Source organism: Malania oleifera, chromosome 6 (assembly GCF_029873635.1).
Source record: "Malania oleifera isolate guangnan ecotype guangnan chromosome 6, ASM2987363v1, whole genome shotgun sequence".
Lineage (NCBI taxonomy): Eukaryota > Viridiplantae > Streptophyta > Magnoliopsida > Santalales > Ximeniaceae > Malania > Malania oleifera.
The window spans coordinates 33,240,208-33,384,386 of NC_080422.1; the positions used below are offsets into that span (position 1 = coordinate 33,240,208).

The 144,179-nt window shown below is 35.7% G+C and overlaps 1 protein-coding gene across 10 annotated transcripts; it reads left to right on the forward strand.

Annotated features, from left to right (window-relative positions):
- Nucleotides 1-56,491: 56,491 nt before the first annotated feature.
- On the forward strand, nucleotides 56,492-100,620 carry LOC131157258 (sister chromatid cohesion protein PDS5 homolog C-like). Of its 10 annotated transcripts, XM_058111248.1 has the most exons (17): nucleotides 56,492-56,793; nucleotides 61,869-61,989; nucleotides 63,147-63,673; nucleotides 67,515-67,718; nucleotides 67,847-68,028; nucleotides 71,886-72,012; nucleotides 72,103-72,297; nucleotides 80,123-80,173; nucleotides 80,582-81,694; nucleotides 81,801-81,908; nucleotides 82,597-82,644; nucleotides 84,703-84,788; nucleotides 97,690-97,741; nucleotides 98,115-98,201; nucleotides 98,292-98,338; nucleotides 99,915-99,986; nucleotides 100,190-100,620. In XM_058111248.1, exons 3-17 carry the CDS (start codon nucleotides 63,566-63,568, stop codon nucleotides 100,311-100,313), a joined length of 2,604 nt encoding a protein of 867 aa, XP_057967231.1. In that variant the 5' UTR covers nucleotides 56,492-56,793; nucleotides 61,869-61,989; nucleotides 63,147-63,565; the 3' UTR covers nucleotides 100,314-100,620. The 10 variants fall into 10 exon arrangements, with proteins under 10 accessions (XP_057967231.1, XP_057967237.1, XP_057967232.1 ...); XM_058111249.1 differs by lacking the exons at nucleotides 56,492-56,793; nucleotides 61,869-61,989 and having other exon boundaries at nucleotides 63,224-63,673; nucleotides 98,295-98,338; XM_058111251.1 differs by lacking the exons at nucleotides 56,492-56,793; nucleotides 61,869-61,989 and having other exon boundaries at nucleotides 63,226-63,673; nucleotides 71,886-71,994.
- Nucleotides 100,621-144,179: the final 43,559 nt, after the last annotated feature.

Genomic DNA, 144,179 nt, shown 5'->3' on the forward strand with positions numbered 1-144,179 from the left:
TTTTTGTTGATGACAAATCGAGAGCAAAAATAATAAGATTTTAATACTCATGGCTTCCCCTATCAATAATAATGATGTAATTCAAGTATATAAGTCCAAAGAATAATACATGAATAAACCATACATATAAGTACAAAGATCTCCCCCTATCAATAAGCATGATATAACCATGAATAAACCATACATTTAAGTACAAAGATAATCTTCATAAAAGATTCATCCATTCATTTAAAAACCATATATATATATATATATATATATATATATATATATATATCATATTTTTGCACACACTACATTTCTCTTAAACATTTCTCCCCCTTTGGACATCAATCAAAAAGGAGAAAGAGATACAAAAACAGAGAAATGCTGTAAGTCAAAGTACTAGTTGTAGAATATCAGGAACAACCTATCCGATAAAGCTTGAATACATAAAAACACATAAAAGTGATAAATATCTTATAGATAAAATACATCAGTCAGAAGCTTCCATAGATTCACTCTCATCATCTCCTTCCTCTTGGTCTCCAGATTCATTATTTCCTTCCTCTTGTTCACTTTCATCATCTCCTTCTTCTTGTTCTCCAGAGTCATCCTCACTGGATGTAGCAGAACTGATACTTATAGGAGATTTTCCTTTAGAAGAACTGGCCAACTGTTGCTCAATCTTTTCAACCCGCTTATCAATACGTGAACAATGAGTTTCTATGGATGTAACCTTCTCTTGCAAAGTACCAAGGACAGATTTCATACCATCACTGGACGTCATATAGTGGTTAAAAAATGGAACAAACCATGAAGGAGTGTCTAGATCAAGCTGAACTGAAGGTGTTTGGATGGAAGATGAAGAAGGTGGTGCTGCAGATGAGACATTCCTATGTCCTTCATAAAACCACCCTTGAGGAGAATTTTTATAGCCCATCCATTTTAGAACGGTATCAGAAAAGATATCATAATAAGTCTTGCTAATGAAGTTGAATGATGGTGTTAAAACATTATAATGAGCAAAAACCATATTCAGCATTCCATCATATGGTAGAACTATACGGGGAGCATCGACTTTCATGATAATCCACTAAATGATGAAACTTGGAAGATCCATCTTCTTCCCTTTGAGAATGCACCACATTACAAAACAATCCAGAAATGAAATGTGATCGCGAGAACCAGATCGTGGTAAAATGTTATTTGTATTGAACTTGTGCAAAATTAGGGCTTTCAAACTAAGCTGCTTATAAGTGGAGGATGACCAAAGTTAACAGGAGTGTCAGTCATAACCAGAGGCAAAAACTCTTGTAGAGTAAATCCTTGAGCCATAATCCATTGCTTCTCAATAATATGAACCTCAAAATCCCCTGGCTTAATTCGAAGAATCTTTCCCAAAGATATTGAAGTTAGATGGATGTCTTTCCCAAGAAAATTTGTTTTGATTCCATTTTCGCATCGCTTCATGTTTGCATAAAAAATACGTACAACATTGGGATAATAGCCTTTATCTTGGTAGGTGATAAACTTATCATCCAATGTTCTTGAAAAGTTCCATAATTTCGGGAAAATCAGAATTGAAGAACGTTACATCGAGAACCTTACCTAAAATTGGTTCAGTTGAAGCAATTTGATTTCGGTAAAGGTGCTTGGCATGTGGAGTGACCAACCATTTCTCCACCTTATCGTTATTGATCCTTGTTGAAGATGAAGATCCCTTGACACCAACGAATTTTGATCGAGGCATGGTTGTATGGAGAAAAAAAAAAACAAGGAAATCCTAAGTTAAGATTAGGATTTAGTGAGTAGGAAGGATTAGATACTTGTTTTCAAGATGCTTTGAGTAAGATTTGTGTATGAAAAGTGGTAGAGACGAAAATATTTCAGAGAGAAAAATGAATGGTCAGGCGCCTGGTGGGTTTTAAAATGACTTAAAATAGGGTTTTAAACCCTACTTGCCACGAGGCAGTCACCTACTTGAATGTGGCAGGCGCCTGTCTATGTGAAATCTTAAAAGACTGCCTGGCACCTTGGTGGTAGTCGCCTGCCAACCAGAACAATGTTTAGCTTACTTCACGACTATGAAGCATGCCCAATTCTCTTCTTATAAATATGAATCTTTCTTCCGACAAAGGTTTTGTGAAAATATCTGCTAATTGATCATGTGTATTTGCAAATTCTAGTACTATATCTTTGTTTTGCACATGATCTCTCAAGAAATGATGTCTTATATCGATGTGTTTTGTTCTTCAGTGAGATACTGGATTTTTTGAAATATTAATAGTACTTGTGTTGTCACATTTGATAGGAATAGTTTGATATTGTATTTGAAAATCTTTCAATTGCTGTTTCATATACAATGTTTGTGCACAGCAACTTCCTGCAGCAATGTATTTTGCTTCTGCTGTGGATAATGCTACAGAGTTTTGTTTCTTTGAAGACCATGAAACTAAGGAATGTCCTAGAAAATGACACTTTCCACTTGTGCTTTTTTTTTATCTATTTTGCATCCAGGAAAGTCAGCATCTGAATAATTAATCATTTCAAATTTGGATTCCTTTGGATACCATAATCCTAGTTCAAGTGTGCCTAATAGATATCTAAGGATTCTTTTGACTGCTATTTGGTGTGATTCCTTAGGAGCTGACTGAAACCTTACACACATACATACACTAAACATAATATCCGGCCTACTTGCTGTTAAATAGAGTAAGCTTTCTATCATCCCTTAATAGTGCTTAGTATCAACTTGTTTCCCTTTTTCATCTTTCTCAAGATTAGTTGAAGTACTCATAGGAGTTCCTATAGGTTTACTTTCTTCCATATCAAATTTTTTTAACATGTCTTTGATGTATTTAGTCTGATTTATGAAAATTCCATTTTTAGCTTGTTTGATTTGTAATCCAAGAAAGTAATTTAATTCTCCCATCATGCTCATCTTAAACTCTTTTTGCATACATATGGCAAATTCTTTACATAGATCTTTATTTGTAGCTCCAAATATAATATCATCCACACATATTTGAACTAATAGTATATTTTGTTTTTAGTTTTAATAAACAAGGTACTATCAACTTTTCCTCTTGCAAATTCATTTTTAAGTAAAATTACTTAACCTTTCATACCATGCTCTTGGAGCTTGTTTCAAACCATAAAGGGCTTTTGTCAATTTGAATACATGGTTTGGATTTTTAAAATTTTCAAACCCTGGGGGTTGTTTGACATATACTTCTTCATTTATATATCCATTTAAAAATGCACTCTTCACATCCATTTGATATAACTTAAAATCCTTATGGGCTACATAGGTTAAAAGCATCCTAATAACTTCCATCCTTGCTACAGGTGCAAAAGTTTCATCATAATCAATTCCTTTTTATTGATACTCTATTTACAATATAACATGTTGTATTTACAACTTCTGCCCAAAAATATTTAGGTAGACTATTTTCATTGAGCATTGTTCTTGTCATTTCTTGCAAAGTTCTATTTCTCCTTTCAACAACTTCAATTTGATGTGGAGTTCTAGGTGCAGAGAAATTGTGAGTTATTCCATGTTCATTACAAAATTTATCATCTTCCTTATTTTTAAACTCCCTTCCTTGGTCACTTCTAAAGCTTGTTACATTATAGCCTTTCTCATTTTGTAGTTTCTTGCATAAGGTTATTAATTGGTTACAAGCTTCATCTTTGTTTTCTAAAAAGATTACCCAAGTAAATCTTGAAAAATCATCTACTATTACAAAATCATATTGTTTTCCACCTAAGCTTAAGGTTCTAATTGGACCAAACAAGTCTAAGTGTAGGAGTTCTAGGGGTCTTTTGGTGGATATGAATTTTTTCTTTTTGAAACTTGTTCTTACTTGTTTTCCCTTTTGACAAGCATCACACATCTTGTCTTTTACGTACTTAATATTTGGTAATCCTTTTACGAGATTTTTCTTAGATAATTTAGATAGTAGGTCCATGCTAGCATGTCCTAATTTCCTATGTCATAACCAACTCACTTCATTCATAGCTGTTAAACAAGTTATGTTTTGATTTGCTATTTTCTCAAGATTTATACAACAAACATTATTTATTCTTTGAGCCATAAACAAGGTTTCTTTATTTTTGGGATTTTGGATAACACATTTTTCTTTTATGAACATTAGTTCGAACCCTTTATCACTTAATTGACTAATACTTAAAAGATTATGTTTTAGTCCTTCCACTAATAGCACATTATCTATAGTGAGTGAAGATTCTTTACCAATTTTTCCGATACCAACAATTTTACCTTCGGCATTGTCGCCGAAGGTGACGTATCCCCCATCCTTTTGTTTTAAGGTAGTGAACTTGGTCTTGTCACCGGTCATATGCCTTGAGCATCCGCTGTCCAAGTACCATTTGTCCATTGTCGTTGTTGTCCTAAGGCAAACCTATAATGAGGGACACTGTGTGTTAGTTTTTGGAACCCAAATTCTTTTGACTTTCATTGTTTTGTTGTTGGTTTCACCATTTTTTTTCTTCTCTCCTTGAACTTTAACATATTTTTTCTTTAATGGGCAATTGAACATCACATGACCTTTAGCCTTGCACATATAGCAACTAGTGTGTTCATGTTTGTTATTTGATGAAGTACTAGCATAAAACTTAGCTTCCTCAACAAAATATCCCATGTACAGCTTTTTATTCCTTTTATTTGTTTTACCATTGTAGCCTATTCCTTCTTTGTTTCCGTGAAGCGTTTGCTGTCCAATAATCTTTTCAAAGTTTTCTTTACATTTAGTAAAATTATAGACAATCTTTTCGTTATCCTCAATTACCTTTTAGAGTTCATTTATTTCTAAATCTTTCTTATTCAAATCATTTTTATGAGTTTTATCTAACTCTTTTTTTACTATGTTTATTTCTTCTTCCAACTTCTTAATATAAGTGTTTTTTTCTTCTTCAATAACTTTGAATGATTCAAGCTGCTTCACTAGTTCTTGATTTTGACCTTTCAAAGTTATATTTCTTTTAGACACTTTTATAAATCTTTTATGTAGTGAAAATAATTCAGTTTGTAATTCCTTATAAGAAGGCAAACTATCACATGACTCATCACAAGACAAATTTTGAGATTCTGTTAAAGAGTAATAAGAATTTACTTCTTCATCGTTCGCCATGAAGCATATATTTGCCATCTCTTGTTCACTAGATTCGGTTTCAGTTTCGCTGGAGCTTGAGTCGTCCCAAGTAGCTTTCATTGTTTCCTTCTTTTTCTTCTTGTCTTTCTTGAATAATGGACACTCCGGTTTGATATGCCCTGGCTTTTTGCAATGATAACATATGGGTAGTTCATTCTTACCTTTATTTTCTTTCCTACTTGTATCTCCTTTTTCAGTTTTCTTTTTGTAGAATTTTCTAGGAAACCTTTTATTTCTTCCCTAGAATTTTCCTAGTCTCTTAGTAATGAATGCCAATTCATCTTGATCTAAGTCACTTGTTTCTCTTTCTTCTTCACTAGTGCTACGACTAGATGCTTTTAGAGCTATGGATCTTTTATGTTTTGGTTCAGGATTTCTTTCTTTCAATGTCATTTCATATGTAAAAAGTGAACATATAAGTTCATCCAAAGAAGTAGTCTTAAGGTTTCTACCTTCCGTGATAACTGTGGCCTTTGGTCCCCAAATAGAGGGTAGACCTCTTAGAATTTTTTTGATCATTTCATATGTAGTATAGGTTTTTCCTAAGGCACTTAAAGAGTTTATTATGTGGGTAAAACTGGTGTACATGCTTGATATTGTTTCATCAGAATTCATTTTGAACGCTTCGTTTTCACTTGTTAGCATGTATATCCTATTGTCTCTAACATCAACGGTTCCTTTATAAGTTACTTCTACTTTATCCCAAATCTCCTAGTCTGTTTTGCAAGCCATGACTCGATTAAACTCATTAGCATCTAATGCACAATATAACGCATTTATAGCACTTGCATTTATTTGAAGCATTTTATAGTCTAAGTATGTCATGTCTTTCTTTTCCTTTGGAATATGTTTTCCATCAACTAACTTAGTGGGAATAAGAGTTCCATCCATAACAACTTTCCAAACTTTCCAATCCATGTGTTGGAGATATATTTTCATTCTCTTTTTCCAAAAAGTGTAATTGTGTCCACAAAAGATTGGTGGACGGGTTGAGGATTGTCCTTCACCAAAGGGTGCTACTCCAATGTTTGCCATTAGATCTTTTTTATAGTTTCTTGTTAGGAATTTCTATAACTAGGCTCTGATACCAATTGAAATGACGAATAGCTTCCCAAGAGGGGGGGGGGGGGAATTTGATTCTTTTTATATTTTAATAATTTTTAAGCTTTTAATTTTAATTATATAGAAAACAAGATATATATGAACAATAACCACATTTAAGAAATACTGAAATTTAAATTCACAAGTCAATCAATGAAACCAAGATAATTAAATCACTCAATCAAAAATATTAAAACTTTTGTTGATTTCCCTGTAAACTCTTAGTATGCACTCTACTTGATTAAGATTTCCGCAGATTAACCAACATACTCCCTCTTTGGGTTTCCGCAAATGATTAATCAAAACGTACTTTCTAAATATCAAGTACCTTTGTTTCTTTCTCACTTAAGAACCTGCAACCTGCACTTTTAAATCATACAACTATAGCAAGTAAAGAATATAAAGTAAAGCAGAGAGAAAAAGACAAGAATTTTTACGAGGTTCGGCTTCAACACAGCCTACATCCTCGCCTTTGGCAAAACACCAAAGGATTCCACTATATCAATTCCTTTACCTGGTGGAACAATACCTATTTACAACCACTCCTTCTGTTAGGCTAGAGCCCGCCTCTCCAAACAATAACCCCTTGTTTGGTCCAACGATTCAACAACTCTGAATCGTTTAAGAATGATGATAAAGAAATTTGTGTACAAAAGAGAACTCTCACAATAGAGTAAATTAGTACAATGATCAGCACACTTATACTTCAAGGTAATTCAAATATAAGAAATTTGAAACTCAATGCTTAGTATGAATTATCAAATGATTTTTCAAAGAAAATGAAAGATTCTGATTTTTGAAAGCTTTGCTTTAAAGTTTGAATCAATATTAGATCAGAAATTTAAATTCAAGAAAGTTTTAGATTCTTTGAGAATTTTGAATACTTGAAAATTAGTTGATCTAAAAACCTTTGAAAACTTTGCTTAATTTAAAAACCTTTGAAAGTTGCTTGATCTAAAAACTTTGAAAATTACTGGATCTGAAAACCTTTTAAGATTGTTTGATTTCAAAAACCTTTGAATATTGCTCCAATAATAATCATCATTTAAACCTTTGAAGATTTTGACTATTTATAGTTGTTTTAGAAGCCATCCATTACTCCCAAAGATCCCTAAAAATCATTTCCTATTATTTTGAAATAAATATGTTCAAAATCGTGGTTTAAAAAATCTTCCCGTTAAGAGATTTAATGCCAACGTTCGAGTGGCAGTCGTCTGCCACAACTTGGCTGTCGCTTGTCACAGAGCAACTCTCAACACAGAATGCTAGCAGTCACCTACCAGAACCAAGGCAGTCGCCTAGCTTGTTTATGTAGGCGCTTGGAAGGTTAGGCAGTCGCCTGTCTAGCTACTGACTTTTTGAAAAATCATTTTCTTAATGTGGCAGTCGCCTGCCTCATCATGGCAGTCGCCTGGCCCTTCATTATTTCAAAAAAAAATTTCTTTTCTTAAACCCTTTCTTTTTATTTATTTAGAAAAAAACATTCTTTAGAGTATATATATAAAAACATATTTTTGAATTTCTGTGAGCTTCAAACCACTGTATACTTGAGATTAACTTTGAAGTACTTACATTTAGAATATCCTTGAAAAAAATATAATTCTGTTGGTCTTCAATCTTGTTCTTCCATCATCTTTATGGTTGCAATCTTTCCTTTGAGCTTTTCACAATATAACTTTGTTCTTCATGCTCTTTATAATCTATAAGCTTTGCTTTGTGTTCTTCACGGATTCTTTGCAATCCATAAATTTCCTTATACACTCGAGTTTTGTTATTTTCCTGAAAAACTTTTACTTGAAACATATTAAACATATCATTTGATTTGTTATCATCAAAATAAGAATTGTAAGCCTTATTAGGCCAACACAGAATTTATAAGGGCTTTTCTCAGTAGTCAGGTAAGGGAATAAACTAAAATAGCTATTTTCCATGCAAATTATTATTATGTATGAGTAAACTTATTTTCAGGAAAGCATGTATTATATCTGTATATTACAAAGGAGATGCACGTTTGGGAAAATACTACAATTATGTTGAAATGTATATATATGTATGAGATGCCAGAAATTATGATTTTTAAAATACAATGTATGACATTATATAGAAAATGTGTGGCATGAATATTACTTTACGTGAAATGTATTACGATATGACTTTGTTACGAATGAAGCATGTTTTCAGGGATATGAAATGTTACAGTACAAATGATGTTGAAAATACATGATAATTGATTTATTTTTAGAATGATATATATGAAATGATTTCGGCGCAAGGCCGTATTTATGAAATGATTTCAGCGCGAGGCTGTATTTATGAAATGATTTCGGCGTGAGGTCATATTTATGAAATGATTTTCGGCATGAGGCCGTATTTATGAAATGATGAAAAATTCTATAATATCATGTATTATATGTTATCAGAACCCGGATGTTAGTTTAGTTCAGTTCAGGAGCATGGTACCGTAACTTATAGATCAGATATCTATGATTAGATTAGTGCTAACCACCCCACGAGGGGGTGGGAGATGGATAGTCGATGTGGCTTTCAGTGTAGAGTGTGGACGTCCACCTTGTAGTTCGGATTATGGTGCGGTGGGCCCATCGTACTTACAGACATTTTTGACTCGGCAGTGGTCGGCCAGCCATTGTCGGGTCCCGCCTTCGGGTTACACAACTCGTCATGGGGGGTAATACATGACATCAACTAACTATTCATCCTGAGTGTGTTTTCAGTATTGTTAGCTATAATAGACATTTCATGATGAGTATGAATTATTAGAAATATGAAAGTATATGATTATTCCACCATGTTATGATGTATGTTTTTAGATATATGAAATGTACTGAGTATGTATAACTGCAATAAATATTCATGTTACCACACAACTGCATTTAGTTTATTTTCCCTTACTGAGAAGTGTCTCACCCCCGAACATTAAATGATTTTCAGGAAACCCAGAGAGGCCCGCGAGTCAAGGCCGCCATTGAGTTTATCGAGTTACCCCGTTAGGAGGGTAAGTCTTGTACTAGGATCAAGAGATTTTTGTTGTATGATCCTAGGTTTATTTTGGCACTTTTTGAGATTGTACATAAACACAGTATTTACAGTAGACTCTGGTATTATGTATTCTATGGTTTTGAGAATGTGATTTATATTTACTGCTGCTTAAGTTTCCGCTGTGATTGACAAGTGCCCACGTCACCCACGGGTTCGGTTTGACTTTTCTATTTATTATGTTTCATTTTATATTAAGATTTTTGAGGTCGTTACAGAGTTAGTCGTAAGCCATGACGTAGTGCCCACACTGCACACTATTGTGAAAAAATTAGATCAGTTCTTGTCCTTAGGACAACAACCCTAGCCTGTGGCGTGTGCAAAGGTGTATGCCATTTGTTTTGATCCTCCTCACACATGTTATAATTGCCTCAATGCACCTCCCCCGCCTGAGTTTGTGTAAGAGGAAGTTAAGACCACCCACAATTGGTACGACAGGCTGTTTAATGATCCCTATTCTAATAAGTACAATCCTGGGTGAAGTAAGCATCCTAAGTTCTCCTGGAAGCCACAAGCTCTAGGTTTTCAAGCTCAAATACCTTAGCAATCACCCACTACTCCACCTCCTCGCCCATTCCAAAACTCTCAAAATCCTATCGTTTCTGCCCCTAGATCTTCAGCTTATTAGCAAACATCTCTACCTCAGCCCCAATACGATAGATCTTTTCAAGAGAGATTACTAAAAGCCCTCAAGGGCATTAAAGATGATTGCCAATTTGATTGGTAACTACTGTACTCCCACTCCCAGTCTATTGCCAAGCTAGAAGCCACCATGGGCCAACTAGCTATATCTTTGAGTAGAAGAGATGAAGGTAAGTTGCCAAGTCAGCCTCCAGTGAACCTTAAGGGCCAATATGGGGGAGAATGTGACCCAGCTACTGGACCTTCATCATATCATGAGCAAGCCCAGGCTACAACCATTCTTCAGAGTGGTAAGGAGGTAAATAATAGGGTTGGGGAGACGTTAGACCAAGAAAAGGGTAGGGAGAATATGAGGGAAGAACCCGAACATGAAGCATACAATCCTCCTTCTTCCAAACAGGTAGTTGATTCTGAGGCACCTACCTTCTCTCATAATGGAGCACTTCCTCATTATGCCCCTACAATGCCATTCCCTGTAGATTTTCATGCACCCTCTAAATCTAAGAAGGAGACCAATACTGAATCCATCATGGACACATTCAGGCAAGTCAAGGTCAATATTCCTCTCTTAGATGCTATCAAGCAAGGGTCAACATATGCCAAATTCCTTAAGGACTTGTGCACATAGAAGCGAAAGTCAAGGATGCACATGAACAAATAAGTTAGGCTGGCCGAGCATCTAAGCTTAATTTTGTTAGGACACCTTCCTCCAAAATTGAAATACCTCGGCACTCACACTATCTCGTGTGTAATTGGTGATTACACCATTGATAGGGCTCTTTTAGATTTGGGGGCGAGTGTGAACTTACTTCTGTACTTAGTTTACCAACAATTTAATTTAGGGGAGCTGAAGCTCACCTCGATCACTTTAAGTTTCACCGACCAATTAGTAAAAAGACCCCAGAGTGTGATAGAGGACGTCTTGATCAAGGTAGAAGAGTTCTATTATCCTATTGACTTCATTTTCTTGTATATGGAACCTTCCGGCCCAACCAAGGATCTGATCTCTATCATATTCGGACGACCATTCTTAGCTATGGCTAATGCCTGCATTCAGTGTAGGACTAGGATCATAGATGTGTCCTTTGGCAATATGCAGTTCCATCTGAATGTATTCCATGCTTGCCAACATCCACCCGATGACGTCCAAGTTGTGGACATTGACATGATTGATGAATATGTTGAGGAAGTGGCTCCTTCGATTCTATGGAGGGACCCCATAAAGGATATACTTCAGCCTGATAACCCCTCAATATCTAGATTGGAGAAACCATATGATCATATCTTTACCATTGATGACACGGTCTCTAGCTTGGAGGGGCATCTTTGGGTAAGTTAGAAGTGGTTTAACGAAGAAATGGTGGAGGAAACCTTTAGCTTCAAAATAGGGTGAGTTCGAAATGAGCTTTCATTGCATCTAGCTAAAGACAGTAAACTTAGTGCTTCCAGGAGGCAATATGAGTGTTTTTCTTTCTTTTTTGAGTCCATAGGTTGTACATTATAAAGTAGGTAGGGTGTAAGGTCCTTAGAATAGGTTATAGTTCATTGAGGTGCGACCAAGCGTGACTAGCTCTCCATTTTGGTGCGACATGGTCGAGAGTTGGGTTCATGTTCTTCATTGGGGGGAGGGGTGCAACCAAGTGCAACGAACCCTAAGCTAGTGCAACCTGGTCGAACCTATTAAAACTGTGTTTAAAGCGTCTTCTCTCATGAAGCTCGAACACCACCTTCTTTTGTTCCTTTACACCTTCTTCATTGTACTCCCCTCTAATCTAGTTGCTCGAGCCTCCTCCACTTCTCCAGAGCCTCTGCTGACTCTCCGGCGACTAGCCTAGCTCTGGCGCTTCCATCTTTGCGCGACGCTCCATACTAGCACACCTAGGGTTTTGATTTTCCTCAATGATGCCTCCCTATCCAATGTCTCGAGTTGCCTCACAGTAAGCCCAATTGCCAAGATCCATCGCCAAGCAGTAGAGGGTCCAGGGGTCCAGAGGCCACGAGAGAGTAGCAATGGACTTCTAGGGAGAAGAGGACACCGAGGGTGACCCTTGAGGATATTCAATTGCCCTCGGCGCCACGTGCCGCGCCACCTACCACAGAGCAGCCCCCGAATGCTGCCACAAGGTCCTCGGAGGACCTATCTGTCTAGCTGGTGCCGCTCCGAATGATCAAGCCACCCTCCCCTCTTTCCCTGACCGTGCACCACATTATAGCAAAAATGGCACCACATTAATTGTATTTTCTTTTTTGGTGTATCACCATGCCTTTAAGTGGTTGTACTTAAGCTTTTCATGTATCTATCTTCAGTTGTACTGCCCCGTGCAATTAATGAATATATATGGTGATTTGTATCTACTTGTCTTTTGTGCTTCATTGTACTATTGCTCTTATCTTTTTAGTTTTTGATTTTATGTGGATGTTACTTATGCACGTACACTAGTTGATCTTTTAGCACCGTATAGTGCTTCCTTCCCATGTTCTCTAGGTTCTTTCTTTCCACACTTCAGTAGGGACATTGAAGTTTTAAGTTGGGGGTAGGGAGTTGGGAAAATACTACACGGCACATGTTAAGCACAAAAATGACACACTTTTTAAAATTTTCAATGACATTGTATGTTTCATGTCATGATAGCACTTTACTACCCTTTACATACTTCTATATAGCTTATATGTTACATGCTTATTATGTATCCATTAGATAACTTTGCAATGCTCATTTGCTTTAATATTGTGGTATAAGTTCTTGTATACACATGGTACTTCACAAGGCTAGGATGCACTTTCACATGATTTGTAGCACTTAGGGTTCCTTGAGAGCACTGAAAGAACAATCGTGGCGACTATGACACCTTGTGAAGTTATGTTGAGCCTTTCATTTTTATTTTTATTTTTTTTGTTTTTGAGTTATTTACATGAACTCTAAGTTCACTTAACTCAACTTTCCTTCTTTGGATATTCTTTGCATGCTAGTCTCGCTATTTGAATTTTCTAGCCTAGAGGTGATGTCTAGTGGAGAGATATAAACCTAGGTCTTGTAGCCTACTCAAGATGTGAGAATTATACCACCCCTAGAGATGGACATAATTCATAAACTCCTTTTACAGCTTAATTTCTTATTGGTAGCATGAAGATGATAAAAATTGTGATGATTGTCCTAGCTAACCATAGAAGAAAAATGTACGAAGAAAAAAATGAGTAGAAGAAAAAGAAATGAAAAATACATAGAAAACCTGCTCCAAATTCAAAAGGGTCAAGCTAGGGACACAACACACATATTCTTGCACGTATGAAGCTTCTTCAGTTGTCCAGTTCATATGATATATTCACGCATGATTTATGAATAAGTCAATCTAAGGTGGTCTTGGTTGGATGTGGCGAGTAGGTGAGAAGGCGCTAGGGTGAAGGACCCAACATCTCAATAATAGGATGGATCCTATTCTTATAAGACTAGTTCACTCCATTTTTAGTGTTAGTTCTTCAAAATATATGAGATGTTTAATCATGCATGTCTTCTTCACATATGAGAGTGAACCCATCTTCTTAAATGTTTTTGAGAGCACACGAGTGAGGCTGAGTCAAGACGACCATTCTGTAAGTGTCCAAGGGTGACCTGAGTGTGATGAATCATTCACTTTCAACATGCATTGTGACTTTGCCTATGTATACTTGAATTTATATGATGATATTAACTCTGACTTGTAATTTCTAGTTGATTCTATAAGAGATATTCTTTTCTTGATGGCTATACACTGTTGAGACTTGCATGAGTGATTTGCTTTAGAGTTATTTGTATAATAGAGTTATATATGGAGGAGCTTACTTGTAATTAGGTTATATTCCTGTATGTGAAATGGCATGATTGTGTTACATATGATCATATTTAATGTCCACCGAGATTGGTGTTTGTGGGTACCACCCTAGAAACCCTCACAAAACTATAACTTGTACACTAGGGTCACCTAGGGGTTTAAAGCCTTGTTGCACACTATAAATGAAACCGTGTTTCCCACAAAATATAAGGTAGATAGGATTTTATAGTTTTCTTAGTTTTTCTTTGCTCGAGGACTAGCAAAGTGTAAGTTGGGGGTTTTGTTGTGTTCCTAAAGTGTAATATTTTAGGTCCACATTTACCTTTGTTTTGTTCCTATTTATCTTATAAATGCCCTCTCTTATCATAGTTTGGAGTTATGCAAGGTTTATTCATGTTTCATGAAAAAACAGGTTAAAACCGAGAAGTTAAGTAATACGAGAAGCCAAGGGAGTAATTGGGAAGTATAAAGCTCATATCAGATGCTCAACCAAACCCCTAAAGCCTCAAGTAATCAAAGGAAACAAGAAATGGCTCGACCATATGGGGTGACTAGCTAACATAGGGTACGACTAGGTCACAGAAGAAGACTCCAAAATTCATAGTGAAAAAGAAATGCTCCAAGGTTCGACCAAGTGCTCGACTAAGTGACCCTAAGGGGCGACCAGGTCGAGAACCTGAGACTTACCGAGTTAGAAATACTAAGAGTCTTGACCAACAGCTCGACAAGGAGACCTTGAGGGGTGATCATGTCGAGAACCTGAAGAGTTACTGAAGTTGGGATCTTGCAAGTCTTGACCATCAGCGCGACTAGAAAGATCTACATGCGCGACTACGTCGAGAATGTAAAGTTTGAATCCCTGAATTCTCACAAGCCTTGACCAGGGCACGACCGGGGGAAGACATGGGTGCGACCTAGTGGCCAGATGCGAACTAATTTGTGAGATTTTTTGCAAAACTTTCTTTTTTTGAATTCAAACATTTGTAAACCCTTTTGGGTATAAAATCTAGCTTCGTCTATGTGTCTAAGGTTCCCTGTTGGCCCCTCTTTGGTTGGTAACAGACCTAGAGAGTCTTTGGGTGCCATTTAGAATAGGATTTACAGCTTTGATTTCAATTCCTGTACTGGTTATGTGTTTGGATTCATCGAAGGCCTGTGACAACCTTCGAGTTCCTTGTGCTACCACGTAGATAGTTTGTTTTTGGTTGTAATCTTGATTGCTAGTGACAGGTTATTGAGTTGCAATTAAATCCATGTTTACATGCTTTTTTTACTCCACTTTCATTTAAATACATGCACTTTAAATTCCATGTATTTAATTTCCATGCAAGTTTAAATCTTTGATTGTGATGAGACCATAGGGTAAAGGATAACCTAGCTTAGGATTTAGTCACCTACACATAATAGGCTACGGTTTATGTACGGGGTGTTCTCATGATTGTTGGATAGGGTATACCCTGGTTCCCTATCGTGCTCCGGACGATTGGTGCACCTTCGCTACCCTATGCCATTGAATGGTTCACTTAACCATTAGCTTAGTACAGATTGTTGACCGAACATAGGTAGCGCACACGACAGTTTAGGCTTGATTCATAATCTAAGACCTTCTTTCTAGGTGTAGTGATAATATAGTTTTATATGCTTTCGTAGTTGTTATAAAAACACTTTAAAAATCTCACCTTTTTCCTTTTTACACAAAGTGTAGTAAATTAGGCTAGAAGTGGTGAACAACTACACTAGCATCCCTAAGGATCAACACTCGACTTACTCATTATTCTACTGAACTTGGGATAGTTAAGTTTATAAATATTATCGTTGGCAGTTTAGGACCCAAGCCTTGGCAAGCCTGCCACTAGATAAGACCCCGTATGAACTTTGGAAGGGTAGAAGACCAAATATCTCTTACTTCCATGTATTTGGATGTAAGTGCTTTGTCTTAAATGATAAAGGGGACCTAGGAAAATTTGATGTTAAATCAGGTGAAGGAATTTTCCTAGGATACGTTGTGAACAATAAAGCCTTTAGAGTCTACAACAAAAGAACCCTTTTAGTTGTAAAGTCCATCCATGTAGCATTTGATGATACTAATCCATTTTTCTTCTAAACCTATTGACATCGATGAAGTAGAAATTAGAAAAAGTTTAGAAGACCTAGCAATTCAAGAAATAAAGGATGAGAGTAATGAAACCAGAACACCTTCAAATGATAACTCTCAAGATCAACATGAATTGCCTAAGGAATGGAAGTTCGTAAGGAATCACCCTAAGGACCAAATTATAGGTGAACCATCACGATGGGTGTCCACTAGATCTTCATTAAAGAATTTATGCAATCATTGTGTGTTCCTATCTCAAGAGGAACCCAAGAACATAAATGAAGCAATAAATGATGATTCATGGATAGTAGCCATGCAAGAGGAACTAAATCAATTCGAAAGAAAAGAAATAAAGTTTGGAAGTTAGTTCCTAAACCTGCTGATCATTTGGTAATTGGCACCAAATGGGTTTTAGGAATATGAAGGATGAGAATGGTATTTTAGTTCGTAACAAGGCTAGATTGGTAGCATAAGGTTATAATCAAGTAGAAGGTATAGATATGATGAGACCTTTGCTCCTATAGCAAGAATAGAAGCAATTAAGATGCTACTAGCCTATGCAACTCACAAGAATTTCAAACTCTACCAAATGGATGTGAAAAGTGCATTTTTGAATGGATACACAAATGAAGAAGTATATGTAGCACAACGCCCTAATTTGAGGACTTTCATTTTCCTGACCATGTGTTTAGATTGACAAAATCCCTATATGGATTAAAACAAGCTCTTAGAGCTTGGTACGAACGAATAAGTGACTTCTTGTTAGAAAATGGGTTTACTAGAGGAAAAATGGATAGTACCTTATTTATAAAGTCTAAGAACAATGATATGCTCACCATATAAGTCTATGTTGATGACATTATGTTTGGTGCTACAAATGAAGAATTATGTAAGGAATTCGCTACATGCATGCAAGATAAGTTTGAAATGAGCATGATGGGCGAGTTGACATATTTCCTTGGTCTGCAAATCAAACAAGCTAAAAATGGAACATTTATAAATTAATCAAAGCACATAAAAGACCTGCTCAAGAAGTTTGATATAGAAAGGTAGCAAGTCATTGGGAACACCAATGAGCACCTTTATTAGTCTTGACAAAGATGATCAAGGAAAGCCGGTAGATGTCAAATACTACCGTGACATGATAGGTAGTATGCTTTATTTGACAACTAGTAGACCTGACATTATGTTCAGTGTTTGCATGTGTGCTTGATTTCAAGCAGCACCTAAAGAATCTAGTCAAAAGGATCTTGAGGTATTTGATATGTACTATAGACTTAGGTTTATGGTATCCTAAAAATACAACTTTTGAGATGATCAGTTATTCGGATGCAGATTGTGCCAAATGTAAAATAGACCAAAAAGGTACAAGTGGTTCTTGCCCCTTCTTAGGATGATCTTTGGTATCTTAGTTTTTCAAGAAACATAATTTCATGGCATTATCTACTGCTAAGGCTGAATACGTAGCAGCAGGTAGTTTTTGTGCACAAACATTGTATATGAAACAACAACTCAAGGATTTCAATTTGGAATATTCGGTTGTGCCTATTAAATGTGATAATACCAGCGCCATTAATATTTCCAAAAATCCTAGTTCTTACTCTAGAACCAAGCACATTGATATTAGACATCATTTTCCTAGAGATCATGTGCAAAAGTGTTGACTTTGGTGTAATCCCAAGAGGGGCGGGGTGAATTGGATATTTAAAAATTTCTTCCTAGGTTTGAAAAAACCAGTAGTAGTATATCTCAACTTAGGGTCTGTCCAATATCCAATATAACACTGAGCAGACAATCAACACAATTTAAAACAGTCTCAGTATTTCCCAAACATTCACAATAATAGAAATGTAAACATTCAAGTGCGGATATTAAAGTAATGTAGGGTAAGAGAGAACGACACAAAATATGATATCGGGGTTCGGCCAATACTTGCCTACGTCTTCGCCTCAAGCTCACAAGCAAGAGGATTCAACTAAACTTGCTCACTTGTGGGTGGAGCGGCACCGATTACAACACCTTACAGGATGGTGCACCTAGTTCTCTTAATCGGGTCTAAACCAGTCCGAAACTTTTCATAGGGCAAGTCTCCCTCTTTTGACCACGCGTCGGGAATACAGCCAGTAATATCAAATTTGTGTACAAATACAGTGCTTCTAATTCAAGCACATGATGTACAACAATTAAAGCACAATAAATACACTCACATATGATAAGGATTTATGCTCGAGTGAGATTGGTCAAACAATGTATCAACTCACAATAATATGTGCATCTATATGTATGTGTGAGTGAGTGAGATCTTTGAATCAGAATGGTATGATCACAATATGAATACTCAAAGATACTCTACAACCCTAAACAAATATCTCAATAAGATTTTTCAAATATTAAGCACAATAGATATTAGGGTTTTTAGCTCAAAAAATGTTTTCGCAAAAACAAGCGAGCCTTTGAATCTTGCAATGGATGTGCAAGATTCACAAGCTAAGAATATATTTATCCACCAAAAAAATATTTTCCAAAGATAATGTGGGAGAAACTTGAATAATACTCTTAAAATAGGATGTGAAAAATAAATGCAATATGAGAGTAAATAAATTTTTGATTTGTAAAACAAGTGCCATTTTTGATTTGTAAAACAAATGCCCAAGATAAATAAAACACTCTCTTTAAGAAATGATTTTCAAAGCAATAACAAAGAGAGGATCAAAAATTAAGCTTGGAAGAAGAAAATAAGATTTAAAAATTTCAGAGAATTTTCTCACTAATCATCTTACTAATTATGTATAATAAGGGGGTATATACAGAGTTGGGTTGAAATCTGACCATTGGGAACCAACTGGGAATTTTGAAATTGTTAAATTAAGTTTAACCCAAAAAAACCTTAATTAACCATAGTAAACATAAGGCAACTCGAGAGTTTTGGTTGCCCAGACCTCAGGGATGGTCGCCCGAACAAACACACAGAGAAAAGTTGAATTTTCAACTTCAAGTGCCTGCGGATAGATTCGAGTGTGTTGGAATTGGTGTGTTCCCAAGAAGGAGGTGAATTGGAAATTTAAACTTTGCCTAGGTTAATTCAGATTCCTTAACCAATATTGCACAAACTTAGGGTCTTTTTATTAAATCAAAAACTTAAATCAAATATTAAAATAATTAAATTCAAACATTCAAGTACTGAAATTTAAATGCAGAAATTAAAAGTAGACACAAGAAATGTTATCGGAGTTCAGCCAATACTACCTACGTCCCCGCCTCAGCTCGTAAGCTCGAGGATTACCACTATTGCTCACTTAACGGGTGGAGCGGCACTAGTTACAACTAGGTCAAATTACCAGGCCTGACCTCAACCTTTACAACGTGATTCTTATGGGTTAGACCAACACCCCCTCAGGGCATGCCTGGAATACACAGATCAATATAAACTTTTACATACAATTCAAATGTGTTAACCAGAAGGTCATACCATGTTTTGATTATGACAAATACTCAGGTATTTAATGATTAAATATTTTGTGTGTAGGATCAATTGGAGGTTTTAATATGATGCACATGGATGTGAAGAAGCTAAAGACCCAGTCCATTTATTTGTTAATTAAGATTTATTTGGGTCTGTAATAATTAAAGATCAAAGGTCTGTAATAATTAATGTATTGCATGCATGATAGGATAGATAAGCTCAAGGGCTTTAGGTTGACTATAGAACCTACATATATGCATGAAAAAGTCCCCCATAATCTTAGATTTAACTATCATGTGAATAGGGACAATTTTATAAGAAGAATAAGACTAAAATGCACAAAGTTGGCATGTTCTATCGATCGAACCCCAACACTATGTGCACTTCGGTTGACCGAACCTCCCCAGGGTCAATGGTTTGACCCTTCGATCAACCGACCTCAAAATAAGTAGCAATGCCCTGGTCGACCGAACAGACACGTGAGAAATCCCAACGCCCTAGTCGACCAAACTTTTAGTAGAAAATTGACCTAGTCGACCGAACATCTATGTTCGGTCAACCGAACTCAACCCGGTTGACCAAACCTCAAAGGTTTTGAAAATCACCTTAAGCCTAGTCAACTATGGTTTTGAAAATCGCCTTAAGCCTAGTCAACTATCTTCCAAGTTCAAATTCACCCTGGTCGACCGAACTGGGCAACCCGGTCGACCGAACCATAAAAATGGTCGACCGACCCTCTCGGCTTGCTCAAATTTTACCGAGATTAAAACGCTATTAATTTTTATTAACCCTATTTAAACTTTTCCAAAAATGTCAAATAGATCCCAAACATTATAATTTCAGGGGTGTCTATATATACCTCATCATTTGCATTGATTAAGGCAAGATTAGCAAACACAATTAGCAAATTTTCTCTTAAATTCAAAAATCCCACTTCTCATATTCAAGCATCCTACTTCCATTCTTACTCATCCTCATTGCAAATCTTACTAAGTAAGAGTGTTCTTGTGTTTTTCTCATTAAGTTTACACTCTCATTTGTTCTTGTTGATTGAGATATATTTTTATTTTAGAGTAAGCTAAGAGTTTTTCTTGGAGACTTTATCAATAAGCCTTTCTTCGGAAAAATCCTAAGAGCTTGTGAGTTTTGCATTATCATTGCAATACTCGAGAGCTCGTATTGCTTTTGTTTGTGAATTAATTTTTTACAAACCATTTTCAAATATCTCATGTGCCTATTTTTGAGAAAAATATTTTTAAGATATTTGCTTGCATTGTGAAGGTCTTTGTTGCTGCATTGAGATTGACATTAGTATCTTGACACAAAGATCTTAACACATACACTCTCACGTACTGATTGTTATATTTACATTAATTTTTTGAGAGTATATATTAAAACTACACTGAGCTTATCATATCTTATCATACAGTAGTGTGTTGATTATTACTGGTGCAAATCTACTTTATTGAGAAGCATAGTGCTTATACAAATCTTGTATTAAAATTTGATTGCATTCCAGGCGTGGCCTGAGGGAGCGGTAATCCAGCCCGGAAGGATTAGTTGTAAAGGTTGAGGTCAGCCCTGTGCTAATTGACCTGGTTGTAATTAGGTGTCGCTCCATCCATTGAGTGAGTCTTAGTGTAATCCAAGTACTTGTGAGCCAAGACGGGGACATAGGCACTGTTTCCGAACGTCAATAACATATCTGGTGTTATCTCTCTTTTACTGCTTTATTGTGCATGCTTAATTAGTTTACTTGTGAAGTTTAATTTCTGCTGAATATATGCATTGATTTATTTTATCTGCACTAGATTGACCTTAGGTTTGTATAATACTATTTCTATTTGATTGACCTAGGGGATTGATTTTTAAAATACCAATTCACCCCCCTCTTGGAATTATAGTAAAGCTAGCAAAATGCTTCTACACAAGCAGATATGTACCACGATATGCTTAATACAATTACAAATTGTACTTCTATATGATATGAAAGTATAAGCTCATGAAGTCTAAATGTGACTACTCTCAAGATAAAGTCAATATTATCAAGCAATATGTGAGAGTGGTGTGAGTATATCTTTGTGTTAAAAATGTGTATATCAATTACAAGCAATAACCACAAAGAATTCAAAAGAACAAATATTAAGTATAAAGTATACGATATATTTGAAATCAAGCTTGTTTGAAAAGTATTTCAAAAAGCACAAGAACAAGCCTTTGAATACTTGCAACGATAAAGCAAGACTCACAAGCTCTGGAGAGTATTCCCACTGAAGACTTATGAATTAAATCACAAGGGAACTCTCAAATTCACTTTCATTAAAATCAACTATAATGAAAGTGTGAGCTAATATGAACAATCTCAATAATACTCTTATCAAAATATTTTAGCAAGTAGGATGAGTAAGAGATGGATTTTTGGCTTGTATATGAGAAAATAAGGGTTTTGAATTTCAGAGAGTTTTGGCTAATGATATTTGATAATCCGTCATTAATCTTTCCAAATGAACTGGTATATGTAGACATTCATAAAAATATAACCATTGAGGGACATAGGAGTCTTTTTAGAAAATATTAATGGAGGTTAAATAAAATTAATCTTGTTTTACTGCAGTTAAAAATGTTCAACCCGAGAGGTTTCGGCTGACTATATTTTAAGTTTGGTCAACCCAATTGCCAAGTTCAGTCGACCGAGGCATTTTTTAGCTAAAGGTTCGGTCTACTAAAACAAGGTGATTTTCGAACCCTCAAGGTTCGGTAGAATGTATTTGAGTTCGGTCTGCTATACTTTATGGTTCGGTCGACTCAATCAAAAATGAACTGGAAGTTTGGTCAACTAAGTTGCTGGGGAGCAAACACGTGTGAGTTTAGTCAATTGAGAAAAATACGTTCAAAAAGATTCAGCCGATCGAGTGAATTCAAAATGTTGACTTCCACCTAGTTTGGTCGATTGAGGCATTTTACACTGCCAGGATTCGGTCGACTGAATAAGTCCACAACTTTTTTTTGGCCCAAATAAAGACCTAAGTTAAATCCCTATTAAAGTGAGTTATGAGCCTATTTACTTGAGGGATTCCTATAGTCATTCTATGGTATTTTTGAGCTTATGCAATCTATCATACAAGTCATGCAATTTATTACAGACCAAATTGAAAGCAATACAATGAAAATTTCTTCTCTTTTCTTTTGCTCTTCCGATTCCCATGGATTATACCAGGAGTATGTGCTCGTTGAGATCTTTCTGGCAACACATCACTTTCATGTGTGTGTTTTGAATGATTAACCTATTCAAGTACTTTAGCACACCCATTAGTGACATGCGGTTTGTCATTATCAAAACCAGGAATCAGACTGAAAAAGTAAACAGGGTGGCTGAACCAAGGTGATTTTCCAAACGCTCGAGGTTTGATCGCCCGGTTCATAGTTCGTTCTGCCAAACTTTTCATTTCGATCGCCTAGGACTATTTTAAACTTAAAGTTCAAGCACCCAAGGAAGGTAAAAAGTGACCGTTCTTATCTTCAGTCGACCGTGGACATTCAGTTCAAATTAGGTTTGGTCGCCCGGGTCATGGTCAATTGTTGACCCTTTGCACATTCGGTCACTCGAACCATTTTTAACTCTCAGGGTTTGGTTGCCCGAAACCCTATTTTTGTCCTTGAACTTATTCAACCATGTGTGAATAAGTTATAGCATTTTGCGCAAAGGTTTTAGGGTCCTAGTGGTCAATCTATGGTCTCTTGAGAGTTAACCCCAAAAATCTGACGTCGGTCGACTTAAGGTGATCGCTAATGTCAATCTATGGTCTTGAGCATATAATTACAGACCAAATAATTAAATGCATTTACAATAATCATAAATATCTCCTGTTGATTTAGGTGTAATCCCAAGAGGAGGGGTGAATTGGGTATTTTAAAATTCTTTAAAACCTATCTACCTTTTAGTCCCTCTTTCTAAATTTAACAAATTACTTATCAAGTTCGTGTGAGGTTATTCAACATACATACATGCAATATAAGTAATGAAGTGCATTACGAAAATTAAAAAGATAAGGGAAGAGAGAAGAAAAACAAGATTTTATGAGGTTCAGCAAACCCAGCTTACGTCATCGCCTTGAGCAACCCACTCAAGGACTCCACTATAATCCCTGCTCCTTAAATTGGGACGGAGCTTCCCTTACATCCGCTGCTTACAAGAGGTACAGCTTCCTCCTACTCCGCTGCTTACAAAAGATACAACTCTCTCCTCAAACCTGATTCACAACCCGAACCGTGATTATAATATAATTTCCAATACACAAAACACTCAATGTTGCTTCTAACAAAGTTAGTGAGTACAAATGAAATTCCTAACACATAATCATATGATGAAACTTGAAGCTCAAATATGTATGTAACGATACAAACGTTAGATGAATGATATGCTTCAACACAAAAATTCCTTTTTTATCAAAACTCCCAAGTAATGATATAATTAAAAGCTTTGGAGAAATTATGATTTGAGTTCAACCCTTTTTTTAATGCACAAATACCAACCGTGATCTTATCAAAAGATTTATCTTGAATATTATAACGATCAAAATCAAGAATTTTACTTCCAAATATTCAACTAGAATGCTATCTTTGTAATATGCAAATATATATACGATACGTATTCCAAAGATCAAAAACCTAATGTAATATTTTTCATAAAATATACCTCAATAATATATCGTTATGAACACTAAGGATATTCAAACAAGTAGTTTTGTAATATTAAAAATCTCAAGTCTTTGAATGAAAACTCACTTGACTCGAAGATATCTAATCAATGACAAAAGCTTTTCTCAAGTGGAAATCTTGTCAAAATGATTTCATATATGCACACTCAAGATCAACCTCTTAAAAAATATTCAAAAAATTGATTTCGCAATGACAAGCTATTTGAAAAATATATATCAATAAGCAAATCAGTTTAGATGAATAAACTCTATGAGAATAACCATTAAAGAATAGATCGATTTACCAAACCTCAATACCAACAATGAAGCACAATGATAGCTATATGGCCTTTTGAAAATCGAGATAGCTTTAGCTCAGATTCAACTTTGAAATCCTAGGCAAAAGTTTCAGCAATATGTTTAAAGTTGTGCTAAACGTGCAATAAGCTCAATCGTATGCGAAAGGTTTTTCTTTTCTCTTCTCTTCTTGTTCTTGTTGATCTTGGCTAGGGCACTAGGGTTTAGATGTTGAATATATAGGTATCTTACCCTTAGAATCAATCTTAGCTGTTGGATAAAAAATTAGCTTGCGTGTTCTTTCATTAAAAATTAAATTTTTAAGTTTTCCCGCAGGTTCAAACAATTGAGGTTAAAAGCCCAGACGACTGAAGGTCCGTAGAACTTCAAAAAATTAACCTAGACACAGGGTCAGACGATTGAAATTGGGGTTCAGTCTTCTAAAGTATAGGGTTCAGATGACTCAAGTCTGAGTTCATTCTTCTGAGGTGCTTTTGCCAGCTTCTGTGTTTCACCATAAATTCTTCAGACGACTGAACTTAATTTTTGGTCTTCTGAAGACATTCTTCAGACGACTAAATGTGTCCTAGATTTTTCTTTTTAATTTGAAAAATCTATTTTTCTCTCTTTCTTGGTTCTTTTATAAAACATTTTCTGGGGTTTTAAAAATATTTCTAAGTCCATAGATATCCCTTAATGATGTTCATGATATGCATGAGTCCTAAGGTCATTATAGGGTATATTTTGAGCCTCAAATTAAATCATATGAAACATGTGAATACATAAGTTCTAAATACCCATTCCCATGATGTTCTTGAACTTGTCGCTTGCATCTTCATTTTTCAATTCTTTTAGTTCCATTGATTTTGCCAAGATGTGTATGCTTTAATCTTCATGACTTCCATGACTTGTTATCTTTCCATGCATGCTAAATATAGGTCTTGTTCACAATCTCAATACACAGATCAAATACCAGGTGATTTGTCATTATCAAAACCAGATTGGACTCATAGAGTCAACATCTCCTTCTTCTTTTGCTCTTTCTGCATGGAAAATGTCGAATGATAAAAGCTTTAAGTTTCATCTAGGCTTCCATTAATCCTCTTTCATGTGTGTGATATGAATCATAAATCTATTCAAGTACTAGGCACATATATTATATCCAAGTGTTTTGTCAAGCATCAAAACAGGGATCATACTCAAAAAGTCAACAAAAAGGAAGATATTATTCTTGAATTTGTAAACACAGATGAACAATGGGCAAATATTTTCACCAAACCTCTTTTAAAGGATAAGTTCATCTCAATACGATGAGAATTAGGTTTGTTGCACTGTAGAGAGGTGATTTGAGAAGGAGAAGTTCATAAGAATGAGTGGATGGGTCAAAAAAGCAAGTAAGTCAAGATTACTGAAGGATAGGCGACTAACCTTTAGCCCTCAGCCGACTAGATTAACACTGACTTACGAATATCTCAAATTCAGGCACATCAGGTGACTGACTCTTCAAGATCAATCAACTGACTCGTTGCCGACTTGTGAAATTTTAACAAATACACAGGTCAAGCGACTAATAGTATCAGTTTAGTCAACTAACCTATAGAGATATAAATACCTCATGTTCATAAAAGCCCTAATTTTTTCACACCTCAGTCTACCGACACTCTTCTTCTCCTCTCTTGAAGTCTTCTCCTTCACCTCGAAGTGCTCTCTTATGAAGATTTCTTCGTTTAATCTTTAAAATACTTCCCCATTCTCCCTCTTACTCTCATTTTAGAAGATTCTACTGAACACTTTCTCAAAAATCATGCCAAAGACCAAACAACGGGGAAAAAAAGGCTTCACTTTAAGGAATGATGATACCCAAGACATTGAAAAGTGGTTGGTCACTCCACAAGCTAGAAGAATGTATCGTGAACATATCTGACCTACGGAATCTATTATCGGTAAGATTTTAGATGTTTCCTTTATAAAAGAGGATTTTCTCGATATCTTGCCAATGTTTGATGCTCTGGGTTGGGAAAGATTTATCACATATCAAGTTAAGGGTGTTTATCCAAATTTAGTTAGGCTATTCTATGCAAACATGTCAAAGGGTGATAATGTGTATTCCACAATAGTCATGAATAAGACATTTGTTGTAACTCCTCAAACACTAGCCATTAGACTTAGAATCCAAGAAGGCAAGTTTGAATGTCCACAACTTGGACAATCTTGATTATGGCCCAAGACTTCACTTTTGAGGAATTTTTACCGATGATAATGACCAAAGAACCCATTTATTTTAGCCACCCTCCGCTATACAGGCAGCTAAATCTTCAAGTTAGGATAATACATAGCCTCATTACCTACAATATCTTGCCTAGGTTAAGGTCCCGTGACCATCTATCCTACTTAGATTGTTTTGTAATGTGGTGCTTGTATAAGGGAAAACGCCTTGATTTCCCAACCTAATTCTGAAATGGATGATATCAAGAGAAGAAGCAAGAAGGGTAATTCTTCCATATGGAGGAATTTTAATCCTAATCTTTGAACATCACGGAGTCACTACCCCATCCACCTTGTTCATTAAACAAACCCATTATGATTACTTTTCATCTAATACTATTAAGTAAATGGGATATGAAAAGTATCAGGAACATGGATGGTTGCCTAAGGGTGGTAGGGCATGTAGAGCTAATACAGAATTTTAGGCGGCTCAGCAACAGGCTCTAGAACCACAACAGGATGTACCACAAGCAACCGATGCTCCTTCGTGGTTTGTCGATTATCTTCAAAACATGGATTCAAAGTTAAGTGCATTTCGTGGTGAAATGATTACAAATTTTGGTGCACTTCAGTCCAGCTTCACTTCCAACTTCAATGCTTTTGATAAGAGGCTCGGACGCCTTGAGAGCTATATGGGCGGCTTTTCTTCTTCGCGACGGAAGGCTCCCATGGAGACGAGCTCAGGAGGTGGTGATGAAGATGATGATGATGCTGATGATGATAAGGAGGAGGGTACTGAATTCGATGGCGGTGACTAAAATGTTGAAGACTAAATTTTCTTACTCTCTTTTATTACAAACAAGTGGATTGTAATATTTGTTTTTTCTACAGCTCTTGATAATACTCTTTTTATCTTTTGCTACTTCCTTTCACTATTTATTTTGGATATTTTTTAATCCATGCTACTTATGATTTGCATTGCATATTTTTTGCATTTTGATTGTTGGATATCCTGATTTGACATCTTGATGGATGTTTGATTTGGGAATTGCATGCTGAATTTTTGGACCATGTATTTGTGAACTGATTACGGATTTTTTGTCCTAAAATGTTTTGCATGTTATTTTTCTGAGTTAATTCTTTTTGTTGATGTCAAAAAGGGGAGAAGTGTGTGGCAAAATGATGAGTCAAGTGAGGAGAAGTGGGCAAAATGAAATGGTATGACAATGATGATGATATGAGATGAGATGTTAAGTTTTGATATAATGGTATGATATGATATGATATGATATGATGAGTTTTTGATAGTCAATGCATAATAGTCTTGATAAAAGCATGAGTTTACATGTTAGTTTTCCATGGTACATGCTATACAGTTTGATGAGATGTTCATGCTGAATATGTTTCCCTTGTAAATGTACTTAATATTGGATAGCGTCTAAAGGAGATATTACATTCAGGGGAAGTAATGCATGGTAGTTTGTTATATGTTATCTTAAAATTCTGACATAAGCTTTGAAATTGTTAATATTCATGTTATGACTTGTTAAGGGCAATCTTAATGTAAGGGGGAGCCTTATTAAGGTTTTCTCATTTTGCTCCTTATTTGTCATCATCAAAAAAGGGGAGATTGTTGGCCTAACAAAGCTTAATCTCGTTTTGATAATAACAAATTAAGGTTGCTTAATGTGTTTTTAAGTTAAGTTTCAGGACTCAAGTATTTTATTAAGTCAAGTGATTCTACTTGAAGAAATATGTTGAAGCTTAGACTTAAAGCTACAAGTCATGAGGAACATGAATAATAGTGAAGATATGATCAAAGCTTAGATGGTAATTGAAAGCCTTACAATATGAAGACTTGGGAACTTAAATGTTTTTATTTTGATTAAGTCTCATGTAAGTACTTCTATACTCAATATTGAAGTTAAAGCTCTTAGGATTCATTATGGACTTAGAGACCTGTTTTAAAATTTGGAAAATATTTTCATAAGGTCTAAAATATGTTACCCAAGTTACAAATTTAAGTTTTGGAATTAAGAATTTGAAAAACACTAAGTAGTTCGTGGTCAGGCGACTGATGCCTTTGCATTAGGCAACTAAAATGCTACTAACTTTGTTAATAAGAAGAACAGAATGAGATCAGGTGGCTGAACCATTGGGGTCAGGCGATTGACTTGTTACTGACTGTTCTTATACGCTATATTTAAGGAAGCTCGGGTGACTAACCCTATAGATTAGGTGACTAACGTCAATGTTTTACACTTATAACTGCGTGGATTTTTTTTCTAAATTCGAAAGTTTGGGTTTCCAAACTTGGGGAAAATGGTAACTAATGTTTATACTCTATATAAAATTAATATTTTCACAAATTAGGGTAACCAATACCCACATATAATTTTAAATTCGTGTTATACTATTGAAATTATTTTTGAAAAGGCTGCTATGAGTTCTTGCTAAAAACCTAGCGAAATTCTGGTTTGTTTTTCTAAAATTCACACTCTACAATCAGAATATTGTTAATATCTTTGTGAACTTCATCTCTTTATTGATTTACTGAAGTATATTGTACTCTAACGTGTACAAATTCTACTCTTTTGAAGAGTATCTTTATTGTACAAACAAACTTGTATTGCTGGTTTTGTTATTGATGGTTCAGGTTGTTGAATCATTGCCTAGCGAAAGGGTTGTTCTCATTAGAGAGGGATCTTCACCTTGAACGGAGAGAGGGGTGTTTCACCTTGTTAATGAAGTGGGTAAAGGAAATCCTCACAGCGTGTTGCTTGAGGTAAGGATGTAAGCTGCTGGCCAAACCTTATAAAAAATCTTGTGTTCAATCTTATTCTTCTCTTACTCTTTAATTCTTGCAAGTTATAATTTGTGTGTATGATCTGAAATTAACTGAGAACTTTCTAAATATTGAGTTTTGGTTTTGATTGAATCAAATTACCATATTATATGCTAGTTTGTGTTGTTAGATTAAAAATCATAGAAGAATCAATATTTGAATTCATATGTGAAATTGTTGAGGTAAAATTATTGTAATTGAATGCTTGATTGAAGCATAGCTATCAAAGTTGCTCAATATATACTTCTGAATTTGTGGCTTGAGGAACTTATTGATTATTGCTGAAAATCAGATTTTGATATTTATTTAATTGAATTAATTGAAGTTTGGATTTGGTTTCAAATTCCAGCTTTCATATTCATATCTAGGATTGTCAATTGGTATAGTACGATCACTGATTAGTTTATTGTAATTGCTTGGTTGTGGTTATTTAAATTTAAAGAGTTAAGATAAACTGAAATTCTGTTAAGAAATTTTTAATTACCCATGATTACGTGCCAAAGTTGCATAATTAGTTTTTTAAAATCATGAATTAAAGATTGCAAATTCACTTAAATGCCTAATTATGTCCAATATTTCAATATTGAGCTAAATTTATAATATTTGAACTTTTTATCCTATACTTGCCTTAAATTTATGAGTTTTTGTATTTAATTATTGTAAGGTATTTTTGGAATTAAAGAAGTGAAGCGGGCCATACAAAATGATGCAAATGGAGGCGTTAAGTGCAAAACGAAGCTAATTGGGCGATTATGGACAGTTTGGACATCACTTCATAATATATGCATAACTCTCTCATCCAAGCTCTGATTGAGATGATTCAAGATACTATGGAACGCCAAGAAAATGATATAAAATTTTCATGTTTTGAGTTTTGAGAGATACTAACTGTATCAAGATTTAAATCAGGTTTGAAGTTACTGCACTAGCTACAGCAGTCGTGCCATGAAGCAAAAGGGGAGTCTTGGGTTACCAAAAGTTAGGCCCATGCGCCTAACTCAAGCACCACAAGGCTAGGGGGAAAAGGAGAGAGAAGAATAGGGTATTTTATTGAAGAATAAGGTTTTTAATTGCGAGGAGGAGGGCGGCCGCAAAGGGGGACCTAGGGAGGAGCAAAAGGAGGCACTTTTGACCATGAAAAGCAAGGAAACATAGCAGCTTTTGTTGCGGTGAGCGCAAAAACCAAGAGGAGAATCTGACCATTACTTTCTCTCTCTCTCTCGTTCTATCTCTCTCTCTTGCTCTATAACAACCTAAAAAAATCTTACTATAAAATGAAACATAATAAATAGAAAAGTCAACCCGAACCCATAGGTAACGGGGACACCTGTCATTCACAACAGAAACCTAAACAACAGTAAATATAAATCACATTCTCAAAACCGTAATATACATAATACCAGAGTTTACTATATCACCAAAATACTGTATTTATATACAACCTCCAAAACATCAAAATAACCCTAGGATCATAAAATAAAATCTCCTGATCCTAGATCAAAGCTTACCCTCTTAGCAGGAAAGTTCAACTCACTCAACGGCGGCCACGACCCGCCGGTCTCTCAGGGTCTCCTAAAAATCATTTAATATTTGGGGGTGAGACACTTCACAGTAAGGGAAAATAAACTAAATATAGTCATCTGGCAGCATGAACATTTAAGGCAATTATACATATACAGTACATTTCATATTTCTGTAAACAATCATCATATCGTACTGAATAATCGTATACTTTCATATTTTCTAATAAATCATATCATACATAAAACATTTGTTATAACTAATAATACTGAAAACATACCCAGGATGAATAGTTAACTGACGTCATGTATTACCCTCTATGACGGGTTGTGCATCCCGAAGGCGGGACCCGACAATGGCTGGCCGACTACTGCCGAGTCAAAAATGTCTATAAGTACGATGGGCCCGCCACACCCTGGTTCGGACTGCCAGGTGGACGTCCACACTCTACTAAATTTCATATTGACTATCCATCTCCCACCCCCTCGTGGGGTGGTTAGCACCAATCAGATCGTAGATATCTTATCTATAAGCTACGGTACCGTGCTCCAAAACTGAACTAAACTAACATCCGGGTTCTGATAACATATAATACATGATAATATAACATCTTTCATAATTTCATAAATACGACCTCGCGTCGAACATTTCATAAATAACGCCTCGTGCCGATCATTTCATAAATACGGCCTCGCGCCAAAATCATACATAAATATGACCTCGCGCCGAAATCATACATAAAAATGGCCTCGCGCTAAAATCATTTCATAAATATGGCCTCGCACCGAAATCATTTCATACTCATATACGGCCTCATGCCGAAATCATTTCATATATGTATATCATTTTGAAAATAATCAATTTATCATGTATTTTCAACATCATAAGGTACTGTATTCTTTCATAATTTCTCAATACATATTTCATTCATATCATTGTCATATCATGACATTTTTTCACGTAAAATAATATTCGTGCCACACATTTGCTGTATAAAACCATACATTGTATTCTAAAATCATAGTTTTTAACATCTCATACATACATATTCATTTCAACATATTAGTAGTATTTTTCCCAAATGTACAATTTCCTTCATAATATACAGATATAATACATGCCTTTCTGAAAGTAAATTTACTCATACATAATAATAATTTGCATGAAAAATAACTGCTTTAGTTTATTCCCTTACCTGGCAACTAAAAAACCCCCTATGTATTCCTGGACTCACACCCGTAGGATTTCCTAATCAAGACCCTGAAAATGAAAACTCACAGTACTAAACTTCAGTATTTTTACGTGTATATCATTTCTTATAACTACAGTAAGACCAAAGTCGGCATAAAAAGTCTTACCTCAACTCAGGGATAAATTTCAACTTGCTTTCACCAACAATCTGCTCTGGCAAATTTGGAGAGAACTTCCCCAAGAGTGTCGTGGTGGCTTCAAATCATCAAACCGGTGGAAATTTGGCCCAAAATCGAAGAGAGAAGCAAGAGAAACCATAGGGATAGAGAGAGAGTGAAATTTTCCTAAATTTTTACATTTAAATCTGAATTTTTTATATTTATAGGACTGGATTCGTTGTCGAGCCACATCATCTCGTTGATGAGTCCTTTAATAATTTCGTCGACGAAACCCACTCCTCATCGAAAAAATTTAGACTACTCAAAACCTCTCTCGGTATTTCCTCATCGACGAATCCTGTCTTCATCGATGAGGTCCTCTTATACCCTCGTCAATGAATCCCCCGTGTTCGTCGATGAGGCCCTGATAATTTCCCTTAATTATTCCTTCCAAAGTGCAATGTCATCGACTTCCTCGTTCTGTTACTATTTCCATTTTCCACCCTCTTAATCATTATTTAAATACTATTATTCTTTGGGTCATCACATTCTCCCCTCCTTATAAAATTTTGTCCTCAAAATTTACTATTCATATAATTCATCATCCCTTAGTAGGCAAAATGGTCTACTTATTTTATTACTTACCCTCACTTATGGCGGAGGAATACCGTGGTTCCATTTCAAGTCCTGGGAGATTACATATATCAAAAGAAAATTCCCCCAAAACTAAAATACTACTTACTAACTAAAGCATTACATGTGCCTACAAAAGAAACATTACATATTTACTCACATTTCTTAATTACGTATGGACTTCTTGAAACAATTGCGGGCATTTCTGTCTGATCTGTTCCTCGAGTTCCCAAGAAGCCTCTTCTACTGTGTGATTCCTCCATAGAACTTTTACTAGAGGAATCTTCTTATTACGTAGTTCCTATTCCTTTCAGTCTAGAATCTGCACCGGTACCTCCTCATATACTAGCGAATCACTGAGCTCTAACTCACCATAACTGATAATATGAGAAGGATCTGGGATGTATTTTCTCAACATAGATACATGGAACAAGTTGTGTATCCTGGATAGTGTAGGTGGCAAAGCTAGCTTGTAGGCCACCGGCCCCACTTTCTCTAAAATCTTAAACGAACCGATAAACCTAGGGCTAAGTTTACCCTTCTTACCAAACCTCATAACTCCTTTTAATGGAGCTATCTTCAGAAACACATGATCACCAGCGTCGAATTCCAAATTCTTACGGCGATTATCAGCATAACTTTTCTGTCGGCTCTGAGCTGCACTGATTCTTTCCCTGATAAGCCGAACCTTGTCATATGCCTGCTGCACCATCTCTAGACCCACAACTCGTTGCTCGCCTATCTCATCCCAACACAAAGGAGATCGACATCTCCTACCGTACAGTGCTTCAAATGGTGTCATGCCAATATTGGACTGATAACTGTTATTATACACGAACTCTACCAGCAGCATGAACTGAGTCCAGCTACCCCCAAAATCTAATACACATGCACGGAGCATATCTTCTAGTATCTGTATCGTCCTCTCTGTCTGTCTGTCTGACTAAGGATGGAATGCTGTGCTAAACGATAACTGAGACCCCAAAGCCTCCAGTAAACTCCTCCAAAATCGTGACGTGAATTACGGGTCTCGATCTGACATAATCGATACTGGCACCCCATGAAAACGAACTATCTCCTGAACGTAAATCTCCGCTAAACGGCTGAGGGAATAACTGATTTTGATAGGGACAAAATGGGTGGACTTAGTCAACCGATCTATTATCACCCAAATCATATTCTGACCAAGGGATGTCGATGGCAGCCCTGAAACAAAATCGATGGATATATGATCCCACTTCCAGTATGGGATATATAGCGGCTGCAACTGGCCTACTAGCCTCTAGTGCTCAACTTTTACCTACTGGCACATCAAGCACTGGGCTACATACTCAGCAATCTCCCTCTTCATACCACTCCACCAGTAAAACTCTCGCAGATCCCTGTATATATTCGTACTACCGGGATGAACCGTATACAAAGATCTATGAGCCTCATCTAAAATAGTCTTCCTGATATCAGCATCAGCATGAACACATAATCTAGAACGGAACCGTAAAACTCCATCATCTGAAATGCAGAATTCCTCTCCCTAACCATCCTACACTCTGTCCATCACCTCTACTAATTCTGGGTCTTCTTTCTGAGCAACTTTAATTCTTTCTTGCAGAGTAGGTTGTACCACTAGACTGGCGATACATACTGGAGTATTACTCTCAATCAATTCAATGTCGAGTCTCTCTAGATCCATCATGATCGGACGCTAGATCTCCATAGCTCTCAACGCTGATTCCCCAGATTTCCTGCTCAGTGCATCAGCTACCACATTTGCTTTCCCTAGGTGGTAACTGATAGTACAGTCAAAATCCTTAATAAACTCTAACTACCTTATTTGCCTCATATTTAATTCCTTCTGGGTGAAGAAATACTTTAAGCTCTTATGGTCAGATAAAATCTTGCACTGCTCGCCGTACAGGTAATGCCTCCAAATTTTCAATATGTGTACCACTGCAGCCAATTCAAGATCATGGGTAGGGTAGTTCTTTTCATATTCTTTCAACTATCTGGATGCATATGCCATGACCCTGCCATGTTGCATCAATACACAGCCAAGTCCCTTCAAGGATGCATCACTGAAAATAGTATAACCCTCACCCCTAGACGGGATGATCAATACAGGCGCTGTGACTAACCACTGCTTCAGTTCCTAAAAACTTTGCTCACAGCTGTCATCCCATTCAAATCTGGCATTCTTTCTAGTCAATCGTGTCAGAGGCCCTAATAAAGCTGAGAACCCCTCAACAAAACGACGGTAATAACCAACTAACCCCAAGAAACTCCTGATCTCCTGGACATTCCTCGGTCTAGCCCAATTCACTACCACCTCAATCTTACTAGGATCCACAAAAATTCCGTCTCCTGAGATAACATGCCCCAAAAACACAACTTTCTCGAGTCAGAAGTCACATTTGTTGAACTTGGCATACAACTTCTTTTCCTTAAGAATCTGCAAAACCTGCCTCAAGGGTATCTCGTGCTCCTCATAGCTCCTCGAATAGACCAGTACATCATCAATAAAAACAATCACAAACTGATTTAGGTATTGGTGGAAGACTTTGTTCATTAAGTCCATAAATATCGCAGGAGCATTCGTCAAACCAAATGGCATAACTAAGAATTCGTAATGCCTATACCTAGTCCTAAAAGTTGTCTTCGAAACATCTTATGCTCTCACCTTTACCTGATGGTAGCCTGACCTAAAATCGATCTTAGAATATACCCGTGTACCCTGGAGCTGATCGAACAAATCATTGATATAGGGTAGAGATACTTGTTCTTGATTGTCACTTTATTAATCTTCCTGTAATCTATACACATCCTCATAGACCCGTCCTTCTTTTTCACAAACAGCACTGGAGCTCCCCACGGAGATACACTAGGTCAAAAGAAGCCCTTATCAAGCAAATCCTGTAATTGATCTTTCAATTCTTCCAATTCTGCCGGCACCATTCGATGCGGTGTTTTAGAGATCAACGATGTACTTGGAAGTAGATCAATAGGAAAATCTACTTCACAATCAAGTGGTAGACCTGGTAATTCATCTGGGAACACAACCGTAAATTCTTTCACCATAGGCGCATTAATAAGCTTTAATTCATTTTCTAACATTTCCTTCACAAAAGTTACAAATCCTAGATAGCCATTATGGAGTAGTCTCCTTGCCTTAACAGCTGAGACCATCTGAGGTAAAGATCGCACTCTTGATCCTGTAAATCTGAATTTTGGTTTCCCTAGAGGTCTGAATATCACTTCTCTTGCACGAAATTCTATAATAGCAAAATTAGTTGCTGGCCAATCCATGCCTAAAATGATATCAAACCTATGCATATCCAACACCACCAAATCAGCAAATAGAATATTCCCTTCAACATCAATTGGACAACCATGGAGCATCCTACTACATCTCACCGCTGACCCGGTCAGTGTAGCCGCTAATAACCCAACATCTAATGGTTGTGTTTCAACCCCACACAATTTAACACACCCCAAGGACACAAACAAGTGTGTGGCACCAGAATCAAAAAGTGCAATAACTTTAAATGAAAACATATTAACCGTACTTGTCACCATGTCGCTGACTGCCTCAGCATCGCTTGGCGTCAAAGCGAAAACCCTAGCTGGGGCCATATTCCTCTACTGGCCTTCATGTGGCACCTGGTAGCCTCCTCGAGCAAGTCTAGGAGCAAGAGCAGCACCAACTTGTGTTGGGCACTCCCTCCTCATATGTCCTGGCTCCCCGCACCTGTAGCAGACACCTCGCCTAGCACGACACTCCCCAAGGTGTCTCTTTCCGCAAGATGGGCAAGCTAGAAATGGCTGCACACCCTAGAAACCGCAATTCTCGGTCTCCTATCTTCGGTCTCTTTAATAGCCACCTCTCTTCCACAAAGCACGGCCGACTCCTTGCTGGGAACCGAAAGGTGCGGATCTCTTCTTCTGCCTCTGCTCCTCAGCCTCCTACCGCTCCCCAATCTCTACTATAGTGGCTCTATCCACTAGCTCATCAAAATCCTACAACTTTAGAATCGATACCTGCTTGTATATTTCTCTCCTCAGGCCTCTCTCAAACTGTCATACCTTCTTCACCTTATCTGGAATGATGTACGAGGTGAAGCGAGATAGCTCGATGAACCTCGCCGTGTACTGCTGCACTAACAGCTGTCCCTGCTTCAAATTCAGGAACTCCTTAATCTTAGCCTCCCTGGATGAGGCTGGAAAATACCTATTGAAGAATATTTCTTTAAACCGATCCCATGTCATCTTTACAGGTACAGCCCTCTGCTGCTCTAATAATCTCACCGCCGACCACCATCTCTCAGCCTCTCCAGTCAGTTTGTATATGGAAAATAGTACCTTATGCTTATCTGAACACTGCAGTACTGCAAACACTTTCTCTGTCTCCTGCACCCAGTTTTCAACGACTGCAGGATCTATCCCTCCTGAGAAAGCCGGAGGAGTCATATTAATAAATTTCTTGATCGAGCTACCGTGGCTTGCCGATGGATGACTCTGTTCCTTCGAACTCCTGGCAATTTCCGCCATAACCTGCTATGCCACGCTGCGTAAAACAGCATCTGAATCACTACCAGCAACGCCTAAGGGTCCAGCACCCTCACTCCCACTGGCGTGGGCACTATTGCCACTAGGGTCTATCTTGAAAACAAATAACTTAACTTAGAACCCCTTTACTATACATATCACTTAACTCATATAGTATATTCTCCTAATTAATTCATTTCTCCTAATCTTAATTCAAGGTTCAATCCTGCAACCTAGATACCCAACCCGACGATAGATTACAAGGACTTTCCTGAAATCGTCATCCCAGGAAAATCACACAAACCACCTGGGAAGTCCTACATCTAGACTACAAAACCAGACCTCAAATCCTCTTATCCTATACTCTGGTATTATTATTGCTGCACTCTAGAGTCTACAAAACCTAGGCTTTGATACCAAACTGTAACAACCTCAAAAAATCTTACTATAAAATGAAACATAATAAATAGAAAAGTCAACCTGAACCCATGGGTAACAGGGACACCTGTCAATCACAGCGGAAAACTAAACAGCAGTAAATATAAATCACATTCTCAAAACTGTAATATACATAATACCAGAGTTTACTATATCACCAAAATACTGTATTTATATATAACCTCAAAAACATCAAAATAACCCTACGATCATACAACAAAATCTCCTGATCCTATATCAAAGCTTACCCTCTTAGCAGGGAAGTTCAACTCACTCAACAGTGGCCACAACCCGCCGGTCTCTCAGGGTCTCCTGAAAATCATTTAATATTCGGGGGTGAGACACTTCTCAGTAAGGGAAAATAAACTAAATACAGTCATGTGGCAACATGAACATTTAAGGCAATTATACATTTACAGTACATTTCATATTTCTGTAAACAATCATCATATCGTACTGAATAATCGTATACTTTCATATTTGCTAATAAATCATATCGTACATAAAACATCTGTTACCTCTGATAATACTGAAAACATACCCAGGATGAATAGCTAACCGATGTCACGTATTACCCCCCATTATGGGTTGTGCAGCTCGAACGCGGGACCCGACAATGGCTGGCCGACCACTACCGAGTCAAAAATGTCTGTAAGTACGATGGGCCCACCACACCATGGTTTAGACTTCTAGGTGGACGTCCACACTCTACTAAAAGCCACATCGACTATCCATTTCCCATCCCCTCATGGGGTGGTTAGCACCAATCTAATCGTAGATATCTAATCTATAAGCTACAGTACCGTGCTCTTGAACTAAACTAAACTAACATCCGGGCATATAATACATGATAATATAGAATCTTTCATAATTTCATAAATACAGCCTCGTGCCGAACATTTCATAAATACGGCCTTGTACTGATCGTTTCATAAATACGGCCTCGCGCCGAAATCATTTCATAAATATGGCCTCGCACCGAAATCATTTCATACTCATATACGGCCTTATGCCGAAGTCATTTCATATATGTATATCATTCTGAAAATAATCAATTTATCATGTATTTTCAACATCATAAGGTACTGTATTCTTTCATAATTTCTCAATGCATATTTCATTCGTATCATTGTCATATCATGACATTTTTTCACGTAAAATAATATTCATGCCACACATTTGTTGTATACAACCATACATTGTATTCTAAAATCATAGTTTTTAACATCTCATACATACATATTCACTTCAACATATTAGCAGTATTTTTCCCAAATGTACAATTTCCTTCATAATATACAGATATAGTACATGCCTTTCTGAAAGTAAATTTACTCATACATAATAATAATTTACATGGAAAATAACTGCTTTAGTTTATTCCCTTACCTGGCAACTAAAAAGCCCCTATGTATTCGTGGACTCACACCCGTAGGATTTCCTGATTAATACCCTGAAAATGAAAACTCTCAGTACTAAACTTTAGTATTTTTACGTGTATATCATTTCTTATAACTACAGTAAGACCAAATTCAACATAAAAAGTCTTACCTCAACTCAGGGATGAATTTCAACTTGGTTTCACCAATGATTCGCTCCGACAGATTTGGAGAGAACTTCCCCAAGAGTGTCGTGGTGGCTTCAAATAGTCGAACCGGCGGAAATCTAGCCCAAAATCGAAGAGAGGAGAGAGAAACCATAGGGAGAGAGAGAGAGAGAGAGAGAGAGTGTGTGTGAAATTTTCCTAAATTTTTACATTTAAATCCGGGTTTTTGATATCTATAGGATTGGATTCATCGACGAGCCACATCATCTCGTCAACGAGTCCTTTAATAATTTCATCGACAAAACCCACTCCTCATCGACGAAATTCAGACCACTCAAAACCTCTTTCGGTATTTCCTCGTTGACGAATCCTGTCTTCGTCAACGAGGTCCTTTTATACCCTCATCAACGAATCCCCTATGTTCATCAATGAGACCCTAATAATTTCCCTCAGTTATTCCTTCCAAAGTGCAATGCCATCGATTTCCTCCTTCTGTTATTGTTTCCATTTTCCACCCTCTTAATCATTATTTAAATACTATTATTCTTCAGGTCATCACACACACTCTCTCTCTCTCTCTCCATTGTTTTTATTTAATTGTCTTGTTTTACTTCAATGTCATTTTAATATCTTGTTGGAACTTTTAATTGGTTTAAGTTTAGTTATTTTTTTTTTAGCTTCTCTTTAGTTTAGTTTATTTTATTCAAGTCATTGTTGAGTTTAGTTGTTTTTGTTGAAACTATTGTTGGGATTTATTTTTATTTAAGTTATTATTGTGTTGAGTTATTTTATTTTTGAAGGATTCTCATTAGAAAAATAAAGTCCTCATTTTGATTCACTATTTGAATATTTTAAAGCTTTGGTTATTTTGTTCATTTACTTTCGTCATAATTTATTTGATCATTTGAATGAGTTATTGAATGGATTATATTGGGTGGGCATTGTTGTTTGGCTTGTTTAATTTCATGGTAGTTATTTTATTGTTTATGCATGTTATGTCCTTAGTTTAGGTTTTGCTTTGTTCTAATTTCATTACAAACTCTCAAAAGACCCAAGAATATGAATCTGAACTGTGTTCAATAAATGGTTTTTATTTTCTCCTTGTTGTTTTAACACAAGTTTGAAATTAATCTACATTCCCTAAGAAGACGATATGCCCTTTTAGGCTAATTATAATTCGACAAAACTTCTATACTTGGGATAGCCTTTGCGCTGCTCATTTTAGAGTGAGTCAAGTTTTGGCGTCGTTGCCGCGGAATTTCAGATTTAGTTTCAAACTAGTGTTTTCCATTTATTTTGATTTATCTCATGAAAAAAAACAAGAGTTTTGAAGAAACTATGGCCGCACCTACACCATGCACTCTTAAAGATTTTTCGCAGCCTACATGAACCACTACACCATCATGCATTACTTTGCCTAATGATACACCTAATTTTATGATTAAGCATGGGATGTTGTGAGTGATACCTCAGTTCCACGGGATGGATTTTTAGAGTCCTTACAAGCACTTGACGAATTTTGAGTTGGCTTGCACCACTTTTTGTTAGGACCGAAGGAGCCTATGGGTGGGCTTGATACACATGGGTGAACACCAACTTGACCCAAAAGCTTAAGCCTATTGGGTCTTGGGCCCAACCATGTATACAAGCACCCATCATCTACTCTAATTTTTCAATGTGGGACAAGCTCACAAGTGGAATTCTCAACAATCTCTCCCTCACTTGTGAGTTCCAACTGCTCCCCCTTGAACAGAAACCATCTCCTTCATGGGAGTAAGTCCAATTCCCCAACAATTGCTCAAGTGGGCCTTACCACTGGAGCCTTACGTGCCTCGGATTGCATTCCACGTGCCTCCAAACCAATCCTACCTCCCATGTCTTGACCCTATTCAGATCCATCCTAGGCCTAAATGATCCTTGTTAGCCTCGATCACACACTTGGTCCTCCAATTGTTAGAACGTCAGGAGAATTAGCTTCACGTCTCGACTTTCACGATGTCGCTAACCCAAAGTTACAAACCATTGGATCTAATACCACTTGTTAGGACCAAAGAAGCCTATGGGTGGGCTTGATACTCATGAGTGAACACCAACTTGACCCAAAAGCTTAAGCCTATTGGGTCTTGGGCCCAACCATGTATATAAGCACTCATCATCCACTTTAATTTTCCAATGTGGGACAAGCTCACAAGTGGAATTCTCAACACTTTTATTATTAGAGCTAGCACTGATGAGTTTGTTAAATTTTGTTTGTTTCCTTTCTCTTTAAAAGGTAAAGCGGAGATTTGGTTTAATTATTTGAGGCTTAATTCTATCTTTAGTTGGACTAATATGCAACGTGAATTCTTATATAATTTTTTTCCTTTTCAGAGAACCCAATTTCTACAAAAGCAAATCATTCAATTTATATAAAAAATGTGATGAGACTTTCCAAGCTTGTTAGGAAAGGTTTAAGGAGCTAATGATCATTTGTCCACATCATGGCTTTGAGTCTTGGAGGCTAGCCAATTATTTTTACACAGCCCTCATTCCTGAATGAAAACAGTTTGTGCAAACCATGTGCAATAGGGAATTGTTTAGCAAGGAACCAGATCAAGCACTCTCATTTTTTTTATTACCTAGCTGAAAGTGCCCAACAATGGAATATACGAACTGATCGGGCACCAATGGCAATACAACCTCTTAGAGCTATTGGTGGTGGAGGTGAACATGAAATCAAAGCAGAAAATGATATCTAGGCTCGTATTGTTGCTCTGACTAGGAGGATAGAGGTTATGGAATTAGAGAAGGAGAGTGGGTCTAATCAGATGCAATTAGCGAATTGGGTTACCAAAGCACCAAATTAGCCTTTCTCTAACAATTATAATCCAAGAAAGAGGAGCCATCCGAAATTTTTTATGGAGGAATGATTAGCTTGGTCAATCCCTTTCGCTTTTTCAACAACCTCCCCAGTCCTATGTACCACCTTCTCAGCTGACATATCATCAGACTATTCCTCAGCACCAGTATCAGCCACATCAAATTTTTCATATCTATTCTTTAACAGCACCCGCTCCACCGAAGAAGTCTCTTGATGATAGTGTGACACAGATGGCTAATACACTTTAGTAATTTATGCAGAGTCAAGCCACAAACAATATGCAGTCTTCTCAAGCCATCAATGAGATTAGGACTAATTTGACTAGGCTGAACACAACATTGAGTGCATTAGAGAAAGATGAATCCCCATTTCAAGCCCAACTAATACTCAAGTGCAGTTTGCAATCGTGGAACCATCATCCTCTATTGAAGTAAATGTCAAGGATTGCAATGCTGAAGCAAATCTCTACAATGGTAAGGTGACTGGTACACCAGATAGGGAGGCTGATCAGAATAGTAAGAGTTCAACTAACAAGGAACCAGGTAAAAAATGTTGATGTTCTAAAGAACCAAAGGTAACTGTTCCGACACCTTTTCCTAAAAGACTAGTTCTTAAGAAGTGAATTTCATGGAAAACATACTGGATAAATATCCTTTCTTGTTAAAACAAGAAAGTCAATTTGCACATATTTTGTCTGATATTTTGGAGAGCACTGATTTATTTAAAACTAATTTCTGTACAAGTAACAAAGCATATTCATTGTGGCGACTCAAATTTGGAGACTCGCCAGTTCAATTTATAGACCTACACCCACCAGATGAAATTCCTCCCGAGCCTCCTCCAAACATACTGTGATGTTTTTCTTTTCTTTATTTTCATTTTGTTTTATTTTTAGTTTATATACAAGTACATTTTCCTTTAGCTTCAATTTTTTAGTTTCCCTTACTCCTCTACTGAGGTACTCTTCTACTTCCCTCATTATCATTTTTTTTGCTTCTCTTTTCAAACATTGAGGACAATGCTATATTTTAGTTGGGGGGGAGAGAATATGTGCGCGTAATTGTGTGCTACCATGTGATAGAATTTTAATGTGACATTTGCATGTGATGTTTGCATGTGCTAGACAATTTGGCAGTTTGATTCACCTTGGGAAAGTGCTAGTACTGAGCTCAAAGCATGCTAAATTCTTTATTTGTGAACGTTACATGCTAAATTTTTTTTTATTTTGAGGATATGGAACATGTAGGATGTAGTGTAAATTAGAGTTTAAATCAAAAGGAATATTTATCCATTTCACTTAGTTTCAACCAAGGGAAGGATGTTGAAAGTTTTTATTAACACACACAACACTAGTCAGAATACTTAAAAAGACTACCTTAGATATTTTTTTGTTGATGAATACTTCAATTGTTTGAAACTCTAATGAACCATATCTTAATGGCTTAGAAAAAAAAAAATAAAGGTTGAAGCAAATGAAAATAAAAAACAAGCCAGGGATCAATTGCAAAAAGAAAAGAAATAAAAAGAGGGAAACAATTGTATAGTGAAAAGGGCTACCTATTACCAGGGTCCTAACTAAATAAGAAAGTGGGTGTCTTCTAAAGTGTAGTAGTGTGAAAGCCACCATTATACATTCATGTACTAGAAACGGCTACCTAGTACTAGGGTTCTAACTAAATAAGAAAGTTGGTGCCTTTTAAAGTGTAATAGTGCTAAAGTCACAACTACAATGGTTTTGAATTAGTGTAAGACTGTGCGGTTGTCTCAGCTTAATTGTTGTGATTGAAACTATTAATGTATATTGGTAGTCAATCTTAGAATTCTAGCCTTATTCTCATACACACGATCTTTGTTACATTCCATTACCTTGGCTGATTTACTAATGGTGTATAAATCTCTTAGTTGATACTTAACTTGGATTAATCTACTTTCTGTGTTCCTAAACTCAATAAGCATCTTTTATGGCATGTGATTTTAAAAAATACGAAAATTATGATTACTACTCCCCTAGTATGAGTGTATTCACGTTATTTGCTAGAAACTAGGAAAACATTAGTTGGGGGAATGTGATTACGTGCCAAAGTTGCGTAATTAGGTGTTTAAAATCATGAATTAAAGATTGCAATTTCACTTAAATGTCTAATTATGTCCAATATTTTAATATTGAGTTCAATTTATAATATTTAAATTTTTTTATCCTATACTTGCCTTAAATTTATAAGTTTTTATACTTAATTATTGTAAGGTATTTTTGGAATTAAAGACGTGAAGTGGGTCATGCAAAATGATGCAAATGGTGGTGTTAAGTGCAAAATGAAGCTAATTGGGCAATTGTAGATAATTTCGACATCACTTCGTAATCTACGCATAACTCTCTCACCTGAGCTCTGATTGAGATGATTCAAGATGCTATGGAACACCAATAAAAATATCTAGAACTTTCACGTTTTGAATTTTGAGAGATATTTACAACATCAAGATCAAAATCAGACTTGAAGTTGTTGCACCTGATATGACAGTCGTGCCATGAAGCAAAAGGGGAGTCTTGGGCCACAAAAAGTTAGGCCCATGCGCCTAACTGAAGCACCACGCGGCTAGGGCAAAGAGGAGAGAGGAGAATAGGGTATTTTATTGGAGAATAAGATTTTTTGTAGGGGGGAAGAGGGCAGTCGCAAAAGGGGACCTAAAGAGGAGCAAAGGAGGCACTTTTGACCGTGAAAAGCAAGGAAACATAGCAGCTTTTGCTGCGGTGTGTGCAAAAATCCAAGAGGAAAATCCGGCCATTACTCTCTCTCTCTCTCTCTCTCTCTCTCTCTGCCTCTCCCTTGTTTTTATTTAATTGTCTTTTTTTACTTTAATGTCATTTTAATATCTTGTTGCAACTTTTTATTGGTTTGAATTTAGATATTTTTATTTAATCTTTTGTTTAATTTAATTTTATTCAAGCCATTGTTGAGTTTAGTTATTTTTGTTGAAGCTATTGTTGAGATTTATTTTTATTTAAGTTATTATTGTGTTGAGTAATTTTATTTTTGAAGGATTCTCATTAGAAAAATAAAGCCCTCATTTTGATTCACTATTTGAATATTTTAAAGTTTTGGTTATTTTGTTCGTTTACTTTCACCATAGTTTATTTGATCGTTTGAATGAGTTATTGAATGGATTATATTGGGTAGGCATAGTTGTTTATCTTGTTTAATTTCATGGTAATTATTTTATTGTTTATGCATGTTTTGTTCTTAGTTTAGGCTTCGCTTTGTTTTAATTTCATTACAAACTCTCAAAAAACCCAAAAATATGAATCTAAACTATGTTCAGTAAATGATGTTTATTTTCTCCTTTTTTTTTTACACAAGCTTGAAATTAATTTACATTCCCTGAGGAGACGATCTGCATTTTTGGGTTAATTATTACGCAACAGGATTCCTATACTTGGGAGCCTTTGCGTTGTTCATTTTAGAGTGAGTCAAGTTTTTGGCGCCGTTGTCGGGGAATATAAGATTTAGTTTCAAACTAATATTTTCCCTTTATTTTGATTTTTCTCATAAAAAAAAAGAAGAAGAAAAAAGAATTTTGAAGAAACTATGGCTGCACCTGCACCATGCACTCTTAAAGATTTTTTGCAACCTACACGAACTACTACACTATCATGCATCGCTTTGCCTAATGATACCTTAGTTTCATGGGATGGATTATGAGAGTCCTTACTAGCACTTGACGGATTTTGAGTTGGTTTGCACTACTTTTATTACTAGAGCTGACACTAATGAGTTTGTTAAACTTCATTTATTTCCTTTCTCTTTAAAGGATAAAGCGAAGATTTGGTTTAATTCTTTGAGGCCTAATTCTATCTCTAGTTGAACTTATATGCAACGTGAATTCTTACATAAATTTTTTCCTTTTAAGAGAACCCAATTTCTATAAGAGCAAATCAGTCAATTTATGTAGAAAGGTGATGAGACTTTCCAAGCTTGTTGGAAAAGGTTTAAAGAGCTGATGAATATTTGTCCACATCATGGGTTTGAGTCTTGGAAGCTAGCCAATTAGTTTTACACATCCCTCATTCTTGAATGCAGACAGTTTGTGTAAACCATGTGCAATAGGGAATTCTTTAGCAAGGAACCAGATCAAACACTCTCATTTGTTGATTATTGCTAAAAATCAGATTTTGATATTTATTTAATTGAATTAATTGAATTTTGGATTTCGTTTGTAATTCCAGCTTTCATATTCATATCTAGGATTGTTGGTTGATATAGTACAGTGCTGATTAGTTTATTGTGATCGCTTGGTTGTAATGATTTAAATTAAAAGGGTTAAGATAAACTGAAATTCTATTAATAAATTTTTAATTACCTAATTCACCTTCCTCTTGGTAATACATCTTTAATTTCAATGACTTCATTGGTTTGCAGCACCATGACCTTTAAAAAAGTCTTTGTTAATCGAAGGAAGCCCCACTCATGGCTGAATGTGTGTGACTCTTCTTCCTCGCCTTCCAATTACTTTGGGCTGCTTGAAGTTGACTCATCTTTGTCTTGATCCATAACCTAATTTTGTACGTTCACCCTCTATAGAAGGTTTACCTCTAAACCAACATAGTATTGCTCCATTCATCAATATCTTAGATAAAAATATAAAATCAAAATTAATAGGCCATGACATTGAGCCTTACCTTGGCCCCCTTTGAGAGATGATGACACATGCAAAACCTTCTACCTCCCTCTCTCAATTTTCCAAAAAGATCACCTTAAAAGCAATTGTATAACAAGCCAAAAATCTAAGATGCTTGGAATTCCAATGTTGAAACTTTGATGACTACATAATTATAGGATTCAACTAAATAGTCGCAAGAGGTCGTCCATTATTGGAAAAAATAAGACAAATTATCAGAACAGATGATGAATGGACTTTACATTATAGAATATCGGACATGGATGAAATTTAATTTTGTATGATTTGAACATGGGGGGTAAATTTGGTATTTTGATTTTTGTCGCATAGGACAACCAAAATTTGGCCTTTGTGCTGCCAAACTTGTTAAGGGCATTATGCTTTTCTGTGAGCATTTGTATCGTGTATTTGGGATTTTCCATCATGTAAATACTAGTATAAGGTTATTGTTCAGAGATAGTTTTTCTCTAAGTTAAAAAGGGGAGTATGACTCCTCAGTCATATTGGCCTTTGTGCTGCCAAACTTGTTAAGGGCACTATGCTTTTCTGTGAGCATTTGTATCGTGTATTTGGGATTTTCCATCATGTAAATACTAGTATAAGGTTATTGTTTAGAGATAGTTTTTCTCTAAGTTAAAAAGGGGAGTATGACTCCTCAGTCATAGTGATATTTCCTAGTGTTAGAGTAAGAATAGCATAGAAAACTCTTTAGGGGAGGGTGAGCGTTCATTAGCTTATAAAACTCTCTAGCTATTATAAACTTGTTTAGCCTATACTTGTCTCACTCACTAGACACACGTTGTTAACGGAGGTATTGATAATGAATTACATTACTCCAATGTATACTTGTAATGCCCCGAACCCGCCAGTAGGGCCCGAGGTGTTATGTGTTCCATTCACCTATCTCTGATATCTCAATCATCAAACACGCAACGGAATTAATAATACATCCTCAATTATAATACCAGAGTACTATACTATACAACCAAAAATTGCATATCTATTCCACCATATTGCATAACCAGAAATATAAAACATAACCAAAATACATTTAAGTTTCTACAGCCACTCACGCTATGTTATACTATGAAACCTGGTCTAGAGCTTCCTAAGATCAACTATCAGAAGGTTCGGAAAAAGATGAATTGACACTTCTCAGTAAGGATGGAATAAATTAACGTCAGTGTGTGGCCAATGAGTTTAGTGTATACAAAATATAATCATTTGTTAATCAACAACAATTGTAAAATCATTTATAGACCATACTCACACATACATCATTATTATAAGCGAGAGTTCCTGAGGATTGGGGAGATTACACACCCATACATGTAACGCCCCTTTGCTCTGATACCTTATGTAACCTTGCCCATTTATTTTGGGCGTAGTTACAACTGATACCTATCAAGGCACTCACCTTACTTAGCAAGCCCTCAAGTGAAGAGTTTACCTCACCCCAACCACATGTAATACTACAGTATAAAATACATTTAATACTTTACTATAAATAACTTTCACATACATACTATAACTCAGACCTATATAAATACTATAAACGGTAAGTTGTTAATACTTTTGCAACCATAAGCCGTGTATTGTAAATACTTTACAACTATACTCTATTTTCATATGCTTTGTTTTCATATACTCTATTCAAGTTTGGTCAAATCTATAAATATGAATATAAGAACTTACTTTCGAACCCCATGATGGGTTATGCAACCCGTTGGCTGAACTTAGCCATGGCCGGCCTGCCACTAGGATAAGTCAACTATACTATATGTTTGCTAGTACGAATGGTCATCCCATAGCTAGTCTAGACTCCAGGTGGGAACTCTACACTTCACTGACCCACTCGACTATTCAATACCAACACTCTCTCCGAGACGTGTGGTTGCATTAAACTCTTCATTACTATAGCTACAGTACCGAGCGATCTATGGTCCATTGGAGTTCTTAAACCATACTTTGCAATTTGATAAAACTACCTGTGGTCTATATGCCACCATAATTATTTACTACACATGCATTCTTTTCAATCATTCTAGAAATTTATATATATATATATATATATATATATATATATATATATATATATATCAACAAATTTATAGTATTCCCATCAAATAGTCCAAATCACATTTTCATGATAATACCACAAAAATACTCAGATTCAATTATGCAGTAAAATATAATTAAATCTTATGCCACACAATTTATTCAATAATTATAATTATATAAACTACTGGAAAACGGGAAATTTTATACCCAATATCTGTTTTACCGAAAATACCAGTTTAATTATCTCCATCATTTATTTAACTCAAAATATATGTTAGCCTAACAAGGCTTTCACCTTTTGTTTTGATGGTAACAAATAAAAGGTTTTAATATCATTGTGTGTTCAGGTAATGATGTTTTCAGGAAACTTAAACAAGCCAAAATCAACAAAGTTTCGAAAGATCACCAACAAGCTTAAAAGTATGTGATGTGTCATGAAGTGATCAAAAAGAGAAGCTCAAAGACATCTGAAGATGGAATGAACTCAAAGCTCCAAGATAACCATGAAGTTTCCAAAAAAACAAGAAGTGTTTAAATTATTAGGAAATCTTCATGTAAGTACTTCAATGGTAAAAATATCATGGTGAATGAAAAGAAGCTCTTTAGGGGAGTGATATGGACTTAGAGACTTTATTCTAAAACCCCGAAAAATATTTTTAAAAAGCAAGAAAGTAAGGAAGTCAAATATCTTTCAAAAAGAAAGAAGAACACTATTTATTTATTGTCCAGGTGACCGAAGATTTTGCTGAAGAAATTTAAAACATGCAGTGTGTCTTTAGGTGCCTAACCCTGTGTCTTCATGCTTCTGAACTCACTCCAAGCGACTGAGGTTGCACTTCAAGCAATCGAAGTATGGCAAAGGGCATATTTTTCAAACTTTTATTTTTCAAATCTAATTGACTTGCGTCCCAATCTTTTTAGAGACTTGGAAGGCACTCCAAGTAAACTTGGGCAGCACGAAAGAGAATGTTTTTTAAAGCCTATATATACATGGTTTGTGAAAATAGAGCACACCAAGCATTGAATATTCTTTCAAAATCTCTTTCACTCAAAGCCATCTTGCTATCTGTTTTAAAGCTCCGAATTGCTGCGAAATTCTTGAGAAATCTTTGAGTTTTTACATCTTCTCTGAAGCATATGATTTAAGTTCTTGATCTTCATCAAGAAGAAGTATAAATCGGTGATATTTACATTGAGCTTCTTACTTCATTCTTTTGATATTTTTAAATTGAAGTATATTAGTTTTTTAAAGTGTACTAATCAGCTCTTTGTGAGAGCATTTCTTGTACATCTATTTGATTTGTATCTTGTAGATTTACGATTCCAATGATTGTTTGGATCGTTGGTTAAGTAAGGGGATATTGCTTAGAGAGGCGGGCTCTAGCCTAATTGAAGGAGTGATTGAACGAGGGTACATCGTTTGAAGAGGCGGACTCTAACCTATTGAAGGAGTGTGTAAAAGTATTGTTCCGCCCGGTAAAGGAGTAAGTTTAGTGAATCCTTTGGTGGTTTGCAAAAGGCGAGGACGTAGGCTGGGTATAAGCCGAACCTCGTAAAAATCCCGATCTCACTCTCTCTTTCCCTTACACTCTTTATTTTTTAGTACATATACAACTGCGTGGATGTTTTTAAATATCTAAATCATACAAACTACATAATTTGGAAGTTAAATAAACCTAAGGTTCAATTTTGATTTGGGATTGCGGAAACCGAAAGGGAGTATGTTGGTTGATCAAACTTTTAGGAAAACCTCAGAAGGAAGTACATTGGTTGGTTAATGCCCAAAGAAAAATTAATCAAGAGGTTATTTAAATTCTGAGTTGTTTGGGATTTAAGTGTTGGATTGTATTGAAGAAACCATTTATATACCCAGGGCTGACAACAAAAGCTAAAAGTTGAATCTAATGGTTTAAAGGTTGATATTGATTGGAATGTGTTTATATTTCAAAGAGTGTTGAATCTTGCAAAGCTTTCATCAATCTAATAATGTTGCGGTTAACTTATACTTGGCAAATCAATTAGTTATTTGATTGAACCTTGTCTTGGTCTTTCGTGTTGTAGTTATTGATTGAATTTTGTATATTTATTGAGTATTTGATAAAACAACAAGAAAATAAGAATTCATTAAAAAGACTTAAAAGAGGTTAAGGATTCTTGAAGAGAATTAAAGAAATTTTAAAACTCAAATCACCCCCCCCTCTTAGGACTACACCTTACTTTTCAATATATATTTAAAAAAGAAAAAAATTGAGATAACCAAGCCTACTCACTTTAATCCTTTACCAAAACATGTTTGACAACTCAAACTAATAATTTTAATAGGCCAAATCATTCAAAAAATCTACCACAATAATCCAAAAATCAAATACTTTAATTCAATCGGTTCAACTTTAAAATAACAATTATCATAAAATCCCTAAGCTCACAAACACTCATTTAATTAACTCATAATAATAATAATAATAATAATAATAAAAATAATAATAATAATAATAATAATAATAATAATAATAATAATAATAATAATCCAAAATCCAATTTCCATATACCAAAATACTCAGAAAAACATGTATATAATTCCTATAATTTCATATTACAATTTAATCGGTTAAATTATAAATATTCCTGATATAATTTATTCTCCTTACTTCACCACATGAGTGATATCTACGAAGCTCCTACAACAAATCCACTCTAGTTAAAATGTTGGTGGTCGAAAATGGAATCCAATGGTATTTTTCGTTCTTCAATCGGCCGAAAAGCGGAGAAGAAATTGAGAAGAGAGGGAGACGGACGGAGGAGAGGGAAAGACGAAGCAGAGAGAGAGAATTGAATCTCAATCTCTGTGTTATCTACTTTATATATAATATATTATAATATTATATTATTTAATTAATATTTATTTATTTATTTATTGTTTATTTATTTACTTTTTTTTAGGGATTACTTACAATACTACTTGTGTGTCATGACTTTCATAAGTTGTTTATTACTTCGACTTATATTTGTGCTTTTAGAAATACTGTAATTGTATTTTATAAGACCAAAATGTACGTTTGCATGGGCAATGTAAAATACAATAAATTAGTATAACCTCTTTCTTTTATTATGTTGCAGTGGGATAAGAAAATGAGAAATGAGAGAACAAGGCACTCGTTCAAGGTTCTTTAGGAGATAGAATCACCTTAGACAACTGTACTAATCTTTAAGAAAAAAAAATAAAGAATTTTCGGTTGGCTACTAGAAAGGAACATTTTTTTTATTGACTCCTAAGAATTTTTTATCAAGATTTTCATAAAAATAAAACTAAAATCCTAATCTTTCAACAAAATTTAAGATATTCTATTTTTTTTTTATTACATAAGAACTCTAGCCACCAACGAGCCTTTTGGACCTCCTGGTGCAGTACCAAACCTATGGATCAACGTCCTCTGCCCCCAAGTCTCATTGATTAGGATAAGTCTGGATGCGGATAGGGTTTCTGTGCATCAGTTGGACGTTTGACTAACCCGACCCCCAGGACACATCTCCATTACCATCCACGATCCTCGCTGGCTCACAGAGAACTCTCACCATCGTCCCCGTTGGCTCACAGAGCGAACTCTCACCATCCACGATCTTCGCTGGCTCACAAAGTAAACTCTCACCATCCACAGGTACAGCTGGCTCTTTGAGTGTATCTACTTAGAATTGAACCCCCGATACTCCTTCTTACTTGCTGATGTCTTTCCACCGCGTCATGTCGTGGGGGCTAAATATTCAATTTTTTAACCAATGAAAAAGCACGTACCTAAAATGGTCAAATTTGTTACATAATGCCCAGAACAAAATGAAGTGATACACCAAAGGTGTTCAATAAAGGTGAATTTTATTATAAAAAGTTCATTGTTTATTGGAAGTTTAAAGAAAAAGGACCAAATTATTTAAGGATATTTGTCTAAAAAATAGCACATGCATCCAATATATTAGTTTTAAATAAAGAAAATAATTATATTTTTTTAAAACACAAAGGGTTTAGTGATTATAGTAAAATTACATGGTGGCTCATCATTTTTGGCTATACTGCACCAAGATTACGAAGGCATTTAGTTAGTTTCGATTAAATTTTTTCACAAACTTCGAGGTTGGTTTTGCTGAAAGACTGGGGATCTAAATAATTTAATTCATATAAGAAAGAACTTAGGGTCCATATCATTAATTACAAAGAAAAAGTTATATATATCATTTCTTTATAATTAATGATGTGGCCCCAAGTTATTTAATAAAAGTTGAAAACTTTGAATAGAAAAATAAGTTTGATACTTAGACACATCTTTTCTTATATTTTCAAATATATATATATATTAAAGAGACGTGTCTAAGTATCAAATTTATTTTTCTATTCAAAGTTCTCAAACTATTTCTTTATAATTAAAATATAATAAATTTTATACTTAGACACGTCTCTTTAATATATATATATATATATATATATATATATATATATATATATATCTGAAAAATATAAAAGAGATGTGTCTAAGTATCAAACTTATTTAATTTTGTTATCCTAATTTGGTTGGTTGCTGGTGTTAGTTTTTTTGGAAGGGTTTTTCTGTACTCTCCCTTTTGTTTTATCTTATAACTACGGTATTCTTCCGCCAAAAGTGATGGTATATTAATAAATAAATGGAGGTACCGTCCTCTTTTAGTTAAAAAAAAAAAAAAACTTATTTTTCTATTCAAAGTTCTCAAACTTTTTCTTTACAATTAATGATGTGGCCCCAAATTCTTTCTATATGTAATAAAAGTTGAGAACTTTGAATAGAAAAATAAGTTTGATACTTAGACACATCTCTTTTATATTTTTCATATATATATATATATATAAGAGACGTGTCTAATTATCAAATTTATTTTTCTATTCAAAGTTCTCAAACTTTTTCTTTATAATTAATATATATATATATCCAAAAAATATGAAAGAGACGTGTCTAAGTATAAAACTTATTTTTCTATTCAAAGTTCTCAAACTTTTTCTTTATAATTAATGATATGGCCCCAAGTTCTTTCTTTTTTCTTTTTTTCTTTTTTATTACATAGGAACTCTAGCCACCAACAAGCCCTTTGGACCCCCTGGTGCGGCACCAAACCTACGGATTAATGTCCTTCCCCTACGTCTCGCTGATCAGGTAAAGTCCGGAATACGGACACGGCTTTCATGCATTAGTTGGACGTTCGACCAACCCGATCCTCAGAACACATCTCCTTTACAATCCACGGTCCCCACTGGCTCACAGAGAACTCTCACCATCCACGGTCCTTGTTGACTCACAGAACGAACTCTCACCATCTACGGTCTCCGCTGACTTACAGAGTAAATTCTCACCATCCACAGGTACCGCTGGCTCTGTGAGTGTATCTACGTGTAATTAAACCCCCAGTGCTCTTTCTTACGTGCGGGAATTGGCCTCAAGTTCTTTCTTATATGTAATAAAAGTTGAGAACTTTGAATAAAAAAATAAGTTCGATACTTACACACGTCTCTTTAATATTTTTCAAATATATATATATATATACACACACATAGAATGAATTATAAAAAATGGAAAAATGTATATATTAAATAGAATGCATGCACCCAGTCTAGTCAAAGAAATATTTAGGGAGAGGGAGAGAACATTGTAATAAAGGAAAAGAAAAAAGGAAAATTAGAGAGGAGTGCCAACCAATTCAAATTAAGTATTGCGACACACTTAAGTAAAAACTAAAGACTTGACTAAAGGAGCCTGAACTCTCATTAATGTAGTTGTAGGTATGTGCACTTGACAACTTTGATTATTAATGAAGTGAATCATTTTTCTTGACAACTTCATTTTTTTTTTATAATTTTTAAACTGTTCATAATTTAATTAATAGTCATTGGGATAATAGGTTAAATGGTAATTTCAAAAATTACCAACTCATTTACAACTTTCTTAAAAAAAAAATATTGCCTATTAAAGTGACCAAATTAACTTTATTGAACTATTAACCACAAGGAAGGATAGTTTCTAATTCACAATGAGTTATATGTAGGGAAATGAATCATTCAAATCCTTTCTCATTCAATGTTGAACAAGAAATGTTTTGGGTTTCATTAATCTCTGTCTTTGTTCACCAATGCCCTCATAATCTCTATCCATTCTATATCTCTTAAATTATTATCAAAATCAATGTCAGGCCTAAAAATAGGATAGTAGGACAACTACCTATTCTAAAACGTTAAAACATATTTAAAAATGTGTATGCAAGTACAAAAATTTTCTCACTCAGTTAAACAATTTGCTCCTAATATGATTCAAATAATTTTGTGCTTTTATGTGAGTTCCTCTATAAAAAAAATCTTTAGAATTCTAAAAATTCTTTTACAAACACATAAATTAAATAAAAATGTATAGTAATTTCTTGATATGAACGATATGAAAGACCATGTACTCAGTTAACAAAAGGATTTTATCTTGTCAAAATAATTGTGTCCATGTGTCATTTCATTGGTCAAATTTCAAAATGCGCGATGAATCCTAACTACTTGAATATTTCTTTTATATAACTTGATAATATTATTATTGTGGCACCACTTATGGAAGTCATTGTTGTACCCATAAAAATCCTTTAGTCGACCATGCTATATCACTACTATGTCGACTTACATAAATACCAATGTGATTACTTTAATTGACTTGTTAGTACTCATGCCACAATTTATGATCACCAAATTGTCATTGTCCATATATATTAAGCATTTTAAAATCATTTTGTTTTTTAAAATTATTTACATTTTTTTTCTTCAAATTATCGAAATTCTTTGCATTTTTTTTTTCACTTTTTAAAAAATTTAAAGACTATTAGATTGAAAGTTATATTATATAAGAACAGGATGAAAAAGTTAAGAATTCATGAAAAAGTAACTTATTTAAAAAGCTTATTTTCCAAACCAAATTCTAGAATGGAATAGTCGTTTCTTTTGTCGACTGCAAAATATTCCTCTTTTTCCTTTTAAGTATGATGCTATACATGCTAAAATAATCAACCTTGTAACTCCTTATTTTGACTACTATCAAATCAATTTTCTTTTTCCTTTTTTTAATTTTGAAATAACAAAAATCAATCTTGTTCAAAAGTACTACTATTATTAACATAGTAACTAAGGTTAAAACTTAATTAATAAAAGTCAATTACGATGAGCAACATTTCTAAGTCATTTAGACAAATTTATCCCTTAAAAACCTATTATAGTTAGTTTTACTACTTTGAGAATGGCCCAAACGGGTTAAAAATTTGTGCATGCAAAAACTAAAAACAATTGTCAAGGAGTCCTAACTTGATTAGTTATAAAATGAAAACAAAATTCGTGTTATTTCAAAAACGTATCAATAAATTAGAGCTTAATATTTATTATAATTACCACTTATATTTTAAGTTCTGAAACATTTTCTTATGATACGACAATGATATATAGCCAAACTAACCATTAGTTAATGTCGAGCCCTAAAATTAAATGTGAATGACTTGAGTCCTCTATCGCTCTCTCTCTCTCTCTCTCTCTCTCTCTCTCTCTCTCTCTCTCTCTCTCTCTCTCTCACACACACACACACACACACACACACACTTGCCTTTTGAAGCGAGGGTGTTATTCCCCTAAATTTTATTTAAGATCTATCCTAAAATTGTACGATTTCATCCCTAACATGATAAAATTTATCAAAACTAGATTTTTCAGCTTTGCTTTTGATACCCTAGATCGAAAATTGCAAACCAGCGAATCTCAACCAGACGAGGATTCCCAGGTAAATATTTGTATATATTAATTTTTAAATAACTCATTTTGAATGAATGTAGACAATCAACTAAATGCATTCTCTGTCTCTCATGTGATCGCACATATTTATTTGTTCATTTGAATTCTAGAAACTTTTGGCATATAGATAATATATTTTTCATAGGGGAAATTTTGTCTTTGCAGATTAATCATCATATAAACTTAGTCATTTCATTTTTAGTTTGCTATTTTTAGTCTCATCATCATGTATTATCTTTTCTTCATTTATACAAATAAAGAGTGAATAGATATATGGGCATTACAAAAAGAAATTTGCAAATTTGTACAATGTATTTCATATTATTTTTTTTGACAATAATCATCTTCATAATGTTGGTATTTATTTTTAATACGATTGTTATAAAACTTGAGTAACGCCTTTATTTTTATTTTTATTTCATTTTAGCATTGTTTTTTTTTATTTTATTACTACTCAAATGTGTATCTAAAAATTTTCAAAAGTAATATTCATTTGTTTGTAAATTGAATGAGACATCATAAAACAAAATGATATTTTATCTACTTTTATCTTTCTCTATTTGTTTCCTTGTCTTATGTATTCTTGTTAATCTATATGTATAGATTCCTCTTATGTGTTCAAGGTCCAAACATTACTAGTATCATGTTAACTTGGGTTCCACTACTTATTGTTTTTATTATTATTTCTTGAAAATAAACTTTCCTCACTACTCAAATGTAAAAAAGAAAAAAAATACATCCTTATGCCATAAGGCTCCTAAATTTTATATGTTATTTTTTTATTAGTGTGCATAGATTTCATATCTATTATAGGTCAAAATGTCACTAGGACTCTGTTTACATAGAATCCAATATTTAGTTCTTCACATTTTGTTAGTCATTCACATAAATAATTTACTTGATTAAATCATTTCAGTTTTATTGTATTTTTGTTATATTTTTTTTGCTTAAATTTGAGTATATTCTTGTGATTTTATGATGTGGGATGGTGTTTCTAAATACTTTACTTTTGTAAAATATCATGAATATTCATTCTTTCTTTCATGATATGGTTTTGTGTGTCTTTTATGTGTCTCTGTGTGTACGCGCACACTTGCGTGTGCATTTTTGTGTGGTGTGAGTGTTAGATTAGAAACTTATAGCATTGGGATCCTTACTAGTGGAAGTATAGGAGTAATTAGCATGAAGTTTTGAAAATAAAATAAATAAATAGCATAATTTGCCTTTAACAAACTAAGTAGGCAAAGAAGAAAGTTAGAGAATGAAAAGTCAAGATTAAAAGTTTGGTACACTAAGGAAAAATACATAACAAAAAATAAAGAAGACAGACATCATTGTAGACAAAGACTAAAAAGATAGTGTTAGATATGTTTAATGTGCAGGGCATAGAATCATAAGAATTAATATGGTCTATAACAAGGTATATAGTAAATCTCATTAGTATTTATGCTCCTAAATAGGCTTGGCGAAAGACTTGAAGACCTAATTGTTAGAAGATATGGATAATATTATATAAGGGATATTGAGGAGGGAAAATATTCATAGGAGTAGGTATGAATGATTACACAGGAAAGGACAATGAAGGTTATAAAGGATATATTGGTGACATGGATATGAAAACAAAAACAAATTTGCTAAAAATGATTTAAGAGTTATCCTATGTGATCTTTTAACATAAATACATATTTTAATAAGAAAAAGGAATACTTAGGAATCTTTAAGAGTGAACAAAATATATTTTCTTAAGTAAGAGATGGATCGTTTGTCACGTAAGAATTGTGAAGTTATCTTGTTAAAACATGAAGAGTCCTTATGAACGTGCTTGATATATATAAGTGAGAAGCAACTTGATTAAAATGTTCAAACCATTATATCTAAATCCAATCCATAGACATAAGTTTATGCTCATCCTCCACTCAATTGTCTCATATGGGACAAACTCACAAGCCGAAATTTCTTAACTAGACATATATAAATGAGCTTGATAGATATAGGTGAGAACCAACTCATCTAAAAAGTTTAAGCCATTAGATCTTATTCCAATTATATATAAGTTGATGTTCATCCTCCACTCAATAGTCAAATGTGAGACAAAGTCACGAGTAGAATTTCTTGATAGTCTCTCTCTCAATATCAACAACTTCCACTCGAACATAAGTCATTCTCAATTCATGTAACCAACCTGGAGTCATTACTTAATCATGGAAAAATTCTTGAAAACTATGGGAGTCTATTCCTTTACTTGATCAACATCGATAGGATCCACCACTCTTTTTCCTCATACTCTACATTGTGGAATGATATACCTGAACACTTAAAGCCCAACTCAAGTTGTTGATGTTGGGAAAAAAAGGGTGGATGATGTCAAAAACACAAAAGCATAATTAAGATAATCCTTCACTCTAGCTTAAATAAAAATCAACTTGAATAATTAGTGACCAAAGAAATCAAGTCATTGACAACCAAATAAAATAAAAATAAAATTAGTCACATTCACATAAAGTGGATACCAAGACTTACGTGAAAATCCCCTTAATGTGAAAGGAAAAAACCCTTAGAATCAAAGCATCTTCTACTACACAATAGTATGATTCCAATAAGTATTCCCTTGATGAAACTAGAGGCACACATTTGCAATAATCATCAAGAACAATAAATTCTTAGCTCCCAACACAATATAAGTTGTCACCATCATAGGTGAAACCAAACAAGAATGACATATGTAGAGGTCTCACCCAAAACAGGCTACTACCCAAGCAATGAAAACCAACCATAGAGAGCTCCAAATGACAATTATGCCATTACAATTAAGAAAGATGATGGCCATGAACATTCTGTCAAAATTTCAACTCAATTATCATTAAAACAAGCTAGCTATATAACCCTTGTCAGCTTAAAATTTTCAACAAAACATTTTCCCTCTCTTTTCTTGGTTTTCCCAGGGAATGCACAAACTAAAGCTTCTAGAAAGCATTAGCTTCTCTCTATATTTTATTGATGAGAGATTTTGTTTGAGAGAATAAAGAACCCGTAGCATTTTCTCCTTGTATCTTCATAGAATAAGTTACCTTTTACCACACAAGTAGACACAACTCCTTTAAGAGTTGAATTCATAATAAAAGGTCTAAAAGTCTTCCAACTATTTAGCAAAGAACCAAGAAATCATAAATCTTGCACCTCATTACTAAAGAAATCTTTAGAGTGACCAAATAATTTATAATTTCCTACATTTCACTCAAATGGTTAGCAAAAGAAGTACCATATTTATACTTTTAAATTCATAAACTTCTTTATCATGTACAATTTCTTTCCCCTATTTTCTAGGCTAAAACTCCATCAAAGTTGTTCAAGTTGAGTGTGCATCAATTTTGTCGAGCATATATATGATTATGGGCATTATCATCAACCTATTGTGGAAATGACCATTTACTTGCTCATTTAACAATTACTAATCTTTATTCATTTTATCACTAAATCTGGATAAGTCGCCAACAATAGGAGCATGATATATATATTTTTTGCAATAAAGAAAGTCATCCACTCTTCCTTTCCAAATATGATAAGTGCTCCTATTTGAACCTCCTTAGTTATATGTAATGATCTTGGACCTAACTCTGATGAGGTATTGTCAGTTTTGGCCCAAAAGCCTCACAAATTTGTCCTATAAAAGGTATCTCACATAATTATAGCCCAAACTATCCTTACAAAGCTAAGATCTCCCCAATATACATCTGATGTGGGACTGTGACATACTCTTCTACCTGATCTTGGACGTCCTCGTTATAGTGGCTTACGCCTCTATGTAGGATCCACCCACATGATAGTACCCCCACAGTGGCTCTAATACTAAATTTAACAGTCTTTGGCCCAATTTCATTGAGGTATTATCCGCTTTGGCTCACTGGCTACATGAATTTGTCCTATAGAAAGCGCCTCACATAGTTGGAGCCCAAACTATCCTTATAAGACCAAGATCTCCCTCATACACATTCGATGTGGGACCGTGATACTATACATTTAACCAAGCTTGATATCATCAGCTAGCACAAGAAGAGTCCATATGAGTAAGTTTGATATACATAAGTGAACACCAACTTAACTTGAAATCTTGAGCAATTAGGTTTTGCAAACATCCATATATATAAGCTTCTCATCTTCCACTCAGCTTTTTGATTTGGAATAAACTTAGAAGTGGTATCCTTAATATTTTTTTGGTGAAAGTTTAACTACAACATAGAGTATTAATAATGTTTGATATATGCCAAAAAATAAAAGACAAAAAGATAACATGGATTAATAAAAGAAAATTAAATTGTGAGACCTAAAAGGAGAAAATAAATAAATTTTAAAGGGTGCTTAGTATGTTACAAAATTGTAACTTGCTGGTCTCTCTCCCTCCCTTCTTTATCTTATACAAAATGCTTTGCATATCTTTACTTAATTTTCAATTGTTTTGCAACAATTCCAATTTGACTTGAATATACACACTTTCCACTTCTAGGTGTTTTATTTGTTACACTAAGTATTTGTCACACTATCCTTTAGTTATCAATTCTAATATAGGCTATGATGAGGATTACATCACTATATTAGGTGATGAGTGGTGGCACACATATATTTTTTCTTCCTTTTTAGAAGTTATGAATATACTATGCAAATGGAAGTTTCTTTTTATTTGCATCTTTGTGGTTAGTTGCTTCTTTGTTTTGAAAATCTAGCATTTAATTGATTTATTAATGATTGATAATGGAAAAGAAGCATCCATTATGCATTTGTAACCCAAGTTTAAGAGAACTTATAGAGTGAACTTGTCCTTCCACATGTTGTGTGGCTGTTATTTAAATGTAAGACATGTGGTGAGTGAATCCCATTTCTTCAACAACATGTTTATTACGACACAGTGCCTTATATCAAAGCAACAATCACATAGACAGCACGGAGTGACATGTATACTATTTAATTTCCCAAGTGAGTGGAATTGTAACATGTGGTTAGAGATCACTATTCACTTTATTTGCTTCTCCATTTCTGACTTTGGTGTACTTTTCATTGTTTATTTTGGAGAGATTCTACATCATGAATCATGTAGAAAATATTTCAAAGATGTGGACAAAGAAGGATGGACAAGGTCAAAGGAAGAAACTAAAGTGGTGCTTAAAATCGACTCATGGAACAATATGCAGATGTAAACCCTATTCTCCTCTCCATCTGATTTCATATTACTTTATAATACAAAAGTTATTAACCATATATATATTAGAATTAGAGAACAATATAAATGTTAAAAATTCTGCCCTTTCTTTAGCCATCCATAATGAGTATGACTACTAGTTTCGATTACTGCACAAGTTCATTGTATGAATCTCATTCTATGATCCTAATATGGAACATGAATACTATGAAATGCTTTTGTTTATTGCTCTTCCATCAAGAGACTATATATTAACTTCTAGAAAATGTAATCATGCTGTCACAAGTTCTCATATTTGTCTTAATTAGTGTAGTCGAATCCATCTCCTTGATTTAGATAAAGATCAATTGCTTTACACTGTTAGCTTGAAGTCATGATATGTCTCTTCTCAATGGTAAAGTTCTTATCATAATTTTTTTATTTTTGGGTTTGGCATTGGTACCATTATGATTAAAAGAAAGAAAATATGGGTTGAAAAAAGGGTTACCTGAAGTCATTGTTGGGCATCAAATTAGGATTAGGATCCTTTTTCCCTAAAGTGTGTGTCATCTTGTCATGTTGTCAATGGTAAAACATAAAACATAAGATTGATGTGCATAAAATTTTGTATCATTTTGGAAGATAAAAGAGCAAAATAATCAACCCACTAGAACACTCAAAGTTTCTTCATCGGATCAAATGGAGTTCATAGGTATAAGAATCAAAAATAGGTTTTTTTTTTTTCTTTTTCTTGTGTATATATTTTGATCATTAATATGATACAAAACACAATTTTGCAAAGAGTGCTAAAACTCCATTGATAATAAAATATCCATTGTGTTGTTGAATCTTGTGAATTACGTGAAAGAATAACTTTCAAAATTTAGGTGTTATTAATGCAAATAATGTTTATGTTTTTGTTGTAAGGATTTGATGGCATAGGATTATGAGATAGACAATTAGTACATAGTTTGGGTTGGTGTAGTTAGTATTCATAGAAAAATCCTTCTTCTTCTTCTTCTATTTCACCCTCCTTCTCAAAATATTTAGATTGTTTTACATTTTCATAATATGAAATGAAATAAAGATGCAAAAAAGAGAATTGGCAATTAAATGCACACATTAATGAATTATAATTTTATATAATACTATCAAAATTCAAATTCAAATAGAGAGGGCAAGCATGTAAATCAACAAAACCAATTATGACAATAGATAAACGTCAATGCTCCTTGACAAGAGTTAAAGCCACTGAGTCAGGTCTCACCTCAGCACTCTCAACAGTATATATGGTTTCTCAACGGCCAATGTGGTGGCAAAGCCACGTAACGGCAGAGTGCCAGAGCGAAGTGATGGATTTGAAGCTAAGGGCTGAATGAAATTTGATAATTTGGGCGGAATCCGGGCTTGGCTAGCTGGCCTTGCAAGCCTCTGCATGCTCTCCATTTTGCTGCAAAGCCCTAAATCTCTCACTCCTATATATAGAAGGTCATTTGGTGGGGCAGTGTAAGCAGGTCTTTGTTATGTGAGCTCAGTCTTCAAGGGGTTTCAGATGGTGTGAGCTTGAGCGAAATTCAGGGGTTTTAGCTCCATGGCAATGGATTCATCTCGGGAACAGCTCCAGAAAGAGCTCGTGAATGTGGGGAATAGCCTCCTGGGTTCTCCAGCTGCTGTTGGGGATGTTCTTATTCTGCTTGATGTAAGACCCATTTGCCCATATGCCTGTAATTTTCTTCTTGTTTTGTTTTTCATTTATGTGCTCATCATATTGATTTGGTAGTTGAATTAATGTTATTGTGTTTGTGCATTTATATTTGCTGGTGTTTGTGTTATATCAGTTGATCAGAATCAATTATAGACTGTTTATGGGGTGATTATTGTTTGTTTAGTCAATGGTAAGCTGCTTCTGGATTGCTATCTGTTTCCTGAATTAGTGATAGTGTTTGTCAGTGGTTATTGTGTGTCATATATGGTTTTTCTTTCTTCTAATTTTTGTTAGTAATATTTGGCAATCAAAATGAGTTGATGTTTGTTTTTGGGTAAAAAATGAATAGATTTTGAGGTGGTCATGGTAGGTTTTTTAACTTTTTGTTTTTTATTTTCTGTATTTCTTTTCTATTCTTAATCAATGGGTGTTTTGGTGTTTGATAAGCTGATTAGCTGTTTAGGCTGCAATAAAATAAGGCTTTACTTTCTGTACCATCACTAAATTTTATATGTTTTTTATAGAAAAAAATCTGGCTGTTTGAGAAGTGGTGATTTCTTTAATGTTAATCTTGATCAAATGATTTCTCATTGTTGATGTTCAATCGTCTGTTTGAATGCTTGGTAAATTGAATATGTCATAGATTGTTTGTTGAATATAACTGTGTTTCCACATACATGCTACATATTTTCTATTATTCACCTCATGTGGTGTTTGTGTGTGTGTGTGTGTTTTTTTTTCTTGGTTTTATTTCAACAAAGAGAGGATGGAGAAAATTAAACTAATTGTGCATGGGGATTTAACAAAACAAATCATTTGAGGCTTACAAGGATTGATAAATTACTCTGGACACTTATCTTTCATTTCTTTTGTTGTTGATGTTGTTTTTTTTTTTTTTTTTGGGGAGGTTGGGGGAATCAAGCTCACTCAGTTTGGAAGCATGGACAAAACACATGCCTATTATTTTTACAATAATATAAGAATTAAGAATGAAAGCACCCAAGATTGAAACTCTTAACGTTTAGGTTAAAAAGCTCTCATACTATATTGAAGTATACCTCATTCCTCAACCCCAAAGCTTTAGTGATGCAACTGACTGGCACGAGAGAAGGATGCAAGAAATTAAGAGAAAAGCATAGGAAAGAAAGAGAGAATAAAAAATAAAGAAAAAACTCAAGAGGGATGAATGCTCAATATTCCAATATGCCCTTCTCTTTAGACATCAATCCTTTTTTTCCCTTTTTAGATAACAAAAAATGAACAATGGAGTATCCTTAAAATCCCCAAAAAAGTGAACCAAAAGGAAGCCAAAAATGTAGCTTTCTCCCAAATCAATTTTGTGGGAGTCCTCTGGTCTCTAAAATTCTTGGTGTTGCTTTCAAGCCAAAGTGTCCACAATATAGCAATAACAACACAATTACAAAACCTTTTCTTGTTCGTTTTCCTTCTAAAGCCCTAGAACCATACCGATATGAATTCAAAAATATTCTTCAGAGCCACCCAATCCTTGGCGATGTTGGAAAAAATTATTTGACATTTGAAAACACTATCGTCAACTCACAATGCAAAATAAATGACGATTAGTCTCACTCTCCTTGCCACACAATCCTTAGTGTAGAGAGGTTTGAAAAAGTTAGTGACCTCTTTGCCGATTTGCGATTGATCCGTCACCACCATACCCAAATCTAACTCCAATTCTTTAATCAAACACTTCCATGTCCTCCTATTAGCTACTCTATAAACCAATCTAGAATTGAAATCCCATCCTTACCCCAACGATCCCAAGATTTCTGATGCCAGATTCTTTCTTCCCTTAACGAAGAACACTTCCAAGTTCCAACTCATTGCTAGGATGAACCCTCCTCTCCCTATTTTCCTCTCACAGCAGACCACACTCTAATCTATCTAAACTTATCAAAGTATTCAAAATGGTATTCTTTTGATCTCCAATATTCCCAAACACCTCTTTATTCCTGTTTGTGATTATTTTAGTCATTTAGCATTATTAGTGTGTTAGTGTTATGTTAATGAGTGAGATCTAGTGAGGGTATTGTGGTCATTGGTATGTACTTGACATATATTATAAATAGGCGGGGAGACCTATCATTTTGTTAGGTCTTTCATTTTACCCAATTATCCAACATGGTATTAGACCAAGATCCAACCTAAACCCTAAGTTCATACCAAACTAAACCCTAAACCTCAAGCCTGCTGCTGTAGAAGGATAATATGCACCACCAAACACCAGAAGCAGAGTCTAGAAGCTGCCGGAAAACACTGTAGTCGCTGGAGAAATCCTGAACTCTGCTGTCCTTTTAGAAACTCAAAGAAACACTTCATATTTTGAAAAATTTTAATGATGAGTTTCTTTTACCCCCCTTCAACTTCTAGGAAGCAAAAAGAACTTCTAGGATGCAAAAAAGTAGGTTTTCATTTGATTAAAATGTGAGTGAGGAAAGAGGCTCCTAGTTAATGGTTTTTTAAGTGTTATTTGTGGATATTGGTTGAAAAAGATTTAGTTGTGTGATGGAAAATTTTGGTAGTTTAATAGGAAATCAATTAGGATATTTTTGTGATGTTTGTGTAATTTTATCAAATGTATTGGGCCTCACTGTATTAAATGTCAATTGATATTTTTTCTTTCATTTAATTTGTAAGCAAATGCCAAGGGTTCTTTTATAGTTTACATGTATAAAATTTTGTCCCCTTCTTTAATCTTTTCTACGCTTACTTTTTCCTAAATATATATATATATATATTATCATATTTATAATCCAATACCTCAAAACCTAAGTTCCTTTGTGCTTTTTTGGGCTTCTAATCTATATGGATTGTGTTTGGGATTCCTTGGTGTTTTTGTTCAATAATTATAGCTAGTTTCTTTGTCATAACTTTTCAGTATTCAATAGGTTCTTCCTTTGTGATGACCTATTAGTGCATTTTATTTTGTTCTCCTAACACATTTCGCCACTTTAGCTTTTTGAGTTTTCTATTTCATGACTGGTTTTTGTTAGCATTGGAGGAGTCCATAGGTGTGCTTAATATACATGGGTGAACACCAACTTGACCCAAAAGCTTAAGCCTATTGGGTCTTGGGCTCAACCATATATATAAGCACCCATCATCCACTTATTTTTTCCAATGTGGGACAAACTCACTAGCGAAATTCTCAACAATCTCCCCCTCACTTATGAGTTCCAAGTGCTCCCCCTTGAACAGAAGCTCCTCCACTTGTGAGTTCCAATTACTCTCCCTCTTGAACAGAAGTCATCTTCTCCCTTATGGGACCAATTCTCCAACAGTTGCTCAAGTGGGCCTTACCACTGCACCTTATATGTTTCAGATTGTATTCCATGTGGGCCTACAAACCAATCCTACTTCTCACGTCTTGACCCTATTCGGATCCAATTTTTTGGCTAGTTGCTCACCCAGAGTTATGAACCATCGGCTATGATATCACTTGTTAGCACTAGAGGAGTACATAGGTGTGCTATACATGGGTGAACACCAACTTAACCCAAAAGCTTAAGCCTATTGGGTCTTGTGCTCAACCATATATATAAGCACTCATCATCCACTCACATTTTCCAATGTAGGACAAACTCACAAGTGAAATTCTCAATAATCTGTAATTCTGTACCGAACCTCGTTAAATTCTTGTGTTGTTCTTTATTGTTGTATTTTATTATTAGTTTCTGCATTGCCTTAGTTTTTATATATTCAATAACATTAGTTGTAGTATTGGTGTTTGGTACAAGTGGGGTGCGCGGCACAATAGTTTTGATGTCTAAAACAAGTAAAAGGTTTCATCCTGATGCTTCATTCTGTTGCCCAGAAAGCAGAAATTATTTTATCGAGGGTGGAGCAATCACCCGATAAATCGATGGTAGACTCATTTGCTCCTTTGCTGGAGGCCCTTACTTCCGATGGACTTCTGAAACATTCAAGTATGGATGTCAAAGTTTCTGCCATCTCTTGCTTATCAGAGATTACAAGAATAACTGCACCAACTAATCCTTTTGATGACGAAATAATGAAGGTACAGGAATAACTGCATCAAATTAGTATTCACTCAGCAAGCTTTTATATGATATTAAAAAAAAAATTTATTATATAATGTGTATTGGGTCTTTTACATAGTTTTCTTTTAATTTTATTGGTGCTCAGACAATTTTTCAGCTGATGGTAGCTGCATTTGAGAAATTGTCTCATGTATCTGGCCGCTGTTACTCCAAAGCAGTTTCAATTCTCCAAAGTATGGCAACAGTTAGGTCATGCTTGGTGATGCTGGACCTCGAATGTGATGCACTGGTTGTTGAGATGTTCCACATATTTTTAAGAGTCATTCGGTAAGAGCCTAAAAAATTCCTCTGCTTGTTAATTCTTTTTAAAAAAGGAACAAAATTTGATCAGAACTGGATATCTAATAGATTGTATGACTGAAGTTATTATTGTTATTATTATTTTTTTAAACCTACACAAGCCTCTATGAGCCTTTTCTATTCATGAAATTATCAAGTTTATCTAAGAGTGGTAGTTTAAATCCTTCATTTGAATTTGTGGAATTTTCTTCAGCCAGAAAGCATGTGATGGTTCCAACTTACATATATTTCACATGTTGATATGAGAAGTCACATTTATGTTTTAAGTAATAATGCTGGTCTATGCTCATTAACAACAAGGATTGTAGATTGTATTGGGATGTGTTAAATCTTCTAAACTGCCCCCCCGCTCCCCCATTTTTTTTTTGCAATCTTAAGACTTTGCATGTTGTTAGATTACCACTTTACCTAAAATCTTAAGTTGTTAGGTTATGAGCCAACAATGTACATCAAGCTCTAACACTCCCCTGCATGATTTTCCAGATTTATTCTCTTCACTCCTTATACTAACCCTGAGGCATGGAGGGATTCCCGGATTTGTTTTTAGAAAGACCCATGGCTTTGCAATGTTTCTTTTTCTACTTCTTTTCCTTGTTTTTTTAGATTGTGCTGTGAGCTGAATAGAGCTATTTCCTTTTTTGTTGACAATTTGAATAGCCCTTTGGTTTCTTGGAATCTCCATCTCAGGAGACCTTTAAATGGTAGGGAGATGGTGGAGTTGTCTTCCTTGTTGTCCTTGTTGAATAATTGCAACCTATCTTTGGGAAGGGATGTTCATTTTTGGTCTTTGGATCAAATCCACTTGCAAATCACTCTATGAATTCTTGACCTATGCCAATTCTTTTTTCCTCTCTATCCTATTATTTGGAAGGTCAAAGTTCCCCCAAAATAAAAGTTTTAACTGGGTTAGTTGTGCTTAACAGAATTAGTTCCAATACCTTGCTGCAAATTAGGAGGTCTTTGAAGGCTCTCTCTCCAGATGTTTGATTGCTTTGTTATAGGAATTCCGAGACATCATCTCATCTCTTTTTGCATGGAGAGTATGGAATAAACTGTTTGGGTATTATGAAAGAGAGTTGGGTTTGCCCTAGTTCAGTTGAAGACTTGTTAGTCATCTCATTCATTGGTTTTGGATGAAGGATAGGTTAGCTATATGGAGGAGTGGCATTTTTGTAGTCTTGTGGGGTATATGGCAGGAACATAATGTATGAATACTTTCTGGGAAGAAGATAAGTTGGTCACTGGTGCGGGAAAATATTCAGTATATGGCTTCTTTAGGGTGTGTCGGGTTTGGAATTTTTATGGAAGTTAGTTTTAAGGATTTACATAGGGATTGGTGGATATGGCTGGTTTCATGTTTCTGTTTTTATTTTTTTTTGTTTTAGTTCTTCTGGTTTGAACCAGATTTTCCTCGGGAGATGTCTTATTCTCCCTCATTGTAAATTCTTTCCCTATGAATGAAATTTCTTCTTCTATTAAAAAAACAAAAAGATCTCCTACCCATTACATGGAATATAATTATTTTTTAAACGCTACACAATAAACATGAGTAACAAGACTAGAACAATTGGACCTCCTGGTAACTAGGTCCGATACCATGTTAGATTACCACTTTACCTAAAAGCTTAAGCTGTTAAGTCGTGGGCCAGCAATGTATATCAAGCTTTATGCCTTTATCACATGATTTTTAATTTTTAATGAAAAATGGATTTTTTCGATAACCGCCTTTCATTATGAATTTGTAGTGGTGTATCTAGAAATATTTTGGGTACTTATTATTCTATTCCATCATTAGTATTGAATTTAACAACTCCTAATTTCTTTACGCATCCTACATATGCCTTAATCATAGGGCCAGGCTTGAAACGTTTAAGAAAAAATAGAGATTAATTTAAATAATAATGATAGAAATTAAATTTAAACCAAAAAAAAAAAAAAATGAAAAGACAAAGTTGTGGTTGGCTTGTGAATTGAGGAACAAGCCACTGTCCTAAAGGTCAATTTTCCTTCTTTTGTGTGGGTGTTTGGCTGATAGCAGGAAATCCTCTCCATGATGAAAGCTAGGCTTGATATTGGGCAATTGGCGCAACGACAATGAAATGATGAAATCAGGTCGGTTAACCCAAAAATAACTATAAGAAACTGGTATATTTGCAAGGAGAAGGTAGAAGGAAGAGAAGAAAAAGAAGATACTTTAATGTAAGTTGGTTTCCTATGTTAGCAATGTCCTATTTACAATAAATTTGTGTCGATCTGAATAGGTTTATATCTGGAAGTGTCATAATCCTCCTCAAAGTGCAGAATTGTCTAATTCTTTTTAAAATTATTTATTTTTTATTTTTAAAAGTAAGAACTTCACTAACAATCTTCCACAGCTTTTGAAACTTATAAATCATCAAGAGTAAAGTATGGTTCTATAGAAAATACTGCTAGTGGGCAATTTAAGAATGCATAGTTGGTGTAGACGTCTTTCTACTTGAACCCACACTTGTGTTAGCTGTTTCCATTTTAGGGAGCCGAATTGGACCGTGCCTTGAATTTGGTCCCTTTAATCAAATTTCAATGTGTCACTCAAAGTTCTTGGCATGTGCTATGTTCATGGGAAATGCGCTATTTTTGTCATATGCTCTTATCATGATCTTATAAGAGTCTCTGGGGGAATGCCCTATCCTGTAGTCATGGTCTCATGATAAATCTCATTTGGGTGAGTCCTCCAAGGGAATGTGTCATTTCACCTCAGGGTAAAATTCACATTGGGCTCATTTAGGGTATAACCCTTCCTAACATCACTCTTAAACACAGTCATAGTAGGGATGAGTACAAAATTATTTATAGTATTTTATGCGACTCTTGCTTTACAAGTTGTTTCTACTGTTACGTTTTAACGGATCTCTGCTAGTGGAGGTTGGGTTTTTTTTTTTGGTGATTCCCTATTTGTTATGCCCATCCCCTTGGATGAATCAAGAATTGTCTGCATAATTTTTCTCAAGCCTTAAAATAATTGATATAATTATTCCTATTTAACATTCCTTTAATGCACTTATATCTTAATTGCAAATGTCTTCATATCATCATATTGATCAATATAATGTTTATCTAGTTAAATCTGTCACTTCTACAGCCACAATGTTATAGACTTAGTCAAAGGGTATACCTGAATTTGGATCTCCTACCAAGTAAAAAAGCAGTTACTAATGCTAATATTTCTGATTCTGTTTACCATTACTATAACCTTCTACTATGCTAGGAAAACTTCTATGAAGAAATGCATATTCTAATGTTCCTTTTAGATGTTTAAGAATTCTTTCTAAAAAATCAAAGTGATCTTTACTAGGATTTTGAGCATAACTACTAAGTCTTCCGACTATGTGAGCTATATCTGGTGGACTTCAGGTAGTAAAAAATAAGAACCTATAACCTTAGAACATTTTAGTTTATTTATAGAATTTTCTAACATATTTTTAAAATTGTATTTGATCATAAGAGTTAATATGGATTTATAATCATAACTCATAAGTAATTAAATTTCTTCAATATGTTATTGATCACATTTGACTGAGATAATGAAAGTCCATCTTGGGTTTTATTTTATTCCATTCTTGAAATGACATGAACTTCTCCTTATTCTTTCATATTAAAATTCTTAGACAAATAAGTTCACACATTTACAACAATTAATAAGCTCTAAAAATCAAAATATCATCTACACAAACAAAGTGTGATGTGTTCTCCGTTAAGCTACTAGGTTGTAGGCCAACATTGTATAATTTCATTTATTTTTAGAGTGATTCTTGATTGATGCTTTGTTCTTCCTTGACTCCAAGGTCCAATCACCCACATGCTGTGTTTTCATCCATGGTGGCAATCATGAGTCTTGTCCTAGAGGAAAGTGAAGAAATATCAATGGAGCTTCTGAGCCCCATTCTAGCTAGTGTAAGGAAGGAGAATCAGGTTACTATCTGTGCATGAACATTGTTTCATCTTGTTTGTTTGATTCATTTTTGCTTGTTTTATATTGATCAGTTTTGTACTTTGTTTCAGAATGTTTCACCTGCTTCTTGCAAACTAGGGGAGAAAGTTATCGAAAACTGTGCTGATACTCTTAAACCCTATCTCATTATGGCAATGCAATCTACTAGTGTCACTATCAGCGATTATTCCCCAATTGTCGTTTCGATATGCCAAAATCAATTGGAGATTCAAAAGCGCAATGTTAGTGGTTCTGGAGAACATTTGGTGCGCTTCTCATTCTTTTTATATAGTTCTTTCAAATGCATCTATTTTATGCTTGATGTGTGAATTCAGTGAAGTCATTTAATTGTCAATCTGAGCAAATGGATTGGAAATCATTACAATGATTGCTAATGGGGCTTTCATGAATAGAGTTTCAATTCCAGCTTCAAGTAACACCACAACGTTAACAAAAGAAAACATTGCATCAAAAGGGAAAGAATATCATTTAGCGATGCCTTTAGATTAATCGATCATTGTTATCTGGATGCATTATGTCTCCTCATACTCTGACTAAATTATTTGATCTGATGAAAAAGTATTATGCCCCCTTTTCTTTGTTATTATTTATTTTAAATATGTCAGTGAAGGTGCTTAAAATAATATTGAAAAGCCTCTAGATGTCGATAAATAATAAATAAAGCTATTATCTTGAAGAGGAGATGTCCAATGGTTTGATCTTGAGAATTCTATTTTGGAGCTCGCAAGTTTAAACATGATTGGCATGCGATGGAATGGTAATGGGACTTGTAGCCCAAGGCCTAATGGACCTCCAAAATGATCAGAGGAAAAAAGGTTCTATCTGGTGTAGTTGACCAACCAATAGCAGATTTGGTTGAAGTTGATTGTGGATGCTTATTCAAGCTGCACATGTTGCTGATGCTTGAATAGGTGCACAGACTAGTGGCATTATATCCTCTCAATAAACTCTTTCAATCATTTGGTTTCTCTTCAGTTTGACATTCTGTGATTATTATTATTATTTTTTTTGGAAAAAAGGGCGGCACCTCCTATCTTTATTAGAAAACCCCTCACTTATGGCGGAGGAATACCGTGGTTCCAACCTTGAGACTTGGGGAAAACAAAATCAAACCCCAAGAATCTAAAACTGACTTAACCAACTAATTCAAAACCAAAAAACCAATGACCAACAATCAAACAAATAAATAAGAACTAAACAAACTATAAGTGGAAAACAAACAAAACTCCGGAAGATCTCGAGGAATAAACTAACCACTCCAACCTTCACAAACACCAGCACAAAGTATCACGAGCGCAAGGAAGGAAATCCCAACAAATCTAATCAAATCATTCCCTTGACTTGCTGTGGAAGCTCATCCTGGCAACTATATGATTGAGATATACCAGATTCACCCTGCTTGGCAGAGATATCCGTACTTTGATTCGCCTCCCTGTAAATATGTTCCACTTTGTAATGTATGCCTCTCAATGCTAACACAAGCTCTTCCCACAATTCCCATAAGTTCCAAACCGAACACTTCCTAGAATTAATCCACTAAACCAACAAAGCAGAGTCACAGGCAATCTCCACTTGATCAAATCTGAGATCTTTGTACAGATTAATCCCTATAATAATCGCTTTCAATTCAGCCATATTATTGGCTCCATAACCCAGTAATGAGGAAAAAGCTGCTTTAAATAATTCTCTTTCATCTCTTATCATGCCTCCACTACCACAATTACTTGGGTTACCTCTACAACTTCCATCCACATTCAACTAAACCCAACCTATCCCAAGTTTACACCATCTGACTACACAAGGAAGACAAACCCGCACATTTTTTACTTCAATATCCAAAGCACAAAGGACTGCAATATCCGTGTAAGAACCAGGTGCACATTTAGTTAATTTATCTGAAATGGATCTCAGCCAATATTTAATATCAAGCCACACAATTCTCACCGAATCATGAATTGATTCCATCCTGGCTCTACATTGACGAGTCCAAAGTCTCCAAATGATGAGACTTGGTATCAAACCTACCAAAATGCCTAACTGTGAGGCTCACCTTGCACAACTAAGCCAGAAATTAACCCTGGCTTTTCATGTATTCGTTGCCATACAACTAACACCAAAGCACAAAGCACCGAGAGGCCATCTGAATACCTACTTCTTGAATATGAGTATCAACCGGAAGACAAGCGAACCAAGACTTCCACATACAGATTGACACCTGTTTTGGCAACATAGGATGCCATACCCATTTTGAAACAAAGGATTCCTCTTTACGCCCCCTTATAATTTTCCAAGCACTTGCCGTGGTAAATTTCTCATCTGTTGAAGGTTCCCAAATTACTGTATCTGGACCCTCCTTGCAAGAAATAGCAGAGTTCATTACTTCCTCAGTCCGTTCTTCACCCAACAGATCCACTGATAAATCAACATTCCACTCATCCCTATCCCAACAAATCTCGTGTTTGTAGCTTATGGTTTCTGATTTCTTGAACCTTAGCACAAAGGGGACTGGAGGCTAACGATCGATCAAACCAAAAAGAGGTCGACCCTTCTTTAATTTGAACACGAACATGCTCTAATACTTCAGGTATCACACGAGCAATTGATCTCCAAAATTCTTTTCCTTTATTTGGCTTTATTTCTCTAAAGTGGAGTCTATTATTCAAATACTTGACTTTAAAGAATTGAGTCCACAGATTATCCATAGTTAACAATCTCTACACAAACTTCATATGCAATGATTTTTTTACTTCCTCAAAATCCCTAATACCCAAACCACCCTTACAAATAGGCTTACATATATTAGGCTAGGAACACCATTTCCTTTTTCTTTTATCATTTACTCCACTCCAAAAAAAATTCGATATCATAGAATTTAACTTTGTGAAGACAATATTAGGGATGTCAATTACTGCCAATTGATGAACCGCCATTGATGATAATACATGCTTAATTAAAACTAAGCGGCCCCCTTGAGATAAAAGCTTAAATTTCCAACCCGCTATCTTTTTCCTCAATTTATCAACTAGAGGCTCTAAACTACGGGCCGTAAGACGCCCTGATACCAAAGGAACACCCAAGTATGTAGCAGGGAGCCTTCCTTCCGCAAAGCCAGTCATCCTTAACAAGGATCGCTTCCGAGCATAAGCAATTCTCTTTGACAAAAAAATACTTGAATTGTCTTTATTTATCATTTGGCCAGACCAATCCTCACATTTCTTAAGAGTCTTGATAAACATTCGAATGGAACTTCTCTTACCATTGGCAAAAATAAGAATGTCATCCACATAGAGTAGGTGAGATACCAAAGGCGCTCCCATGAGGATGATAGCAAGCCCCTATCTTATTCTCCATAAAATTTTTCTTTAGAAGCCGAGAAAGAACTTTCTATAAAATAATAAATAGATAAGGAGATAGAGGGTCTCCTTGGCGAAGCCCTTGAGAAGGTTTAAAGAAACCTTTATAAGTGCCATTCATCATAATGGAGAACCAAGGAGAGGAAACACATTCCGCTACTAAACCACAGAATCTCTGGGAGAATCCAAAACTTTTCAGAACCATGTTTAAAAAATCCCAATCAACCCTATCTTAAGCCTTAGCCATGTCTACTTTGATCATTAAATTTCCACCATTAGACTTCTTATGCAGAGAATGAACCATTTCTTGTGCCAATGTAATATTTTCAAATATACTTCTACCGGGAATGAAAGCTCCCTGTTCCGGAGAAATCAATGCAGACAATAAACCTGTCATCCTTGCAGCAATAATTTTTGAAAAAAAATTTATAGATCACACTACAAAGACTAATAGGCCTAAACTTGTCAAAACTCGGGGGATTTTGAACTTTTGGGATTAGAATAATGTAAACTGCAGAATAAAATCTAGGAAGAGGAGACCTAGCAAAAAAATCTCTAGCTGCATCGATCACCTCTTCTTTTATAATATCCCAACAATCATGGAAAAAAGTCGAACCAAAACCATCCGGACTTGGGCTACTATTTCTCGGGATAGAAAGAATAGCATCTCTTACCTCCACCTCGAACGGAGCACGACAAAAAGCAATATTCTCCTCTTTAGAAACCATAGGAGATATAATATCATCAAGGTAAGTTGTTCGACTGGGTCCTGCACCTATTAAGAAAGTTTGAAAATACCTTACTGCACCCTCATAAACAGCCTCCATAGAATCCAACACTTCTCCATTCGGAAGCTTCAATGAATGAATCATAACCTTCTTCCTCTTTTGGTTCATAAATGCATGAAAGAACTTTGTATTATTATCCCCCGCCTCCAACCACGTCTTTTTGGTTAGCTGAGAAATATGAATCTTCTCCCTCTTTTCCTAAGCTTCCAACTCCAGTTTAGAAAGGAAGAAATCTTCCTCAATTTCTGGCGAATACCCTTCTTAGAGCCGAGCCTCTAGAACCTCCATACTTTCCTCCAGTTTTTTTATGTTCTAATGCACATGTCCAAATACCTGCTTGTTCCAGTTTCGGATTGCAACTTTCATATGCTTCAATTTAGTAGCAAGTCTAACTAAACCCGTGCCATGGGATTCCTCCCTCTAGGCTTCCTCCATGCAAGACTTAAAATACTGATGAGTACTCCACATATTCTGATACCTGAAGGGAGAGGAACCATACCGATGCAAATTTCTATGAAACCGAATAATCAATGGGTTATGATCTGAAGAAGTCCTATTTCCATACTCAAAATAAATATTTGGCAAAGATTGAAGAAGAGTCGAATTATAGAGGACCCTATCCAGTTTTGCCCAACTCCGAGAATTTCCACTGTGACCATTACACTAAGACATGTTGCTGTTTGTAACAACCAAATCCATAAGACCATAGTTGTCCAAGCAAGTATTAAATTCCTCCATAGCCGATAATGGCCTCGTATGACCACCAATACATTCCAAATCTGAACGGATGATATTAAAATCTCCCGCCACTAACCAAGGGAAATCATCCCTCTTTACAAACTCCAAATCATTCCAAAGTTCCTGGCGATTTGTTTGACGCATTTAGCATAAACAAATGAAGCCAAGAAATTCTGGTCCATAGAACTAAAAATACCCGAAATAACTTGATCAGGCATATGTTGTAACTCAAAGTGTACTTCCTCTTCCCAAAACATCCAAAGTTTACCCTCCACTAATGCATTCGCACAAAAATTCGGAAAATTTAGAAAGCCATCCCATTGCGACATCGAACTTTCATCAGAAAATAGCTCCGAAAGAACCAAAATAGAAGGTGAAATTTCCTCATTAACTTTTGTAAACGGCTTTAGACATGCCTAAACCCCGCACGTTCCACACTAGAATTGTAGTAATCATAAATCAAGTTTCTTTGGATGGGTAATAACCTGTTGAGACTTCTTCTCACTTTGCCCATTAATATCCTTCAACTTAACAAGCGGAACATGTAAATCATCATCCGAACAATAGCCTTTTTCCAATGGGAGTTTCTCCAAAGTATTTGTCTCCACCTCCCTATCCGATTCACAATTATGTAGGACATACCTGGGCATGATTGTACACTCTTGTTCCAAAATTTCTGAAACCATGTTACAAGATGTCTTCAACTGATCACACACTACTATAACATCTTCCACTATCAACATATCAGCGTCGGGAGCACCCAGGATTGGTTCAACAATCTCCTCCCTCTGCTCAATCTCATACTGTTTTGTGTTCATCTACAAAATCTCCACTTTAGGCCTCGGTTCTTTAGGAACGAACTCCCCCTCTTCCATCTCACTTTGCGTAATTGTCTCAACCACTGGCAAAAATTGTGATGTCATTGCACTCTCTTGAACATGATCCACCTCTAAAGGTTCTTCAACAATGCATGGATCTATCAATTCTCTTTGAACTTTTTTCCCTTTATCCAAATGCTTCACACGCCAAACTTGTCGATTTTTCTTGTCTAACATTTTTCATATCCTTACGTCTATCCCCAATTTTTTGTTTCCTTTCGCCCACACGGCATACCACTTTTGAATGCCCTTGTCTATGACATTTTTCACAATAAAATCCTTGCTTTTCGTACCTCACTTCTTGCCAAATTTTCTGATTTGCAGAAACAACAATCGAGAAAGCATCCACCTGATCTGCCAATAAATCCACCTCCACGCACATTCTCGCACCCGTAGCCCTAGTTCGGTTAAGCGTAGCATTGTTAGTTCCCAGATATCGACCAAACCTCATGGCTAGAATCTGTAAACAATCATGCCTGTACATGTGCATCGGAAGACCAGGGAGAAATAACCATTGAGGGGCTAAGGATGGTTCATGCTTCAGATGGGGTGAAAGTGCGGCGGCTTTGTCCATTGTAAAGGTCAGATTGAAACGGAAACCGCATCCAAATCGCTGATCTTCAACGAGACCGGGAATTCGGAAGGATAGAGTCTCTGTCATGGGTATTCTTTGAACCAACCGTGAAATCTCCATGAACTATAACAGAAGGAATCTCCGAAAGGCCCCAAGACTTTATGATATTCAAACAGATAACGTCAATGGATGGCCTAGATCGCAAAAATTTCAAAACTAACGCAAATCAGAAATCTTCCGCCACTTTGTTCATCTCAGCCTTAGAGAAGATGAATCCAATATCTCCATCTACGTCAACAGGATATCTCATGGCAAGTTTGAAAGAGGAAGACATCAGGTTAATAGCATGAGAACGTGATACTACATGGGCATACGACAAAAGTCCTGAACCACCTTTTGAAAGAGGCCCCACTGGTGGAGGATCCACCAGAGGGCAGGCGGGCGCCGCCATTGTAGCCGCCTAACTTCAGCAAAACCCTAGACCGTGTGTTGGTTGAAGAGAGACATACCTGATTAAGGAATTCAATGTCCTAGAGATCTGGCAGGCGGCGAGAAGGGCGAATCAAAAGGACAGCAGAAGTTCGAGATGTATCCACTGACCTGTGAGAGTGCAGCAACACGAATAGCTCAGCGCCGGCAGCTAGGGGGAGGGGAGAGTGCAAGGCGGTGACGGAAGGGTAGGAAGAATGCAGAAGCGGCGGTGGACGGTGGAGATGGGAGAACGCAGTGGTGGCGCTGGGGGAGGAGAGATGCACGGTGGTGACAGCAGGGTAGGAAGAGTGCAGAAGCGGCGGTGGACGGCGTAGAGGGGAGAACGCAGCGGCGGCGGCGCTGGTGGCCGGAACCGGTGGAGGCAACGGCGGCTGGCTGTGCTGTGCGTGGCTGGCGAAAAGAGATCCATGAGGTGAGTGTGTGAGCGACGGTGGGGCTGCCTGGTTGAGCGAGGAGTGGCTGGCTGGAGATGGAGAAGGGCGATCCGATGTGCTGGTATGAAAATGCTGGTCGGTGACGACGAGGGAGGCTGGATGTGCGACGACCAGGGGGCAGAGATGATTGGAGATTTGACGGTGAGGCAAGGTGAGGGTGTCTGGTGCTGCCACGGAGGCGAAGCAGTTGCAGGCGGCGACACTTAGGTTACCGGCCTGGGAACATGCTATATCTTGTACATTTTTTAAGTTTTTTCAGACATTCTGTGATGCCATGTCAGTGTCAATAAAAATAACGGGGGAATACGAGAAAGGAAGAGAAGAAAAATTAGTTATAATGGGATGCCTTATCCAGTTAGCTAATCCTTGCCTCTTAACCTGGTCATAGTGACTAGAGACCCTGATTAATCTCTTCATGATTAAGTAGTCATATTTAATAATGATCTTTTAATGAATGCAAGAGTGGCCTGCCGCCTGCCTATTTATAGTACTCTTTTCTTTTGCTGACTAGAAGGAATCTACTAATGCGAATAGATTGATTTTTGGTTCAATAAATGCTTTTGTTAGATTAGCACTTCTCTTAAAAGCTTTAAGCTGCTAGGTTGTGGGCCAGCAATATATCTCAAACCTTTACATGGCTGCGCACATGTAGTTCAATTGCAATGAAGAAATAAACAAACAATGGATAACACCTAAAAGCTTAAGCTGTTATGTTATGTGCTAGCAATTTGTATCTAGCTTTTAACAGTTCTTATTTTCTTTCTTTGTCTTTTGGTTCTAAGAAGTTTTTATGCATTGAATGCCATGCTTCAGGTAGACAAGAACAATTTAGCAGAAATTCTGGATACAGATGAGCAAACACTGGTATGTAGCCCTTCTATTCTATGAGTCTGCTAGCAAATTTCTGTGTCTAAAGTTGCAGCAGCTGTTCCACCACGCTAGCTGCTAGTGCTGCTGTTTCTGCCATTATTATTACTGGTGTTATTGCTATTGCTAGATCTACAGCTACTCTAAATCCACATCACCTGCTACTATTCCTTTCTGTAAGGGAATAAGATTTGCATAAATACATTGGGTGGACTGGATACAGCAGAAGTTGGAGTGGATTTAGAGCTCTCCTAAATTATAGCGGGCAGTACTGGCAGCAGCAGTGCTAGTATTGACAATGACAACAATGATCCAAAATTGTATGATACCTGTTAAAATTGCAATTCTGTGCGATTGAAACTGAAGTTTAAAATGATCCACATAGCTTATTTTTCTGTTGATCAGGCGGTGAAAGGATTTCTGCAGGGTGATGTTTGCTTGGAAGAGGTTGGCCCTGCTGCTGGATCCAAGAATGATGATAAAAGCCCTTCAAAGACATTAGTGCCTTGTCAGACCAAGAAGTCCAGAGGTATTGATGTGGGCTCTGATTATAAACCTGAGAAATTGGGATCGATGAAGGCAGAGAAAGTAACCCCACAGGTGGAAACAGTCCCAAAGAAGAGGGGCCGCAAACCCAACTCTCTTATGAATCCTGATGAAGGATATGATCATTCATGGATTAGCGGAGGAAGATCACTTCAAAAGCCTCAGAGGAGAAAACGTCGTAACAAGGAATTTGGTAGTTCACCTTCTGAAGATTCAGGTTCCAAATGTGCAAATTTGCCACTGGAGCATGAAAATGATACTGACTTACAAGCTTTCTCACCTAAGACAGAACAAAGTGAGATTATAAACTCTCACACTGGCAGAAACCATCCCAAAACAGGCTTACAGAAAAAGAAAAGGAGCACTGTGAATCAAGAAACCAATCCAGACTCATTATCAATCCCAAAAGGAAATTCATTTGCTTTACTTGAGAAGAAAAATATAAAACCTGCAGTTGTCGGTTTGAAGAACTGTGAGGGAAAAAGTATTAGGAAAGCAAAATCAGGAAGGCACCCAAGAATAATTGCACCTGCTGTAAACCGTGAAGGGAATGCTGCACAAGCTAAAGTTGATTTGGTCAGGAAGAATGAATCTGGTGTCTCCACTGGCTCCGAGGGAAAGCTGGCGGTGCAATCAGTAGAAAAACTACATCCTAAGAGCAAAAGTGAGGAAGTGTCATTGGGGAAAGAAAAAAGTATTAGGAAAGCAAAATCAGGAAGGCACCCGAGAATAATTGCACCTGCTGTAAACCCTGAAGGGAATGCTACACGAACTCAAGTTGATTTGGTCATGAAGAATGAATCTGGTGTCTCCACTGGCTCCGAGGGAAAGCTGGTGGTGCAATCAGTAGAAAAACTACGTCCTAAGAACAAAAGTGAGGAAGTGTCATTGGGGAACATGGATAGTAAGAAAAGTAGGAGACAGGTTAAGTCTAGCTTTGAGGAGGATGTTACTGAAGGTTCTGGTGACAAGGTATTTGCTAAAGTGCTTCTGTGATATTATTATTTTACAGTTCCATCAATATAGTGTGGTGATACTTTTTCTGAGTTCTTCCTTTCTTTTCTGGTGATCTGTACAGAAACTGGTTTCAGAATCTGCAACCAAACCATCAAATAAAGATGGAAGTCATTCGGATGGAACCCCTAAGAGAAAAGCTAAGAGGAGGCGTACTCTCAAGAAGGAAGAGGTATGGTTTTATAATTACTTTGCCAGCTTATATTTGGTTTTTAGGACAATGTTGGTTGGCTTGTCTAGGCATAATTTAACTTGGAATTTACTTTCCTCTAATACATAGTTTTACGAAACTATGCCTATCTATCTGTTCTGGATTTCTCTAATTCCTGTGGACCTTATGATCATTTCAATGATTGAACAAATTGATATATGGGTTAATTGATTTTCAATTTTGTGAAATGCTTCTTGTAATTGCTGATTGAGAAAAACTTTGTGGTTCATATGCTTTCTATGGATCCGTATTTTAACAAATGTGTCCTTGTAGCCTTTCTTGTTGTCGTGGTTGGAGAGAAGTGTGTGCTTTGTGCAGTCAAAACTTGAATATTTGCTTTCCCCAAAAAATAAATGAAATAACAAGATAAAATAACATTGTGCTTGAAGACCCCTAGAGCATGAACAATATCATGAAATGAATAAAGGCAGATGTTTTTAACGTACATTATTGGCCTGTAACCTAACAAACTTAAGATTTTTGGTGAAGTGGTTGGTTATCATGGTATCTAAGCGCCCATTCCAAGAGCTCTTGGGTTCAAGTCTTGTCATTTGTGTTTTTTCCTCTTTATGTTTGTTGTATGCACTTTGTTCTATTTGTGTTTGTGCACCCATTTTCATCTAATTACCTCTTCTCATGCGAGATGAAGTCATACGTGAGTGGAAGTGTTGGACAGCGTGATATGTTTGGCCACCAGGTAAAGTTGTGATCTAACACAGTGTGGTATTCGGAGCCATGGTTACAAGGAGATATTGGGTTCAATTCTTGCTTCTGTGTTTACCGTGCGGTTAATACAATCTTATCCTGCAATTGTGTTATTCATCATTTGATTGATAGTGATCGAATTGATGGCAGTGATGGTTGAAGTTCAAAGATTAATAATAAATTATTGAAATTTTAATTGTGAAAAATATTTAATGCTTTGGAATGGATTCAAGCCCTTCACAACTGGTATATGAAGCACATGAGTTAAGTTCAAATTTTAACTTGTGTATTATAAATAATTTGAATGTAATTTTACATGACTTTTGGTTAGAATTATTTCTTTATAAAAATGTTTTTTTTGCCTTATTTTTGAAATATAAGGATATTCTTGTTCATAAAATGATTTATACTTTCTGTACTCTCATATATAGCATGGATATAGACATAGAGGATGGCAATTAGACATTTGTTGAAGTTCAAATGTTAATAATAGATAATTGATATTTTAGCTGCAAAAAAATTATTGAGTGATTTATAATTGAATCAAAATCCTTCTCAATTGGTGTAGGAAGCCAATTGAGTCGTGCCCAAAATTTCTCATGTCCAAATCATATCATATCTAAAATAAGTAATCAAAATCTAATTAATATAGTTTTGGTTAAACATAATTTTTTTTAAAGAATGATTTGGCTTAGTTTTAGAAGATAGCGGATATTTATTTACACAAAATGACTTGCACTGTTCAAATTTGTTTATGTACTTAATGTGTGTGCGTGTCTGGTTACCTTAGACATTTTTTAATAGTGTTCAAAGATTAATGATGAATCAAAAAAATTTTAGGAAAAATTATTTAAGCTTTGGGGAAAAAAATCCTTTTCAAAATATAAGAAGTAACTAGATTTATGTATCAAACAAAGTCAACATTTTAATTTATATTATTTTGCTTAACTTAATTATTTTTTTTAATGTTTGTCTTATTTTTAAAGGGATATTTTTGTGAACAAAATGATTTACAATATTTGTACTTTTACGTATAGTATTCATTGATTTTTAAATAAATTTGGTTCTTTGATTGGTTTGTTTGTTTCTTTTATTTATTTATTATTTATTTTTTAAGTTGGGGGGCGGCGGTCGTGGTGGTGGTGGTGGTGTTTGTGTGGTTGGGACCTGTACAAACTTTGCAGTAACTCTTTTTTGGGAAATCTGGGAAGAACTAAACTTGCTGCAGCTTCTTTGGAAAACATAAAGTGTGACTCCTTAAAATGTGGAACAATAGAAATGTGAAGCATAGTTGCAGCTTTTTCTAGCAGCTATCTAAAAATTAAACGAACAGAAATGGAAGGTGTAGGTTTTGTTTTTATGGAGACAAAATATGTAGAAGGAGTTTTCATGGGCTGAATGATGAAATTAATGTTTAGATGTTGAATTGTTTATGAAATTGGTGGCTCTCTTTATGCACACTAAATTGTGTGTCAACTGCAATGGGGAAGTGAGTTGGGTCAACATGGGGGCTGGGGTTCTGCATGGTACACTGCTAAAATAGACGATAGCACTTTGGCATGGGCACTTCTGTGCAGAGTATATGGTTCATTGCCCTTTGGATTCTCTGAAGTCTCTGGATGTTGTGGCTATCAAGTATAGTAAAAGGCCAGCCCAGTGCTCATGGTTCCTGCTTGTACCCAAACTTTTTTAGGATAGGTGTCCACTGGATTCTCATTTTAAAAATTCATAAAAGTATGTCACCATGTGCTGTAATCCTTAATTTTCTTGGTACTTCCCACTAAGGGATGTTTCTCTCTCGTTTGCTTTATACATGGGTGGCATCCCCTTGATGCCTCTTAATTTAATTTCTCGTGCTGATAAAAAAAAAAAAAATGTCACCATGTGCAGCTGGTTCCCATGCCACAATGCAGGCACGGGAGTCAATGAATCTCTTTCCTCCAGTTGTGGGTGTGGCACTGTTATCATTGGGTCAATGGTTGTTCTCATTCATTTGGATTTTTATTTTGCATGCCTTTATTTATTGATTTATTTATTTTCTCCAATTCAGGATTTTGGAATGCCAAATGACATCAAAGATCCTGATGAAAACTTGATCGGTTGCAGGATAAAGGTTTGGTGGCCAATGGACCAAAGGTCAGTAGTTTAGAACCACCAATATAGCATTGTGTTGCCATATTCTGTGATTCTTCTTCCTACACTCCCCCCTTCCCACCCATCCCTTCATTTTGCTATTTTTGTTGTATTGCACTTTACTCTCTCTCTCTGCTCAAGAAGAAATTTATTTATTTATATATAGTTTAGGCATCCTCATTTTTACCTGTCTGTCTAATGCTTGACATACAGTTGTTCTACTATCCATTTAAAACTCTGCCTTCGTCCACCTAGATAGCCCTAGAATAAGCTTCAAGTATTCATTAATACCCTGTGCTAGTCCTTTTGACCCTCACCCTCTTTTTGTCTTACCTTGTCGCTAGTCTCACCAGTGCACAAACTGGAAATGGGTGAACATGCCACATTTAAAACTGAGAGGAAGGTGTTCACTATCACCTGACTGGATGCTTCGAATTTTGCGTCACTGTATACGTAGGCAAGCTTGTCCTCTTCATCGTTCTGAAAAAGGAGGAATTTGTGTGGGCATTGAGGGGGGTGTTTAGTGCAGCCAATGAAGGGGGTGCAGCAAGCTACAATGGAGTTATGTAATGAAAAGAAGGGAGCAGTCCGTCGGTTAAGGTTCTTGACAACAGCTGGGGAAGGTTCATATGCTTGAAGAAGGCCAATAGCAGCTGAAATATGAATTCCAGAAAGGGACTGGAAAAAATGGTGGAGGAACTTCCTCGCTGCCCTGTTGGAATTATCAGCACCGTCGATAGATATTTTTGTTGAATAATTGGTAAAATAGAAGACCTAACAGCAATGATAGGTCTCTCCCTCAATTTATATGTCAAGTACAATTCCAATGACCATGATACCCTTACTAATTCGCACTTACTAACATAACTTTAATACATACTAATAATACTAAATGACCAAATAACCATTAACACTCCTCCTCAAGCTAAAGCGTATATATTGTATGCCCCTAGCTTGTTACAAATGAATTTCACATAAGCACCCAATAAATCAGCAAGATGAAAATCAAATTTCACATGAGTGGCTGTATTGAGCTTTTGTACAAGTTTCTCACAAAGTGACTATCAACTTCAGTGTGCTTTGCCAGCTGATGGACCACCGGGTTGGAGGCAATATGTATAGTAGCTCGATCATCACACATGAACTCCATAGGTTGAGAATGTGGAAAACCCAATTCTTCCAACATGTTTTTCAACCAAACAAGTTCACATGTAGTGTGTGTCATAGCCCTATACTATGACTCAACACTTGACTTGACCACCACAATTTGTTTCTTACTCGTCTAAGACACCAAATTACCACCAACAAAGATACAGTATTTGGTTGTGGGTCTTTGGTCAGAAGGCGACCTAGCCTAATATGCATTTATATATCCCTGAAAATGAATGTGATCCTAATCCTGATATAAGAGACCTCTCCTTGGTGCACATTTGAGATATCTTGTAATGCAAATTATTGCATCCAAGTGACTTGTTCTCGGGGAATCGAGAGAATGACTTATAACACTTGTTGCGAATGATATATATGGTCAAGTGACTATGAGATAATTCAACTTTCCAACAAGTCTTTGGAGCTGTCCTGGGTTAGGCAACAAATCACCCATATTCGACACTAACTATTGGAATCCATGGGTGTCTCAACAAGTTTGGATCCCAACAGCCTAGTCTCATCTAAAAGTCAAGAACATACTTCTTTTGTGACAAGACCGTTCTTGTATGAGATCTTGATACTTATATACCAAAGAAGTACTTAAATGATCCCAAGTCGTTGGTTTGAAACGTATTCTGTAGAAAAAGCTTTAGGTCTTGGATCCCTTGATTGTTGTTACCAGTGATCACAATGTCATACATATACACAATAAGCAAAATCTTGTCAGATGGAGTATGATGATAAAATATGATAAAATATAGAGTGATCTAGTGCATACTGTAGGAGGCTAAACTCAATTGCTACAACATTAAATTGGCCAAACCATGCTCTAGGAGATTGTTTTAATTCATATAATGATTTCTTAAGCTAATACACTGAGCTTGACTCGTTGCTCCATATAGACCTCCTTTTGAAGATCATCATGTAGGAAAACATTCTTCACATCTAACTAATGTAGAGGCCAATGACAAGTAGTGGCTAAGGAGATGAACAAAAATACTGAGGCAAGTTTAGTGATTGGAGAGAATGTGTTTGAATAATCCAAGCCAAACGTTGAGTATTTCCCTTAGGACGTAACTCGTCTAGGACCCCAAACATTGGAATGAACTAGTATGAAAGGACTAACTGTCCGTTTGTCGACCCAGGAAATAATGGGAACACGATGATATTTTCCCAATTGACGAAACTCAGACTCAAGATTAGACATAGAACTCAATGCAGGATCTAGCTATTTCAATTTGCCCAAGGACGAAGGTGACAATGGATTTGAAGTGGTGTAGTAGTGACTATGCAGGCAATGGGAGGAGAGAGTGACTCAAAAAGTAGTAAAGCCATGAGTTTCACATCTTGCGCCAATTGTCTTCCTTGTCTTCACATCTTGAATAACCACAAAATTTGGAAAGAAGGTTATTGAAGAATTTAGTGACTTTGTGAGCTTACTAACTGACATGAGTTTGAAACGGGATTTACGAATGTACAAAATAGAAGAAAGAGAAATGGAGGGAGTAAGATTCGTTGTTCCTATCACCTTAACCGCAGTAGTGGACCCATCAGTAAGGGTAACTGGAGGTAGATTTTTAGGATACTAGAGGGCAGAAAAGAATTTTGTCAGTGGGAGTAGAATCAATAATCCAGGGACTAGTGAGAAAGACACCAGATGATATCCAGTAGGATTACCTTTCTGGGGAAAAGATGCAATGTGATAAGATGCTTGTTAAGACAATTGATACTTTTGAAACCTTGAATATGCCTATGATTAAGTCATAGTACGCGGTTCACTCAAACAAGTGACTAACAAGGGAATCATACTTTAGGATTTGCAAACTCCATCATAACAGTCACAATTTTAGACTAATGATAACAAGATTAATTGCTGGAACAATTAGAACAATCACAAACAAGGTGGGTCATAACAAGATTAATTGTTGGAACAATCAAAACAACCACGAACAAGGTGACCCACCATGAACAAGTCACAAATGAATCAGCACAAGGCTGCCACAGCGCCAAGAAACTTAGACACTGCCCCAAGAAACCAACACACAGCACTGGAACAATTTGAGCAATCACGAACAAGGTGACCCACCACAAATGAGTCACAAATAAATCAGCACAAGGTTGCCACAGCACCTAGAAACTTAGACACAGCAAATACCAATGTTTCAGGCCCAGTAAACTCAATAACCATTGACAAACAGCTTCAGGAAGCATCAAACAACCATTCCTTATGTTCCGCACATGAGCAATTGAAAAAGGTGAGATCTTTGGACCAAAAACATCACAAAAAGCTTCACTAATATGTTTATAGAGGGATTCGAGCACTGCTGGATGAATTTAGGCCCAAAACATTCCTGAAATTGGCTTCGTGCGCTGGTGGCTGGGGTCGGCCCTGGCAGTTTTCAACTGGCGTGTGAGGGCACGTGAGGCGCTGTCCCAAGATGGGATTTACGTTTTGGGGGGGGGGGGGATTGACAGTGTTTGTGGGAGACTATGGTGTTGTTTTTGGGAAATCTATAGTAGATTTGTGTTCCTGAACTGGCAGTGTCGCCCAGGAAATTTCCAGTGACTGGTCTGACTTATGGCAGCTGCTGGCTGTTATCTAGAGCTATAGTGTTGCTGGAAATTCTTCTATGATGGCAGACATGCAGCAGATTTTTTAGGGTTTTAGGTTTGGTTTTGATGGTGGTTGTGACGATTAGGGTTTAGGTCTTAGAATCATGCTCTAATACCATGTTGAATAATTGAGTAAAATGGAAGACCTAACATCAATGATAGGTCTCTTTCTTTATTTATAGTGTATGTCAAGAACAATACCAATGGCCATAATACCCTTACTAACTCATAATTACATAATTCTTAACACATACTAATAATGCTTAAATAACTAAAGAACTATTAACACTTTCCAAACCTAACAACGGCAGATGGAGATGCTCTGACTGCAGGTCTTTGAACATTTAGAGCGCTGAAGAGGAAAAGGAGAGGATTAGCGTGTTTTAGAGGTTATCATTGAACTCCTCCTATGCAGATATGACCAGATATGCACCAGTGACGAAAGGAGGCTGGAATGGAGATAACCTACTACCAAAGGGTTTGGGGAGGCCATATTACAAATCGTTTTCCGACACTAGGAAAGACCTCATTTCATGCTGGGGGGTCTTCTGTGGGGCTGATAGGGTTTGATTGCAGCTGGGGTGTCATGTTAGAGGTCGAATTTATTTGGGCAAGAAAGAAAACAGAGGCTGCATAGATCATTAGAAGAAAAGGACTAGATGCTGAAAAGGGCCCAAATCCAGAAATGCAGCAATTAAGGCCAGTGGCAGAGGCAGAGAAGGGCAGCCCAGATCAATTTAACTTGGATGTTCTGGGTGGATAGATTTCAGAAGACAGCATGGATCCAGAAAAATCAGTGGCATGGGGTTGTATTGGAGAGGCTTTTACGAGCAGCAAGAAGCAAGGTGACTTTTACAACCAAAGATGTGGTGTCAACTGCAGCTCCATTAGAGAGGATGAACTTTATATTAGACAGGGAAACAGCGGATGACTTGATGTATGATTCAGGAGAAGAGATGGGCAATATGTGTGAATCAGATAAGGAAAATTTGGTGGATCAGATGATAGCTGATTTTAAAAAGAAGGGTTGGTTCAAATGTTTGAAGGCTTTAGCGGGGATCTTGAAGAGGATGGGTCAAATAAAGCCCATACTTCAATAGCAAGTTCTCAGTGTTTGGAGAGGGTTAGCCGTCATTCGGATTCAAATTTTACTCTAGCAGTCGATTGGATGAGAGCTGAGTTTGAACTTGCTGTAGACAACGGGTTATTCCAATTATTCAAAGGAGCAAATGAAGATGAGGATCTGAATGGCAAATCACACTACAAATGGAGAATATTTGCCAACATAGGGATCTTGGGTGTACACAGACAGGTAAGGGCTCTATTAATCATTTTTTAGATCACTTGATTGCCTTGAATGATAGGGGGTCTTTGTCTTCTAACCTTGAGCTTAATCTCCTTTGTGTCGATAACTTGGACATTGCTTCCTTGGGCAATGCAGGGGTTAATGATGAGAAGATAGATGTTTCTTTGGGGGATCTGGGTTCCTCTAGAACTAGAATTGGTATCCTTCCCCTTCTTACTCAGCCTCGTCTTGTCTCTAATACTTTGTGCCAGAGGGAGGATTCTTGTGAGGGAAAGGGATGTAATGCTTTTAGGGAGGTGAGAGAAACATGATTGACTTGCACAAGCTCCTACTTGAGGGTTCTTAGGTTACACCATCGCATCAAATTGTGCATGGAGAATTAAGCATTATATGAATGAAGATTTTCCAGCTTCCAATATGGTTTAATCCAGCATTCCCTATTTCTATTGGCTAGTACAATCATTTGTGATTGTGCGGAACTAATGGAACATTTTTGTCTGATTAAGGCTTTATAGCTTGGGCTTGACTATGGAATTGAAGATGGGAGGTGATGTTAACAGAGGAACGTAACTGACTATAAATAGTTCGGTTTAGCATCTTGGTTCAATCATTCCTGAAGAGGAAATAAATACAAGCTTTGGAGTGGGACAATTTTAAGACGTGCATTTTTTCATCATGGAACTAAGGTTAAGTTTGTTTTGCAAAGTTTCTATTCCTAAAAATAGAATGAAATAAGGTGGGAATGTTACTAAAATTGTACAACAATATACTAACTTAAAAACAGTCACTCATTTAAAAGCTTGTGTTATTTCATCCAACATGGAAACAGGATAGAAATAGACATTCCCATGGTCAAATTTGAAAATAGTCTGTCTATATCTATTCCATGTTATGGATTCATAAAAACTTTTACATCGTCACTTGCTTTTTAGGGAGAACATCTTTTCTTCTTCTTTCTTTCTTTTTTTTTTTTTTTTTTTTCATTAGGTAGAAAACCTTATTTTATGGCTGATCTATTTCAGTGAGCCAAATGGAATTTATGTTCATTTGAGAATGAAATCTCACACAAGGCAATGCGTTATATAGAAATGTAACTTGCAAAATTCCCCTTTTCACCATTTTCTAAATAATAAACTTGATATCATGGCTTTTCTGTTGTCAAATAGATCGGATATAGGATGCACAACGAAATAAAATACAAGAAGCAAATCAAACACAACCAGTAAATGAGAAGCAAACGAGAATCAACACAAGGTTTACGTGGTTCGGCAATGCCTACATCCACGGAAGCATTCAGCACAACAATTTCACTAAGAAATTATAGAGTACACAATACACTTCTCAAAATGATCTCTTTTGTCTCACAATGCACTCAGACAAGAATATATAGACTTTTCTTCGGAGGTTCCCCCCCTAGGGGTGAGCAAACGGTCGGTTCGGCCAAATTTGGGCAATTAACCGAATTAATCGAAAAATTTGGTTAAATAATGCTGTTAACCGAACCGACCGAACTGATGAATCGCACCGAACCGAACCTGACCGAATTACCAATTCGGGTAATTCAGTTAACCAATTTTAACCGAATTTAACTGAAATTATTTGGGATTACTTGCTAAAAACAGAATACAATTATAAATTTTTTTTTAACCAAATCCAGCTTAATTAAAGAACGGGCCGACGAGTATGCTGCTCTTATCATGGAAGAGTTGGATCCCGATAACCTCGGATACATTGAGCTTCGTATCCAAACACTGGCCTTATAATTAATTAGCTTTCTATTTATTTTAATTTTGTTAAGCTGAACTTAATCTCAAAATTTTGGTGAGCATGGGCTTCCTAGGATCTGTTAGCATTGATTTGAATTGGCCCAAATAGAGGCCCATTGAATTCCTTGCCCACCAAAAACAGAGTGCTCAGCCCAAGCGCATTGCTAGACTCAAAGAACGAGCCCAATGAGCCAATAGAAATTCACTTCAGCGCAATCCAATTTACAGCCCACTGTGAACAATCTGCAGTAGGAATCTAATCTCACAAGATAGAATTAATTTTGGGATCTCAGAAGCTGGTGCCCACCAAGGAACCCAACCCGCTCGAGCGAGGCTACCGCAACCTCCAGTACTTCGTGGAGGACAACTGGAAGCGCGTGTGGGTGATCCTGCTGTGGCTTGCCGTCTACGCCGCCCTCTTCACATGGAAGTTCATCCAGTACAAGCACCGGGCGGTGTTCAACGTCATGGGCTGCTGCGTCACCACCGCCAAGGGCGCCGCCAAGACTCTCAAGTTCAACATGGCCCTCATCCTCTTCCTTGTCTACCGGAACACCGTCACTTTCCTCCGCAGCTGCACCAAGCTCGGCGTCATCGTCCCCTTTGACGACAACATTAATTTCCACAAGGTATATACATGTTCATAATAAATAACAATTATATTCATAATTTATACTTAAATTTAATTAATTAATAAATCGGTTAATCGGTTAACCAAATTATTTTTTGCTGTTAACCGAACTGAAACCGATTAACTGAATTTTTGTTAATCCTAACCTAACTGACCAAACTGTGTTTTTTACCCGAACCGAACCGGCCAATTTTGGCCGGTTAAATCGGTTAATTTGGTTTTCCCCAGATTATGCTCACCCCTACCCCCCCCCCCCAAAAAAAACCAACCAACTTAACTTTCAAATTCAAATTTTGAATTTCTATCTTGTTGCCCAGAAACAAAACCTTCGATGGTTTTATGAGATTTCCTGAAACCGTCGACGGTTTGAGATACTGAGAGCATGTTTCTAAAGATGTCTGAGATTTCAGTGAAGTCGGCGACGGTTTTACAGAAGCCACAGAAAACCGTTGACGGTTTTCTCCCAGAATGCTGCACTATGTTCTTCTCCTTGTGTAAATTAGTCATTTCAAGAAATGAGCCACCATTCACAACAATCTCCACCTTGGCGAATTTCCGCCCCTTGGAAGAAACATGAAAAACATAGCCCGACGCTCCACCTTGAACTTTGGATGTTAAGTTGGGTTTGTCTCCCTTCTAGCTTTTGGAGACATGAAATAAGTCCAAGCAATGCTTGAACTTTTCAGAAGTAATTGATTTCGTCATTATATCTGTTGCATTTTTAGACGTGTGAACCTTTTCCAACACAAGTTCACCTGGAGTAATCAATTCCCGAACCTTGTGAAATCTCATATCAATATGTTTAGTTCTAGCATGGTACACTTGATTCTTTGCCAAGTAAATGACACTTACTGTCACAATGCAGTACTACTCTATCTTGCTGTAATCCCAGCTCTTTGACCAAATCGGTAAGCCATGAGGATTCCTTTGCAGCTTCGGCAACTGCCATATACTCAACTTTAGTCATAGACAATGCAACCAGAGATTGAACCATGGATCTCCAACATATAGGTCCTCCTACAAGGGTAAAAACATACCCCGTTGTAGACCTTCTGTCATCCATATCCCATGCATAACCAGAGTCAACGAACCTCATAACTGAAGGATTACCCTGTTGCTTGCCGAAAATAATGCCATACCCTGATGTACCCCGCAAGTATCTGAATATCCATTTGATGGCTTCCTAATGCTGTCTTCTTGGATTAGATAGAAACTTACTTACTACACTCACAGCATGTGCCAAATTTGGCCTCGTACACACTATGACATACATTAAACTCCCCACAGTGCTAGCATAGGGGTCTTTGACATGTCTCAGAGATCCTCATCCGTACTTGAACAATCTGCAGTAGACAACTTAAAATGACTCGCTAGAGGTGTATACACTGGTTTTGCATTAGTCATGCTAAACCTCTCCAACTCTGTACATAACCATCCTGAGATAACCATAACCTCCCTGCAGTTCTGTCTCGGCAAATCTCCATCCCAAGTATTTTCTTGACTGAACCAAGATCCTTCATGTCAAACACCTTATGCAACAGTTCCTTTAATTGATTCACCTCAGTTAAATCTTTTGCAGTTATCAACATGTCATTGATGTACAATAACAAGAAAATAAGAGAACCATCATCAAGCTTGTTCACATATACATAGCAGTTATACTCACACCTTTTGTAGCCAATCTTGATCATGTAGGAATCAAATCTTTTTTACCATTGCTTTGGAGACTGTTTCAGCCTGTAAAGAGATTTCTTCAATTTGCAAACTAAGTTTTCTTTCCCTGGTTCATTGAATCCCTTTGGCTGTACCATATAAGTCTATTCCTCCAAGTCACCATGAAGAAACGCTGTCTTCACATCCATTTGTTCCAAATGAAGATCATAATGGACTACTAATCCCAACACAATCCTGATAGTAGTATGTCGGACCACAGGTGAAAAGATCTCATCATAGTTCCCCTTCTTCTGTGAATATCCTTTTGCCACCTACCGTGCCTTGAATTTCTTTCATTCCTTTTCTAAAATTGCCTCCTCCTTCAAGTATACCCATTTGCAGCCTATCAGTTTCTTCCCATCTGGAAGTTCCACCAAATCCAAGTTTGTTTCTTATGTAGTGATTCCATCTCTTCAATCATTGCTCCCATCCACCTACTTTTCTCTTGACCGTGCATTGTCTCTTGAAACGTAGTTGAATTGTTGCAACTGGTTAGAAAAGCATATGACACTAACTTTTCAAATCCATACCTTGGTGGTGGTCTGATAGTGTGTCTGGATCTCCGTATAGGAAGATCATCAACTTGTTGGTTTCTCGAGCTAAAGCTCCCTGCAACCATAGGACCATGATCATCTCCGTTGCCCTGAGCTTCCAACTCCACTTGTACAACATGTTCATCACTGCCCCAACTTTTTGGCTCCTGTTTCTGTTCATCACACTCTTGAGTACGCTTCACCATAGCCTTCTCATTAAAGACTACATCCCTACTAATCACCACCTTGTTTACCACAGGGTCCCATAACTTGTACCCCTTCACATCTTCTGGATATTTCAAAAAGATGCAACACGACCGGACTTCGGATCAAACTTAGACCTCTTCTCACTAGACACGTGAACATAGGCTGGACACCCGAATACTTTCAATCCGGAGTAGTCTACTACATTTCTCGTCCATACTTCTTCTGCCACTTTACCCTCTAGTGACCCTTGGTGATTGGTTTATCAAAAAACAAGCCACACTAACTGCCTCGGCCTAGAAGTTCTTCGGTCGCCTTGCATTAATTCTGAGACACAGAGCTCTTTCAGCCAGAGTCCAATTCATCCTTTCCACCATACCATTTTTTTGAGGTGTCCGGCGAATGGTAAAGTGTCTCTTAATGCCCTGCTGCCCACAAAACTCCATAAATCGAGAAGCAGCGTACTCGGTCCCATTGTCCGACCTTAAGTATTTGATTCTCCTCCTTGTCTGGTTTTCCACTTCAGTCTTCCAAATCTTGAACTTGGCAAATGTATCAGACTTGTGCCGCATGAAGTGTACCCAGACTTTCTGTGAGTAATCATCAATAAAACTCACATAATACACATGTCCACCTTTTGATGCAACTCTAATCGGGCCCCAAACATCGGAATGCACATAATCAAGAATACCTTTCGTCTTATGTACAACTGACTTGAATTTTGCCCTATTTTGTTTTCCAAGTACACAAATTTTGCAAAAATCAAGTTGACATGATTTTAGACCTTTCAAGAGTTTCCTCTTGTGTAATTCCTTCATACCATGTTCCCCAATATGCCCAAGACGCATATGCCACAAGAAGGTTTCATCAGATTCAACATCTACAACTACAGTTCCACCTACAACTGTAGTTCCCTGCAATGTGTAGATATTCCCATCTAGCTTTCACCCTTTCATCATCGTTAGATTTCCTTTCCAAACTTTCATAACTCCACCTTCAAACTTGTAATTGAAACCATTACAATCCAAAGTGCCAAGTGATATCAAACTCTTCCTCAAATCTGGTATATGTCTTATATTGCTCAAGGTTCTCACAGCACCATCAAACATTTTTATCTTAACATTTCCTATGTGAATGATCTTACAAGAAACATTATTACCCATAAGAACTGAACTTGAGTTCACTAACTTGTAAGTGTCGAACCACTCCTTGTTTGGAGTCATATGGAAAGAATATGCCGAGTCAAGTATCCAAGAGTCTGTAAGGTTATCCAACCTCGATGAAACTGAAAGAACATCACCATCGCTGCAAATTGAACCTCCTTTTTGAATCACATTCGCTGATTTCGGAATCCTCTCATGCTTTTCAGCATTTCCCTTCTTCTGATCCGGACACTCCAGTTTTACATGTCCCTTTTTACCGCATTTATAATACCGACTTTCCTTTTTCTTCTTGGATTGATTGCGGGATTTCCGACTTGATTCACTTTTGAACTTTCCTTTACCACGCTCATTATTACCTTTCACCACAAGTCCTCCTACATCACATATTTTCGGCCTTGGATAAAAATTCAGTAAGACATTTGTTACCTCTTCTAGATCAAGTGTCTCTTTTCCCCACATAAGAGTGGTAACTAGATTTTCATAGGTATGAGTCGACGGCAAGGAGTTTAGCAACATCAAAGCTTTGTCATCTTCATCAAACTTAACATCAACTCTCATCAAATCACTTATGATTTGGTTAAAGGCATTGATATGTTGATCTAAGTTTGATCCTTCGACCAACTTAAGCCAATAAAGATGCTTCTTAAGAAAAATTTTATTATTGAGTGATTTGGACATGTACTGGCTTTTTAACTTTCGCCATATAGCCGCTGGAGAATCCTCCTCCATCACACGATAGAGCACTTCGTCGGCCAAATACAAGCGTATTGTAGAAGCGGCCTTTGTTTGCAATTCTCTCCATGTTGTCTCATCCATTCCATCCAGTTGAATGCCAAGTAAAACCTTTCCCATTACTTGTTGTACAAGTATGTCCTTAACTCTCCTCTGCCATAAATCGAAATTTTTGATTCCATCGAATTTGATAATGTCAAATCTTGCAGAAGATGATCTCAATGTTACAACAACCATCGCTCTGATACCAATTTGTTGTAAAATAGATCGGATATAGGATGTATAGTGGAATAAAACACAAGCAGCAAATCAAACACAACTAGTAAATGAGAAGCAAACAAGAATCAACACAAGGTTTACGAGGTTCGGCAATGCCTACTTCCATGGAAGCAATCGACACAACAATTTCACTATGAAATTGTATAGTACACAATACACTTCTCAAAATGATCTCTCTTGTCTCACAATACACTCAGATAAGAGTATAGACTTTTCTTCGAAGGTTCCCCCCCCCCCCCCCCCCCCCTCCAAAAAAAAAACTAACCAACTTAACGTTCAAATTCAAATTTTGAATTTTTGTCTCGCTGCCTAGAAACAAAACCATCGACGGTTTTCTGAGATATCCTCAAACCATCAACGGTTTGAGATACCGAGAACATATTTCTCAAGATGTCTGAGATATCAGTGAATTCGTCCACGGTTTTAGAGAGAAGCCATAGAAAACCGTCCTAGAATGCTGCACTATGCTCTTCTCCTTGTGTAAATTAGTGATTTCAAGAAATGAGCCACCATTCACAACATTTTCTTCTGTTCTTGATATCTTTGGCTAGATATTTTTGGGTTACCTAACAGTTCCTATGATTCTGAACTTGAACCACCTAGTGCATGATGATTGCTGAATGAATTTGATGCTGGCTAAACTTTTGAGTTTTCTGCTCATTGCCTTCTATAATATTTCAAGAATTTGAAAAAAAAGTTCCTGTTCATGGCTTCCTTTCTTTCTTCCCTTATTTTAATTTTTTTTTATATATATATGGAAAAATGCCATTCATGTTTGTTTTTTCTAAGTCTTTTTCCCGACCTCTTACCTGCAGGTTTTATGAAGGTGTTGTTTACTCTTTTGACCATACAACTAGGAAGCACCAGGTAAGAATCGAGAGACCTCTGGGGGTACCATGTCAGGCAACTTAACGGCATGCAAAAGCCTATCCCAACTATTCAATTGGATTCACTAATCCTTTTTCATTGTATAGCTCTCCTTAGACTTACTTTGCATTAAATTGTAGGCGATTATTTTTTCTAATTGTTATCTGCATTAGTTTTTTTTTGGGTTTTCCTACTTTAAGTCTTGTGTCAGTTTTTTTCAGCTTCAACTCGAGTCTTATTATTCCTCCTTAATGTCCATTTGGATTTGTTTCCACATTTTTCTTGGCTTTGATGTTACCTTTTAAATTTCTTGCAATATTTCAGTATTTTTTTCTTTTTGTTTTTTGTTTCTGGTCTTGGATATTAAATGTAGGTTTTATATGCGGATGGCGATGAGGAAATATTGAACCTTAAAAAGGAGCACTGGCGACTGATTGCAAAAAATACTGCATCAAATGGAGTGGGTGTTTAGCCTGATTCTGTTTTTCATGGTTGGCTTTTCTTATCATAATGTTGACTAAAATGTGCTTTATTGTGATTGTGCTTATAGCAGGACCATGAAACTGGCTTTCCAAGTTTTGATGTTACATCTGATGTGTAAGAATATTTCTTCTCTCATTGAGCATTTTTCCTTTTTCTGGTTTGTGTTACGATTTTAAATTTTGTAAGTTGATTATGAATGATTTTTATAATCTGTTGGCTCTGTAAATTTGACACCAGCCTTAAACTTAAATTTGAGTTGTAGTATCATTTTTCATATTGGAGTAATGACATTTTTGGTAATTTCTAAAAATAATTTGCAAGTACTGGTTAAAAAGTTGCTTTCAACATTATGCTACTCAAGGCAACAATGGTGTAACTGACTGCATTAGATTTAGAGTGGCCTTGATTCCAAAATATTTTTGGGAGAATATTTCTTTGTCTTGCTTCTTTCATTCTTGTCTTTTACTATCATTTTGCTCTATATGTACTTAAAAAAATACTGCCAGCTGAAATTCTCTTTGCAACTCGATTAGCATGCTTCCTAAATCCTGATAGTTTACCCTGACCGATCCTTTTTAAATGGGTGGAGTAGGTGCTTTTTCTTCTCCTGCTTTACTGAAAGAAAATGCTTTAAATGAAAACATGGTTCATTAAAACCATCAGATCCATTACAACTAATAAATTATGGTTTGGCATTAGTTGGACATTTTTAGGAATTAAATCTTTGTTTACGTTTATTTTAAGCTGTTGTATATGCTTCTGGCCGTTACATATTTTGCCCTTTATCCATATATATTATTCAATAGACTTTGGGGGTTCTGCTTCCTCTATTTCCCAGTCATTCTCATTTTTTCTTCCTCCTTTCTCTCATATTAATCTTCATCTTAACTAGTAACATGGGATCAAAATCAGGTAGCGATGGGGTGAATCTCCTTTTTGATATTTGGCTTTCTTTTCTCATTTCCAAGTTATGGAAACCCTAGCTTGCACTTCTAAATGGCTCAAAGTTTCTCTTTCTTTTTCCTGGGCAACCTGTATTTACCCCAGTCCCCTGCCCACCCCCTCCCTTCTCTCCAAAAAATTTGGAAAAAAAAAGAGAAAGAAAAAATTCTGACATGTTTCCATGCCAATAGGCTATTGTCTTTTAGTTCACTTGATACATCAAAAATTAGTTTACGTTTGTTTATAATATCCGTTCATCTCTTAGCCTCTACTCGATCATTCTACAATACTTGTTACATGTTCCACCAAATTTTCAGGGCTAGAAAAATTCTAAACTGAGCAAAAAAGGCTATTAGTTTAGTTTCTTGGATCTTGGAAATGACTTGTTGCAGGGCAAAAGCCATTTTTAGGAATTATTGATGCAACTAAAAAAACATTTGTGATTTTATTTATTTATTTATTTATAATTTTTAAAATTCCTCTGCTAGACTTGCTCTAAACAACATGGGGGATAGAAGACTCATTTCAATAGACTGACCAAAAAAAAGAAAAAAGAAAAAAAAACAAAAATGGAGCATTCTGCACTCCTAAAGATTTCTAGAATTTCTTCCTAGTTGATATTGGAAGGGATCCTATGGTGGATGCCTAGATCTTGATCTTGTAGTACTGGTGTGGTATTTTTCTCATCCCATCTTTAAATGTATGCACTTCTGTGCCTCTTTTTCCTTCTATTTTTGGCTTTCACCAGGTTGCAGAAGAAAGCAGAACCAAGGTCGGAATACGCAACCAAGCTACCAATGGCTGAATCCACCGCCAAGAGGTATGTGTAGTTTCACAAGATTTTGTATGTGTACATTCACAAATACACACACACACACAATATATATATATATATTGTGTGTTTCTATGTGTATGTATCTATGTATGTATGCAGTTTCAGTTTTTTTTTCCTTTGTTTCGGATGGGGGAAGCGGGTTTGGGGGGACAACTAAGTTAACTGCTATCTGCCCTAAAATTCTGTAGGGTCTCAAGGAGAGCAGCTCCAGCCAACAAATCCAAAAAAGATCAATTGAATTCTGCTGCTAAGTCTGCTAGTGGGTCTGCAGTCGATCATCTGTTGATAAATCTAGAGCTGGGAGACGAGTGAAAATCTGAATAATGATGGTAAAAATTCATTTGCCATTGCGGCATATGTGCTGCAAGCTTTTTGATAAACTGGCATCCTTTTTGCTTGCATGCGTGTTTTAAGTGTGCAGAATGGACTGCAGTCTCTCTTTCTGTCGTGATATTTTCCAGTGCCTCAGACTCTGGATGCTTATGTATCGCCCATTTTAATTCTGTAGTTGCCTTCTGTTTTTCTTCTGTTTCTCCATCGTTGCATGTTGATGCTGTGAATGTTTACTGAACTACTGGAGAAGGTTGTTTCAGTGATATGGGCAAACCCTTTTCTGGCAGGTTAATTTTCATTTATGCTAGCTTGTTGGGTCAAAATCTGTTTATTTGTAAGGCGAGCCTCTTAATCATGATGTTAGAAATGACAAAAAAAAAAAAAAAAAAAAGGAAAAAGGAAAAAAAAGACCATATGGAAGAATAGTACCGTATAAAAAGATCAGAGGTGTGAATAAATCAGAGTCTTTAGGAAGATATTTGTTTCTAGGAGAAAAATGATGTGGGATTGTAAATGAGTAAAATTATTGTTATGCTTTAGTTTATGAAAGTGGACATCAAATTTGTATATGTATAATATTAATTAATTATTAATTATATTGCACTTGCATTCTTCAAGAAGTCAAGATTGGCGGTGCGTCCTAGCTCCGAACTTGGGATCTTAGTTTGGTAGGTTGGAGTTGTTAGGAATCTAGGAATAATAATCACACAAGTAAAATAAGTATACAAAATAAGAATACTAGATTTACGTGATTCGGTCTAATCTGACCTACGTCCATGGAGCACATCGAATATACTATAATTTGGGAGAAAAATAAGAGGAAGAGACACCCTTGACCCAATTCTTTTCACACTTTTCTCTCTATCTTTTAGCATTCTCACATTCCTCGCTCACACACTTCACTATATCTATATTCACGTACAATTGATTCATTATATAGCTATATTGAATGGATATGAAAGAGAGTAATTGGAATGTTTAATGGGTTATTTTAGCACGCGGGTATTATCATTCTAGTACATGAAAGTTGGCTTCTCAGCGGTTTATTTTCATCTACAACTCATCCTCTTTAAGGCCATTTAATTTTTTATTTTTATTTAATCTGTTTTTATTTTTTGCGTTTCTATTTTAGTTTAACAATCTCCCACTTGGAGATGGTGATACTATCTCAATCAGTAAATAGATAATGATGTACTCAAATCTGTCTTCAAGCATGAAAACTAATTGAAGTTGAGTACAACTTTAGTTTCTCTGTACTCACCTCCTTTTGTCAACATAAGTGCTGGAATCCTGTTATCTTGAATTTTTATTAGTGTCAACACTCCATCCTCTAATAGAGATTTGACGAAATGATAACGTAATCCATTGTGTTTGGTTTTGAAATGAAATGTAGAGTTCTTTGCTAGATGTATCGCACTTTAACTGTCGTCGTGCAAAATATTTCTTTCCTACTTTATTTTGAGCTCTGCTAACAAATCTTGACCAAAATAATCTCTTTACTGGTTTTTGTCACTGTTACGTACTCAGATTCTATAGTGGATAAAACAAGCTTCTGCATCTGTGACATCCAGCTAATAGCTATTGTGCCAACAGTGAACACATATCCAGGGGTACTTTTGCGATGATCAATTTCACTTGCAAAATCGGCATCAGCATATCCTTAAATTTTTAAATCTCCTTTGCCAAAATATAGACACTTATCAATAGTACCACGTAGATATCTCAAAATTTACTTCACTGCTTCCCAGTGAGTCTTCCTTGGATTTGACATAAGCATGTTGACAACTCTCATTGCTTGACTAATGTCTGGTTTGGTACCAACCATGACATACATGAGACATCCAATGACTGAGGTGTAAGGTACCTTAGCCATAAAGTCATTCTCTTCATCTGTCTGTAGAGCCTGATCCTTAGAGAGACGAAAGTGACCTGCCAATGGCGTATTTACTGTCTTGGTATTGCTCATGTTGAATCTCTGTAAAATATGACTAATATACTCTGACTTAGATAACTGCAATGTTCTCTGTTGCTTATCTCTAGAGATCCACATCCCAAGTATTTGCTTGGCTGAACCCAAGTCCTTCATGTCAAACTCCTCTGACATTTGTTGCTTTAATTTCCCAATCTCTCCTATATCTGGTCCTGCAACTAACATGTCATCGACATATAGTAATAGCATGATTAGCTAGATTGATATCTCTTGAAGTAGCAACAGTGGTCAGCATTATATTTCTAAAAATCTTTTCTGCACATAAAGTTGTCAAATTTTTTATACCATTGTGTGGGAGCTTATTTGAGACCATACAAGCTCTTCTTCAATCCACACACAAGATCCTCTTTACCTTTTACTGAGAATCCTTCTGGTTGGTGCATGTAAATCTTTTCATCAAGATCACAACCCTCAAACCATGCCTGGAATACAACAGATAATCAAATGATTTTTGTGTGCTATATCAATGCTTCTCCAATAAGCAAGTATGTACCAATACGCACAATCAATGCACTCACAGATAATAGTAATTTATGCTCAAGTGAGATAGGGTCAAGCTATGTGTCAACTCTCAACCAATGTGTGTATATATATTGTATATATGTAAGAGTAATGCCTTTGATTAGTGATAATATATTCAAGAAGTAAATAATCAAAAGAATTTAAACTTTTAAGCAAATATCTCAACAAATATATTTCCAATGTTAAGCACAACCAAGATTAGGGTTTCAAGCTTGCAAACAATATTTTATCAAATAGCATAACCAAGCCTTTGAATTTGGCAATAAGAATGCCGAGACTTAGAAGCTAAATATGAGTTTTTCCCGAATAGTATTTATCAATAAAATAGAATGGTAAATGAGGGAGTTGTAAGCTTCAAACAAATATTGTAAATGAGTACAATAATACGAAATCACACTCCCTTACAAGTTGCAATTCGTTTGCAACCAAAGGGGTATAACAAATGATTCTCCTTAAAAATGATTTTTCAAATTAAAGTGAAAGGAGAATATGAAATCTATTTTGAAGATTGGAAGAATATAAGCAAAATGAGTATAAAGAGTTTAGAGGATTTTTTGCTAGTGATATTTGCTAATCTTATGCTAATTAAGACAAATGAGGGAGTATATATAGACATCCATAAAAAATTAACCTTTGGGTACATGGAGGACCTTTGGAAAAAGATTATGTTTAATTAAAATTAGCCTCATTTATCAGAGGTAAAAAATTTCAACTCGAGAGTTTTGGTCACCTGACGCCTAGGGTTGGTCGCCTGAACACTCACATAAATTCATAGTCACTTTTCAGGTTCAGTTGACCGTGGGGATACTCGGTCGGCTGAGCCTAGGCAATTTTCCAAAGTTACATTGTTTCGATCGCCCAGTGAGTGGTTCAATTTGCCAAGTATTGAACTCGGTCGGTTAAGTTTAATTTGAACTACCAATTCGGTCAGCCGAGGAAGGTGAAAGGAGTCACATTCATGGTTTGGACAACCATGGACAGTATGTTCAAAATATGTTCGTTTGGCTGAGGCCAAGTCAACATGTTGATTTTTAACCTGTTCAGTTGACGGCATGTATACTGCCAAGGGTTCGGTCGATTGAGACCACTCAAAAGTGTGCATTTAAGTCCATTCTGGCCTCTGTGCTTCATCAACCCAATGTGAATAAGCATATAGTCATTTAAATTAGAGGGGTGATGGTTCCTATGGCTTCACGAATCCATATTGAAATATCTTGAAGTACTTACATAAAGACTTCTTAAGACTTTTACATTTTAAGCACTTAAGTTTTCATGCTTTTCCATCTTTTGAGTCTATCTTGACTTCCAACTTCAATTCACTTTAAGCTTCATCAAATCATCTTTGAATCCATGCTTTAATAATATAAGCTTTATGCGATCTTCTTTCTTTAGTGTATGAGCTTTCAATAATCCTTGTGTGCACTTGACCTTATATTCACATACTTGAGTCCTGAAATATCATCACTTAACCAAATATGTTAAGTTCCTTTGATTTGTTATCATCAAAATAAGATTTTAAGCCTGATGAGACCAACAAGAAAGTATATATAGATATTCATGAAAAAATAGCCGTTGGGGACACGAAGTTTTTTTTTTTTTGTTGAAAAAGATTAATAATGTTTAACTAATTTTTAACCTCAGTTCACTATAAAAAATTAGGGTATTAATGAAGGATCAAATCCGTTACTAATACTTATAAATTCGTCACTAATAGTATTAGTGACGAATTTATAAGTATAAGTGACAGTTTTAAATTAGTTGCTATATCTGCAGTTATTATTAACTATTAGTGATGAATTTTATATTCGTCACTAATAATTCATTATTAATGATGAATTACAACCATCACCAAAAACCTAATATCGTCACTATAAATTCTACATCGACTCTGCTCGAATTCGTCACTAATAGTGGAGTATTAGTGACGGTTTTTAGATTCGTCACTAATATTAGGCTATTCGTGAAGGATTCAAGTTCATCACTAATAGTAGGGTATTAGTGACGAATATGTGATTTGTCACTAATAGTACAATATTAGTGAAGGATTTGAATCTTTCACTAATAGCATATTATTAGGGATGAATTAAAAAACCGTCACTAATACTCCACTATTAGTGACAAATTTGAATCCTTTACTAATACTTTATTATTAGTGACAAATTTGTAATTCGTCACTAATACCCTACTATTAGTGACAAATTTGAATCCTTCACTAATAATTAAAAAATTTAAAAAATCTTTAATACTAATTCTTTTTAATCATCAATTTTTGTAAAAATCTGTAATTACATTTTCACATACATAGCCTGAAATCATAATTACTACAAAATTCTTAAATTATTCAAAATTTCGAATTCAAATACAAATTCAATTAAAATAAAGAAATAATATCTATTCAGATAACAAAAAAAAAAAATTCAAAATATTCAAAATTCAAATACAAATACTAATACAAATTCAAATGAAAATATAAAAATTTCATTTTTTCAAATAACAATAAAATTTACAAAGAAATAATCAAAAGTTGCATCCGACGACTGTAGTGCATGCATGCATGACATCGTGCTGATGTTATGACAGTCGCGAATCTTATAAGATAAAAATCATTAAAAAAAAAAATAGTATACAAATGGAGAGTTGACGCTCAGTATAATTAGATTTTTCGTAGAGGGATTCAAAGCTTTTTTGTTTCTATTTTTTTTTTCTTAAAAGTCCACAGAGCTCACTAAATTTGAATTACTCACAACAAAAAATAACTCATCCACCTTGTAGCAGACCTAGGTTAATTATGGCTAATGGGGGCAAAAATAATTCATCTTCCTTGTGGTCAACTTAGGTTATGGCCATAGAAATTTTATGAAAAAATTCATTATATATTAAATAATTAAATATTAGATTAGAGATGATTATGCCTCCTCTAAAATTATAAAATAATAGGATTAATACTAACAATACTAATCCAAAAATTATGTAAAAAGATTATTTATTAAATTAGTAAATGTCAAAAGAAGACACCTCATGGACTCAATATTTATAATTTATAATTTATACATTAAAGGTATCAAGTTTTGAATTTTTTTCGCTTTCTATATTCCTCACCCCACGCGCCCCCCCCCCCCCCCCCCCCCACTTTTTCACATGTTATAAAATCTGTTTGAAGAAAATATTCAAAAGCCAATTGAAGTGGGCATTTTTCTTTATCATCAGAGAAAGATGTGTTGAGGAACATTCAGGAGATTCTCAGATTCCATATAAAAAACAATAACCAAAATTAATGCGGCAAACACAACACAATTCAACACACTTATGTACAATCATATTCAAACCAAACCAATTAAATTTTAAAAAAAAAAAAAAAAAAAAAAGAAGAAGAAGAAGAAGAAGAAGAAGAAGAATAGCTGGAAATAAACAAAGGTCCAATAGTGGTAAAGCTTACATGTCTGGATACCCAAGGGCATCGTTGCTAGCCTCTCGTTCCCAAAACTTGTTCTTTGTCTCCTCACCAATTCCATGATTGAAATTCAAGAAAGTGAACAGAAGAAAACAGAACAAGAAAACAATCTAGGTGCCTGGGATTTCATAGGATCTCCTCTTTATCTTTATAAAAAAGCACTACAAGTTCAGAGAAAAACAAAAAAATTGAGAACTTGTTCAAATGATCAATCAATATCATTCAGATTTATTAGTTGCGAAGAAAACATATACACTTGAAGTAGACAAGACACCAACTTGCTGCTGTATTGAAAAAAACAGAAGATATGAAAAAACTAATAGCCCCCATCTTACTAATTAAAACACTTCAAAGGCTTGATTATGGCTATAATTATTTAAACCAAATCCATATTTGTTCAAGCAGCAAACCTAACAAGTTCTGGAAGAATGCATGGACCATTCATCCATTAACGATACATTACCTGTACAAGCCAGCCCTCCAGAAAAATAAAAATGTCAAGGGGCAAAGCACCCCAACTCCACTTGTAACATGTTGCAACAAGGTTAAATAGAAAGGGAACATCCAGACGCAATCGATCTCCCAAAAAAACAAAATGAAAACTGATGACAGCATTGCCATCAACTAAATTATTGATTTTTACAATTATTAGGACAAGGTGACAAAAAAGTCTCTGAATAAAAAATAATAATAATAATAATTAAGCCTTAGCAATCTTCTCTGCCTTCGCAATGACCTCTTCAATTCCTCCCACCATATCAAACGACTGCTCAGGAAGATCATCATATTTCCCATCCAAAATTCCCTGGGAAAATCAAAACAATGAATGGATAATATGATTCCATTACCATCAACAATCAACTGCTAAATTTTATTCATTCCAAGTTGGAATACAAAATCCACCAGTTCACGTATTCCGTCATACGCCAAATTTGTTCAACAGCCTAAACAGAATTTACCAAATAACAATTTCCCTAAACGAGCATCTTAAATCATGATAACTAGCCAACCCCACTAGAAGTAGTGTTCAAGTGCATAATGCATAAGAATTGCAAGCATATATATAAATGCAACTCAATCATTAGTGAATATTTGATTAAATAAATATCATAGTCATGTAGACATATTTCAATGACGACCAATCTTCAGGTTGATTTAATAAGTTTTTGGTATAGTGCTGCTGGTTTGTTAAGAGTATAATTGATGATGTAGATAGGTCAAATAGCATGAAAACATGCACCAACTGAAGGCCATAGTAATGCTTTAATTTTTTTAATATAAACTGTATAGTCATTAATCAAGAACACAAATATTAGTACAAGCAGACAAAAATATCAGAACAACAATCCCAAATTTAAGACTTAACGAAATGACTTTTCGTTTAACTTTCACTCATCCTTTCAAAAATATTTTAACATTCATTTTATCATAATTATCACTGTATATGGTTTTTTTTGGAAAAATTTTAACGAAATTTTGGCAGCATGCCGTCTATAAATTTGACATTTTTCCATAAAACTTGTACCTGAAACATGGTTGTTTTCACAAAATAAAACATTTCCACCATGCCACAACCTAAATCCACTACCAGCATACAATTCACAATGTGTTGCATCAGCCATGCAGTTGGCATTCAAAAGAAGCATGTATTCCAGTAGTTCAATATACAATTCATATCACATAATACCATACATCAAGAAAATATTATCAGGAAAAGTTAAAAGACAATTGAACTAAGGTTTTCTAGTTTTGTCCAAAAGGTTGCTTCTCAAGCATTCTTGATGTAACTTGGGTTGTGCATGAAGTTGTTACTTAGATTATTTGATGTTGATGTGATAGATTGAGTTGGGGTTTCTTGGGAATAATTAAATTGACAACACAATCAATAAAGTTCCAATATCTCCCAACAATTCACAATTCAGCATACGAATACAATTAAACAACCAATAGAGCTACCAACATGTAGTTCAAATTATGTTTTACATACTTTCTAATGAGAGGAGCCACCCACATCATCTGGTTGACATTGGTGCATCATTTGTTCGAATTGCGCTTTCCTATTCATCATGACTTCCAGTTGGGCTTGAAAGGTGGACACCGTGTCTTTCAATTTCTAGTTCTTCACTACAATGGTGGACACTGTCTGTTTCAATTCCTGGTTCTCCACTACAACGGTGGACATCGTGTCTTTCAAATCTTGGTTCTCCATTTCCACCATTTGCATCCATCGAACCATCTCCTCTGCATGAGACTCGGCATCTCGACTCGCTTGTTCCATGTCTACACGAGTCGCTGCACCCATAGATGATGATGCTGTTGGGGTGATGTATCCACTTCCAAGACTTTTCACCCAGCCCCCTAATCGTTTCCCAAGCACCTGAACAGTTATATGGAAATCCGTTATTTGTTGACTCCCCTCTAAAATAGGTGCATCCCTCAGCTCGACCATCCGTGCCTAATTTTCGTCATGAAAATGATAAAAAGGAAGAAGTAAGAATACAACTTTGATGTTTTGAATCAAGTAATAAACTAAATATTTTCTTTGACTTACGTGTTTGCTCTGCACACCCTCGCACCACTCCTCCGATCGTTGTTGGTGTGTTCTCTGATAAAGATCCGGCAGCGGCTCCTCTGTGTCAGTCTCTAGATCATGCTACATTATCATATAAGACATCATTAATATTAAGTCATGTAATGGTCAGATAGTTTTATATATAATAATTACCCTTCGATGATTTATGAATAACCTCGACCCACCACAATGCGTAGTAGGGAGTTTGCTGCGGTTCGCAGCATTTGTTTCACATATAGCCTACAAAAAAGATGTGATGATGGTTTATTAGCGACATCAATGTGAAAAAGTAGTGACTACAATACAAACACATCACTTGATAGTGTGGGTCGCGGAAATGGCAACACACCACCTCCCAATCCTCTTGGGATATCTTATCGTATGGGCATGCTTCTATTTGATCTCCCATCACCCGAAAATGCTCGCGCATTTTCAAGCGATACCTCTTAAATTTACTGCACAGTTGGACGTCCACCGCCCTCTTCACATGGTCAGCCTCAAGGATGTCCATATCGAACTCTTTTTGCATAAGTAATACAATTAGAATGTTAGACAGTTGTTAATTGGCTAGTATATTAAAAGTAAAAAAAAAAAAAAGGTTTGGGATTACCAAAATGTGCATGTAAAGAACCATGTGCTGCTCCTGAGCCACCTACGGCCAGCTGAAGGCTGTGACTTGAGCATACTGTCAGTATATAATGGCGAGCTCCCGGGTCCACGATGTGCACCAATCGTTAAGTGGGGTCGTGTAGCCTGGAGGAATGTCGATCTTAATCCGCTGCTTAGTCCTCTCCAGGTGCTTCTTTAGCGACATGTTCTTCGTTGCACGATGGCCTGACCTCATCGTGGATGTAGATGCTGAAAGCAGAGTTAAATTAAGAACAACATTATAATCATACACATGAATAACCATCAATAGTTGAAATGTAAATAAATTAATCGTAGCCTTACCAACACTGCTCATCATGGTTGGCAACTTACCCTGCGTATCAGTCGCATCTGTGTTATCCATGTCTAGCTGAGGTTTGAATGGCTCAGACAATGATGGTGCTGCAGCACCACCAACGTGCTCCGCTGGTCTCAATGCCGCTGGATCAACTTCATGCAATGACATAGTCAATAGCGTGGAAGGAAGTCGGCCGCGAATGCCTCCTGGTGCCATGTTTGCAAAATATTAGACAAGTAAATATAAAAAGTACGAATATTAGATGGATGCTTAATAAAGATATTTTTAGTTATTTACACATGTCAGATACATGACGACAACCTTCACTTGCTTACCCCCTACATGTCCTCCATATCAGTATCATCCTCACTTTCTAAAGTGTCTTCCTTTTCACTACAATACTCGGACCCTGTTTCATCTTCCCTATCAATTTCCTCATCGTCGATGAAGTGAACGTTTACAAAGGGTTCAATTGTAATGTTAGCAGTCTCTGCGGCTTCTGCCATGGCACCAACCTTATGCAATGGTATAAGATCGGGGCCTTCTTTGACAACATTGAAAGAAGATTGCAGTACTGCACTGACAGATGACTCATCTTCTTGGAATGCAACCTCACTGGCACTCATCTCCCCATCTGCAAATTTTGTAATAGAGTACCAAAATTTAGGGAGGAATCTTTTGAGCCATATGCCATTCACCCTTCAATTTTGTGTCTTTAAGGTAAATCACTTGTTCTGCCTACGTCACTAGCACAAAAGGGACATTTTGGTACCATGTCTTACTAATATTGACGCTAGTAAAGTAGATATCCATGTTTATCCTAGTCTTTTTATTGTCAATGTCCCACTAGGTACACTTGAACAGGTGGACGAGTTTGTTGACTCCATAGGTAAGCTTTATAATGTCATCCAACACACCAAAGTAGTCAATTTCTTCCTCTCCTTTTGTGCCTAGGACCGTAACCCCACAATTTTGGGTTCTTCTATGCAGTTCGAGGGACTTTGTATAAAATCGTAACCCTTTGACAATGCAACTAGTGTAGCGGTTAACTCATTGATCAGGGCCACATGCCAACGCATACAAATATTTACTTGTCGTTGGTTTCTTATTGTAATACATGACTTTCATCTATTAAATAAACAGGAGTTTAGAAGAATAAATCGTTAATAGTGAAAACGTACATTGCTTCGTACTCAGGCAATATTTGTTACTTACACGACTCCCAAACCAATTGATAAATTCCTTCTTATGTATTTCATCAACATTCCTTTTATTTTGGGCCAGAAGTTCAACTTTATGTTCTCTATATGCAACAGTAGTACATGTTAATGTCAACTAAGTATACAAGCATGCATATGTAAATACAATGCAAAGTAAGGAGTTTGGAGCCATGTACTCGATATATGGGACAATTTCCTTTCAATTCTTGAGGACGTAAAAATGAGCCTTTTGTAGGTCGCCCATATCAATGAAATCGTAAACTCGTGTACCGAAAGGCCGAACATTTTCTTGAAATATAGAGCTCCTCGGTTCTTCATCATCTTTGGCATTAATAGCATGAACGTCTGCATTTCCCTCCTCATGAGTGAACTTTGTGTCAATATCATGTAGATACATTGAGTAAAATGTAAGACATTCACTATCAATGTATGCCTCAATGATTGAACCTTCCGGCCATGCCTTATTGCGCACATACCCCTTCAAAATGGGCAAGGACCTGTGCATTTTATATAGCATTATAGACTTGTAGACACAAAAAGAAAAAAAAAAACAAAGAAATCACGCGACCATTATACAAGGACTTTATAATTTACCTCTCAATAGGATACATCCAACGATATTGAACCGGTCCTCCAATTATGGTCTCCCTTGGTAAATGGACGGCTAGGTGAACCATCACATCGAAGAATGTTGGTGGAAATATTTTCTCCAACATACATAGTATGACCACGATGTCATCCTCTAACCGTTCAAGTACGTTTACGCTCAATTTTTTGGAGCACAATTGTCAAAAAAAGATACCCAGCTCAATCAGCACCGAGTGAACATCTTCAGTCAAGTGTCCACGAAGGAAAATAGGTAGAACCCATTGTATAAGGACATGAAAGTCATGACTTTTCATTCCTAACATCTTCCCTTCCTTCTGTTTTATACATTGAGCTATGTCCGATGCATATGCATCAGGGAACTTCACTGATTTCAACCATTCAAAGAATTTATTCTTCTCATCCTTCGAAAATGTGTAACAAGCTGATGACATGAGAATTTTGTGCCCATTACGAAATAGGTGCAACTTAGGCCATATTCCCATATCTTCCATATCCCAACGAGCATTTGCGGTGTCCTTTGTCTTCCCATTTATATCCAGCAATGTACCAATGACATTCTCACAAATGTTCTTTTCGATGTGCATGACATCCAAGTTGTGGCGTAGTGGAAGATCTTTCCAGTATGGCAACTCAAAGAAGATGCTTCTTTTTGTCTAATTCAACTCCCACTCTCGTTTTCTTTTTCTACTTGTCGGTGGTTTCCCAAATTTCACATCTCTAATTAACCTTAACTAGTTTAATATCTCTTCCCCACTTAGTCGCTTTAGCTGCGACTTTCATTCAGGCTTTCCATTAAAGCTTTTGACACCACGAGTCCTCCAAAGATGTCCAATTCGAAGAAAACGATGATGACACATAAAGCATAACTTGTGCCCATGCTTTAAGGATAAGGACCCAGCATCCTTATTACATACTGGACATACTAAGTAACCTTTTGTGCTCCAACTTAACAGGTTGCCATAAGCGGGCAAATCATTAATTGTCCACAACACTGCAACATGCATCCGAAATGTTGTTTCGCTTTCCACATCGAATGTCTCTACTCCTTTTTCCCATAGTTCTTTTAACTCGTAAATTAACAGATGCAGGTAAACATCAATATCATTACCAAGTGCCCTCAGTTCGGGAATGAGCAGAGACATATAAATGAAAGATTCTTTCATACATCGCCATGGCGACATATTGTATGACATCATCATAACTGGCCACATGCTATATGGGTTATTCATGTTATCGGTCTGGGAATAAGCAGAGACATATAAATGAAAGGTTCTTTCACACATCACCATGGCGGCATATTGTATGACATCATCATAACTGGCCACATGCTATACAGGTTGTTCATGTTATCAAAAGGATTGAACCCATCTGAAGCAAGGCCAAGTCTGATGTTGTGAGGATCACTAGCAAACCATGGATGCACTTTATCAAAATCGGCCCAAGCTTTGGAATCCGCTGGATGGCTAAGGGTTTTTCTATCTTGAAGACGTTTCTCTTGATGCCATCTCATATATGTAACAGTATTTTTGCACATATACAATCATTGCAACCGCGGGATTAATGGACAATATCGCAAAACTTTTTTGGAGATATTTTTACCCTCCTTCTGATTAGTTGTATACCTCGGTTCACCACATTCTGGGCACTCGTTTGCATTTTCATGTTTACCATAAAATAGTGCATAATCATACCTACACGCATGTATTAGAGTGTAACCGAGACCCAATTCACACATGTATGTCTTCGCCTCATTAAAAGACTTGGGAAGTATTTAATCATCAGGCAGTGCTGCCTTAATGAGGCTTAAATGCATGTTGAATGCGCTTTGAGATAACCCATGCATTGTCCTTGCATGAAGCAACTTTATCAGAAACTCTAATTTTAAGAACTTTTTACAATTTGGATATAGGGGCACCCGTGCATCCCTCATGAGATTAGCAAATGGTTTACTGAGTCGATTCAACATACTAGCATCACAAGGTATAGTACCTGCTAAAGTAGATTCATCACCAGTACGCGACACATGCACATCACCCGTGTCCATTGCAATCCCCCTTTGCAAGTCACTTAACATTTCAATTACGCCTTCTGAACAGGTATCACCACCTATTATATTTGCCCCCTTATCTTCATCGTTATCATCATCACTCTGAACTGCGTAATCTTCACCGTGGAACACCCATGTTGTGTACCTTTTCTCCATTCTAAAGTCTAATAAATTTGAATGGACCAAATCAATGTATTTGAATGTTATGTTCTGGAATTTCTTACAAAGACACCTTATTCTACTGCCTTTGTCTACACAACGATGCGTGAACTCTATGAATTCATGTACCCCTTTAACGTATTCTGGAAAAAACCTACCCCGAGCATTCATCCAACTCTTATCCATGTTCATTAATTACCTTATAACATGTTCAAGTAAATGGTATTCATTACATTCTTATAATGTTTATAACGCATGCATCGTGAATCCTATAATCAACCATCATACTCTAAAGGGTACAAATCCTATCCCATTCAGGAATATTACATTTACATTGCGATCAATCGCTCAAATTCTTTCGTTGTAGTTGTTATAAATTTTGGCAGCATCTCCCCATATCTCTCCAAGTATACGAGATGGGGAAAGTGAACATGTTGCTAGTTTTCCATCACTAACAAATTGTCACAACACCCCAATATGCACCCAGAGAATACCAGTAGAGACGCGGTCGAAATATATAATGACAATTGACAAAGCGTGAACGATGACAACAATGTAAATACAACTTCCTGAACTGTCCACATTGGACAATCCAAGAATGGTTGAAATACAAACATTACTAATCGTAAGTGAAACAAATAATTAACATGTTTAAGTGATTATTAGTCAACATAGTATGACTAATAATCAATTGAAATATAACAATTGATTTGTCTCACATGTACGATTAGTTATGAATGTATAGTAACTGTTCTTAGACGGGTCTAAGATTCAATGAATATATGAAATGCCAGTAATAAATTTGGCATTTTACTTCATATGCCATTTAATTCTTGACATTTCATTGTACACCTAAGATTGTTGTTCTTAGCCAAGTCTTTTTGATTCTCAATTATAAGCCTAAATAGATATGCAATGGCGAAATGTACACATTCCTAATTTAAACAAATCCAAGAATGTTCACACTTACAAAAAAGAAACCTCTAAGTCCAGATAACATCTCTAAATTTAAACAACCCATCGGTAGGACAACTCAAAGCTGTTAAGTAAAATTCCTAATGACCTGCAAAATGTACTTATTTTTATTTTTATGATGCATGTGTAACATGAACATTGAAGTCAGCATATATATGCACATGGGAATGGAAAGTGTCACATGGGTACTTTGTACTTACTATATGTTGGCGTTGGGGTCCTTGAGATCCATTTAGGTGATGTTTGGTTTGTGAATGCTAGCTTATTAGAACGGTAGATCCATGAAATAAAATTTGTGTAGAGGCATAAGAGTTCATATTAATGCTTAAAAATGTGTACTAATTCATTAGATATTCTATTATAAAATAACAAGCTAGGAATATCGAATAGAAGATCTCAGCTCCATCTATCAAGTAATGGATAAAAAAAAACTTATTTAAAATGCTCCCACATCGATAAGTTGACTAGCGTTAATTTTATTCATGTTATTACACAACAAATATTTTTAAACACGCGAAACACTGATACTAAATATAACGATTTAGGTCCAGCTTCTAGGAGATATTATATGTTTTGACCTAATGACTTCACGATTTTGTCCTGTTAAAGAAGTTTAACCTAAATCATTTTTACATGTCTAAAATCTTCGAGACACACTTTTGATGTCTGTGGGATCATGACACTAATATCAGTTGATTAATTAAAATTTTGGACAGGCATGGGAGAGGTTCTAGAACCAAATTTAAATAAAGTTATTTTTTATCCTCTGCATTATATAAATTAATAAAAAAACTACATTTTTAATTATCTAGCGGTAATTACACTTTTTCTTATAAATAATTTAAAATTTTATATTATAATTATTCTATTATTATTAATTAGCGGGCATAACTTTCATGCTTTTAAAAAATTTATCTAATCATTTGTTTAAAAAACAAAATCTAGTTTTGTAATTTGTTCATATCACACTTTTTGTTTAAAAAAAAAATTATAAAATTAATTACAAGCACAAGCATAAGATTTTCGTTTTGGAATTAAATTATATATAGCTGATGATGATATAGCCGTCAACTAATCAACAAAGAAAACCACGTGATAAAAGAAAGTAGCCGAGCCGACAGTGCAGGACACCGCTGGCGCAGTGTGACCAACCCACTTCCTCCTCCATTCACCATTAACTTTATTTTAATCAATCAAGTATATATATATATATATATATATATATATATATATATATATATATATATTTGTGTTACAAACAAGCTAAAGTAAGCTTAACTTGGACCAATTTGATCTTGACGCTACAGCTTGAAAGAGAGCTTGAGCTCGAAGTTCTTATTAAAGTTTGTTGTTTGAACTCAATATTCTAAATAACTTGAGTTTGACTTGATTAAAACTTGTTTCACATTAATTAAATGAGTCAAGCTTGAGTGGGGCATGAAATTTCAAACTCAAGATCAAATGCTCCATATATTTTCATTAATTTTAGAGGCAACACAATGTAAATAGACACATCGAAGCACGCATACAACCATTCAAAAGCATGGTAAAACAGAATGCAATTAAAAAAAAATAACAGAAAAAGAAATAAAATAAAAGCACAAAGGTGCATGAGCATAGTACATAAGCAAAAGAGAAAGCGTATAAAAATATCCCAAACATCTATTCTATCCTAATCAGAATCCGAATTAGAATCTAAACAACACAAGGAACAAGATGAGGCTATTGCTCTAGCGGCATCTCGGTCCTGTGCCATTTCCTCCAGAAGACGACGCATTTTAAGGGTAAGAGGGGAGGGTGGTGGTTCCCTGTATGGGCGTGGCCTGAGGGCTTGAGGCAGCAAATGGTCAGTAATGTCCGTCGGAGGTGGATTATCGTAATCATACGGCATGGTTGGCCTAATCATACGAAACAGTACCGAATGAGCCGGCATGTCCTCTGTAAGCCTTCGGGTAACATTCAAGGATTGCTCTCTACTAGGTGGCGCAGCAGAACGTGCCAGGGCAATTGCACATCCTCAAAAGTCACCCTTGGTGCTCTCGTATCATCCGAAATCCTTTCGTGCTCACTTAGTACGGCTCGACCTTCGGAAGAAGACTCTCCCCTTGGCAGGACCTAAACCCTCTGCTACTTTGAGGTTGTCCGAGGCTCCATTTGCGGAGGCATTAGCCAATAAAGAGGAAATCCTAAGATTTAAGTTCAAAACAAAATTTTATTTTTCAGAGGGGTATACTTAACAATAAAATTAGGAGAAAATATTCATACCTACTTATTAAAAAAGTTCAACATAGATTTAATTTTAAAACTCATTTACGAAACCAAGTAAAATTATTAGTTACTTGTTCATGTGAGCACTTCATTTTAATATATATATATATATATATATATATATATATGATTATAATATATTAATTCATAAATAATAAGCTAAACATTTAAAATGTTTAGGGTGAGTTTGATGCCCCTATTTTGTCTTATCCTTTTTAAAAGATAAATGTAGGTCTAATTTTGGTATATTTTATTTAGTTTCTAAAAATCAACTTTTAGTTTTTTAGAAGTTACATAATTAAAAATTGAAAAGCTAAAAGCTAATTTTTTCACAAAAAATTTATTTTTTCTATTGTTGTCCTTTTTTCTAACACTATAACATGGTCAATGTCTCAATTATATTTCCTATGGTTCCATGGAAGAGCTTTAATGTGCTATTACTTGGTCATGAATCATGATGCAAAATCATAGCATTATATATCATTTCTAATCTCAATATAATATCACAGCAACATTAATTATTGTTAATTTGGATATAATATTATTAGTGCTCAGACATCATTAAATTAAACCTAGAAAAGAACAAAACAAATTCACGGAAAATAAACACTATTTACATCTTTAAGCAAAAACCTGTATTGTAAAAAGAATTTATCTCTAGATTAGTTTTGCAATTTCAACTTCTTTTTCATCCAACACAATTTTTAAATCTCATTTCAACAATCAAGCCAAAAATTCGATAAACTTAGCACTGGAACTTGGCAAAGAGTTGTAACTCCTGAAATTCAAACATAGAAAGAACCTCTAAAAAGTAAAAATAAATGAAGAAATAGAAAAACAGAAGCAAAAAAAAAAGAAAAAAAAATGCAGTTAACATCTTTGCAAGCATTGAAGCAAAATAACATTTACTTGCAAAACGACAATTTTTCCAATGTGCTTAAGCCCCCAACCGAAATTTTTCCGTATACAAAAATAACATCAAATTCTTCAAATCAAACATATCTGCTTGAAGGCTAGAAGGATTCCGGCGGTGGATCTCCTCGGCGAAGGCGACGGGGACAGACCCGGAGCCTCAGCGGCGGCGACGAAGAGATGGCGACACTGAGAGAGAGAGACCAGAGAGGTTGAGAGATATGGATAGAGTAAAAGTAAGAGAGAGAGCGAGAGAGAGAGAGAGAGAGAGAGAGAGAGAGAGAGAGAGAGAGAGAGAGAGAGAGAGAGAGAGAGAGAGAGAGAGAGAGAGAGAGAAATCAGAGAAAATGAGAATATACCTTGAAGGGCTTCGGCGGTGTTGATCTCCTTGGCGAAGGTGATGGGGACAGATCAGAGCGTCAGCGCCGGTGGTGAGGAAGAGAGATGGACAGACTGAGAGAGAGAGACATCGAAGAGACGAAGAGAGATTGAGAGATTGAGAGAGACAGAAGAGATGAAGAGAGATGGAGAGATTGAGACTGGAGGGAAGTGAGGAAGCTTGGAGGGACAGCTAGATTGGGGAACCCGCGTGTGGCTTTTCAGTGTAAAACTATTAGTGACGAATCTTAAAATTCGTCACTAATAGTGTTTAATAAAATATTATTTTTTTTTTAAAAAATAAAGGATGTATTAGTGACGATTCTCAAATCTATCACTAATAAGGGGCCAATAGTGATGAATTTGTATATTCGTCACTAATAGTCTGAAACAATTTTTTTTTTTTTTTTAAATAAGGGAAGTATTAGTGATGGTTATAAAATCCGTCACTAATAAGGGGCCAGTAGTGACGAATATATAAATTTATCACTAAAAGTCTGAATTTTTTTAAATTTCTTTTAAATAACGGAAGTATTAGTAACGGTTGTTAAACCCATCACTAATAATGAGCTAATAGTGACGAATATGTATATTCATCACTAATACTCAGAAAAAATTGAAAGGGAAATATTAGTGACGGTTTCCAAATCCCTCACTAATAAGGGGCTAATAGTGACAAATCTTCACATTCGTTACTAATACTCTAAACTAAATTTTTTCTATTTTTTTTAAATAAGTGAAGTATTAGTGACGATTCCAAAATCCATCACTAATAAGGGGTTAATAGTGACGAATCTTTAGAATCGTCACTAATACTCTGAACTAAATTGTTTTTAATTTTTTTAAATAAATGAAATATTAGTGATGGTTCCCAAATCCATCACTAATAAAGAGCTAATAGTGACAAATCTTTATATTCGTCACTAATACTCTGAACTAATTTTTGTTTTTATTTTTTTTTAAATAATAGTAGTGACAATTATTTAATTGTCACTAATAAATGTCTTTTAGTGACGGATTTAATTCGTCACTAATACCGCATAAATTGTCGCTAGTATTTTCCCAGGATATTTTTTGTGGGAAAAATGGTTTCCCGCTGTATTTTTTGGTTTTAGTGATGAAACTATTAGTGAGGGTTTCAAATTTGTCACTAATAGTTTCACCGCTAAAACCCAGTTTTTTTGTAGTGTATGAAGCTAACCCCTTCCAACTTCCCTTCTTGGCACGTTGTTGACTCTATGAGTCTGATCTCGTTTTGATTATGACAAAACTAATGTTTCTCACTTGTGCACTGAGCTTCTTGAACATGTTCATTCTTAGCATGCACTGATGGTAGGAACTTAAGGAAGTTATACGGACCTTGAAGATCATGTTCCATATATGGCATCTAGAGAAGCAAAAGAATGAAGACATCTCTGTTATTGTAATTTGAATTTAATTTTACTTGGTCTATAATATAACATGGTCTGTAATAACTGCTTCACATGCATGATAAGACTAAATGCTCAAGAAGCCATAGATCGACCCTTAGGTCCCTACACATCAATTGCACAAATCCCCTAAAACTCACAAGTCATGTGTATGCAATCAAGGGGGGGGGGGGGGTGAACTTAAATAAAAAATAGGACCAATTTCTTAAGTTTGAAGGGCTTCGGGCGACTAAATCTAGCGCGTTAAAAATGCCTCGGTCGACCGAATAGGTAGAAAGTCAACAAAGTTGACTATGGCCCGTGCAACCGTACTTAAATGAACATATTGTTCACGATTGACCGAACATAAGGGGTGTCACTTTTTACCTCCCCCGGCTGCCCCAATACTTAGTTCAAAATACCTTAAGCGACCGAATCATCATGTTTGGCAGACCGAACTGTGAACCGGGCAACTGAACCTCGAGCAGTTTGGAAAATTGCCTTGGCTTCAACCAATCGAACTTAACCTCGGGCACCTAAATCCAAAACATAAATTTTCTATCTGTGTCTGTTCGGGCGACCAACCCTAAGGATCGGGCGACCAAATCACTCGGGTTGCCTTATTTTTAACTATAGTAATTAGGGGATAATTGGGTTAAATTACAACTAAACATTTTCTAATATTCCCAACAGGTCCCCAAAGGTCAAAATTCAAGGGCACCCTATATATACCTCTCATTTGACTCAATTATCAAGTGATTAGAAAAAAGTGGTAAGCAAATTTCCTCTCAAATTTTTATACATATTTTTCTATATACTTTACATTCCAAGCACATATTTTTTAATACTCTCTTTGATACTCACTTGAAAATATCTTTTTGAAATAGAGAGTTTAGTGCATCTTCAAATCATTCTCTTGGAAAATACTCTCACATACTCATATGTTTTGAAAATCTATTTTTGAGAGTTCCTACTTGTTTGATCTTTCCCATAATATTTCATATATAAATATTTGATTGGGAAGATCTTGTTTTTGGCTTGCTAGTCTTGGAATTCAAATTGCAAGACTAGAAAGCTTGAATATAATATTTGATATTGTTTTGCAAGCCTCAATCTAGAATATCTATTGTGTTTTACATTTAGAACATCCTTGAGATATTTGATTTAGGTCGTGTTAAACTTCTTTTGATTATTCGTTCGTTGAATATAATATCTTGTATCAATGGTTGTACTCTCACATAGACATACACTCTAACATCTTAGAGAGTTCACATATTGGATCTCACTTGAGCATTAAATCCATATCATATGTGAGTGCACATGTTTGGATCATATTGTTGTACAAATCTTCTTGTGTTAGAAGTACCTTTACTTGTATGAAAAAGCTTATTTGATTGTAATCCAAGCTTGGCCCGAGGTGGGAATTCTCCGCCTCGTAAGAAGAGTGTGAAAAGGTTGAGGTCAACTGTGGTAATTTGACCTGGTTGGAACTCGTGTCGTTCCACCTGTTAAGTGAGTATTAGTGGTAATCCTTAGGCTCTCGAGCTAATGCGAGGACATAGGCACTTTTGTCGAACCTCGATAGCATATTCGGTGTCACTCTTACTTTACTTACTTTATATTCTGCTTCTTGCTTGATTCAATCTCTTTGCTGAATATACTGCATATCTGGTTGACAAGTAATTGTATTTGATTAAAAGATATTGGAATTGTGTTGCATGTGCTAAAGGTTGATTGATTTATCGTCTCTTCAACTTCATACGTAATTATACTGCCCCTAGGTTGTGCATTACTACTGCTGTATTAGATAAACTTAGGAAGAATTTTTAAATCTCCAATTCACCCCCCCTCTTGGGATTGCACCAAAGTCAACAATTGGTATCAGAGCCTCGTCACTTAGAATTAAATGTTATTTTTTAAAATATTATGATGGCTCGTGTCGGTGCATCCCCATTTTTTGAGGGAAGGTTATGTACGAACCCTCCAGTGTTTTACAGTGAAAACTTCACCGAATGGGAATTTAGAATGACTATATTTGTTAAATCTTTAAATTTTAGGATTTGGAAAATTATTGCTCAGGGAAATGTTGTGCCTATGAAACCATTGATTTTGTGGAAGTTCCCAAATTAGAAAATGAGTTGAATGATGATGACATGAATTTAACGCAAATAAATTTTGATGCCATGAACACTTTGTTGTATGCTTTAGATTCTAACATCCTTCATGAAGTTATGGCATGTCATAGTGCTAAATAAATATGGGAGGAACTTGAAAAGAGGTATGATTAAATTAAGCAAGAAAAGGGTATCACTTCGGGCAAGTCAAGCTCAAAGGAAAATGGGTGCTTTATAGCCTTAACTGACGAAGAGGTAAATTCGTCTCCCTCCACCTCATTAAATGATTCATGCAATGATTGTGTTAAATGTGATGAGACTTCTTGGAGTGATTATTGTAGTGAATCCAATGATGATAGCATGCCAACTTATAAGGCACTCAAACAAGAATGCATTAAAACTCATAAGTCACTCATTAAAGCACTTAAACGCTATACTGTTTTGAAAAACAAGAATGAGGCATCATTGAAAAACTTGAATAAAAAATTCTTATTGAAAAAGAAAATGATTTGAAAATCAAAAAGTTAGTAAACAAGAATGAAATGTTGGAAAAAGATCTGGATATCCTGAAATCTCAAATATCTAGTGATAATGAAAAGGATTGTCTTATTTCAGAACTTGAGTGTAAAGCAAACACAATGTCTAAAGAATTCATAAAACTACAAGGTGTTTGCAAGGGCTTAAAATATCTAAAAATGCAAGACTCAGAAACAAAAATTAAGGATCAAGATAAGATCATCCATACATTCACTAGGGGCAAAGAAAACTTTGACAGGCTCTTAGGATCACGAAAGATGACCTTAGACAAAGAAGGTATAGGGTTCAATGGAATTAAAAATAGAAAGAGGAAGAACCTATACATGGGGTACTTTGTAAGAGAATCTAAACATTATGCTAGTACCTCCTCCAATCCTTATACTCACACCACGTGCATCTTGTGTAAAAAGAAGGGACACATAAAGTTTAATTGCACATTCAAAAGAAAAGGTGTGAAAATGAAACAAGTATGGAGAGTCAAAGAAAAACCTGAATTCATCTCACCATGACTCTAGGAGAACTGAATGAAAAAAGGTCAAATTTGGTGCACTCAATAATTCAAAAGTTAAGCATCTAAATGATTTGGTTTATCTTTTCTGAGTAAAAGTCAAAAAGGGAGGGTTGACTGGGTTCGGTCGGCTGAACTCATTTCAACCTAAATTCATCGGTAGACCAAACGGGTATGTTGACCTATGTTGACCACCTCGGGTGCCCAAAAATTCTCATTAAAAAGAGGTTTGGGCTATTGAACTTGTGGTTTGATAGATCGGAGCTGAACCTAGGGTGACCGAAGCATGGGGTATAAAACGTCACATCAGTTTGGTTAACCGAACTCAAATTGAACTATCATCTTTGGGTGACCGATGATAAGAATATGAAAAGTAAATAGGTTTTAGCCAATCGACCTCAGATTCATCCAAACGAATAGACTCAGTCTCTGCCACTTTTAATGTGGATCAGTCAATCGAACCCTTTATCGGGTGACCGAACCCACAGTCTATATATATAATAGGCGAAGAAAATATTTCATTTTTTATGTGTATTTCAGAGCAACCTGAGGGCTCCTCTCTTCTCAGTGCTCCATATTCCTTCTATCACCTTTGTTTCTCTCAAAAATCATCATCCTACCATGTATAGAGCCCTAAGACGTGTTGAATCCGGTACCACTCTTGATAAATGGTTCATTTCAGTGGATCAAAGGATCAAGTATGAAAAGACCTTTAGGCTTAAGGAGCCAATCCTGGGTAAGATCCTTGACATTGAGTTTATCCAAAATCACTTCAATAATGTATTGGAAATGTTTAAATATCAGGGTTGGTATAATTTCATCAACTATCAGGCTAAAGGGATGTATCCTACCCCTGTGAGATTATTCTATGCTAATTTAGGACAGGATGATCCAGGGGTACTATTCTAGGGTTTTTGAGATTGACATTTTGTTTGATGAAGAATATATTGTTGAGACTTTTGATGTTCAGAGAGGAGAGGCTGACTGCCCAAATGCTGTATCCACTTAGAAAAATGAGCAGGGGTTCACAATGGAAAGATTTGTTAATCTTGTAATAACTAATCTTGTGGTTGATTTGAATCATACTCCCAGCTATAGATCCTTAAAACTTAAGGGAAAAGTTGTTCACCAGTTGATTGCATACAATATTTTGCCAAATTATGGATTTAGAGATCACATATCTTATCTAGAGTGATTTGTGATGTGGTGCCCCTTCACGAGGAAGAAGCTGGATCTGCCAAAACTAATCTAGAAATGAATGTTTATCAAAACTGTTGGGAAAAAAATCATCCTGCCGTATTGGGGCATCTTAAATAGGATCTTCATAAGAGAGAAAGTCACCATAACTCCTTACTCAGTGCTTAAAAAGATGAAGAGCTCAGATCTACTCTCCTCTACCACCTTGAAATTGATGGGATACAGGCAACATATGGTTGCCAACCATTCCAGAAAGAATAGGAGGTCCACCAGAAGCTCCTCAAGATCAGCCTCACATGCCCTCACACGCAGAAATCATGGCTGCTATTACTAGTCTCACTGCATCCTTTAATGAATTTAAGGGGTCTATGCAGAGTGAGATAAGGGAGCTAGCTACCACATCCTATGTGAGGCACACTAAGCTTCACACTCAGTTTACAAAATCTGAATCGGCCGTAAAGGCAAATTTTCACATTCTTGATGAACGCCTAAGGGATTTAAATGAGAATGATGAAGACGAAGAGCATATGGATGTGAGTGATGATGAAGAAGGACCTGCAGATGGTGAGATATAGAGGAGACACATAGTATCAACTGCTTCTCTCTTTTCCTTTTTGCTTATATACACGTTGGGTCTGTAATATTGATACTGCTTTTATTTTACTTTTGCACTACATTTTCACCCAGCACACTCACATACTGATGACGATTGCTTTCTTTTTATGGTGTTTGATTTGATTTATCACATGATGGCACGCACTTTTAAATTTCTCTGAATATTCTGTTTGATTGTTGATGCCTCATGCATGGCGGATGCAGTGGATGTGTATTGCATGCTAGTAGTGAATTATAGGTTCTTGCATGCTCAAACTGAATAATATATTGTTTGCTTGAATCTATTTGGTATAGGTTTTATGGGAAATGTCCTGTTTACAGATAGCATGCTGCCGGAATTTAGTCAGATATTTCCCAAAATAATCAATTCATGTGCTAAAAGTTGATGCATGCGCATGTAGAACTTGATTTGAATTTGAATTGCTTGCATGATTATACACTTTGCTAGAATTAACAAGTAATATCTTAGCTTGAGTATGCTTTTGAATTCAATACTGGTTAGGTACTTTAAAGCATTTGACTTAAAGGGCATCTGGATGATGCAAAATCTTTAAGGATTATAAGTTATAACCAGGTTTTGCAAGCAGGTTTCTATGGGATAAAGCTACATTTTTAAACAAAATGTTGCTCAATTTTTTCTAAAACACATCTCCAATTGCATACATCCTATGTTTTATAAAAATTAAACACTATGGACTTACTTGCTTCATTGTGTTGTTTTTGAGTCCAAAATTTGCTTGTTTTCCTAGAACATCTCATTACATGCTTCTTGACTATATTCAGTATGGATTGTTTTGGTAAATTGTGAACACCTTGCTAAACTTGAATCCAAATTTCAATGGCTCGTATGCTTCATAAACTCCTATTTGAAACCTAGCCTAACTCTCAAATTGAAAGGGGGAGCTTCTGTTTTAAAATTCTCTCTCCTTAAGGTTATCCATTTTTTTTTTTTTTTTTTGCAAATATTATCCCCAAATGCTTGTTGATTATTTCCAAAGGTGGATTCCTTTTAAAGTCCATTGTACAAGAGATGATCTTAAATGTTGAATTATTTTTTTCTTACTGATGCTTCATAAGCTTCAAAATATTAATGTCTTGTACTAAAAAATTGTAAGAATAGATATAGTGCACAAACTAAGGGGGAGCCACATACTCCCTTATCAATTCTAGCACTTACATTCATGTTCCTAATGAATATATTGAAATGCTTGCTTCATATTGATCATGAATGTTGGATGTGTTTGAATCATTGCATGCACTACTTTGGACTATATTGAATATCTTGCATGTATTCATATTGAGCTATACTTACAAATCATCAGGTCTTTGATTTAGTTTTGGGAATCACTCTATTTTCAAATGGCATGCTGCCGAAATTTAAAAAGTAATCAAAATTAAATCGTATATATCTGAATTCTTTTTTTGTTTACTTTCCTACCTTAGCCCCTTCTTGCTGAAGTCAAAAGGGGGATAAGTCTCTAATGTAAAATTGGGAATGCTAAATACATATCAGAATTGAATTGAGCTTTATTGACAATTAAGAATTGAATGCTTAATATGTGTATGCTAGTCTTCATTTGTCATATGTCATATGCCTGTACTTCAAATTTAAATTCTGTGCATATACTTACGGGGAGTCTATTTGGCATTGCCAACTTTTACAAATTGTTTTTGTCATCATCAAAAAGGGGGAGAACGTTAACTCTATGATCTGATCCCATTTTTATTATGTCAAAACCAATGTTTCTCACCTATGCACTGAGCTTCTTGAATAGGTTCATTCTTAGCATGCACTAATGGTAGGAACTCAAGGAAGTCATACAGACCTTGAAGATCATGTTCCACATATGGCATTTGGAGAAGCAAAAGAGTGAAGACCTCTCTATTATTGTAATTTGCATTTAATTTTACTTGGTATGTAATATAATATGGTTTGTAATAACTGCATCACATGCATGATAGGACTAAATGCTTATGAGGCCATATATCGACCCTTAGGGCCCTACACTTCAATTGCACAAATTCCCTAAAACTCACAAGTTATGTGTATGCAATTAGGGGTGAACTTAAATAAAAAATAGGATCTATTTCTTAAGTTTGAAATGGGTTTGAGCGACCAAAGCTAGCGCGTTAAAAATGCCTCAGTCGACCGAATAGGTAGAAAGTCAACAAAGTTGACTGTAGCCCGGGCGACTATACTTAAATGAACATACTATTCATGGTCGAACGAACATAGGGGATGTCACTTTTTACCTTCCCCAGATGCCCGAATACTCAATTCAAAAATACCTTGAGCTATCGAATCATCATGTTCGGCAAACCCAATTATGAATCGGGCGACCAAACCTCGAGCGGTTTGGAACATTGCCTTGGCTTCAGCCAACAGAACTTAACCTCGGGCATCCTAATCCAAAACTAAACTTTCTAACCTGTGTCTATTCGGGCGAGCGGCCCTAAGGACCGGGCGACCAAATCTCTTGAGTTGCCTTATTTTTAACTGCAGTAATTAGGGGTAAATTTGGTTAAATTGTAATTAACATTTTCTAATATTCCCAACAGGTCCCCAACGATCAAAATTCAAGGGCACCCTATATATACCTCTTATTTGACTCAATTAGCAAGTGATTAGAAAATTTCCTCTCAAATTTTTATGCTTCTTTTGCTATATACTTTACATTCCAAGCACTTATTTTTTAATACTCTCTTTGAAACTAACTTGAAAATATCTTTTTGAAATAGAGAGTTTAGTGCATCTTCCAATCATTCTCTTGACAAACACTCTCACATACTCAAATGTTTTGAAAATCTATTTTTCAGAGTTCCTGCTTGTTTGAACTTTCCCATAATATTTCATATATAAATATTTGATTGGGAAGATCTTGTTTTTGGCTTGTTAGTCTTGGCATTCAAATTGCAAGACTTGAAAGCTTGCATGTAATCTTTGATATTGTTTTGCAAGTCTCAATCCATAATATCTATTGTGTTTTACATTTAGAACATCCTTGAGATATTTGATTTAGGTTGTGTTAAACTTCCTTTGATTATTCGTTCATTGAATATAATATCTTGTATCAAAGGTTGTACTCTCACATATACATACACTCTCACATCTTAGAGAGTTCACATATTGGATCCCACTTGAGCATTAAATCCATATCATCTGTGAGTGCACATATTTGGATCATATTGTTGTACAAATCTTCTTGTGTTAGAAGCACCTTTACTTGTACGAAAAAGCTTTTGATTGTAATCTAGGCGTGGCCTAAGGTGGGAATTCTCTGCCCCATAAGGAGAGTGTGTAAAGGTTGAGGTCGGCCCTGGTAATTTGACCTGGTTGTAACCAGTACCGCTCCACCCATTTAGTGAGCATTAGTGGTAATCCTTAGGCTTGCGAGCTAAGGCGGAGACTTAGGCACATTTCTCGAACCCCGATGACATATTCGGTGTCACTTTTACTTTACTTGCTTTATATTATGCTTCTTGCTTGATTCAATCTCTTTATGGAATAAACTACATATCTGGTTGACACGTAATTTTATTTGATTGAGAGATATTGGCACTATGTTGCATGTGCTAAAAATAGATTGATTTATCATCTTTGCAACTTCATAAATAATTAGACTGTCCCTAGGTTGTGCATTACTGCTGTTGGGTTAGATAAACCTAGGAAGAATTTTTAAATCTCCAATTCACCCCCTTCTTGGGATTACACCAAAGTCAACACACGCCCAACAGACGTCATTGCTCATTGGCTATGACCTCTAGGGCTATCCTGACAGTACCACTGTATGTCCATCATGAACACTTTCTACCAGCACCTCTTCTTTCGGTTCATCTTTTGCAAGTTCCTCCAATCTAGCTTTTTGGTGTTGGCTCAAGTAAGATAAGCTAATCATTCATGCCATCCTTGCATCTGTCTCCAAACTAGTTATGCCACTCATTGCCACTTCAACCACTACTTATGATGCTTGATCCAACTTGCAACGATTATATGCCAATCTTTAATGTACTTGTGTTATGCAATTTAATAAGGAGTTAACTCTCATTCAAAAAGAGTCCTGCTCAGTCTCAGAATATTTCTATGCCATCAAGGTTTTAGTTGATGAACTTGCTGTGATTGACTCTTCCATCTCAGCGAATGACATTACTCTGTATGTACTCAACGGTCTTGGTCCTGAATTTTGTGAGATTGTAGCACCTATTCGGGCACGAAAGCTACTTGAGACGTGTTGATGCTTCTAATTATGCCCTGGTTGCCATTGCAAAGACCACTCATCACCACACTACAGCTTCCCCATTTAACCACAATCAACGTTCCAGCCCTAGTTCCTATTGTCAGCATCGCTCTAACTCTGGCCGCTATAATTGCAGAGAGCAATCGGGTCAGCCCTAACTTATTTGTCAGCTATGTAACAATGTAGAACACTCGGCCAACACTTTTCAATCGACTCCAAAGGTGAAGTCTGTCAATTGTGCTACTACCAATGAGTCCACCAACAAAAAATGGCTTGTGGATTTCGCTGCTTCTCACAACATCACCTCCTATCTTGCCAATCTCTCTATTCACTTGAAGTGTGATGGCATGGATGAGGTCATCATTGGTGATGGTTCAGGTTTGTGAGTCACACATGTTCGCTCTATGACTCTTCCCTCTTTCTCGAAGCCTTTTAAATTGACTACTACTCTTTGTGTTCCTAATATTCACAAGAACTTAATCTCCGTTTATAATTTCACTCGTAGTAATAATGTCTATCTTGAGTTTCACCCATTTTATTTTCTTATGAAGGATCATAGCACGGGGGCGACTCTTTTTTATGGTAAATTTCAAGATGGTGTCTATCCAATGCCGATGGCTTCTTCCGCTACCGAGTCTTTTGTTTTAGCTCTTGTTAGTGAACGAACAACATCTGACACTTGGCATAGATGACTTGGGCATCCATCAAATAAAGTAGTTGATTTTTTTATTTGTACTTTTTCCCTTCAAGTTGTAGTGTCTCGTGTCTCTTCATCATCTATTTGTAATGCTTGTCAATGCAATAAAACTCACAAGTTGCCTTTCTCTTCCACTTCTCTTGTTAGCACTCATCCTCTTAAATAAATTTATACTGATGTTTGGGGGCCTACGACTTCCACTTCACTTGATGGGTTTCAATTTTATGTCTTGTTTGTTGATCACTTTACCAAGTACTGTTGGTTGTTTCCCATTCATCGAAACAGTGATGTTTGCTCCATTTTTTGTCAATTGAAAGGCCTACTTGAAAAGCAATTTGGTTTTCAAATAAAAAACTTGTACTCTGATAATGGGGGCGAATATCATTCTCTTCATCACTTTCTCTCCTCTAATTCCATTAGTTGGCTAACCACTACTCCTCATACACCTGAGAAGAATGGTACAAGTGAACATTGGCATCGACACATTGTCGAAACCGGTCTCACTTTATTGAGATAGGCAAGTATTCCTATGTGAATGTTTATTTGGCCATCTCCCCGATTACCAGAAATTGCACATTTTTGGTTGTCAGTTTTACCCATGGCTACAACCTTATACCATAAGTAAACTTTAACCAAAATCCACACCTTGTCTCTTTCTTGGTTACTCTAGCTCTCAGAGTGCCTACAAGTGTATGAACCTTGTTACATATCGCACTTATGTGTCTTGGCATGTGGTCTTTGATGAGTGTGTTTTTCATTTTTCTTCATCTACCCATGTCACTTTGCCTACTCTGTCAGGTTTAGGTGCTAACACACAAGCTCTTCCCAGACCAGCAGTGCGTTCCATTCGATGGAAACCCTCCTCTCATGCCACTATGATGGACAACGCTCCACTTGCTCCAGCTTCACTTTCCATGTCCTCATTAGCATCCCCTAATCCCTCTCAACCAATGGTAATCCCTTCACCCACCCCACCTACATCTCCGGCCCGGTCCACCCATACTCATGCTATGACTGCCCTATATGTGAATAATATTTATAGACCCAAACACCTTTACATTGCCACTAAACACCTCTTCCTCCACCTATAGAGCCCACATGTGTATCTCAAGCCTTGAAGGATCCCGCGGCATGCTATGTCCAAAGAATTCACTGCTTTGGTTAAACATGACACATGTGAGCGAGTTTCGATGCAATCCACCATCAAAATTGTTGGCTGCAAATGGGTTTTTTCGTATTAAAAGAAACCTTGATGTTGACTCTATGAGTCCAATCCTACTTTGATAATGACAAATCACTTGGTATTTGACCTGTACAATTGAGTTTGTAAACAGGATCATGATTTAGAATGCACGAACGGTAAACTTGAAACCTAAGGTGTAGTCTCAAGAGGGGGGGGGGGGGGGTGAATTGGGTTATTTAAAATTCCTAAGAGTCTTTTTATTTTTTACAATCTTTTAAAAACTTCTTATATTTTTTTTGATTAGGCAATCCATACAAACACTTACTTCAACTATTCAATCCGCAACCACAACATACACAACAAATTGAATAACTATTCAAGCCAAACAAACACCATACAAGTAATTAATATTAGCTTTGCAATATTTAGCAACCCTGTTTATGAATGTGCAAGTCTTCTAGTTGGTCTTTGAACTAAAAATTAAAATAACATTCAACCCCTTTTTCAAAATCAGAATTTAAATAAACTTTCAGCTAATAGGGTTTAGGTTGTTAACCAATCAACGTACTCCCTAGCGGTTCCCGCAAAAAAAATGATTAACCAATGTACTCCCTTTCGGTTTCCACAAGCATAAGAACAAATTAGGCTTTTGTTTATTTAACTTCCAATTTGTTTTTTTTTTGTTTTTTTTTTTATTTTTATGATTGAAAGAATTACAACATCCACGTAGTTTATATTTTTCTGAAATTTAAAGAGAGTAAGGGAAAGGGAGTGACACCGATGTTTTTATGAGGTTCGGCTTACCCCAGCCTACATCGTCGCCTTAGATCAACCACCTAAGGATTTCACTATGTTGGCCTAGCTAGGCTTACGACTCTTGATTTTGATGATAACAAAGAAAGGCTATCTAATTTGCTTCCAAGTCATGCTATTTCAGTTATTGAAGGCAAAGATGATTTCAGATGATAAAAGGGACAATTCCGAAAGCTCATTTAACTTAGACTTCAAATGACATATCTTGAAATTTTACAAGGATCAAGGAACATGGAAGGCCTTACATAAAATAAAATGATCCATAATGAAAGCATCAAAGAAGTTTGAAAGATTAAACATTTGCAACAAAGTGAACTCAAAGCAAAGTAGAGTAAAATCAGTTTTTAGGACAAGCTTTATAAGTAATTCAAATATGATTCAAGTATGATTTTTCATTTTTAAGTTCATTAGGCAAAGAGACTTAGAGACTTTAGTTTTAAGTCTTGGAACATATTTTCCAAAGTAAAATAAAGTAATATTCCAAGATTAAATAAGCAAAGAAGAGAGAGATCAAAAATAAGAAGCAACTAGTTGATAGGCGACTGACTGTCAATGGACAGTCAACTGTCATATTAAAGAACTTTAAGAAAGAAAACAGAAGCATGACAATCAATTGTCTAGTGTTGAAAGGCGACTATCAGTGTAAATTGAGACGACTGTGTGTGTTTTTCCAGTCATCTGTCACCCTTCTGAATGTTTTAAAAAACCAAGTTATTTAGTGACAGGCACCTGACTGCTTGTTGACAGGCAACCGCCACCCCTCTGGTTATGCATTTTAAATGTGAAATAAATTGTCAGCTGACTAACACGTTCTCACAGTCGTCTGTCACACAATAAAGTTAAAAAACCAACAGTCATATTTTGAAATTTTAAAATTGCTTGGGGCTCAAATTTAGTTAAAACTTGGACCCTACTCCGAGTAAACTTGGGGAACAAGTTAGATACACTTCTACATCTATAAATATACTCAAGTTACATTGATTCAATACCAATAATTAAATTTAGCAATCAAAATCTCTCTTAAGCATTCTGAAAATTTCAAAGCTCTTTGTCGCTCATAGCTTCCACGAAGTTTATTGAAGTCTTGCTAGTTTTCTCACTGATATTGCGCTACAATTGATAATTCTTTCATCTATTGAAAGAATCATATGGTGAAAAATTTCTATAGCTTCAATTTGAATTTTATATTGTGAATTTTATTGAAGTATATAGTTTTTGATCCATACTAGTCAACTCTTTGAGGAGCAATTCTTATACGTCTTATTTCAAATCCTTGTAGCAGATTGATTGACGGTTCGAGTGTTGAATCGTTAGACCAAACAAGGGAATATTGTTTGGAGAAGGCAGGGGCTCTTTCCTTAGCAAAGGAGTGCTGTAATCGGTGTTGTTCTACCCGGTTAAGGAACTACATTAGTGAATCCTTTAGTGGTTTGCCAAAGGCAAGGACGTAAGCTGTGTTAAAGCAAAACCTCGTAAAACCTTGTGTCTCTCTTTCTCTTCCCTAATCTTTATTTTTCAATAAAGTTTATAAATTGCATGAAAGCTTTATAAAACTCTGAATTCTAAGTGTTTGGTTGTTAAATAGACTGTAAGATAATTTTTATTGGTTTGATCAATATTGATTGCGGAAACCGAAAGGGACTACGTTGGTTGATCATCTTTAACTTATTAAACTGAAAGTTTATTTAAAAGCTTAACATTGGGAGGAAGTGTGTTTGTGAATTTTGACACAGGGCTTATACATATTCAGCAAGCATTACATATTGCTACTGGGCTATTGTTACAAGAATCAAGTGATTGGTTATTTTGTTGTGATTAATTTGAATAAATTTTGTGATTGTGTTTGAGGTGTGATTATTATTATAACACAGAAGTATTAAAAAAAAAGGGAATAAAATTTTTAAAATCCCAATTCACCTCCCTTTTAGGAAAGCTATTCTAATTTCAATTGGTATCAGAGCCTAGTTATAGTAATTCTTAACAAGAAACTATAAAAAGATCTAATGGCACATATAGGAGTAGCTCCCTTCGGCGAGGGCCAATCCTCAACCCATCCACCAATCTTTTGTGGACATAACTATACCTTTTGGAAAAAGAGAATGCAAATATATCTCCAACACATGGATTGGAAAGCTTGGGAAGTAGTCATGGGTGGAGACCTAATTCCCACTAAGATAGTAGATGAAAAACAAATTCCTAAAGAGAAAAAGGATATGACCGATATAGACTATAAGATGCTCCAAATAAATTCAAGTGCTATAAATGCCTTATATTGTGTTTTAGATGCTAATTAATTCAATAGGGTCATGGCCTACAAAATAGCTAAAGAGATATGATAAAAATTAGAAGTAACATACGAAGAACAATAGATGTTAGAGACAATAGGATAGATATGTTAACAAGTGAGTATGAAGCATTCAAAATGATCTCAGATGAAACAATCTCGAGTATGTATACCAGATTTACTCACATGATCAATTCCTTAAGTGCCTTAGGAAAAACCTACACTACCTACGAAATGATTAGGAAAATACTAAGAGACCTTCCCACTTGGGAAGATTCAAGCTCCAGTGAGACGGAGAACGAGTCAAGTGGACAAGAGATGGCGAATATATGCTTCATGGTGAATGATGAAGAGGTAAATTCCTAGTACTCCTCATCAAAATCTAACAATGAGTCTTGTGCTGAATCTTGCGATAGCATGCCCTCCTATAAAGAACTACAAACTGAGCTATTTTCTTTGCACAAAAGATTCATAAAAGTCTCCAAGAGAAACACAACTTTGAAAGAACAAAATAAAGAATTAATGAAGCAACTTAAATCATCTAAAACCATTGAAAAGGAGAAAGATTCTTGTGTTGAAAATTTAGAAGAGGAAATAAAAGAAATTACTTAAGAAATAGGTAAAATCAAAAAAACTGATTTAAATAAAAAGGATTTAGAGATAATCAAACTTAAGAAATCAGTAGAGGATAAAGAGAAAACAATTTATAACTTTACCAAAGGAAAATAAAATTTTGAAAAAAATGATTGGACAACAAAGACTACATGGAATAGAGAAGAGATAGGTTATAATGGAAAAACAAATAAAAGGAGTAAAAAGTTAAAAATGGAATATTTTGCCAAAGAAGTAAAGTACTATGCTAGTACTTCTTTAAACAACAAACATGAACACACCACTTGCTACATGTGCAAGAATAAAGGTCATGTAATGTTCATTTGCCCACTAAAAAGAAAATTTGTTAAAATTCAAGGGGAATGGAAAGTAAATAATGGAACTAAAAATAATTCAAAGAAAGTTAAGAGAATTTGGGTTCCAAAGACTAACACTATGAATCCCTCATTGTAGGTGTGCTTTAGGACAACACCATCAATGGATAAGTAGTACTTGGACAACGGGTGTTCAAGACACATGATTGGTGATAGGACCAAGTTCACCACACTAAAACAAAAAGATGGAGGATACGTGACCTTCGGTGACAATGCCAAAGGTAAAATTATTGACATCGGTAAAATAGGTAAAGAACCTTCTCTTGCTATTGATAATGTGCTATTGGTGGAAGGATTAAAACATAATCTTTAAGCATTAGCCAATTAAGTGACAAAGGTTTCGAAATAACTTTTAAGAAAGATAAATGTGTTATTCAAAACATTAAGAACAATGAAACCTTATTTATAGCTCATAGGATAAATAATGTATATTGTATAAACCTTGAGAACTTAGTAAATGAAAGTGTAACTCATTTGACTGCAATGAATGAAATGAGTTAGCTTTGGCATAGGAAACTAGGACATGCTAGCATGGACCTATTATCTAAACTATCCAAGAAAAATCTTGTCAAAGGATAACTAAATACAAAATTTATAAAAGCAAAAAATTGTGATGCATGCCAAAAAGGAAAACAAATCAAAACAAGTTTCAAAAAAAAAAAAAAGTACATATCAACTAGTAAACCCCTATAACTTTTGCACCTAGACTTATTTGGTCCCACTAGAACCCTAGGCCTAGGAGGCAAACAATATGCTTTTGTAATTGTAGATGACTATTCAAGATTTACTTGGGTATTATTCTTAGCAAATAAAGATGAAGCTTGTAACATGCTAATCACTTTATGCAAGAAATTACAAAGTGAAAAAGGCTATAATGTAACTAATTTAGAAGTGATCAAGGTAGAGAGTTTAAAAACAAAGATATTGATAAATTTTGTGATGAACATGGAATAAACCATAATTTTTCAACACCTAGGACTCCACAACAAAATGGAGTTGAAGAAAGAAAAAATAGAACCCTCCAAGAAATGACAAGAACCATGATAAATGAAAATAATCTACCTAAATACTTTTGGGCAGAAGCTGTGAATACAGTTTGTTATATTATAAATAGGATATCTATTAGATCAAGTTTAGATAAAACATCATATGAACTATGGAAAGGTAGAAGACCCAACATATCCCACTTTCATGTTTTTGGGTGCAAATGCTTTATTCTAAATACTAAAGATGATCTAGGTAAGTTTGATGTAAAATATGATGAAGGTATCTTCTTAGGATATTCCACAAATAGCAAAGCCTATAGGATTTATAATAAAAGAACTCTTACTATTGTTGAATCCATACATATAACTTTTGATGAATCAAGCCACTATGTTAAAGAAATAACAAATGACGAAAGAGAAAATATCTTACAAAAGGAAGATAATCTTGAAATAAAAGAAGAAAACAATGATTAAACCACAAATGAAAACTTCACAGAAAATCAAGAACTACCTAAAGAATGGAAATATGCTAAAAGTCACCCAAAAGATCAAATCCTTGGAGAACCATCAAAAGGAGTAACCACTAGAGCATCAATAAAAAAATATTTGCAGCCATTATGCCTTTTTATCTCAGATGAACCCAAAAATATTGAAGAAGCCTTAAAAGATGATTCTTGGATAATAACCATGCAAGAAGAACTTAATCAGTTTGAAAGGAGTCAAGTTTGGCAACTTGTACCTAAACCCAAAGAACAATCAATCATAGGAACCAAATGGGTGTTTAGAAATAAAAAGGATGAAAATGAGGTAGTTGTAAGAAATAAAGTTAGTCTAGTAGAACAAGGCTATAATCAAGAAGAAGGCATTGACTATGATGAAACCTTTGCTCCCATAGATAGAATGGAAGCAATTAGAATGCTCCTAGCCTATGCAACTCATAAAGACTTTAAATTATACCAAATGGATGTAAAAAGTGCATTCTTAAACGGATATATAAATGAAGAAGTTTGTGTTAAACAACCTCCAGGATTCGAAGACTCTAAAAATCCAAATCATGTATTCAAGTTAACAAAAGCCTTATATGGATTGAAACAAGCTCCTAGAGCTTGGTATGAAAGACTAAGCAAGTTCTTACACAAAAATAATTTTTCAAGAGGAAAGATAGATAGCACTCTATTTATAAAAACTAGAAATCATGATATGCTAATAGTAAAAATTTATGTTGATGACATCATATTTGGAGCAACTCATGAAGATCTATGTAACGAATTTTCTACATCTATGCAAAGAGAATTTGAAATGAGCATGATGGGAGAGTTGAATTACTTCCTAGGGTTACAAATAAACAAGTTAAAAATGGAACATTCATAAATCAAACTAAATATATTAAAGATATGTCGAAAAAGTTTGATATGGAAGAAAGCAAACCCATAGGAACTCCCATGAGCACTGCAACAAATCTTGACAAAGATGAAAAAGGAAAACAAGTAGACACCAAACATTACCGAGGAATGATAGGAAGCTTACTATATCTAACAACAAGTAGACCAGATATCATGTTTAGTGTATGTATGTGCACTAGGTTTCAATCGGCTCCTAAGGAATCACATCAAATCGCAGTTAAATGAATACTTAGATACTTACTAGGCACACTCGATCTAGGTTGGTATCTAAAGGGAACTATTTTCGAAATGATAAGTTATTCAGATGCAGATTATGTAGGGTGTAAAATAGATAGAAAGAGCAGTAGTGGGAATTGTCTCTTTCTAGGACACTCATTAGTTTCTTGCTTTTCAAAGAAACAAAATTCCGTAGCATTATCTACAGCTGAAGCAGAATACATAGAAGTTGGGAGCTATTGTGCTCAAACGTTATATATAAAACAATAATTAAGGGATTTCAAAATTCAATATCAAACAATTTCTATAAAGTGTGACTACACAAGTGCTATAAATATTTCAAAAAATCCAATTTCACACTCTAGAACAAAACATATTGATATACGACATCACTTCTTAAGAGATAATGTAGATAAGAAAGAAATAATTCTTGAATTTGTTAACACACACGATCAATTAGTTGATATATTTACAAAACCACTAGCAGAAGATCGATATGTATTTATTAGACGAGAATTGGGAATGTTACATATACGAGAAGTCAACTAAGAGAGAAAAGAAATTTCCTACAGGGCAAACGATTGCCAAGATACCAGGCAGGCGCCTGTCAGGCTACTGCCTATTTGGAAAGATAATTGACAGTCGACTGTCACCTTGAAGATAGATGACTTTCTCGCGGCAATTCAAGCTCACTTAACGAGAAAAAACATTCTTTTTAAAAGTTCCAGACGCCTGTCCACTCGTCTAACCTTCACTAAACCAGTTTCTCTCCATCTTTCCTCTAAGCTTTTCTTCTTCAAACCTCTTCCCACTTCATTCCATCAAACCCTAAACCCTCCTCACCTAGGGTTCTTTGGATTTCTGCTTCATCAACATGCCAAGAACTAAAACAGTAGGGAAAAAAGGACAAAGCATCTTCTTCAAGGAACTAGCAATGACGAAATTGAAAAATATTTGGTCTCAACTCAAGCAAAAACTTCGTACCAAAATCACATCTCCACTATAGATCTAATTTTTGGTAAGGTACTAGATGTTGCTTTCTTTGAAGCTGGTTTACTTGAGATTCTTTAGCTCTTTAAAAACATAGGATGGGACAAGTTTATTCTACACCTAGTTAAAGGACATTATCCCGATCAGATCAAACTCTTTTACTCTAACTTGGTAAAGACAAATATTGGTTTTTCTACCGAAGTATTAGGTCAAAAGATTACCCTTACTCCAAATTTGCTAAGAAAAATACTTCGTATAAAACATGGTGATTTTGAATGCAATCCTATTGAAAAATAATGGACAATTGAGCAGGGTTTTATTCCACAAGAATTTCTGCCTCTTGTGATGAATGATCCACCTATCTATTTTGGAAATCCTCCACAATATAAGCAGCTCAATTTGCAAGCTCAAATTCTTCACAAAATTTTTTCTTATAATATTCTTCCTAGAGCAAGATCCTACGATCATATTTCCTTCTTCGATTGTTTTGTTATGTGGTGCGTACTCAAAGGCAAGAAATTAGACTTAGCAAGCCTTATACTTAAATGGAAGGTCATGAAGCTAGAATCCCCTAGAATTGGACTTCCATATGGTGGCATCCTCTCTTTAGTCTTTGCTCACTTCCAAGTTCTCACTCCATCCTCCAAGATAGTGAAACGAACCCATTATGATATATTTTCCTCCACTACTTTAAAAAGGATGGTTACAAGAAATATACTGAGGGATGGATGTTTAGGGGAAATAGGCCTATACAACCGGAGCCAGAAGAACCTAATCTAGCTGCTGAAGAAGGTAATATGCCTGCATGGTTTCTTCCTTTCTATCAACATTATTCCGGTTTCAGTTATGACATAAGGGCTGGTTTTACTTCTCTTCAAGACAAAATCTCAAATATTGATGTTAAATACTTTTCACTGGATCAACGCATTGACAAAATAGAGCAACGTGTCACTAGTTCAACACCAAATGATATTGATTCCAAAGAAGAAGAAGAAGAAGAAGGGCAATTGCTGCAGATAGTGATACAGTTTCTGATGCTTGACTGAGTTTCTTTTGTGATGTTTAAACTTTTTGATGTTTGTATGCTACACATGCTCTGCTTATGGTTGTATTATGCCTTTTTGTTGATGTCAAAAGGGGGAGTATGTGTGTACACAAAGTATTATGTTTCTATTTTGTTGAACTATGTTTCTATGTTACATATGAAATTGAGCAAATGCTTCTTGTTTCTATGTAAAATATTACAATGTGCAAATTGTGACTTCTGAAATTGTACTTTAATGCAATACCAAATTTACATCCACTGTTGAAGATTTATGCTTATTAAAAGGGGGAGTATTTTAAGATTTATGCTTATTGAAAGGGGAGTATTTTTGTATTTTTGCTCCTTATTTGTCATCATAAAAAAAGGGGAGATTGTTGGCCTAGCTAGGCTTACAACTCTTGATTTTGATGATAACAAAGAAAGGCTATCTAATTTGCTTCCAAGTCATGCTATTTTAGTTATTGAAGGCAAAGATGATTTCAGATGATAAAAGGGACAATTCTGAAAGATCATTCAACTTAGACTTCAAATGACATATCTTGAAAGCTCACAAGGATTAAGGAACATGGAAGGCGTTACATAAAATAAAATGATCCATAATGAAAGCATCAAAGGAGTTTGAAAGATCAAACATTTGTGACAAAGTGAACTCAAAGGGAAGAGGAGTCAAATCAATTTTTGGGACAAGTTTTGTAAGTACTTCAAATATAATTTAAGTATGATTTTTCATTTTGAAGCTCATTAGGCAAAGAGACATAGAGACCTTAGTTTTAAGTCTTGGAACATATTTTTCAAAGTAAAATAAAGTAATATTCCAAGATTAAATAAGCAAAGAAGAGAGAGATAAAAAATAAGAAACAACTGGTTGATAGGTGACTGACTGTCGATGGACAGCCAACTGCCATGTTAAAGAACTTTAAGAAAGAAGACAGAAGCATGACAGTTAACTATATAGTGTTGACAGACGACTATCAGTGTAAATTGAGATGACTTTGTGTGTTTTGCCATTCACTTGTCACCCTTCTGAATGTTTTAAAAAACCAAATTGTTCGGTAATAGGCACCTGACTGCTTGTTGACAGGTGATTGCCACCTCTCTAGTTGTGCATTTTAAACGTGAAATACATTGTCAGCCGACTACCAGAGTTCTCACAGTTGTCTATCATGTGGTAAAATTAAAAAACCAATGGTTATATTTTGAAATTTTAAAATTGTTTAGGGCTCAAATTTAGTTAAAACTTGGACCCTACTCCAAGTAAACTTCGGGAACAAGTTAGATACACTTCTACATCTATAAATACACCCAAGTTACATTGATTCAATACCAAGAATTAAATTCAGCAATCAAAATCTCTCTCAAGCATTTTGAAATTTTCAAAGCTCTTTGTTGCTCATAACTTCCACAAAGTTTACTGAAGTCTTGCTGGTTTTCTCACTGATATTGTGCTACAATTGATAATTCTTTCATTTATTGAAAGAATCGTACGGTGAAAATTTTCTAGAATTTCAATCTGAATTTCGTATTGTGAATTTTATTGAAGTATATAGTTTTTGATCTGTAATCAATTCTTTAAGGAGCAATTCTTGTACATCTTATTTCAAATCCTTGTAGCAGATTGATTGATGGTTCGAGTGTTGAATCGTTGGACCAAACAAAGGAATATTGTTTGGCGAAGGTGAGCTCTAGCCTTAACAAAGGAGTGCTATAATCGGTATTATTCTGCCCAGTAAAGGAACTACATTAGTGAATCCTTTGGTGGTTTGCCAAGGGCGAGGATGTAGGTTGTGTTGAAGCTGAACCTCGTAAAACCTTGTGTTTCTCTCTCTCTTCCCTAATCTTTATTTTTCAACAAAGTTTATAAATTGCATGGATGCTTTATAAAACTCTGAATTCTAAATGTTTGGTTGTTAAATAAATTGGAGGATAACTTCTTTTGGTTTGATCAACATTGATTGCAGAAATCGAAAGGGACTACGTTGGTTGATCATCCTTAACTTATTAAACTGAAAGTTTATTTAAAGTTGAACATTGGGAAGAAGTGTGTTTGTGAATTTTGACACAAGGCTTATACATATTCAGCAAGCATTACATATTGCTACAGGGCTATTGTTACAAGAATCAAGTGATTGGTTATTTTGTTGTAATTAATTTGAATAAATTTTGTGATTGTGTTTGATGTGTGATTATTATTATAACACAAAAGTATTAAAAAAAAGGGAATAAAATTTTTAAAATCCCAATTCACCTGCCTTTTGGGAAAGCTATTCCAATTTCACACTATATCTTGTTCCTTCCGGGTGGAACAAAAACCTTTATAATCACCAACCTCTTTCCAGAATAGAAACCTCTCCAAGCAACAACCAATGCTTGATCCAACGATTCAACAATACCTTGAACCGTCCAAGATCTAGTAGAAAGGAATGAATATCTGCATACAAAAGCACTCTAAAATACAGAGCAAGTTATACAAGTTAAATCTCAAATCGTACTTCAAAACCAAAACTAAATAGAAAATGTGAACCTCAAGGTTTAGAAGTCACCAAAGTTTCTTTCTTATTGATATAAGAATTTTAGATGCAACTCAGAATCAGAACCCCTTTTTTAATCCAGCAATATCGTAGAGTTTTCCCCCAACAAAGGTGTAATCAAGAATGAGCTTTAGGAAAGTTTTAGTATAGAAATCATGTATTGCTTGAATGTATTCTTCATTTAGCAAGGAAGGCATTTATAGACTTTAACATGAAGCATTTAGGTAACTTTTCAAAAAATATTAAATTATAGAATTAAATTTTGAAAAATTTCCCGCAAGTTTGAAATTCAAAAATTTTCAATTTTGACAATCTTCCCGCAAGTTTGAAATTCAAAAATTCTCAATTTTGACAATCTTCCCACAAGTTTGAAATTGAAAATTTTCTCAATTTTGACAATCTTCCCGCAAGTTTGAAAATAAAAAATTCTCAATTTTGACAATCTTCCCGCACGTTTGAAATTCAAAAATTCTCCACAGAGTCGGTCAATTGACTCACTTAACTGGGTCATTAGTGAGTCGACTGGCAGTCCTCTCTTTTCAAATATTTTTTACTTGAAAAACTTAATTATAACTTTTCAAAAACATGTTCAAGAGTTTTTTTTTTTTTTAAGTGCTAGTCTTTAAGTTTTTGTATCTTAAGGAGCTTCACATATCTAAATAGCAATGACTTGAAGTACTTACAAATATCATTCTAAGCATGATCTCCTTAATCACTAAGTCTTACAACCTCTTGAGGTTCAGTCTTTACTTCAAGGTCTGCTTGGCCTTTAAGCTCTTCATGTATCTTTTATATTTTCAATGTTCTGAGAAGCTTTCATTTGATTGACTTTGATCTCCAGCTTACTTCCATGATTAATCGTGAGTGTCCTTTTACTTATATCTGAAATAAAACCACTTAACAACACATGTTAAAGCATCCTTCATTTTGTTATCATCAAAACAAGATTGAATAGCCCAATTAGGCTAACAAAACTTGATATGGAAGCCACGAGGAACCTAAAGTACATATCACTTGGCTCAATCCATGGAACTAAAGGAATAAAACAATGAAAAAGCAAGCTTTAAGTTCAATATCTTGAATGGGAATGGGTATTTAGAATTGAATGTATTTACATATGTCATATGATATAATTCGAAACTCAAACATTCCCTAGACCAACCTTGGGACTCATGCATTTCATGAAAGATACATTTACATTAGTTCCAGGTTGATTAAATTTTTTAAAGGCAAAATTCTAGAGGCCTCATCGACGAACCCCATGGCCTCGTCGATGAACGCATGAAAGCTACTCGGCGATGAACCGTTTTTCCTCGTTGATGAAAAAAATACCAAGAGCCCAAAAAGTTCAGACAATGCTCTCGTCGATGAACTTATAGCCTCATCGATGAACAAGTGTTGTACACTTGTTGATGAATGTACCCATTCATCAACGAAGGTCACGGCACTGAACGCGTCTTAATGAGCATACGCACGGGAATTACTTAATCTAATTGATCCAATGGACAGAACTTAATCCAGGGCCTAAGACACTTATAAAAATAATCTCTAAACCCTAGAAGAACAACTTTTTGCATATTATTGAGAGTGTTGAACTTTTTGCCTACATTCTGAGAGCCTCAAACATATTGCTGAACTTGTGCATGCACTTAAAAGATGTTACATCCAGTTTTGGGCGTTTGTTACATTGATCAAAAGGCATTCATGCATATATTTTGCAATCGTCATTGGTATTAAGGTTTGAGTAGTTTGAGCATTCAAATTCTATTTTCTTATTTCTGACATTCATTATATTTAATATTTTCTTGGGAGCAAAAATATTGTTGTGTATTTTATATTCATTTATTGAATAAAATACTTGAAAAAAGTTTTCTAAAACTAAAATCTTTGAGATATTCAAAACTTTATTTTTATTCAAAGATTTGGTATTTGGTTATTAAAAAAACTATCTGATTGCAAATTCTAAGAGCTTCTAGATAAATATTCTTGAGGAATTGTTTTTTAAATATTATTTAAATCTTTGCAATATTCAAAGTGATATTTTTTATTC

Bases quoted from the DNA above. Each gene is read 5' to 3' on its own strand.
- LOC131157258 (XM_058111248.1), top strand. From the start codon at position 63,566: ATGGCAATGGATTCATCTCGGGAACAGCTCCAGAAAGAGCTCGTGAAT. The intron at 80,174-80,581 runs GTATGTAGCCCT...TCTGTTGATCAG, and splicing joins ATACAGATGAGCAAACACTG to GCGGTGAAAGGATTTCTGCA. The intron at 98,202-98,291 runs GTGGGTGTTTAG...TTGTGCTTATAG, and splicing joins AAAATACTGCATCAAATGGA to CAGGACCATGAAACTGGCTT.